This window comes from Pseudopipra pipra, chromosome 12 (genome assembly GCF_036250125.1).
Source record: "Pseudopipra pipra isolate bDixPip1 chromosome 12, bDixPip1.hap1, whole genome shotgun sequence".
Classification (NCBI taxonomy): Eukaryota; Metazoa; Chordata; class Aves; order Passeriformes; family Pipridae; genus Pseudopipra; species Pseudopipra pipra.
In genome coordinates, this window is record NC_087560.1 from 6,270,434 (window position 1) to 6,412,667 (window position 142,234).

A 142,234-nucleotide genomic window follows, 5' to 3' on the forward strand; every position below is an offset into this window, starting at 1 on the left:
GAGGAAATGTTCTGAGTGGGGTTGAAGGTGAGGGGCTGGGGAAATTGTGGATAGTATCACAGAGGGATGGGTAAGATCTCAGGATATCATAGAACATTATTTCTCATTTTCTTCCTTTGCTTATCACCTCAATCAGGTTTAACCTGCCTTCTATGGACTTCCCTAATGATGTGGGCAGAAAGACAAATATTGCCACTGTGAACCCAAGCATCCTTAACACAAGGTAATAGGTGTGGTAGTGAAAACAGAGGACAGGGCTCCTAACTTTCTTTTCCCCCATATACTATGGTCTTGAAGAGGCAATGTCTTTTGCCTCTGCTCTGGGTCCCAGAAAACAGACAGGCCTTTGCTACCATGCAAGGCTTGTCCAAAAAAAGAGCTATTGACATTTACTGACATGAGATTCTCCCCTCTGTGCAGAGGTATACAGAGGAATACTGCAAGCCTTGGAGTTATTTGGAGCAGAGTTTGATCAAGACTGATTGTTTTATCTTACTACTAGAGATTAATAGAATTTCCAGTCGTTTCAGTGAGCTGATCCTCTCAAGGGTGACATCAAGTCAGGCAGAGGGGCTCCCAGCTGCTGCTGTTGGGAGGAGCTCTGATGGGAACTATTCAATCTCACCTAGCTGCATAAATGCTCTTCATATTTAGTGAAGAATATAGGTACTCCTTGTCCTACAGCAGACATGTAAAATAAGACAGATCAGGATGTGATCCAGCTGTACTTCTTTCCCTCCAGTGACTAAAAAAGACATTTAGGCAATTAGCTCAGATGTAGATACCTGTGTAGTAGATGTCTAAAAGCAGGTGGCATCAACTCTCTCCCAGATCTCTGCTCCACCAGTATGGGACATCATTCTCCATGAATTTTGAGCTGTGGGACCATGAAGGTTTTAAATTTGAAGATCTCTTTCCAGCATTTTAACCAGCAGCTCACTATCAAACTTTCTGGGTATTTTCAAACAGCTCCTCTGGTCTGTGTTAGGTGCACCTGAGGATCTGGAACTCAGATCACCCAAAAGGCACGTAGTAAGAGAAAATGGAGGTGAAGAGTACAACTGTTATTTCACTGCTTTGGGGCTGAATAGCATAAGAAGGCAGGAGGGAATGAGGATGGTGTTGGCAGAGGGTGACAGTCCCACATCTCTTGCCTCACAGGTTTCGTGGTCTGGTTGGTCGACGCCTGCCGTTTGTGAAGGCAGCATCTTCCTATGGAAAGACTTGGTTTCTCATCCCAGCTTTCTCCTTCCCTGGACTTAGTGATGTTTCTTACCGAGCATTCTATGCCTTAGAGGACGCTGGCTCCCAGTCTCACATCATTTTCTTCCACCCTCAGTACCTGAGTGCTCTAAGCAAGTACTGGCGTGATCATGGTTTTCACGTCTATCGCCTCTCCTCCGGTTTCATTCTAGTGAATGCTGCCCTGGAGTTGTGCCAACACATTACACTCTATGGATTCTGGCCGTTCTCTTTGCATCCAGATGGCCATTCCCTGCCCCATCATTACTATGACAACGTGCTTCCCAAAAAGAGCATTCACAGCATGCCCAAAGAGTTTGCTTACTATGTGAATATGCACTTCCAGGGTGTGCTGCAGCTGCACGTGGGGCAGTGCTGAAGGGTCAAGACAAAGACAAAGAAACAGGGTCTAAAGAACATATAATTTTAAACTGAAAGAGGGGAGGTTTCAATTAGAAATTCTTTACTGTGAGGATGGTGAAGCCCTGGCACAAGCGCTCCAGAGAAATTGTGGCTGCCCCATCTGGGGCGCTGGAACACTGGAACACTGGAACACTTGAACACTGGAAGTGTTCGAGGTCAGGTTGGACAGGGCAAGGAGCAACCTGGTCTAGTGTCCCTGCCCATGGCAAAGGGTTTGGAACTGGATGATCTTTAAAGTCCTCTCCAACACAAGTCATTCTGTGATGCTGTGATTCTATGAACATGACTTCTGCTCTTGCTATTATCCATTCCAGGAACTTCTGATGGAAACACACAGACCTAGATGCAAACCTAGACACTTTAAGGATGAAAAGTATGCACCTTCTCTTTTCCACACTGTTCCAGTAGAGGGTCATCTACTGGATGACCAGTAGATGGCATCAGATAATTTTAATGTTAATTAATTGGGAGGTGCTAATTTTTATCTATTAGGAGTCAAAGCATAACTATAAATTATTAATTATATATATAATTATATATTTAATTATTAATAAAATTATTATATAGTTAATTATTAATTGAATTGTTGTTATATTATTCATTATTAATTATAAATAAATTAATTATATTAATAAATTGCTGGTAAATTCCTTCCTTTCTTGTCAAGAATACAAACTTATTAACTTATTAACATTTCAGAATTTGAGTACCTACTCTCAAAAGCTTTCATTTCTCTAGCACCACTTGTCAATAAACTATTCAACGCTTGCCACATTTTTATTATGCTTTGTTGGCATCTGTTTGTTTTAATCAGGCTCAGTTAGCTAATTCTTTTATCTAGTTGTCTTACCAGCATTAGTCATAAAGCATTCAGTTCTATTTGTCTGAGCTATGCAGTTAGTCGTCATTCATGCTGTTGCAGATCAGAGTTAATCTGTCAGTCCTCACTGTCTGGTGGATTGCCAGCTGCCCCAACCCTGGCAGTGCTCAAGGCCAGGTTGGATGGGGCTTGGAGCCACGTGGTCTAGTGGGAGGTGTCCCTGCTCACATCAGGGGGGCTGGAACAAAGTGGTCTTTAAGGTTCCATTCCAACCCAAACCATTCTATGATGACATGATTCTATGTCCTCGTGACACTGGAGCCTCACCAGAGCAGCTCGTTGAATCCCCCGTGGAGGCTGGGTGTCATACCTTTGTCCTTCACTTGGGATCACAAAGCTCATACCCTATTGCCCCAGGAAGAGCCCTGAGCCATGCATGGGGAGGAGGAGAGTGATAGATGGGGCTTGGCATTTGCCTTGGTAAATACCCCAAGGCTTTACACAGCATCAGAACCACCTGCGTGGTGCCTCTGCTTGACTCTCATCGCTGCCTCCAGTTTTCAGCATTAATGAGTCCGTGGAGAGGCTTTGTCAGTAAAGGCCCTCAGTGGGGCCAATTAATGCTCCAAGAAACTTCAGAATTTCATTCTGACTTTGTCTTCTTGAGCAATTTGTTTAATCTCCTCTCAGTAACTAATTTAGAACCAAATACACCCTGGGTCTCATTAAAATTCTGGAATTTTCTTCAAGTCTTTGAGAATTGTACAGATAATTGGAGAGGTTTCAGGGGAGTAGTGAATGATGAAGATTTCAATGACCATTTAAAAAGAAAGGATTTTTTGCTTATTTTAAGAATATTATAATAATTTTTCACTTTACAGAAGAAGTGATAGAAGCATGATCCAGAGGGTGTCCTAAGGAGATCTGGGTGGACAGGAAAAGCAGTCTCCTTGAGCCCAGACACTATAACAACAAACTTCCTCATCACCTTCCTTTTATCTGCCCCGTGGGACTTCCATCACTTTTCCTTACATCAGACTTCTCCACTGAAATCTGCAGCTTCAGTGGGATGTTACAGCTCCTTTGCACCAACTCCCACCTGCTTTCCTCAGAGAACTGACTGCACACAGGCACGGGAAGATTTCTCTTCATTGTAAACAAACAAAAGTTACACAAAATACAACTTAATGAACAGGAAAACACTCCTTAACTGTATGCTAAGTCCAAACTGCATGTAGTGATGTCCACAAGGGACAGTGGAACAATAACTTTTTTTGGAAGAGAAACAGGAAATGTTAGATATAAACACAATGATGTAGATTAAAGAGTACATTTTAGTATAAGCAAACCTGTCCCTTGTGCTTATTCTGAACTGTTATGTTCAAGGCAGCTGATAGAGGTATTTCTCTGATCAAATTGAGTCATGTGCCACAGAGAGAGAGAGAGTGTTCATTCTCTCTCTTCCCCATTAACTGTATTTATTAGATGTCCAGTGACTATAAAGGCGGTAGTCTCATGGACATCCCTACATTGCTTCACCTAATCCAGTCCAGCTGCTGAATTTATTAGTCAAATAAAGGCCTTTAGTCCTAATTCAGATATCAAAACCATCTGCCACAATTGTAGCACATAGCTTGTAAGGGCAGAGCAGGTCATGGTCAACTATCCTCATTCAGAGCTGGTGCACCACAGAATCCCCAGGTCATCTCAGACAGATTCAGCTTGCTTAGGAGAAAACCCTAACACTGAAAGTAGCCCTAATAGCGGGGAGGGAAGGTCTGGCTGCAGAGGAGATGTTTCAGGACTTGGAACACAGAGCCCTGAGGGCAAAGGTTGGTGAGGAGACAAAGGAGCTCAGAGGAAGCTGTGTGCTTTGAAGGGGATCATAGTTTCTGAATTATCCCTCCCACATTTCTGCTTTTACTTTCCTCTCATACTCTGATCATATTCCTGCTGCCTGGAGATTTTCCTCTTGGGAGATATTTCCCTTTCCCTAGTTTTTTCCCTATCAGTGCTCACAGACTGCATCCCAAACTTTGTGCACTCACCCATCTCTGCAAGGCACTGGCTGGGCACATGTTCATGTTTGCAGATGGAGAAGGGCAGGTCAAAACAACCTGAAGAGTCTATTAGCATCCAAAGCTGATGCTAATGCTGTCCACAGGCAGAGGAGTGGCTGAAAACACTTTACAAGGCTCCCAGAAGATCTGCTGATCTTTTAAAGTTACAGATTAGGCATCTGAGTGACTTGTTCAAACTGGAGGGCTCCTCTTCCCTCTCTCCCCTCACCCCACTACCCTCAAAGTAGGAAAATGAAAACACAAGAAAGGTCCTTAACTTTAAACTAATCCCTCCATTGAGTTTCCTCTTGAAAAGCCTCTGCTAGAGATGTCCTGTCTGGATGTGTCATCAGACCTGACTCACACAGCACCCTCCCAAAAGCTGGACCTGCCCTGAAAGGGGTTTCTCTTTCCCCCCAGAGCTTCTTCCTGAGATGCCATGGGAAGCTGTCCAGGCAAGCTGGGTGCTGACCCTGACCATGGCAGGCAGGAGACCCTGACCCTGGCAGGCAGGAGTCCCTGCCCTGGCACACAGCTTCCTGGGGCACTGGGACCCTGCTCTGAAGGACAGCCCCGGCCACCTCTGGGTGTACACATGGCTGAGCACCCCTGCAGACATTCCTGGCAAAGGAAGATATTGTGTCCTGTCCTTTGACAGAGCAGCAGGGAAAGCCTGCTCAGGAGCACCTTCTCCTCCTCTGCATAAACCGTGGTATGTGCCAATTCTAAGAAATACTTCCAGGCTACTGATCTGCATTGCACTGCAGCCAGAGACTTACTGTGTAAAGGTCCGAGAATCTTTCTCCAGCAGTGGGATTTCCTCTGTCCTCCCACACCAGATTTTTAAGCCTCTCTACCTCATTCATCTTGGAGCCTGCAGGCAGTGTCTTCAGCTCTTTTGCTCCTGGGCAGAGGTTCCAGGAGATTCCTCAGACCCAGGAGCCTGTCCCAGCTCAACAGCAGAGCACCAGCCTCTCTTGAGGTGTTCTCGAAGCTCCAGGGCTGACAATTCCTGGAATGCTGCAGGGTCCCCCCTGGGGTATGTAGGTTGAAGCGGACTGACATATTTACTGAACGTTCCTCTCTAAACATTGGAGACACTGCATTTGTAAGAGTGATTTGTTCTCCAGAACACAGTAGTCTTTGGGAGAAGGACATTTTCCCCTACCTCAGCTCCTATCCCTGACATATTGCCAGGCAGGACACCTCGGAAGTGACAGGCAGAGGTCGTATCCCCTCATGTAAGGCAGCTGAGGGAGGGAGGATACCACTCCAGAGGAGAAGATCCTCTCCACAGCGTGGAGCTGTCCCCTCCCAGCCACTGCACGACCACAATCATCTCCAGAGCCACAGCCCCTTACAGGAGGTTCAGACACAAGGGTGAGGGGCCCTCGGGAGGGAAGAGAAGTCCCTGCATTTCCAGTGCAGGCTGAGCAGTACAAAAAAGCAAGTGTGGTTTCCTGCCCCACCCTGGGCAGCAGTGACGTGTGTACCCAACTCCCCCATGTTCAAAGTACCTGCAGCTACAAAATGCCCAGAAAAGGCTGCAAATCTGCCAGGAGTTGGAAGGAAGTCTGAGCCTTCAGTGCTAGAAGGACAGGCCATTTCTCTGCTGACCCAAAGAGAGGAATGTGTGAGCCCTTCTCAGCCCCGCAATATTACTTTCCTAATTCTCGGTGCACCATGCAAATTCCTCTGGGGAAGCCTGCAATGCTCCTCTGGATGCTGGTCATCACCTTTTCTGCACTCCCTAAAGGTGAGAGCTCTCCCTTTCCTGGGAAGAGTACATAGACAAGGTGGGGGGGGTGGGGTGTGTTTTCCCCTGCCTGGGACATGTATAATTCCCAAAATACTTTGTCCTTTCCTGTCCTCCCATAGGATGTGTGGAGGTTGGAGGATGGATGTCTGATATAGCCCTGCAGTACCCCACTGCCAGGCATAGAAGAGAGGTCCACCAGTCCCAGGGCTAGAAGGGATGGGAGCCAGGCTGGGTCTTTGTGCCCTAGGCAGATCTGAGCTCTGCCCTGCCATGGTAACCCAACCCATCTCTGCAGTATTTTCTAGGGGTAGGACATTTCTTGGGAAGGTTTAAGAGCCCCAATAGAAGGCCAAAAAGCTTCTTGTCCCTCTGGTGCTCATGGGCAACTAACAAACCAATTCCTGTGTGTCCATGTCCAGCCAGTTCTCTGCACCCTCTATGTACGGGGATATGTGTTCAAGCATAGCTGGTGAAAGGAGCAGGCTAACTGGGAAGGGCTGGGAACTCTATGCCTCCATGCTCTCCTTCTACCAAGCTTCTGGATTCATATTTAAAGATACAGCGTTAACGAGAAGTTACACAGGGTCTTGTGAGTCTCCTACCTCAGCAGTTCTTTGGTCTGTGGTGTCTGGACAAGCCACTGCCTCCAGGCATAAGTTCTGGAACTAAAGGCCAAAATTCTGTGGTTTTGTGGACCCTACAACCCCAGGATGGACTACTGCACCCATGAGCTTTCTCACAGACACTCAAATCTCCCACTTGCCCTATGTCTTTCCAGGTACCCTTTCCAACATAAAGATGGTGGCATCTGGTCCCAAGGCGGGGAAGGTCTCTGGCTCATTCTCACTCACCTGCACTGTAGAGGGAACAGCTCTGGACAGCCCTCGATATGACTGGAATTGTGTCCGTCAGACCCCAGGAGGGCACCTGCAATTTGTAGGCTGGATCTACCCTTTTGGGAATAACACAGGCTATTCCCTAACCTTCCAAGGCCGAGTTACCCTTTCTGCAGATAAAATCAAAAGCAAGGTCTCCCTGCAGCTGCATTCCCTTACAGCCTCGGACACAGCCACCTACTTCTGTGCCAGGCAGCACACAGTGATGCCATTGCAGGGAGAGGAAGCACAAAAAGGGGGAGGGACTGCAGTGGTGGCAGGGCCCTTTCTCAAACGACAGTTGCCTGGACTTGCTCTGGGAAATATCAGTGAGACTTGGGATCGATAGATGTGTCCTCACCAGCACTGAGCACAGGGGAAGAATCACTTCCCTGGACCTGTTGGCCACACTGTTCCTGATACAGGCCAGGATGCCATTGGCCTTCTTGGCCACCTGGGCACACTGCTGGCTCATGTTCAGCTTCCTGTCAATCCAAACTCCCAGGTCCCTTCCTGCCTGGCTGCTCTCCACCCACTCTGTCCCCAGCCTGTAGCGCTGCCAGGGGTTGTTGTGGCCAAAGTGCAGGACCTGACACTTGGCCTTGTTGAACTTCATCCCCTCGGAATCAGACCATCTCTCCAGCTTGTCCAGGTCCCTCTGCAGAGCCCCCCTGCCTTCCAGCAGATCAACACTCCCTCCCAACTTGGTGTCATCTGCAAATTTGCTAATGGTACACTTTATCCCCTCATCCAGATCATCAATAAAGATATTAAACAGAACTGGGACCAACACTGATGCCTAGGGGACACCACTAGTGACCAGCTGCCAGCTGTTCACCACCACTCTCTAAGGAATCACTAAGGAATTGTAGTGTCTGTCATGGTGAGGAGAGGCTGGGAGAACCAGGTGGCTCAGCCTGGAGGAAAGATTGATTGGGAAATGGGGGATCTTCTCTGTATAAATACCTGACAGAGGGGAGTAAAGAGGATTAAGCTAAACTCTTCTGAGTGGTACTCAGGGAAAGGACAAGACATCAAAGAAGAGGTGTCATCTGACATTGAAATGAAAAGACAGTTTTTGTATGACTATTCACCACTGTGTGGTCTCGGTGACACAGTGGTTAAAGGAGACTGAACCACCCAGCACAAACAGACTTCTGGAAAAGCCTGAAGGTGCAACTTACCCCACTTCCTCAAGGCATCATCTTCCCCCAGACAGCTGCATCCTGAAGAACACATCTGATTCTGAGTGGGGTTCAAGCTATGGGACAATCACTATATGCCATGCCAGTTTTTCTCACACTTAAATACAGATGCTGGTTTCCAGATCATTTGATTTTGAACATACTTCTTACCAACTCCAGTTCAGCAGATTCATGGTTTTACTTGACAGAGTTTGGAAGTTTCTATCTAAGTTACACTTTGTGTCCCCTCTACTTCATTGCAGAGAAGCAATTGGTTCTAAAGAAATGTTTCGCTTCCCAAGCTACTTTAGAGAGATAAAACAGTTCAGTCAATTGTATTTGGTGCATGACTCTCTTCACAACATTCAGATGACTCCCTCAAATGCAAGTCCTCAAAGCTAGGTAAGAAGATTTTAGCTCCATGTGGCAGGTCTGGTTTTCCCTGACCGGATCATGACCCTACACTCTACTGCTGAGCATCACCATTGAGATGGATCCCTCTATCTTCAGCTCAGCTCACAGCAAACAGTGCCCCTTTATCCACCACCTCCATCTAGTGTTGTAATTCTCCCACCCTTCCTGCCTTTTCCACATCTATTTCTCCTTGCACTCAATGATTTAAGAGATTATGCATTAATTCCCTCTTGAACTGCATGATTAATGTTTTCCTCCATGTCCCAGATCGTGATCTCCTTTCTTTGCCCATGACAGCTGCAGTTTCTTCCCATTCATTATATCTTCATGGACCACTGCAAGGAACACTGTCTGAGTTTCTGACAGTGCCAGTGTACTTCACTATCAGAGCAAATCTAATTTAATGCATTCATTCTTAAACATCTTCATGGGCTATAGATTAGATTGCTGCAGAATCTCCATTGCTGCTAAACACTAAGGAGGCCTTAGAGCCTGCCTGAAGTCACCCAGGCAACTCATAGCTTCTGGGAAGGAGGAGGGCCCATCAACTCTGAGGCCATTTCCAGTGTGGCCTCTTCATGCCCTGGTCAGCTTAGAGGTCCACTCCCTTCTCCTTTTTGGTGTATGTTTGTTAACCCTCATGGCCAACTTTCAGCACTGCTTTAGTGGAGGACCAGACTAGCACTTTTGCACCTTTTCCACTTGCTGTCCCTGTCACTTGGGTAGAAAAATCCTATACTAGCTCACAGTGGCCTTATAATCTCCCACCACATATAAATTTATTTTTTTTTCAGGATGTTAATATATTTCCCTTCTTCCTGCCCTTCTCCCTGCTTGACAGCAGTTAGAGATTGGTATTAAATTGTATTTCCTTGGTATACCACCTGTACCCAAGTTTTCTTTTTCCTTATAAGCTGTTAACATGAGTTTAGCTTAGAGCTGCTACCTCAGGGTAAGAGAACCATGACATATCCGTTTTCAAGGATTGTTGTTTAAGCACTGTCTGGGGTGGGGGAAGAGGTACCCATGCACTTACCCTACTGCAAATACCACATGATTTGTGTTTCAGTTAAAGGTAATTTGCTTGTATCATGTGGCTGTGTTTACATACTTGCATTACAAAGTCACCTTTTATAGTATCTTCAATAACAGTCAGGCAAGATTTCACCACCACAACTTCCCTTCTAACTCTGAAGTGGAAGCTGCTTTGCTGTCCAGCCTACATATGAAGGATGTATTCAAGCAAAATTTATCTTTGCTTGCATTTAATGTTTCACCCAAGTCCTTAGTTTCAGGTGGCACTAAGGATGCAGAACTTGCCCATTGTGCAGGATTTGGTCAATCCTCTTTGCACCACCCAGAGCAAAATCCTTGTTTAATAACTCCTCACATGGAACAATGTATCTCTACCTAGTAAAGAACAATAATTTCTTTTTAATTTTTAAAAATACCAAAAGCAGGATAAAGGCTTCCTGAGGCAGCAAATGATCCTCACACTGACCCATCCAGAAAGATGACAACTCGAAAACCCCAGATTGTGTGTATTCTTTTTCTTCCTGGGCAACAAAATCAGAGCATAAAGAATACAAAAACAACATCAAAAAAGTCCCATGTCTGTAACTCTGAAGAATTTTGCGAATTGCTGTAGAATAGTACTCAGACTTTAGTCATGAGACTAAAATCTGAACCTTACCAGACCAACATTATAATCCTTCATTATAATCTTACAGGTGTCAAGCAGGTTCAAATCTCCTCTTTTCTTTCCACCTTCAGATCCCTATTTTAAAGTCCATGTGATTTCTTATGTGGTATATAGGGCATATGACTCCAAGTCTCACGTGAAACACTGTACAGGAAAAGGGAAGGAAGCAGCACTTTTTGTAACTCAGTATATCACTGTGCTGAGAACTTGGGGTAGCTCACAGTGGCACAAATGCCATAAGGTCTCATTCAAAAACCTCAGATTACCAAAGGAGCAATACATTTTGAGGAAAGAATGGGAAAAGGAAATATATTGAAGAAGAGAACTGCAGAATTCCTAGGAATACTTATTCTGGAAGTGTATTGCTTATTGAGATAATAGAAGAGAGAATCTTTGACCTGGATCAAATTGTTTAAAATCACTCTACGATGAAATTATTGTTTTCTGCCCTCAGGATTTTGCTTATTTTTGAGTACTTTCATTGCTGTCCATATATGGATCCTTTGGACAACTCTGGCATTTTATTGTCTGGTTTTATACACCTTTAGAGCGTGGTGAGGAAGGTGGGTTTTTTTGGCTATGTGCAAACAGTGTGGCAACAGACAAGCTCGTATTTGGAACGGGAACAACTTTTTCAGTTGAGCCAAGTAAGTTCCACTTGTTTTACTAATAATGTATTTCTAAAGTCTTCTCTCCCCGTGTGTTATGGTTAAGCCTTTCAGCCTCATCAAGTGAAGCATTTTTGGGTAACTAAAAAAGAACACCAAAACCTTTTAATATATATCATACATATCAAGCATATTAAGTTACTGTTGAAGTAAATAGTCTTCTTAGTATTTAATTTTTTTAATTAAAAATTATTATGATAATTTATGTTGTATTCTTAAAACTTCCCTCCCTCATTTCAAGGTCCCTCAGTTAAATATATATATGTGTGTGTGTGTGTGTGTATATGTATATGAGGACAAGTTTAGGAGTCCAAGAGATTAGAAGCTCCAATGAAAATCCCACCCTTATACTCCCTTTCCATCTTTGATCTCCTCTGTGGCAAACAGAAGGAAGAAATAAACATAGAAAGACACTCAGCTGTCAGGGGACAGATGTGGCTGGACTGTATCTGAACTATCCATGATTTAGCTCTCAGAGAAGCATGCAGAAAAATGAAATCAACACAAAACAGTGCTTCTTTTTTTTCAGAGAGTCAAAAAGAATCTGCCCCAGAAGTCATTGTGCTCAAATCAAAGAAGCCTAAACAACATGACAACAAACTGAACACGGCTTGTTTGGCGAGGTCCTTCTACCCTGGAAACATCAGCCTCGATGTGCCTGAGAGTGTTGTTTTGTATGAGCTGAAGGCACCTCTGGTCACGTCTGGGGGGATGTACAGCACCATGAAGGTCGTTGGAGTGGAGCCAGATGCAGAGGTGACCTGCAAGGCTACGCACAAAGGGAACAGGAGCAAAGCCAGCACAACTCTGCCAGGTACAGTGCTGTTGTCCAAGTGCCACATGACTTTGGAAGATGCATCTTCCACGATTTTTTCCTGCCCTTTGAGGATCTAGCGAGGAAAAGCGCAGTCAGAAAGATATTTAGGCACTTAGTTAGGTAAAGACAAGATATTTAAAAGCATATAACATATGGGACCTTAATTCAACTATTAAAGCACAACAAAAAACTAAGCCAACCTAAACTTTCCCCATCCCAAAAAAGAATAAAAACAACCCTCTAATATTTGTGAGTCTAACTTTATCTAGGAGAAAATAGTTAAAGGGACACGGGTACACATGCCTGCTAGAAGAAAGCTTGAAATAACTTCTATGAAAAACACAAAATAAAAAAAAGGCATATAATTGTTCTCCAGATATTTTGGTTACCTTTCGATCACTTTTTTAATTGTTGTTTTCCTTCAAAAGGGAGAGAAAAGTAAAACTCAACAATCCTGAGGGGGGTTTTCTGCAATCACAGATAGAAAGCTAATTTTTCTCTTCAAGTTAATAATCAATTAATGACCTGCCACCTGATTCTCCAGTACTGCTTAACTCCTGCTGGGAAAAGAACTATAGGTATGTTTTGTGCAATTCTTGTTTCGTATAGTTTGGATACAATTTATAGAGTCTGTCTATCATTTGACAGAAGAGAAAACTGAAGAATTTGGAACAGTTAATGATTGCAGCATTACAGATGCTTCTAAAAGAGGTGAGTTGCCTAAAGGAACATCAGAGTACAGTTGCTTTATTGGGGATTCAGTAACAATGCAGGAACGTGCACTGCCTTTGGTAGAAATGTCTGAATTGGAGATACTTATTAACCTACACTTTATTAAGCTTATTAAACTGCACTTTCTGCAGACTCAATATCAAAACATGAATAACTGCTTTCTCCTGTGCAGAAATGTCAGAATTGGAAATACTTATTGAGAAATGACCTTCAGGTTAACAGACTAGATAGTGGACAAATTCCCATGGGATAAAACAGCAATGGGAAGTCCATTCTCCTCTCTTCCCTGCACTTGCTACATTCCTCTCTCATATTTTCCCCAGTTCCTGCATCCCTCATCTGGCTATGATGTGTGGATTTTCCTTCTTTTTTGGGGGTGAGTGGGGCAGGGTGGGGTTAATATCAAGATGACACTTTCTTCCCTCTTCTTCTTTTTAAAGCAAATGTCAAAACGAACGCACTCTTCATGGCTGTTTTGGGTTTGAGAATGCTGCTGGCAAAGAGCATCATCTTCAATGCACTCATGAGTATCAAGCTGTTCCTCTTCTGAGGTAGGAAACACATCATTCAGTCCCTGGGAACATGGGAGGCAAGATCAAAGAGTGGCCATTTGCATCCTTCTGTAACCCCACAAGGAGTGACATCCGTTCAGCTGTTCCTGTTTCCACTGGATGAGTTAATTTATCCTCTAAATTGCACCTTATCCCCAAATCAGGCTAATTCAGAGCATCTCAGGTTCTATTAGAAATCTGCTGGTTGTTTCAAGTGGCAAAGCACAAAGTCTGGGTAAATGTCCAAATCAGAAAGAATATAAAGGGAGAATCCCAAAAGCCAACAAAGGCAAAAAGAGGGGCAGGAAAAGAAGGAAGGAAAATTAGAAAGATCAGGTAGCCAAACAACCAGAAAGTATTTGGCCACTATATTGCAGATTAACAGGAACTCAGCACCACTGCATTAAATGTGAATAAGAATTTAAAACAAGCATTGTTTGCTCTTTCAGGTACTGGGTGAGACAGCAATGGGCTGAATAAGAGCAGGAAAGAACACACAACAGGGTAACACTGTGTGTCAGCTTTGCTACCCATAAACATCTGAAGAATCAACAAACTCCCCCATTTCTGTAGATCTGTGAGTCTCTTCACTCCATCAAGGAGCTCTTTAGTGAACACCATCTAGAATCCTTCTTATACAGCTAATGTTGTATAATGCTGAACTCTTGTCTAGCTTAGAATCATTAATAGAACAATTTCTGGTGTTTCTTATTTCCCTCATCCCTCTGTTGAGTAGGAACAGTAAGCTCTCCTACTCCTGGATCCATTGCACTGATACATCCAAATTGCTTACATAGTTTTGAAAACTTAAAATTTAACTGTATACTTAATATACTTTAAAAATACCACCTCTGGTCATATTACTTTGTTGTCTACAGAAATAATTATCTTCTGCTCAGGGATCCCAGGCACGGGGGGTGTACTGTATAATTTCAATTTTTACAGGATTTTATCAGTGGCAATTTTCCAGGGCAGATCTAGATATCATTTGGACCTAAAGGAATTCAATTCAGACAGGCATAGTGTTTTCATTTCCATTATAATTTTCATTTCCATTTCTTCTTTCGAGCATTTTTTCTCTTTTTTTTTTTTAAGTATATGGTACCTGCATTTTAGGTTTCCTTAATATGCACCAAAATAAAGTTTTATTATGCTTGATTTGCACTGTGCCATTTCTTCTGAAAGTTGGATGAAAATCTTTGAAATTCCACTGCCCTATGCAGTGACCACTGAGAACTAGAAAATTACTTATTACATTCTAGATTACCTTTTCATTAAATTTATCTTCCTTGGGCTTTCCATGGGGAAAGAAAGACTCCTTGGCCAATTTAAAAGATTTCAGGACACCTATGAATTTTGGCCCTATTGGGTTTAAATGAATTTTAATTATTCGTGGCCCTTTCAAATTAATCAGGCTCAAAATTGTGGATAACAATAAGAGAGACTGGTCTAAAGAGAAATGGTGAGAGCACAAGCTGCTGCTTTTCCACGCACCAGTACTAGGAAGGGGCCAACAGGAAACACTGGGATGTTCTGATAAATCACCCAACTGTTGGCTGGCAGTCACAAAAACCAAACACTAACTTCTCACGAGCTGCAAGCTGACAGGATGCTGTGGTTAAAACACACTGACTCTATCAGGCTACTCAAGACAAATCCCCCCTTGCTTTTAAACACGTTAACCACTTCCCAGGGGGCAGGGCCCACAACATTTCTCAGGTGCTGACTGAACCACTGTTGACTCCAAAAAGGCCCCCAGAAGGGTGCACGGTGAAATCTATTTAGCTAACTTTGACAGATTTAGTTCAGACCCTCCCTTCAGAAGCTGTGACATTTCTATGGTGAAACCACTGTCTCTAGGTCCTGCAGCTCTGTGCTTGGGTCTCGGGAGCACACAGTGTGGAAAAGCATGGTAGTCTTGTTATTGTTTCCTAGGCATCCCAAGAGCCAGATGGACATGTGGAGCAAGCTGACAGCAAATCTCCCTTGAGACAGCCCCCTTCCTGTCCCAGTTAAACAGGCCATGCTCCACCTCTGCAGCCTGAGTGACTCAGCCACAAAACCAGGCTGCTCTCACAGCACCCTTCTGCTACTCTGTTGCTCCCTTTCCACTCTGGCTCCTGAGCCCGAGTTGACTTCTCTGCAGGTAGTGCCCAACACCTGTATTTCCCTCTCTGGGACAAAGGAGGTGGAAAACATGCTGGTTCAGTGCAAGGGCTTGTAGGGAGAGAGGCATCCATGGGAACAGCAGAGTTCCCGCAGCAGTTCCCATTTCCCTGCAGACGTGGACAGGTAACACCAGACCAGGCCAAAGCCTGGTGTTCCCTGTGCTCCAAAGGCAATGGATGGAAAGGTGGGAAATGCTGTTGGAGCAGGCTCCACCAGGACCATGATTTTCCATCTTCCCAGCTCTTTTCTCCCTTCACTTGGCTTTTCCCTGGAGCTGTGGTGTGCCAGCACAGGCAGCCAGTGCCTCCCTTAGTCCCTGAATGCCCAGGACTGGACACAGAGCAATGATGCAATGGAGGAGGAGATGAGTGGGGAATCAAGGGGGTCAGGTGGGATCTCCCCAGAAAGGGAGGTTACAGCCCAAAAATGCCAGAAAATTCATAGGGAGCGTGTGTGAAATACTAAAACCTTTAAAGTAAACAAATATTATTAATTCATATAAAAATTATTTTAAAATAAAACCCCATGCCTGCTGTATTATATACAGGATTTTAGGATATAAGACATTCTGAATATGGATCTATAGGGTTTGAGAATACAAATGTAACTTTTGAATATATATATATAAACTAACAAAGGGATGGAAAATGTAAGGAAAGATGATCGATATGAAGGCAATAGGAAGAGCTCTGGGTGTTGGGAGGTTTTTTTTCTGTCCCCTCTCACTGTCACACCCCGAGCTCGGGACCTCGGCTGGGACTGGTATCGCCGCCGTGGTGAAGGCGAGGGACTGCAAGTGTTTGGTGACTCGCGGGTGACGCCTCCTGACCGAAAGTGGCAACATCGAAGTTCTCTGAGAGGGAAAGGGAGGGACAATTTTGGGGTAAAACCTGAGCTAGTCAGGGGATGTTTTAGGGAGTAAAATCTGACTTCATGTATAGAGGACAGAATGAACGTTTCTGAGGGAAAAGCAGAGGCAAATTGGGAGGGGGAGCAGGGGTGGCTTTTTTTTGACAGAAATGCTGAGGTAATTTAGATGAAATAAAATCACGTTTTTTTCAGGGTGAATCCAGGGGTACTTTGGAGTTGAAAAATGAGCCTTTCTGAGAGAAAGCCTGGGAACTCAGAGAAGACAGAGGCAGCATTTTGGACAGAAAATCTGGGATTACTCAGAGAGGACAGAGGTGACACTTTTAACTGAAAACCTGACACAATTTAGAGGGGGCACAATGACTGTTTCATGTAGGGAAGTGTGAGGGGATGTAGAGGGGAGAGAGGTGGCATTTTGGTGTCTCATGTGCAGAGGACGGGCACTCCATGGGCAGCAAAACCTTTCTGTTCTGTTTCTTTGACTGGGAGGAATCTTCAGCTGTATTCAATTTTGGGAGGCAGACTCACAATTTCAGCACAATGGGAGTTGTACAATCCTCCTCAGCTCCAAGTCCTAAAGCCTGACAACTCAAACCTCTTCAAATTATTTACCTTGGTGCCAGGTTCCGCAATTGGTGCAAATATGCTGCTTAGTTTCAGACAACCTAATTTCATAAGAAATGGTGACAACCAGGAAGCATCCACTACAAGTAAACTCTGACAGTGTTTATTTGAACTGAGGTCAAATAAGGATGCAATCTGACCCACACTTTTTGACATTGAAATTGTTTCATAATAACAACGAAGGGGGATGCAGCACAGACTGTCAGGGCCATGGGAACACTAACTAGCTATCCATATTTTCCACACCAACAGTGTCTCTTTCTTTCTAAGGCATCTGGTAATTGTCATTCTCTTTTATTTGAATAATCTTTTGAAGGACCAAGACTTTGGTGATTTTACGTGTAAGTCCTTTGCAAGCATGTATTTATATAAATGGTATTGTTAAAGCATTGCTTTTCTGTGTTTTTAATAACGAATAAGCTCCAACCATGCTAAGATGGGTATTTGGGAACACAAAGCAAACTTGATTTTTTTTTCCCCTCCCTGTTATAAACTCCTTATCATGTGCTCCGCAAAATGGCATGATCAGGATTTTGAGAATTAGTGATGCGATTCTTCGCTGCAGCCTCAGTTTACTCAGCTTCTTGTTTATGAGTGTTACGGAGAAAACATTTGCAAAGAGCATTTTTAGATAAACTGAAGTGGGACTCCAACATGAGCTTTCCAGAGAAGGGCAATGAAGATGGCGAAGGGTCTGGAGCACAAGCTTGATGAGGAGCAGCTGAGGGAGCTGGGGGGGCTCAGCCTGGAGAAAAGGACCCTCGGGGGGACCTTCTCACTCTCTGCAACTCCCTGACAGGAGGGGGGAGCCAGGTGGGTGTCAGGCTCTGCTCCCAGGGAACAAGGGACAGGATAAGGGGACAGAGTCTTGACCTGCACCCGAGGAGGTTTAGGTTGGACGTTAGGAATAATTTCTTCACAGGAATGGTGATTAGACACTGGAATGGGCTGCCCAGGGAGGTGGTGGAGTCACCGTCCCTGGAGGTGTTTAAAGAACGACTGGACGCGGCACTCGGTGCCATGGTCTGGTTGACACGGGGGTGTTCGGTCATGGGTTGGACTCGGTGCTCTCAGAGGCCTTTCCAACCTAATCCGTTCTGTGGATATCGGCACTTCCCAATTGCTCACCGGCCTGGGAGGCGGGCGGGCGGGCACGTTATTAATTAACACCACAGCAGCGAGGTCTATAAAGCAGAATTCCTCACTGAGCACGGGTGACGAGAACAGTCCCGCCCCCTCAGGCCCCGGGGCCGAGCCCGGGCGGTGTCAGGGCGGATCGGGCGGGGCGGGGCCGGGGGCGGCGCGGGGCGAACATGGCGGCGGCCGAGGCGGCGGCGCTGAGGGTGTCGCGGCAGGAGAGGGAGCTGCGCTGGCTGGCGGCCGAGGTTGGGCGGCTGAAGGAGCCGCAGGAGCCGCGCTGCCCCGGCACCGCCAGCCCCGAGCTGCAGCGGCTGCGGGCCGAGAATGAGAAGCTGCGCTACCGCCTGCTGCACCTGCGCCGCAGCCTGGCGGCCGAGCTGGGCCGGGCGGCGCCGGCCGAGCCCCCGGGCGGCGCGGAGGTACAGCCCGGCGGCGAGCGGGGGCTCCGGGCCGTCCGGGCCCCGGCGGGGAGGGAAGGGGCGGGACAGGGGCGCTCAGGGACCCGTCAGCAGCCCGCGGGGGTCGCGGTGCTCGGGGGGGTGCGAGCCTGTCGCGGTGTCCGCCCGCGGCACTGAACAGCGCTCCTGCCTTTGCGCCAGTGTCACGGAATCTGAGAATGGGTTGGGTTGGGATCGTCTCGTTCCAACCCCTTGCCGTGGGCAGCGACACCTTCCACTAGACCGGGTTGCTCAGAGCCCCATCCGACCTGGCCTTGAACACTTGCATGGATGTGGCACCCACAGCTTCTCTGAGCAACCCGTGCCAGGTGTGACAGCACTGAAAGTTGTCGCTGCTCAGTGCTTCCACGGTCTCTCTGGGGAGGTTTTGCCGGTGATAGTTGTAGTAGTGCCATTGGGCACTACTTTACCTGGCCACTTTACCTGGTGAGCGGTTTTGCTGTGTCTGCAGAGCATCAAAAAGATGCAGCTTAGATGTGTTATGAGAAGTCTTTGTGCTCAGGACATTATTTATTCCCCTGGAATTGCCTTTTTAGCCCAGCGTTGTACTGGTCTGGTTTGGTTTAATGATTGCTGGGAAAAGTCTTAAAGACACAGCAGGTGCATACTTTGTATTATCACTGTTTCAGAAAGTCTGCAGTGCAAGTCCAACTGATGCAGTGAATCAAAATAAAGAGGAAAAGAAAAAAGAAAATAAGGCTGTGAATCAACATCAGAATGATGTAAGTGATTACTTTATACTACATAATAATAGAAGAAGGAGTGTTGTTTGACCAGGTTCAGAAAGGGTGCTCAAATCTGAAATACTTTGCTGTATTTTGAAATCCTAGCTTTTGGGGAAAAGGCATAGAGGAAAAAAAAAACATTATTTAGGAGCTTCATCTTCTATTAGTAGGGTTACTTACACATTCTTGGATCTCTACATTTTATGTAAGGAAAGGATTGGGGTTATTGGGAAATAAAGGTCATAATTCTGCAGTGCCTAAAGAGAGTGAATGTTCATGAGCAGTTAAACAGCGTGATGGCTGAAAGGATGTTGGCAACACTGGCTGTAGTGTTGAGCTTAATAATTCATCTTATGTTAAACTAGAGTAACCTTCACATGCACTATCTTCTTTGAATCTGATGCTTGGAATGGACTGGCAGAAGTGAGGGCTTGTTGGAGTGATTCAGATTTCTCTAGGACACCTGCTAAATGCAAATTCTGGGGCAGGAATATAGGCTGCTTTCTGAGGTCAAACCCACAGAGCCACTTAGGCCCAGATTGATGAAAGTGCATGGAAAATTGGAAAGCTGCTATAAAACAATCAGGAAGTTGGATGAGACTATCCTGTGTATAATTATTTACAAATGCTTTACTACATTTTAGTATAAATCCTAGTACAGTGAAATCTGGTCCAAGTTGGGACCTCTGGGGGTGCACCAGCACTGTGAATCCTTTACTTCTCTCACAAGTATGTATGTGTATAATCTACTTTATTTGTTACAGCTACAGTGTGTGCCAAGCTTCATAGAAGACAGACTGAAGCTTTACGAAGCACTGAAAAAAGAACATGATGCTTTGCTAGCTTACAGAGCAGCCAACCAGAGCCAATCTATCAAAATTACTCTGAAAGATGGAACGATGGCTGAAGGGGAATCTTGGAAAACCACGCCGTATCAATTAGCTGTAGGAATGAGGTAACCTGCAGATTCAAGGAGTTGTACTTTTGCAGTGATAAAACTGTTACTGTCATTTGTGTCTTAGCTTGTGAAAAATATGTCATGGTCAGTGGATGGTGACTCTCTTAAATTTGTTTATTTGGAAAGCATTGAAACTTCAGCTTAATGCAGAATAAGCAGGTGGTTGAAATTACTGTTCTGAGTGATAGTTGAGGTTCATAGTACTTGGGATCCTAATGCTTGCTTACAGTTAAAGAGTAAATCAGTGAGAGTGCTAGGAATTAATAGAGACATCTGAAGTTCTGTGAGTTACCAGATACAGTAGAACCTGTTGTACAAAGCAGTCTTTCCTCCAGATCCCCAGCACTGAAAACTGTGAAATGAGACTTCTCAAGACTTAAACACTTCTCTACTTTTAAGGTAAAGAACCATAAGACTACCACAGAAACAAAAATTTAAGGTCTTCAGGTGCTACAAGATGTAGGTGTGATCTCACAGGGTTTAGAAACCTAAGGTCTTTTACAAATTGAACCTAAATCTTCAGGTCTCTCATCATCTTTTCTGGTTTTTTAGTCAAGCGTTGGCCTCGAATGCAGTCATAGCCAAAGTGAATGGTGAACTGTGGGACCTGGATCGTCCACTGGAGGGAGATTGTACTCTAGAGCTGCTGACCTTTGATGATGAAGAAGCAAAAGCTGTGAGTAAACACTCTCTGGTTTCTGCTTGATTAGAAGAACTAATGACATAAAATTGATTGCAGCATTAGGCTTTTAAAATCTTGAAATAAAAAAAAAAGCGACAGAACTTTAAAGTAATGTGTTTCCTATGATTCAACAAAGATGAGATACTAAGTGCCTATAATCTGAGAGTGAATAAAATCTTGGTGTTCTTTTTATCCTTCTCTTTTACATAAACAGGTTATTTCTCAAATGAGATCATACAGAACATCTTGATTTGTATGCTAACTTGAAATAGTTTAATGTCTTCTAAGATGTGTTTTGTGGTTTGACTCAGTGCATCTGAAGATCAGACTGTGAAAGCAAAGTAAGACTGTCTTACCATTTTCTAAAAATTGTCCAATATTATATTTGAGTCATTAATAAAATCTTCATCTCCTTGTACTGGCACTGCTTAATAAAACCTTAAGTAGTCATATCTGAGTCAGTTAAACTATGAATATTCTTAGCAACATGCCCAAGATTTTTTTTTTAATGGGGTTCAGTCTGAAACCTTTGTTTATACACTAGAATTAGACTTCAGTTTTGTCAAGGAATTATTCATGTGATTAAGCTTGTCTTAGGCATTTCATGTAAAGGCTTTATCTTGTAGCAATGGCTCTCAATTAGTCCAAATTAGTAGAAACTTTAAACATAAGACTGGTATTGATCTACTGGGTTGTTGGCTCCCCTCTGCTGACATTTTCAGGTAATGTACTTTACAGACCTATTAATAAATGTACTGAATGTGAACAGTGGAAGCTTAATTGGCTACATTGTTTTAGGTCTGATTAGTGTTGCATAGACTTTTGACTGACTGGAAACTAACTTAAAAATGAACAAGGTACAGTAAGTACTGAGTTGATGGGATAGCACACAGGTATAATCACAGTCTTTCAGACTGAAGTATGGTGGGCCTTTAGTGCTACATCTGACATTATATCAGTCATTTAGAGTACTTCAAAATGAGAACAGGAAATTGTTTTACCTCTCTTAAAATTTAAACAACCTTAGTTCCAGTCTGTTTCCCATCTGCAGATATACTTAATGGTTTGGTTTTTTTCTTTTTAGTTACGCAGTGCCATTGACCCCTTGGCTTGCTCACCTGTCTTTATTTGCAGGTTTATTGGCATTCAAGTGCTCACATCCTTGGAGAGGCCATGGAAGGATATTTTGGGGGCTGCTTGTGCTATGGACCACCAATTGAGAACGGATTTTATTATGACATGTATATTGAAGATAGGTAAAATTTCAGTGTCTTAGAACTTTTATACTCCGTATTGAAGCTCAGTACTAGAATTATTTTGTTCTGTCAAGTTTCTGCATGTTCAAAGTAAAATCGTGTCTCTAATATGATTTGAAGCTGACAGGTCAGTCTTCTGTGTAGACACATAAATTGAGTGTGTGTGTATATTTAAATTCAGGAGCACTGTTCAGACACCTGCTCTGTAAGACTTGCAGCTGTTCAACGTTCTGTGGAAAAAACGTAGAGTGGGTAAAACTTTGTGAACTTCTGGGGACACAAAGGAGATGGAAACCAAACCCCCATGATTCTTCAAGGAAACCAAGTCACTTGTACCAAGGGCACATGTGCATGTAACTTGTATAAGTGTTTACTACTTTTCTAATCCTTGTGCACAGCTTTACAATTCTGTTTTTTCTTTGTTTATCTTTCTGTAGTCAGGGAGAATACTGAATCTGCATCAGCTGATAAACAGACTCCTGCAGCTGGGTTGAGCCTTTCCTCCCCTCCTTTTTTTTTTTTTTCCTAAATCATATGTATACTTCAACCTGAAGGTCTTCCAGACATTTAATCATGTCAAAGACTATTCTAGGAATGATTGCAGTGGGTTTGTTTGGGGTGGTATTGTTTGTGTTTCTGAGTTTAGTTTCTGAAAATAGAGCTGATTGGAAGAAACTAAGAAAATACTGTGACAAATCACAACAACACATTTTTATGGTTTCAAATTAGACCACTAGAAAGTGGTTAATTGAAAAAAATGGGAGTATCAAAATAATTAATTTGTATTTCTTTTGCCTGTGTCTTTTTGTTTAGAGGTGTGTCTAGCACTGAATTCCCACTACTAGAGAACCACTGTAAAAATATCATAAAAGAGAAACAGGCTTTTGAAAGGCTGGAAGTCAAAAAGGAGACGCTGCTGGACATGTTTAAGGTAAATCTTTTGAGTAGCTGTGGTTCTGGTAAAATGATCTTTTAAAATCTAAGTTTTCTTAGAATTCTGCATGTGACTGACTCATCAGAGTTTTACCTGTCTAGTAAACCACAGAAAAAGAATACCATCCTTTGCCCCCTCTATTTCCTCTCAAATGTTAAAAATAATTTTTATTAGTGCCTGAACACATTTTGATTACACAAAAACACCTCAGGCTCAATGAGATGACAGATAAGTACACAAAAGGCACACATTCCTTCTGGCTCACTTGCAGAGACAGGTCAAAAAAAACTTTTGGGTTAGCCCCCTGTTTTATACAGTGAATACTGCCAGTCTCACTGTACTGTGTAATTCAGGTGGTACTTGCCATTCTCAACACACCCTCAGGGGACTTTTTATCCCTCCCCTTGTTTTACAACTCTTCTGAAAGGATGTTGAACTGTTGAATACAAGCTTTTTTTTTTTTAGTTGCAAGTGTCTATTACTGATGCACTTGCATTATTAATACATAATTTTAGAAGAGAATTTTGTTATCCATTTTATTGATATTTCTGACTTTTCATGTTTCCACACACAGTATAACAAGTTTAAGTGTCGTATCCTTAATGAGAAGGTGAAGACACCAACTACCACAATATACAGGTAAAGAAATATACTCCAAAAGTATTATGAAGTATTTTTATACTTAGTTTATTTAAACTGAGAGGAGAATAAATTGGTTTTTTGTTTTGTTTTTTATTCTGACTTCTGAATTCTTGTGTGATTGGGACTTAAGTTTGCAGTTAACATTGCTACTGATGTAAAATGAGATCTTTTCTCTGCTGGGACAGATTAGGTCTCAATTTGTGGGCAAATGGCAAATCCAGTTTTTAGTCATTCCCTCTGGTTTCAGTAAACTGATTAAAGTAAGTTACCACCCTTGACACTGGATTGGTGCATAGTGGATAACACTAACTCTTAGCTCATTGTGGGATGAGGAACCAGCTTATTCAGTTGCTCATTCCAGTCAGTTGGAAAATGGCAAAACCATTTTTCTGTTTGATGTGCATAGTTTGAAATCTCCTGGGCAACTTTAACATGAAGTTCACATGTGGAACTGTATGAACTGGTAACTGTGCTATGATGCTCTTGATAACAGATCAACTATGCTGAGCATTTACTGAGTGAATATCCCAGTTCAGGTGGAATTCACAGCTGCATTTAGGGTGCACTGAACTTGCTGCTTGTTGCATATTTGTATTTTTAGCATGAACTTGTCACATTAGTGACTGTACAGAAAAATGTTGGAGAGTTTGGAAATGAACACTTTTTTTCTCTTGGCATATAGATGTGGTCCACTGATTGATCTCTGCAGGGGTCCACACGTCAGACACACTGGAAAAATTAAGGCCCTTAAAATAGTTAAGGTAAGTTAAAATTAAGTATACATTGAAACTGAAATAAACTAGAGCACAGTTGATTTATTTATATATTTCTTTCTCCTGAGCTGATTACGCTAGGGTCCTTTTATTGTTTTCTTTGTTTACTCTGAAAATAGTCCTTCATTTGTTTGCCGGCTCCCACTGTACAAGTAGAACTACAGACTTGAATCATTTGTCTGCATCCAAGGTTTACTGATTCTTGACTTTCATGGTAGCACGTCAGTGAAAGTTAACAGCATCTTTTTTTATCAGAGTATTAGTGTAGTAACATGCCTGTTTAGACTGAAGAGTACTGCAAAAGCACTGTAGCTAGCAGTGACCAAATTAGCCGTGGAAACAACTGTCCCATGCCCAGTAGAGAAGTGCAGAGCCTAAGCCCATGTGGCAGTGCTGTTCCAGTATCTCCAGCCATCACTGCACCTGTGCCCTGGTTGGAGTCTGTACTTGCTGTCACATCTCTGTGTGAGGGGTGTTGTGAGCATGCTCTGTTCTGCAGTAGATGGACATCCAAGTATTTATTGCATCAGAAAGTACTAATGTGACCTTGTCAGATGGTACAGGAGGTGAAGTGGATGCTGGTAGATCTGCAAGTGCTGCTGTTAAGAGATGGCATTGCTTACAGGAAAGGCAGAGACAGTGTTGGCAGAGGCCTCTGGTTTTGTGGTGTAGTTTAAGTTATTCACAGATGCTAATTTTGGTAACCTTATTAGACTGACCTCATCAGAACATTAATCATAGTTGCTTTTGCTGGCTTCCTAACTGAAGTGTATGGAACTCTGAATTCCAGGGATTACATATTAGATTGTCAAAACAGCTCAGAATTAACTCTGAGAGTTAGGTTTGTGTCTTTCATGTTTCTCCACTGCATTATGTTTTGAGTGTAAACAAGTGCTGCTTTTTTAGCTGCTATAGCATGAAATAATAAAGCATGATGTAAGTTGAAACAAGGTACCTAAGTAGAGTAAAAATATTCCTTGACCAGTCACTTTTGTTTGTCATCTGTATTAATGTGCTGACTGAAAGGCACTGCAGTATCTTTGTGTTATAAACAAATGCTGAAAGACTGCATATGAATCTTTTCCAAGGAAAAAAATAATAATGTTTGAACGTGTTAATGTTTATCCCTCCTTTCCCTGATATTTTGTAATATTATCCTAAAGTCTGGGTTTTGTGTGTCAGAGTTCCTCTACATATTGGGAAGGAAAATCTGATATGGAAACTCTGCAGAGAATATATGGAATATCCTTTCCTGATAACAAAATGATGAAGGAATGGGAAAAAATACAGGAAGAAGCCAAAAACCGGGATCATAGGAAAATTGGAAAGGTACAGTATTCCATTGTCTACTTATTTTATACTTCTATAATAGAATTCATTCTCTTTCCTTGTTTTTTAGTTCTGGTTTGTTTCTTTTCCATTTTTGGCAGTTTGAATGAGAGCTAGTTCTATTTGTTTCTTGGTGTTGCTTACATTTTGAATTTTTCTTCTACAGACTCAACTTGTCACTTGCATATGAGTACTAAACTAATGTTGGGAAGAACTTCATGGGTTTAGTCCCTTGGTTTAGGGAAGTACATCTTAAACCTTTTAATGTAGAGTCTACCTAAACCACTGTATTTTTCATAGTAGAGATAATTTCTTTGAAAAGTGCATAAATAACATGGTTTGGTCTGTCTTTATTATAGGTATAAATAAGGTTTACACCTTTGCTATAGTTTTGTTGAGAGGGTGGAGCTATAGGGAGGGTATTTGGGAAAAGAAAGAAGCTTTGTGGATATGTAAAGGCACAATGAGCAGTACAGGTGAAAGCAGAGAGACATTTACTCGAAAAACTGTTATGTTCTGCAGTTCTATCTGAATTGTTGTTAGAGCAATCTGGTTTTAATTTACCTAGGATCAAGAACTCTTCTTCTTTCATGATTTGAGTCCTGGAAGCTGCTTTTTCCTCCCCAGAGGTGCCTTTCTTTATAACACACTCGTGGATTTCATACGGGTGAGTATATGGTGATGTATAACTCTTAAGAAATTTAATATCAGTTGTCAGTCTTAAATTGACATTCATAGCACTGAGCTATCCACAGAAAAATAAGTATCTATGTATATAAATATTTACCAGATTTTCAGTGTGATTATACAGATCTAACCTGTTTTGAAAATAGTGCAGAGTGAAGCTGTGCTTTTCCAGTTGTGCAAAACTTACAGTAGTCCTTTAGTCTCTCTGTAAATTGCCATCATAATAACACAGTTTAAAAGAATCAAGCTTTGGCCTGTCAAAAGCTCTGTAACCTTTTAAATGGTGAATTTGTTCTACAGGGGGAATATCACAGGCGTAATTTTACTGAAGTTGTGTCTCCAAACATCTTCAACAGTAAACTCTGGGAAGCTTCAGGACACTGGCAGCACTACAGTGAAAACATGTTCTCTTTTGAGATCGAGAAGGAAACTTTTGCCCTTAAACCAATGAATTGTCCTGGACATTGGTTTGTACTCTTAACTGGAAAACTTCTGATTTTCCTTCATTTATCCTTTTTGAGGCTGAGGAGAATAAATGGAGTATTAATACATGTTGTCATGTATGTTCTCAATAGACTACTAAGCCAGCTGGGTGTGTCGAGGGGGCTTCTCTGACAGTGTCCCAGAAGTGAGTCTGCCCTAAGTGAGCTAGGTTTGTGCATGCTAATACTAGTCTGTACCACTAGTGAATACAAGTTGTTTTGGGTAGAGATAGGCATCAGATGTGCTGTACCAAGAAGGTACAAATGAACCAGCCTTGATTAACTCTTGCAGTGGTTTTTTTTTCTAGGTGGTCTTCAGCAGTACATTCTGAGTGAAACACTTTTTCTGTTTGCCTGTCTTTTAGGGTGCAAACAACCTGAATGAATAAATGCTTAAAAATGTGATTACTGTCTGTATTGATCTTGGTTTATTTCTGTGTTGTCTTAAATCTCCTGTAAGAAGGATAAAGGGAAGGCTCTTTCATGTTCCTTCTAGCTTGATGTTTGCCCATCGTCCACGATCCTGGAGGGAATTGCCTCTTAGACTTGCAGATTTTGGAGTTCTGCACCGAAATGAGCTCTCTGGGACTTTAAGTGGCTTGACTCGTGTAAGGCGCTTCCAACAGGATGATGCTCACATCTTTTGCACAATGGAACAGGTAAAGAAAGACAACTCCAAAATACCAAGCACCTCCCACACCCCCACAAGTCAAAAAAACCCCAAACAAACCCTTTCTTCTCTCAGTGCAAACAGTAAACAAGTAAAGAGGAAGAAATCCCTGAAGTATTTCAACTCTAGCTTCTTCCATTGTGTTGCTGTATAGCATAACAGTGCTTTTGATGGTTTCTTTTGGTAGGTTTAGGTGCTTCCTTCTTAGATATTTGATATTCTATATTTCTTAACTCTGCAATATTGCTGAACTCAATAGCCTGTTGGACTTGGCTGCTTTGTTGCAAGTTTCTCAAATAATAATGCTGTACTCAGTTTTTTACTTTATTTTTATTTTTTTCTTTAAAGTTACAAAATGCTCATATCAAAAGCAGAAAACAGTATTGTCTGAGGGATCTTATTGTTTGTGAATTATGTAGCAAGATTTTCTGTATGGAATTTTTCTATTTAGAAAGATGCACTGGGCAACTAAATCCCAAAAAATAATTTTTTTTTTTTTTTTTTACATCTTCCATCCGCCCCTGCAAAGAAAAAAGCTGTTGACCATGTTTTGTTTTCTGTAGTAATGCTGAACAAATACTTCAATTTGGGTTTGTAGGATGTGGGTTTTAATTTTTTCTTATTTAATGGACTCTCTTATTCTGGTTATGATGAATTCAGTAGTTTCAATTACAATTTTATGTAAGTAACTTTTAATTAATATATTTTGGTTCGTGTTTAAGATTGAAGAAGAAATTGAGGGCTGTCTTGATTTCTTGAAGTCAGTATATGCTGTCTTTGGTTTTACTTTTCAACTACATCTTTCTACAAGACCCGAAAATTACCTTGGAGAGTTAGAGATCTGGGATCATGCAGAAAAGGTAATTCATTTAAAAGCAAACAAACAAAGCAACTCCTTAATATTTGTATTTGCAGAGGTAGATATTTAACTGAGTTCCTTCATGTCGAATAGTGAAATTCCTTACCTCAGATCCTAAATACTGTCCTGAGTGGAAATGCCTGTTGAAAAACATCACATTAGATCTAAAGTTACTGTATAAAAATGAGAACTTCCAGATTCTTACTTAGCCCCTTATCTTGAACTGGTTAGATTTCTGGGGTTTTTTTCTGATTATTCACATAGTGTACAAGGTTACTTGTCATAAATGAACAAATGCTTGAGCAAAAGGGGTTGTGCTGCCTGTTGGCTGCCTTTGAATTTTAAAGGCAAATGCTTTGACTTCCAGTAATGAGAAACCCTGCTATACCTTCTTTAATTACTCTCTCACTTTTTTGACTAGCAACTTCAAAACAGCTTGAATAAATTTGGAGAGCAATGGCTTTTGAATCCAGGAGATGGAGCGTTTTATGGTCCTAAGGTTAGTGATTCAGTGTTTTAATATAACTTTAGGGTAGACAAGAATGCAGACATACTGCAGGCAAACTGTATTTAGTAACTGTGTTATTTTGCTTCACAGATTGATATTAAAATCAAAGATGCAATTGGGAGGTACCATCAATGTGCTACCATCCAACTTGACTTCCAGCTGCCCATTCGATTTAATCTCACTTATGTTGGGTGAGTGGTTAAGCTAAATAGCTTCCTCTTTTAAATGAAATAATGAATAAAAATAATCATAAATGCTTTCATTATCTGTAATTCCCATTATGTATTAATGCTGTGCTGCTCATTTAACAAATGGTTAGCCTGGCAAGGAGAGTCACAAGCTTGATGTAACAATAGCTCACTTTAGTTGAAATGCTATTGAGTGCAGGAAAATCTCATCAGCTGTCTTGTCTGCCAGTTCTGAGGACAACTGATCATATATAATGCTAAAAAAACCTCAGCTGAGTCAGTTTTCACTTCCAGCCCAGTCACAGTGTCCCCTTGGAAGAAGACATACCATACGAATTCAAACATGCCTTAAGGAGCTGCTGTGTTTGTACTAAGTACTTCTTTGTTTTTATTGGGTAAAACTAGTTAACTTTGAACATAAACCCAATACAAAGAGTTTTTAGTGAAAATCTCTTTGGCTTCCAGCTAGAAAGACGGATTTTTATCCACTGAGAAGATTAATATCATGTTAACTCGAATACACATTTTCTGGGTTGTTTTTCTTGTAGTGTTTGTTTTTTGCATATTATCAAGATATCGATAGGGAAGACAGAATAAGAATCTTTGTTACTTTTTGGTCCTGCTGCATGTTCTGCAGTAGGTGCCACAGCTTTTTAGTAGGTGATGGTACTGTTGCAAACAGCTGGCTTTTTTTTTTATCGCAGTATTGTAATTTAAGCAAAGTAATGAACAGGTGAGGTTCAAAAGGGGAGGTAAGGTCCTGTGCAACAAAATAAAAGCAAGTCATAGTGGAAGAGAGAGAACAAGGAAGAACATAAAATATTAAAATGCACAGAAATGGTGCTGAGTCAGTCGAGTGTCTTTTCAAATTTAAGAGTCAGTGTCTATGCCACTGGCCATAGGCATGATTATTTTAAGTCACTGATTATTCAGTATTCCTTTAAAAACCTAGATGACTTAAAGGACATTTTTAATAAAAAGAGTAGATTTTGCCTGAGTATAACTAACTGAATTTCGTCCATCTGTTAAAAGTAGAATCAAAAACACTAGTAGGATTACATGTGTGTGAGCTAAGACAATTTCAATTTTTTTAAAAATTTTACTTGCTTTTTTTTTTTTAGTAAGGATGGCGACGATAAGAAAAGGCCAGTGATTATTCACAGAGCTATTTTGGGATCTGTGGAGAGGATGATAGCTATTCTAGCAGAAAATTATGGAGGAAAATGGTATGTAGCACAAATGGACTTCTAAGAAGTGTTAAACAATGTAGATAGTGCAGATCCTTCCTGATGTCCCATATGTTATAATGCAAAAATAATATCCCTAGAATTTTCTCCAAATTAGTAGGTAAGATTACAAGAAAAGAAGTCCAGTTTTCTGGTCTGAGTTGTGACTAGTTTGTTATTAGAAATTCAGTTTCATGAGACTGCAGAAAAAAAGCAGAATAATGCAGAAATAAGAATTGTAATTGAATGTGTAAGTCCTGCATTATTTTTGTTCCTTTTTTCCTTAAAAATCATCCTTTTGTACTGGGAAGATGTCAGACATATGTAAAGCACTTATTTGTATATATACAGACATGAATTAGTAGTAATATATGAAATATTTTTTGTACTTCTGAGATGGGTTGGTTTATCTTGAATAAGCTCTGAAGGTATTTTTTTCATTAATGTGTTTTTAAAGTATTAAGGAAGAGTTAATTCTTAGTTTCAGTCACTTATCTCTCTGACTGTTCACTTTTGACTGTAAAGTTAAAAATGAAAATTATGTGAAAAAAAATTCTGTTTAAAAATGTGCAGTCTGCTAGGAAGAGAACAGAAAGCCCAAGTTCTGCATTTGTCATTTTACTGGAATCAATCCATTTGCTACTTCACGTGAACTTGAAAACACGACGATAACGTACTATCCAGCGTAGCTAACATAAAGATTTCTACAAAGTAAAGAAATTATTATTGTGGAACACAGCTGTGGTTATGAATGCAAGTGTCAAGTGCACATTTCTCCCATGTGTCCCTCATGCTCTCCAGGCCGCTCTGGTTGTCCCCACGGCAGGTCATGGTGGTGCCCGTGGGACCGACAGCGGAAGAGTATGCCCAGCAGGTGAGAGCAGGGCGATTCTAAGGGATCCTCAGGGACTTGTTCCAGAATGGAGAATGAATGCTTTAAGGATTTTGAAGACGTTATTTGGGGGGGAGAAGTAAAGTTTTCAATATACAGTTTCCAGTCTAAAACTTGTGTAAGCCTGAGTAAGGGGTATGTAACTTTAAGTGGTTTGAGTTCTGTTATTATGGACATAATTATTAAAGGAAAAAACATTCTGGATGACAACTAATGCTTCATTTCACTACTATCAGCTTAAAGTGGGGAGAGAGCCAGTTTCATCCATTTCCCACCGTGTATATTCTTGACTACATCACTTTTGACCATGGTGGGTTTTACCCCTCTCCCCTGCTTCTAATACAAGAATAAGTGGGTTTGTTCCTTCTGCTTTTTCTGCTTTCTCAGAGTAAGGACACATTTTTAACACTGAGCAGTGTAGCTGCCTGAGGACAGCAGCACATATTTGATATGGATGTTACCTTCCAACTGTAGTCCTGCTAAGCCCTTAAGTGTGTGTTGTTTTCTTCAGATAAAGTCATTGAATTCCTTGCAGTGATTCATAAGAGCAAAATTATGCACATACATGAATTAATTATTGGGAGAGATCAGTAATTATAGGATGTACAAATGTATGTTTTAAAATATATAGTAATACTGAGAGTGTTTTGGTTTGGTTTTTTTAGGTTTGCAACCAATTTTTTGAAGCTGGATTTATGTCAGATGTGGATCTTGATCAAAGTTGCACATTAAACAAGAAAATTAGAAATGCACAGCTGGCTCAGTATAACTTCATTTTAGGTAGGTAATTGCAGCATCTTACAATAGAGTTTGTCTAGAGACTCATTTTGTAATGTAAATAGTTTCATATTATGTTCTGTCTTGCAGTGGTTGGAGAAAAGGAGAAAGCAAATAATGCTGTCAACGTGCGAACAAGAGACAACAAGGTTCATGGAGAGATTTCAGTATCTTCTGCTATTGAAAAACTCAAGAAACTTAAGAGTTCACATATTCCAAATGCAGAAGAAGAATTCTGACGTTGCTTTTGGGGAAAAAAATAATATTAGCTGCCCGTGGGAAATGTTTCTTGTGCACAGCAGTGATGCTCATCTGAGAGAATTTTCAGTTAATGGATACACAAAATAAGCCAGTGTAGCAATGTTGGTGCTCCAGGAAAAGCATGAGAGGACAGATGCACCTGCCAACTCCTTTAGCAATCACATGAGTTTCCAATCTGCCTGAATCAGAGAATGCTTGCTCAAAAAGTCCTATGCCTCTAATAAGATATGTTGGGTTTGCTGTGGAAGTAAATCAGGGCTGCATGACCCCCAGGAACAGGAGGCTGGGAAGGGCAGTGGCTGCTGTGGGAATGCTGAGCTCCCTCACTCACAGGGCAGGTGCACACCTGTGTTACAGAATGCAGAGCTTGGCGGTCGGTTGGTGCCTGAGGAGCAGTTTGGTTTAGGTTTTTTCTAGCTCCAGATTGTAAAAAAAAACTTTTGTGGGGGGAATAGCTTGGTTGTTTCAGAATCTGTTCACAGACTACAAATACTTTGGTGTCTTTGGAAGTCTCAGTGAAACAAGGCACTGATGGAGTCGGTGTGATAACTGGTTGCTGCAAAGGTGGTTGCCAAGAATGCAGTTGAATTACTCCCCATATCTGTGTGTCAAGTGTTTTATTTTTTCCTGTGTTTGCTGTTGATTTGGCTTTTTCCTAAAACAAAAAAACTTCAAAAAACCTTTCTATATGTAATTTATTGTTGGATTTGCTGGGGATACTGAGAGCACTGAGAAGGAGCAGAGGACAATTCTAATATTAAAACAGCATGTTGGAATTTAAATTTGCCATATTTCTGTTTTGTTTATGCTTATAAATGATTTTTAAAGTTGCCATTGCAGGCAATTGAACTGGATTTTTTCTGAGATTTTTACCATGATTTCTTTTCACTTTCATATGCTGTTTTCTAGTTGAATGGCTTAGACAGCGTTAAATGTATTGCTCAGTTATCTAAGCTATACAGCTGTGATTTAAATAGTTGTGATTTAAATGCCACAGCCATAAAGCAGAAAATACTATTTAGGGCATAAATGTTACACAGATGCAAAGCTTGTGTTTTGCTTCTGCCTGACACTTGTACCGACTCATGTTTAATAGGTCTTTGTTTAGTTTGGTATTTGTTTGGGTTTGTGCATCTCTTTTTATCTCCTGCTTTTAGAAGAAAAGGAAAAAAAATAGAAGGAATGAGTGGTAGGAAAGCTTTGTGTTCCACTTAACAGAATTAACGGTGTGCAGAGCGTGATTTTTATTTATATTTCTATATTTCATGTATAAAATCATTTGGACTAGAGCTTATGTGATGCATGTGTGATATATTCAGACTGCAGAATTCAACTACTGGGTTCGTTTTTCTTACAGTGAAGTTCTAGCTTTTGCACGTATCAGACTTTTTTAGCACACATGTATCGATGCTCTTGGCATTTCAGTTTTCATGTGACGTGCAGCAAGGAGAGAGGTCAGGAACTACACAGAATCACAGAATAGTTTGGGTTGAAAGGGACTTCTGGAGATCACTCAGGCAGGGTCACCTGGAGCAGGTGACACAGGAACAGGTCCAGGTTGGTTTGGAATGTCTCCAGAGAGGGAACCTTGAAGCCCTCTCTGGGCAGCTGTTCCAGTGCTCTGCCACCCTGAACATAAAGAAGTTCTTCGTCATGTTGAGGGAGAACTTCTTGTGTTTTAGTTTACGGCCCTTGCTCCTTGTCCTGTCACCCAAAAGAGTCTGGCACCTTCCTCTTGGCACCCGCCTTTGAGGTACTTATATGTATTGATGAGGTTAAATAGAAATCAGTAAAAATAATGTAAAGTTTCCTACAGGGAGAAATACGCAGAGAGCAGGGCAGAGGGCCGACAGCAGTGCCCGGTGCCTGAGGGGCAGAGGCCGCGCCCGCAGTCACCGCGGTCCCGCCCCTCACGCGGGGTGTGATGGCCCCGCCCCCGCGGGCCCGGCAGGCGGAGCCAAGATGGCGGCGCTGTGGGTGCTGCGCGCCCTGCGCGGTCTCTGCGGGGCCGCGCTGTTCCTGTCCCAGCTCTCCGTCCTCTCCGGCCGCGGTGAGCAGGGCGGGTGGGGGGCGAGAAGGGGGCAGGGGAGCCGCCTCGGGCGTGGGGGCTGCTGTCCCGAGCGGCCGCGGCCAGGGTTGAGCCCGCCCGGCGGGTCCCGCTGCGGAGGTGAGCGTGGTGCGGGGAGGATGCGCTGCCGCTTCCCTGGCTGGGGAAAGGAACGGGGTGCTTCGGGCGTGGACGCGTTTCGTTGTGCCGGCGCTGCGGGGCTGGGGCTGAGGTGCTCGGTGTTAGGGCAGAACACGGGCCAGGCCCCGCTCGCCGGCTCGTCCGCTGCTCTATTACACAGCACCTTTTGTGCTGCGCCTTGTCGGGAATGTGTCTGACCCAAAACGGACCTGGCGAGGTCCTGGGGCTCCGCAGCACCGTCAGGGTGGGTGGGTGGGTGGGTGTGACAAACCTGTTCACCCTTCCTTCCCTTGTGAGGGCTCGTGGTGGCCCATTGCAGCTCTGCACGGCCCCGAGCCCTCGCAGCCGCGGGGGTCTCACAGACCAGAGCGCAGTCAATGCACAGACAGCGCCGGGGTTGCCGGCCAGTTCTTCTGTTCCAGCTGCCAAAAAATTACCTGCATGGCTTCACTAAACTAAAATCTGCTTTCTGAGCAGTGCTTTTACTTCTCATGGATCAAAAAATAAGACCGAATGAAAATAAGTGTAGTTCCTTGTCTGAAAGGAACGGTTCTGTTCTAATGCTCATTTTAATGTTTAACATAAACATCCTGCTCTTAAGAGAACAGGAAAGCAGAGTTTTCTAATCTCCTTACACTTTCCACTTGTATTTTCATATCAACGTGCTGAAATCAAACTGTTTCTGAAAGTTAATTTTATTCTAGAAATATCACTTTCTCCATGTTTTTTTCTTCTAGCGGGATCTTTGATGACAACAAAGCTTTCACAGCCACAGTCTACACTGGCAAAAAGCCTAACCTCAACAAGTACAAATACTCCCTATTTTAAAGCAGCAGGTATGGTATTATATTGTCTCTTCTCTTTGTTGTCTGTGAGCCCTTCTCCTCAGTGTCTTGAGTCTTAGAAACCTGTATGTGCTTTTCATAGCGGTAAGAAGCATTGTATATAACACATTATGAATTACTCTTCAATGACCATAACAATTAGTTTCTAATTAGACAAGTGGCCCATATAAGAACTAGAAAATGGCTGGTTAAACTGCCATTGTGGTTGGTGTGATTTATACCCTGTCAGGATGGTGGAAGTTCTTGAAAGACTCCAGCATTCTGCAAGAACTTGTTCCTGTTCCCTATCCACCATCAGCACAGCTCTGTAGCTCCCTGGGGGTGCGTCAGAACTGCCAGCAAGAACAGCATTTCAGTCAGTCTCAGAGGTGATTCTGTGCACATGCAAACAGCAAATGGCTGAGTGAGCTGTAACCTTAATTAGAGCTGAACTGAAAGTAGGTTACCCGTGTCACCCTGCTGCTGTGCTAAAGTGATTACTTGTGAGAAGCGCAGGCTGAGGCGGCACTAATCCACGTAAGCTCTCTTCTGGTTCTCTGCTGAAGTGTTGCCGTGGTGTCCTCTGTGGAGCTTCTGTGTGAGAGTCCTTGGTGGGTGCCCTGCTTGCACTGTGTGGCTCCCCGGCTGGGAATGCTGCTCAGTGTGTAGTGGGAAAAGCCCTTTATACCACGTCAGTGCCTGTGTTTATATATGTATATATATGTATTAAAAAAATGCTATATATACTTTAGACTATTTAGCTTTTTTAATTCAGATTCTTAATTCACTTATTGCCCCTTTCAGAAAGCACAGAAATTCCACCTTACATGATTAAATGTCCCAGCAACGGGCTTTGCAGTAGATTGCCACCAGACTGCATGACATGCAACACAAACCACTCCTGTATATATGGGAAGCTGGCCACTTTTGATTGCAAGGTCAAGCCACATGTTCATTGTGTTGTAAGTAACCTGTTAACTTTTAACCCTAAATTTAAGTAATTATCTGTGGCATCTTGTTTTAAAATCCAGAGCACTGATTTCCAGGTTCTGATGCAGGCAGGTTTGCAGTTCTGTGATATGTTTGATCACCACTGTAGGCTGTTGCTGAAGAGGCAAGTCTGCCCTTCCCTGGTTTGCCTTTCTTGTGTTGGATCTTTTCATTACTTGGCCATGCCATTGAGTTGAACCAGTCAAACCATTTTGAGATGGGGAGACTAAATACCTGTCAGAGCTACAAACTGACCTTACAGGTGAGACTGAATGAGTCCTTTTGGCAGTAGCCTTAGATTGGAGGAATCAGGAATGTTAAACTTGACTTTAATAACTCTTTGTTGGTTTTCTGATGTTGATTTTTCTGATATACTTGACTACATAAGAAGTAGCAAACAGAGCAGTTTTGCCCAAAATGTACTTTGATACTGCACACTGATTTTGTTTTCAATACTATGGAAGTGATGATGCTGTCCTTTCACAGGATGAGAATAACCACGAGCAGGAGAACTTCACGATTAACATGACGTGCCAGTTTTGCTGGCAGCTTGCCACAAGTGACTATGTCTGCACCAACTCCACCAACTGCATGACAGTTTCCTGCCCACGCCAGCGATACAATGCCACTTGTACAGTCCGGGATCACATTCATTGTCTGGGTAAGGTGGGCTAAGCCAGGTTCTGCAAAGCGGCTTTTTTCTGAAGTATTTGACGGTTTTTGTAATGGATGAATACAATGTTTACGTCCATTGCAGTAACAGTCTGCACCCTGATTAATCTGTTGAATTTTTTTATTGTTATGTTTTCATTTTTGAGCATAATAGTGACATGTAACTGCAAACATTGTCTCATTATGCTGTTGTATACTGTCACACAAGACAAAATAGTTCTTTTTACTTTTGTCAACTTGTACGAGTTTAACTTATTTGGACACCACTAATAGAATTGATATCAAATGTCTCAATAGGGTAATTAAAAGAATTTATGCTGGTTCCACCCCACTAGTTTAATTTTTTTCCCTATTTCTTCAGTGGCTTTTCTGATGAAGGGACAAAGACTGATGGAACTGGGAACTGTAGGGTATATATTGTGTTGATAGTTGTTTTTTCAGTTAGTGTCAACCCTTTTAGACCCCTGATGGATAAATACAGTGTCTTCTTGCTTGTCATTTTCTTACTCATTATATGGTCTTTATTTATTACATTAAGGTTTTTATGTTTTCCAATGTTTAGGTAACCGTGTCTTTCCTAAGATGCTCTATTGCAATTGGACTGGAGGTTATAAGTGGTCTACTGCCTTGGCACTAAGGTACACAAGAACTATTAGATAATGTCAAGCTAAAATAGATTAGTTGTCTATAAAATCTTCAATTTATGTGGCTTTCTGCTTGGTATTTTTTAACAGTGCACTGAATAACCAGTATTTCAGATAGTCTTGGAATAGCTTGGAATGTGGGGGCATATCGTGCCTGAAGGTTTCAGATGTAACAGTCCTTGCTCCCTTCAGCAAACAGAGCCAGAGAGAAAACAGTTACCCCATTTCTGCTTTAAATGTACTTCCTTCAGAGTAAATGCCAATGATTCTTAGGCTTCACAGAGTGATCCATTTTTTGAGTAGAGAGGGCATGTTGGCTTTTATTTGTGTGGTGATATCTGCAGATTTTTATGTTTTTCTTACATTTTTTCCTATGTTTTTAAACAATTAGGGCTGGGAATTGCTCACATTACTACTTGGCATTTGAAATGAATGGAGCTGTTTCTGAATTTGATAGGTGTCACTGAGCTGGCTGCAGTTTGTACACATTTGTTACGGGTTCCTTCCCAGCTCTTACAGCTGGAAATGCCTCAAGACCAAGTTCCTTGCATTTCCAATTATTAGGGAAGAGACCAGGGAAGCAATATTGAAACAAACAGTAAAGGTTATTTTTGGAATAAGTCATTAGAGCACCAGGATAGCAGTTTGAAAGTAACTGAAGTTCTTTTGGTGGTGAGACCTTTTTCACTAAATGTTAATATTTCAGAAGTGGTTAATATGATAAATTAGGTAGGGACACTGTTCCTGGAGCCAAAGATACAGTACTTCTGTGATTAAGGAAGTGATCTGACATACTTCCCTTTAGAGCAAGAGTTGTTCTTGCTGCCATCAGCTGGAGAAACTTACTGTTGCCTGACTCCTGTGTGGGTCTGAATGCAGCGTTTGGAAATTTTCTGTTGCTTCTTTGTTGCAGGTTTTTACCTTTTGCTAGTTTAGAAGAGTTGAGACACATTTATGAATTTGAGAGTTTTGGGTTTCTTGCTTGTCATGAACGAAAACCTGAAGTCTCTGGATAGTCTTAATTAGCTAAGAAATAACAGTATTTCATCCAGAGCTTTTCTTATTAAATAACTCTTCTTTTACAACGAAATATGTGTAGTTTCTTGAATGGTGTAGAGCAAAACAGTCGTTGGCTTGTAGGTATGTCAGTGTGTATGGATGCCTAAGCTGAGCTCCTCTAAAAATAATAATAATGAATCATATTTTTCTTCTTTTAGCATCACCCTTGGTGGATTTGGTGCCGATCGTTTCTATTTGGGCCAGTGGCGGGAAGGTCTGGGGAAACTCTTCAGCTTTGGAGGACTTGGAATATGGACACTGATCGATGTGCTGCTCATAGGTGTTGGCTATGTGGGACCTGCAGATGGTTCTCTTTATATTTAAATGTGGGTGCAGTGTGTTTCAGAGAGGAGTCATTGCCTGGGAAGGGCTCTAAATAAAAGAAGAAGGTGGAGATTTGAGCCTTTAAGGTAGAATGAAGAACAACTGTTTGTTCTGTGTGCATACATTTTAATGTACAGTATCTGTACTTGGTTTGCCTTTAACTAAGGTGAAATAAAAGAGTGGATCACTGAGTAAGTTGAAATTAATTTCATTTCTTCTATGGATATGTTATTTTTCTATGAAAAAAAGTTGAATAGCTAACCAAATTCTGCACTGTGATTGAACTTGGATGATTGAACTGTCAGGCCCCAAAAGGGATGCAAACTAACTTGAATATTGAATTTTTAACTTCATATTCCTATGCTTGAATTTAACTTTAAACCTAACTTTCCTAAATATGTCAGTAATTTTTTTTTTTTGTATTTGTGGAAGGATTCTTTATTTGCCTGAGTTATGCTGGTATTATGTAGATCACCATGTTTTATGATGTTAATTATATTCATCTCTTGTTCTAGGACATAGCAAGAGCTAACATCTGCCTATGGACCTGACTTAAAATTGTGGGGGTTTTAGAATTAGGTTGCAGAAACACTAAAAACTAAACATGAAATAATTTAAACAGACTTTTTTAATGTTCTTTGTTTTGGTTGGGTTTGACCGGTGAAAAGTTACAATTCCTAATCTTGTGCTAGCAAGCTTGACAAATTGCTTTAAAAAGGGGTTGGCAATGTAATCCACGAGTTTATCCACTTAGGACTCCGGGACATGATAATGTAGCGGACTAGTGCCATTACAGTGGAATAACTGACTGTGTAGTAGCGGTAAATACCCGGCGGTGTGTGCACGGCGCTGGAGCTGCCGCTGCTGCGGCACAGCCGGGCTGCAAATCGCATCGCTTGAATAAACTGCGACTCGAAGCTTTTATGGCATTAAATATACGGACGGTGTTTGTCGTGATCTCACCTGGCTCCCGCTGCATTTGGCGGGAGGGGGCGGAGCGGCCGCTGCCCCGGGGAGCTCCGTCCCGCGGGTCCTGCCGGGGAGCTCCGTCCCGCGGGTCCCGGCGGGGGCGGGCCCGGTGCCAGGGCGGTGCCGCCGTGACCCCGCATGTCCCGCCCTCCGCCGGCACAGGCGCGGCCATGGCGGCAGAGCGGGACCGGGACCGGGACCGGGAGCTGCTCTTCTACCGGCGGCTGCCCAAAGCGGTGAGCGGCGGGGGGGCGGCCGGGCCCGGGCCCTCCCTGCGGCGGCCTCGGGCCTGGCACCGGCCCCGGGCTCGGGCGGGAGGGGGGCGGCGGGGCCGGGGCTGGCGGAGCACCCGCGCTGCAGGCGGGCGGACGGACACACAGACACAGACAGACCCTCGCTGCTGCTGGCTCGGGGGTTTTTCCCCAACGCGCGTTTTCTGAGGCCCTTCACCCCACAGGAAAGTGTGTTTGCCCTGTCCAGCTTGTTTACAGACCTCAGCGACTAATCCCACCTAAATCAGTTGTGCGCGATCTTCGTTTTATCTTTTTGTCCTCTTCCCTCCAGTCTGGCCTAAAAAGTCTGGCTCAGATAACGCTATTTTTTCCATGTCCCGAGGGTGTGCCTTACTTAGGGCATATCTGTGCAAGCCTTGCATGCGGGTGCGTGCGGATTTATCGGGGCTCCCGTGCCGCGCTTGCAAGAGCCGATGCACGTCCTGCAGGGCAGAACCTGCACAGATGCACGATCAAACCCGCCTCAGACCGCACCATCCTCGCGTTCCCGTGCTCCTTTTAAGTAAGTCGTTTTTCAGGGTGTATTGTTAACGTCTGAGAGAATTCTATGAGGTGTTTCAATTGTAAGTCTGTGAAAAATGTAAGGTAGTCGCAGCACTGTGTATCTGGCTCGGTTTCCTGGAGCAGTAAGGAGCCACAGCTCCTGGTGCTTAGCTGGAGTTACAATTTCAACATGTTTTCCAGTGAAAGACATGAAGAGATATTTCTCCAGTTTTTCTTTTCCCAGTAAGAGGAATCTGTACAGGGGGATGAAGGGGTAGGTAGCAAAGCAGATGCCTTGCAGATACCTTTTGAATGGGTTGGGAGGGCACTAGGGAGTGTTCTGTATGTCAGGAGCGAGGAGGTAAGAAAAGGAGCAAAGGTGAAGTGCAGAATGGAGCTGAGGATCATAGATTTGGAGCCCAAAGTCAGGCTGTCCACAGTCAGGCAGAAAGAAGCCTCAGGCAAAGGAGTGCAGTTGCTGTTCATGGCAGCATCTTGCTGCACTTCTGGTGTGAGTTGAAACTTCAAAGTATGAACGAAAGAAAGGTGAATGAACATACACGTGTTGCTGTTTTTGAATGGTGCACATGTACACTTAACTTGCAGTAGGTGGGGAGAGTTCTTGAATCATTAGTGTACTTAATACTGAGGTGGTTGTTGGCTTCCTCCTCACCTTGGCTCACACCACTCCAACAATTGACAGGAGAGCTCTTTCCTGAGCCAGCTGTGCTTCCATGGAGACCAGTGCCAACAGCAGCCACCAAGTGAGAGCAAACAAACAGGGCAGTCTCAGTTGAACTTGAAAAAACGTGAGGAAATTATTATTAGCCAAACACAGAGATAACTGTTATTTTATTTTCCCTCTCGGAGTGAAATATTGGTGTAGGGTTCAAGAAGAGCAGTACAAACAAGTTGCAGAAGCCATCCTTTTCACAGTCCACAGGATTTTTTTTCCCTAGGAACTGCATGCTCATTTGAACGGCTGTATCAGTTCTGCCACCATGAAGAAGCTCATGGCCCAGAAGCCAAACCTTCAGATCCAGAATGGAATGACTGTGATTGACAAAGGAAAGAAAAGAACCTTAGAGGAGTGAGTATGCACGTGTGTGTGATTTACTGAGGGTTTTTTAAGTTGAAAACAGAGAAATGTGTGGCCTTATACACTGATTACAGAAAATAAATTTCAAGTTTCATAGTGTAATTGTTAGAAATTTTTGATACTTGTATCTCCAGAATAACTTCTTAGGTGCTTGCAGACTAAAAGGAAATCTCATGTAATTAATTCCATCTTTAAAGGATTGAAATTTTTTACTTACAGCATATGCTTTTCAGAGAAAATTGACTCACAGAGTTTCCTTTTTTTGGAAACTTCATGTTTTCCTTTACACTTCAAAAAACTTTATGATAATAGTAATAACAACAACTTTTGTTGCAAATGCTTTGTTAGCATCTAAAATCAGAAAGTGCTGTTCAGATGGTCTTTTTATTTCAAGCTGCAAGCTGGTTAATTGACCCTACTGAGCATGTTTTCAGAGCGTAGATTTTTTTTTTTCCTGAATACTCATTCAATGTTTGTTCATTTAACTTTTTATTTTAGATGCTTTCAGATGTTTCAGATCATCTATCAGGTTACCACTAGGACTGAAGATATTTTACTGGTAAGTTAAATAAAAGTTCATTTAAAAAAAGGCTGGATTAAGAGCATTGGGTTCCCAGTAGCAACATCAACTGGAGGTCAGAATAATTATTGTAAAACTAATTTAGAAACTCAGGATTTCATATAACTCCTACACTTAATTTTTGTTAAAGCAGTGGACTTTCAATATGGTGATCGTTACAACCACTCAGGTGCTTGGACTGATAATGCCTTAAAAACATCATGTCTGTTGGGTACTAAAAACACATCAGGGACTGACACTGTTGCAAGTGTTTCACAACAAAACAATAAGTGAGTCTTCTAGTTCTAAAGGAAAATATAAACAATTATAAGCATTACTTTTGTGATGTTGAATACACTGTTACTTAATCAGATAACTAAAGATGTCATTAAAGAATTTGCTGATGATGGTGTCAAGTATCTGGAACTGAGGAGCACTCCAAGAGAAGTAAAGTCCACAGGTACAGTCTGTTCTTGTTTTCAATTTGTAAGCTTGATGCCCTATAAAACTTAGTTAAAGACTATGTTAATAACAAGTAAAGTCAAATTTAGTTGGCTCAATAAAAAATACATATTTTAAATATGAAACCAAAGATTTAACCATGTAAAAAGCATGTTACTTTACTATTAGATTTTTGAGGACAAAATGTGTTGGCTATAATTCTACTACCCAAGAGTTTGGGTTATTATTTGCTTGATTATGACATCTGAGTCTGCTAATATTTTTAAGAGCTGACCTATTTTATTTTTATTACTTTATTTTTTGCTTTCTTTTAGAAACACGTAAGAGAATTCCTGTTTTGACTCTGTGGTTCACACAAAGTTGTTTTCAATTTTCCAGGTGCTTAGGAGGAGGTTTAGTTCAAATGTATGCTTCACAGTAAAGCTATATTTGCAGCTAGAATTAGAATTATATGGATTAGAAGACTGTGGAGTAAAATCAAGGAGGCTAGAGAGCTGAGTCTGCAGTATAATGAAATTAATTAAAATATGTTTGTTCCAAATGTGTGTATGCGTTTGTAGGTATGACCAGAAGGATGTATGTTGAAACTGTACTTGAGGGTATAAAGCAGTGTCAAGAGGAAGGCTTGGATATAGATGTAAGGTAAATAAACCATGTGGAGTACCTCTTTTCCAAGGTTCTGTGTATTCTGATGCTTGGTCATGTTTGCAGAGAGGTTTAAAAGCCATCAGTGTAGGAGAGAAAATTGTTTTTAGACTAGATTACATGGAGTGGAAACAGGTAATACATATGAGAACCTGAATTTTTATCTTTTTTACTGCTAGAGAAGGAAATTGGATGTAAAACTTCTCAGCTTTATGCCTGTCCATTCTCTGCAACATTTTCAGGAAAAGCAGTGTTTTTCATGGAATTTGCATTAAAGGTTCCTTTTTCATAGCCTAGATTCATTGCAGAGATTTTGCTTGGTTAGCTGTACAAGAGGCCTGCTGTAAAGGAGAGCTGGTCCTGACCAGCAGATAAGTTTCAGAAGGTGTCAGTGGCTGCTTGGAGGTGGTCTGCTCACCTGTCTCTTAGAGTCTCAGCAGCAACCCTTACCAGATTTTTTTGTGGAAGCTGAAGAATTCTCATCATTCATGTGTGCTATTGCCTGTCACAGGCCAACCTATTTAGCTATTTGTGTCTCCCTGCACTTTGGTACCTTCATTCCTTTGAGTAGTTTCCTATACAAATAGTTTCTATACTCAGCCATGGAGGATGTGAAGTGCCATTTTTGTTGGTGTCAGATCTGTTGAGCTCCTGATATTACAACTTATATATAATTTAATACATGCATTTCTATCCCAGGTTGTTAATAGCAATAAACAGAAGAGATGGCCCAGCAGTTGCTAAGGAGATTGTTAAGCTTGCTGAAGAGTTCCTGCTTTCCAGTGATGGGGTTGTAGTAGGACTTGACTTCAGTGGTGATCCCACTGTAAGTTTTTGGTTCATTTTGGTCTGTTCTTGAAGATAAACATGTACTGTGGCATAAGAGCAAGCAGTTCTAACCATGCTTTGTTCCTACAAGTTTTTGCCTGATGTTGTTGCTAGTTGGAATAGATTGCTTGTAGTCTTGCTACCAGGTTAATCCCTCTTGCTGTAAGGGGCAAATACTCTAACAAAAAACCCATAGATTAATATGTGACTCTGAGAAAAGAGCCACTGAAAAGCAGTGTTTGTCTGGTACGTGTCTGTAACTGAGTTGCCCCAGTCAGATTGACTGGGTGGGGGCAAGTTGATACTGGTTTCAATTTTGCTTAGCTGCACCAAATGCTTGTTGCATAATTAGAAAGCAAAAATGTTTGAGGACAGCTGTGGAATAACTCAGGGTGGGAGCTGTATAAAAGGTATCAAAATCAAGACAGTTGGCTTTAGGTCATGGGCATCATCTGAGCTACTGATGTTTGCCTCGTTTGTCTGAGTTGGCAGAAGGCTGTGTGACTTCCTGCATTCATTCCAAGTGAAGTAATGGGAAAAGAGAAATATTCAATGTAACTGTATTTGAATGAAGCATTTTGATAGTTTCTCAATTATGGCAATGGTGGGGGTTTTGTCAAATAAGCTCTAGAACAGTGATGTGTTTCTGTCTGCCAGGCAGGACACGGTCAGGATTTTTTGGAGCCACTCTCAGAAGCAAAAAAAGCAGGTCTAAAGCTGGCATTGCATCTTTCTGAGGTAAAAGTTTTCCTTATTTTGGTGCCTCTCTGTAATTCCCACTTCAGGAAAAGCTTGATGAAATTAAAATCACCTTTTGTACGTTTGGAACTTCTCGGACCAAAGTATTAATGGTTTGGGGCATTTGACAAGAGAGAGGAAAACAAGGAGAAATCTTCAACAATCTGTTGCAAATCAGAACAGTCAAATTATTGCTTCCTGTGCTGTATTGGGGGTTTAGGTGTGAAATTGAAATTAGTAACATTCTAAGAGATCCACTGTTTTCTTCCTGGTATTTTACTGTAAATCTTGTATAATGAAATCTGTGCAGTCTCATGAGTAGTGAGCTCTGTTAGCTTTGCTTGTATTAGCAGAGAGTTGGGCTTTGCCATACAATCTGCTGAAGTGGTGACTGGAGTTTACTCTGACAAATCTGATAAATCCTGAAGATACTTTTATTTTTTCAGGAAATTAAGCCGGACATAGGATGTCACAGGCCTATCTATACTTGTTCCTATTTCACTAACACTTCCTTTTGGATAAGAGATGCTGTAAAAAAAGAACTTGAAGTCCACTGCAATTATTTAATATGCTGCTTTACACTGCCTTGACAGAATGTAAAATATTTCCCCTCTAGATTCCTAATAAAGAAGAGGAGACCAAAATTCTCCTGGGCCTGCCTCCTGACAGAATTGGACATGGAACATTTCTCAACTCCACAGCAGCAGGTTCAGAAGAGTTAGTGTCAATTGTTCGACAGAACCGGATACCAATTGGTAAGGAAAAATATATTTACAATGGCTCAACCTCTAGATTTCAGAATGGCACATGGACTGCTGATCCAGTGACTCCAGTTTGTCTTGGACCAGATGTGGCTTAGGCAAACATGGCAGTGGGAATTGCCCTCCAGGTACACTCATAATGCTTTGGGGATTTTTGATGTGTTTGTGGCAACAGACAATTGATGTCTCAGATGAAAACAAAACTGAATTATAACTTACAGTTACTGTGCAAGACTGTGGTGATTCTGTATCTGGTTTGCAAGCTCCCAAATTTTGTACCCTGTAGAAATTGATTACTAAACTTTCCTCAGAAGAAGTTACCAAAGAAGCAGTTAGAAAATAGAGGAAACAACAGTAGCTGACTTTAATTTTTATTCAGGAACAGAAATAACTCAATTAACGTGTCAAAAACATGTCTCTCATTTTGATATATATCCTAATTTTTTTTTTTTCTATAGAACTCTGCATGACATCAAACATAAAATCTCAGACGGTGCCTTCCTGTGACAAACACCATTTTGGATACTGGTACAGCATGGGCCATCCTGCAGTGCTCTGTGTAAGTTTTTTGATTTCTAACCATGTATTTAGGCAAAGAGCCAAACTAATGTGAAGTTGGAGAAGCATTTCTCCTTTAATGGATCGGGGCTGACTTACAGTTTCTGACCTTGTAGCAAATCATTCCCTTTCAGGAAATCAGAATGTTCAGTTTGAGAAATGCTGGTAATACAAAGGGCAATTGATAGTACTTCTCTTGGTTCTGTTGTAAAGCCAGGTCTTGTTTTTCTGTGTGGATAAGATGATCAGCTATAAGTGCAATGACCTTCATAGATGTTTGCATACTGACAGGTTTCCCCTAAAACACAGGGTCCAATGCTTGCACATAACACTTGTGTGTACCAGGGGGTCCATTGTGTTGGGTGAGAGTTCTTGTGTTCTCTTGACAGCTCGTTAAAGTCCTTAAACACTGAGGTGCCAAGTACTTGTGCTGCAGGATTTTACCATCATCCTATTGGTTTAACCCCCAAAATCTGTAGCATTGTTCAAGTGTGTGTATATAAATATAATAGCATTGTGCTTATGTTTAAAATAAGCCTCAATACTTTATTGTCTAAAGGGTCAGAGAGTTTCTTCCTTGAAGATGTGGAACACAGAGTATGCTCTAGTTCCCAGATCTAAGGAAAAGAAAAAGAGGAATAAGGAGACCTGCACGTAGCTTGAATGTATGCAGCATTTGATAGCCATCTTTCTAGCAATTTTAGTAGGGAATCCTATTTTCTTGATGAATAATGCCATCATTTTAAGAAGTTTTCATTTATGTTTGAATAGTTAATTCATTTTGAGTGAAAATAGGGCAAAAAGAGATGAAATAATTATGCACGGATGAAAGAACCGTGGAATAAAATGTGAGACAGGAAGATAAAACTGGTTTGTATGTATAGAAAAAGACTTCTTTTCATGTAGAGGAACTAATTTAACCTTTTTTTTTTCTTTTCTTTCACTGTAACTCCAGACTGATGATAAAGGCGTCTTTGCAACCGAACTATCACAAGAGTATGAGCTGGTTGCAAAAACATTTAATTTGACTCGATCACAGATGTGGGATCTTTCCTATGAGTCAATCAACTATATTTTTGCTTCAAATGCAGTGAAATCCAAGCTCAGGGAACAATGGTGCAAACTGAAGCCAGCTCTGTTTGATTAATCAAACTGTTGTTCTAAACAGCTCGGGTGTGGTAGGTGAGTTAATAAGCATTTTTTACTGAAGTCCCCAGCTTTTTTCAGACTTCAGGGTTATAAACCCAGCCATAAACTGCTTGTGCAAAATGAAGGTGATGGGAATGTATCCGTTGTTGGTGGGGACAGTAGTAAATGTTCTTTTATAGTTGGGAGTGGCTCTCAACCAGTGACCAAAACTCCAAATGTGTTGTCACGTTGTTTCTTGTCAGCTGATATGACATTTTAAAAAAATACTTAGTTGAAATATGTCATTATAATATTTGAGAGCTGGAACAAAATGAAGGCACAGCTGTTGGTGTTTCAAGTGTCTCTGTTGGCAGCGTTTCCCCAAGCAGTTTGGATGTGTGGTGTGTATATCTGGGGGTTGTACTGTTTTCAGGTTTTGAGCAGTTGGTTGAATGTGAAGACAGAAACAAACTCAGGGAGAATGAACTATTTGTCCCAAAGGAATTTAACATTTTCTCTGTTTTTATTGCTGTACATGTATGACTGAAGGCTGCTGTGGATTGTGTGGCACATGCTGGTGCTCTCGGTGGCGTTCAGGCAGTTGAGAGTCGTGAACGCCTTCGGTACCTGAGCTACTTGTGCAAAGTGGTCTCGTTCTTAAAATGCTTTTTAGAGTTGCTGTTTGTTGTGTAAAAAAAAAAAAAAAGGCAATAAAAATACCTTCAACCTCCGTGTTTTTGAAAGCACCCCTTTGAGCCGTGGATGTGAGGTGTGGATGTGGGTGTTTGAGCTCTGCAGAAGAGAAGCAGCATTCCCTGGGGGCGAGTCCCTGCAGCAGACCAGCTGCCTGCCAGCCACAAAACTGCAGCCAGGGCTCCCTGCCTCGGGCAGCCACAGGGTTCACTGTGCCCTCTCTGTGCACTTGGCGTGTGTGTTTTGGTGCTGAGGGTTCAGAATGTCTCTGAACATGCACATGCAGCAGTATCCAACACTGGGCACTGCTGGCTAGTGCAGGAAGTATCTGGAGAGAAGGTGTTTCCTACCTACAGTCCTTTTACATTGATTAATTAAACATCAAACGTTCTGGGCTCCATGAGGAATACTGAATGTGTGTCTAATGATACAAAAGCTGTTCATAATACAGTCAGCATAACATAGCTCTGGTTCCTAAGAGGCAATAAGGCTGGGGAAGAGGATAGCAAAGAAGTTGGTATGTCTGTGTGTCTGCTGGAGGTTTCCACAGAATATTTTCCAAGCAGAAAACATCTCCCTTTTGGAGATGCAGGGAAATTATGTGGAGCAGAGCTGTGGGTTTATATATTATCTGAACCAGAATAAGACCATATGTTGACTTTTTCTCTATAAGCAGTACTTTAAATTACTTTTTAAGTAGTTTCACTGGTCACGTTATCAGTTGCTGTTTGATCACGTTTGTCTGTATTTTCTGTTAGCAAAAATAATTGCCATGATAAATGTATTTTTTCTTTCTTATTGAAAGCTCTCTAAAGACAGGTGGAGCAGCTTTCTGGAATTTTATAGTTAAGTATATGTTAATAATCTCAAATAAGATGGCATTCTCATATAAGTTTAGAGTATTTCATAGCTCATGGCCTTCTAATAACTCTTCAGTAACACAGTATTTGATTTATTATTGAAGAAAAACTGTAGACTTATTTATTTACTAAGGAGTCATCCTCAGTGTTCATTGTATCATGTGTAAAATTTTCTAAAGCAAGATAAGACTCATCATTAGTGTCCGAGACTTTTAGTTCCAAACTGTTGGTGTTATATGGAAGTAAATTGGATTTTTAAGGTTGTCATGTGGAATGTGACATGCAGAAGTGTTAATTCTAGAGCATAGCCCAGGTATATGCTGATATTTTCAACTTCCTTGTTTTTCTGCAAGTATACAATGTCTTACAGACTTTTTAACAACATGGGTTATTACATATAATTCCCAATATTTCCATGTGATTTACTTCTGTGTGTCTTCATGATACTGCCTTGCATCAGCTGTAGTGCTGCCCCCAGATAGTTTGGTACACGATGGCACAGGGATGCTGCACAGTTTTATAATTAAAAACAACCAACTTCCCTGATTATTCATGACACAAGCATTTGGACTGAACCAGTGCAGTTGTATGTAATCTGGAGTTCTGGAATCCCTCTTCTGAAGATTTACCTTGTCACTCAGATATTTGCAGGTGTGCTGGTGATTTAAAAAAACACCACTTTGTGTTCAGTAGTATTTATGTCTTGGTAATGGGAGTCAGGAGGTAACTTGGAGGATTCCATTTGTGTGCAGTAAAAGAACCAGGAATCTATGTGGGTGGCTGAAGAATCAGAATCAGGATTTCTGTACATACGACTCTCACTGTTACTGAGGTTATTTACACTGCAGAAGTGTTATGCTTAGGAAATTGGACAGGATGTGGACTTTTGGAATGAAGAATCACCATCTGATGAGACCTTTGTCATGCACAGTTCCCAAGCTGTTCGTTAGAACCTGAAACCCCCTTACTGTCTCTGGGCTAGTTTTCCAGAGTTTAACTTTTTTAAGTAAAACTGCAGTTTCCTTCTTTGGCTTCAGGTAGGATTATAATTAATTTTAATTTAAACACTTCTTGCTGAGCCTGCTTGTTAAATCCCAAGTTAGCAGTGACCACTGTTTAGTTTATAATATTATATAAAAATGACTGTGACACACAGTCACAGTGAAGCATCACCACACAATTAACCATCAGTAGTGGGGGAGAGGACTTTTTTTCCTTGAATGCAATGGAAATTTTGAGTAACTACTACTAGAATTACATGGTATAAGATGAGGTTTAAGTTATGTATTCAGGTGCCACTCAACTTATTTTTAAAGTAAACAAAATAGATCTAGACTGAGGTAATATTTTTGTTTATTTCCATCTGATTACATGAGAGAACACTTACAGAGCAGTCTCCAATGCTCAGTCTTTACTCACATCACATGAAAATACACACTGGTCCTACTAAAAAATACTGCTTTGGCAGTGTACATGAGAACAACTGCTCGCTGTGGCGTAACTTTCTCAGTTCCTTTTGAGGCAAACACAGAAAGTCTTCAAAACCTCAACTCCTTATGATGAGACTGGTAACATACCACCCTTCTCATAACACAGCCACTAAACTGTAAGTATTTACACACTGCTCTTCAGGATCCCAGCTCTGCAAATGATGTAGTACATGAATGACTTATAGGTCTGTTTGGATGTTTAGGCATTTCAAAATAATACATTAAAGGAACGGATGCAGGTAAGGGCAGTGCACTAGCGAAGCGATTCAGCTGATTAAAAGGCTGGCACGTCCATCCTGTGAGGCCTAGAGAGCAGGTCAGACTGGAGAGGAGAGGGCTCTGGGGCCAGATCTCATCAGTGTTTTTAAACACCTGATGGGAAGCAGTAAAGAACACGGAACTAGGCCCTTCTCAGCAATACCCAGTAAAAGGGAAAAGGGGCACAAACTGGAACACAGAAATTGCACCTGAATGTAAAGAAACACTTCTGTGGTTGTACATGGAAACATATCACCTGAACAGGCAGGGAAGTCTCTGTCTTCACAGATGCTCAAACTGCTCAGTGACTTCTTGTAGCTTGAGACAAGGAGGTGGACTGGGCAATCTCCAGAGATGCCTTCCAACCTCACATGTTCTGTGGAGAAAATATCCAAATATACAAATGATAAAGTCTCTATATGAATACAAAAGCTTGTAAAATTAAATACTGACTTAACTCAGTCACTGAAGTGACAGTTTTTCACCAGGCTTGGTCACCAGCAGTTGGCTGACTTGTGAGCCTGTTTTTAAATAAGAGTTTATTCACTCTTCATAGCCTTCCTTCTTTCACAGCCATTGTGGAATCCCTTGGTGCCATCAGGACCTTTAGGCAGCCTCAGTACCCCTACAGGGAGACCGTCTGCATTTTGTATTTTCCTAACCAACATGGGACTGCTGCTGGAACTCTTCTCTTGTGTGAGAGTTTGGGCTTTCCTTCTCTGTACCCAGGGGCTCCCAGAAGGGGTGATGCTGCTATCCGAGGAATAATCTGCACATTTCCTTGGAATTTCAGGGCTAGTGCTTGGGTTAAGCTTACTGTCTTCAGCCAGCGGAGATTTTTTTGTTCCTTTCCTCAGTGAAGATGGACTGTTCCAAGGACTTGATCTGGGTGACACATTAGGACTCAAATGGTTATTTGGATGAATGATGGGGCTCAAATTACTCGCAGTGTTTGCTGCAGTACGTTTGCGCCCTGACAGTGGGGATGTGGGATTGCTCTCTGGGTCAGAAGAGCTGTTTGCTGAAGATTCATCACCAACAAACTGAAGTTCCTCCACTCTCTTATTAAGGGATCGAGTCTTCTTAAGACTCTTGCTGGAATCTTCATCGTGGTTCTTGTCTTTGGGAACTTTTTTCTTTGGCGGTTTCATTCCTATGAGGACAACTTTCATGCCAGTCTCTCTCTTTTCGGTGCACATTGAATCATGAGCACGTATGGCAGCATCTACTTCTTCAAATTCTATAATTGCACATTCCTGAGTTCCCAGCTGGGTGTACCGGTTGCTGACCCTCCTGATATCAGGTGGTAGGTCCCTGCCAGGCTTGAGAATACGAACTGATGAAATGACACCAAAAGTTACAAAGGCTTTGAGGAGATGCTCCATTATCCTTTCTTGCATGCATCCGTTTTCTTGCTTATTAAGAAGCTGCAGCTCAGAAATCATGTGGATGTCATACACCAGCAGCATCCTGGTAGGGACGTTTTCACTTGGAAACAGTGGAACTGGAGTCTTCCTTCGAACCTTTTTGTTGTCACCGTTGAGCTCAAGAGTGCCCGAGTGCTTCAGTGCGTAGGCCGTGGTTCTCCAGTCACGGGTGAGGTGTTTCACCTTGGAGACAGACACAGGTTAAACACCACAACTGATCAAACCCACTCGGGTTTGATTACAGAATTTTAAGGCAGATGCAGTCTACAAACAGAAAGAGGGATTTAAGTTTCATGTAGCAAACTTGGTGAAAAAGCAAACCGTTTTCCTGCTGTAATGGGCCTCGGTGAGCTCCTGTAAAGCTCATGGCCTGTTGAATCTGATGGAAACAGGAACTGACACTAAAGCTCAAACTGGAAATCATTACTGTATCTGGAAGCCTGCTCAAGGGATGCTTGGTCATTCCACATGTAGGTCTGAACCACGATCAGAATGTGTGTTCTTCTGGCAGGTTTATTTCGTTAAATTTGCCAAACAAGAAATTCTGTCAAGTTTAGGACTTCATTGTCTTGAACTGTTTTTCCTCCCTCAAAACTCTCAGCTTAAAAAAAACCCCAAACTTTTCTATTTCCTTTAAGTGGTTTATCTCTCACCAATATAATCTGTTTGAAGTGGTCTGAAGAAGCCAGGAGTGCCTCAGCTTCCAGACTGAAAAACTCTGCAAACTGTTAGGTGTAGAATCTTGACGAAGTATTTCTGTTGCAATTTTAGAAATTGGTTACATACACATATTTACATTGGTGTTCCTAATTTAAGAAAAAAATAATAGAACTCATCTCACCTTTAAGTGACTTCAGTTATCAGTTACTTTATACTACTCTTAATTTTTAGATCTTCATACAACTGCAAAGATCAGATTCACCATCCCTTCTCAGAGACAGGAATACAACTTTACCAGGATTACTCAGCTGCTCATGCATAGTTGACATAAAAATTCATTTTATCTGATATCCTAGGTGCTATGTTCTCCTCTCTCCCAGAATGATAATTTAAAAGCATACATGTTTTTAAGCATGACTTCCCTAGCCAATCATGAAGGAGTTCAGCTATTAAAGTTCTAGATGAGAACAAACCTAACCATCGCAGCAAAACAAAATCAACCCCTTAGAGAGGCAGATAGAGACTGTAAAATCGCCTCTATAAAATGTAATTTTCATCTCTCTTAATGTTTTTAGATGCATCAGGCTTACATGAGGCACTTCAAGTCTTAAAAAGTTAGCTTACCTTCTTAAAAGAAGTGAGGAGTTTAACACTGACATAGCCCATCTTATTTCTTCTCACATGTTTCAGGAGGAAGGCATCTTTCTCAAGGTTCTCATCTGAGAAGTAATATTCAATCTGTGCTATTAATTTCTGGATCAGGTCATTTTCTGGTGGTTTCCAGTTTTGCTCAGAGTCGTCATCGTTTTCCCCACCACTGGAAAATAATTAAATAATTTTTATCAACAGATCATCTTATATTAGTGGATTCAAATAGTCTTTCAAAATGAAAAGACATGACCACTTTACCAATTGGTATTGCTGCTTCCAACTTACTTTATATATGGGCACTGAACAGTTACCACCCATCCATCTGGGACAGCTGGCCAGCTCAGAGGAGGAAGCTTTTCAGTCAGCATGAGGAGTCAAGTTCCTGAGATCATCCCCAAAGCTGATCTCAGTGCACAATAAGCAGACATACACACTAACCTCTTGAAATCACTCTGCCAACTCAAATCCTCCACCAAAACATGAAATGAAGTTGCACAGGTATGTGGTACCATACAAAGCTCCTCCAGTGACAGTGTTTTATTTTTTAGTATGAAGACAGTAAACATAGGCTTGACCTTTATGTGCTTCCTGGCTCACACATCTGAGGATGAATATCCCAACATGATGCAGTCATGATTTCTCAAGCCTCTTACCTGGATGAATGCAGGAGCAGGAATCCAAAGAGTAAAGCAGGACTGACAGGAGTGTTGCACTTTCAACAGGTCACTTCCAGAGTGACAGAGTAACACAACTAGCAGTTTTCCATAAGGGCTTTTGTATGTAAGTGTGGTAGCAGCTCATGTATCTCAGGAAGTCATTCTCATTTTTTCTCTCCTTCCCATCATACTGATTAGGTATCTGTGCAAAATGGAGCACTACTGGGCATCCTATCCCAAAAGAGATACTGCAACCATGGGTTCAAGATGAACTCCTTGCCACGCACAGTTACAGCACATGTTTGTTGCTGAAATAGCAATTTAAATGGTCATTTCCATCTAGAATTGAGGCAAACGGCTCAGCCACAGGTGACTAATGCACAAGCCTGTCTTAAGCCAGAGTTATTTTTTAAGCTGTTAGCAATCCAGTTTTGTTATGGGACCATCATGAAAGTTTCTGTTAAAAAAATAAAATCACCCACTAAGTACCTTAGATCCTATAAATCACGTGTTACTTCAGTCTCCCACATACCTCATCAACAAAAAAGGAGGAGCCATGCATTTGCCCAAAATTTTCTTAAATGGCTTTTGCAGAGCTTGTGAAATCACTAGGAAAGGGAGCAGGCATCACACTGGAGTCCCCTGAGGCTGATCTGGCAGGGAGGATGCAGCCTTGCTGAGTCACCCTGCCTTGAGACAGCTCTGTCCTGGAGATGAACTGGAGGCTGTGAGCGCAGCGCTGCCTCGGCAGATGCTCCTTTTATGTCTGAAGGCCATGTTTAGGTCAGTGGGCTCTGCACAGGGACCATGCCCCCACCTGTGAGGGCTTCAGCAGTTCTCTGGGACCTGGCTGTTTGAAGCTTCCAGTCCATTTACTTCTTATGGCTCTTCTGATGATAGGGCAGCACATCATGGCACATACGTGGATACTTGTATGATCCGAGAAGTCCCACTGCTAAAATCTCCCTAGCCATTAATGGGGTACAGTTCAAAGGAAGGGCGAGAGAGCAAGAGAAAGAATTTACTTGGCAATGCCAGAAGTAGAGGATAATAGATGAAGTTATGATTAGGATAGTAAAAAATATTCGATGACCAGCTGTGGGTGCTGGTTTCAGAAGGAAGAAAACACCAGTGCTGTTTATTTTTCATAATTGATATTCCCTTACCCCACTACTCATTCTTCATTCATTAGCAATTCAGAATTAGTGTCAACACAAGAAACTTGGAACATTTCAGCCTTTTTGCATATCCACACTCTGCTAGGAAAAGCTTACCTTCAGTTCAGGATGGGGCTGTTTTAGAGAATATATTAGCACAGACATTTGCAGGTGTTTGGATGGAAACAAAAAGGGGCATCATGCCTTAGAAAACAATAAAAATGAACTGCATGTTTGCAACGACCAGTGTTGTTTGCAACACACTGAATCAGAGCAAAACAGGCCTCATTTCACCTCTCACATATTGGTCACAGCCTGACCTATACATGGTAGTATTTGGCAGACAGCTCAGCTTTTACAAAATCCCATGGGCTCTTTCAACAGCCCTTACTAAGTGCTGTATGGAAATGCCACCTACAGCAAATGCAGAAATTTGTAACTAGCCCCATATTAATTCATAGCAGTGATCAACTGGTAGTACCTCTAGGGTATCAACTGTACCACAAAAGTAGATGATAAATCAATCCCAGTCGACACTGAGAATAAACCAAACCCTAGTAGTTATTCACAATTTTATTTCTTTAATATGCTTATCAAAACAGACAAAAACAATCTTTTAACCTGGTGACTCATCTGGCCATTAGTCACACAAGAAAACATATCTACATAGAGAGCAGATTTGGAGTTTTAAATATCAAGACTCACAAACAGTATATTAACTTGTTTGGATAGTGTCTAGCCTTTTGAAAAGTTTTAGCTGAGTCCCAAATGAATAAAGTATTGTATTAATAAGCAGTATGTGGTAATCTAATTTATGAGAGAGTACAATCTCTCCAAGGCAGTGCAAGTCTGTTAACAAAAATGTGGATACAATACTTGGTGCCTCCTAATGGAACGTGTGGCTGCAGCAATCATTCATTTTAATTTCTATTGTGAAACATCTTTTAGACTGACAACATCATAACAACATTCACCTTTCAAACTCACATTCATCCAAAATAAACTTGAGTAGAAATAGCTTTACTTCATGCACATGAGAACTACCTGTTTATTATCAACAGTCTGGAGATGGTTCTGAAGCACCTGGCAGCTAAAAGGCTGAGGACTGTATGTCACAAATACCCAGAGATTTCCCAAATAACTGCAGGGCTTGACCACTGGGGAAACAGCTTTCGTTTCATAAGTTATAAAACCTAGAAATTGAGGGGGGGGAAATTCAAATTGTCTGCTAGCTTCAGCTGGAGAGTGAGATGGCTCATTCCCAGCAGTTTTAGACCATCACTAATAATTTTCAAAATGCTTGTAAATAATTTCCTATCATATAAATAAGTGGCATTAAGAGTAGCTATTGTGTATTACAAAGCTTGATAAAATAACCACCCTTTTTTCTAGTCTAGGCCAGGGCTAGAAGCTCTTACACAAGTAATACTATCACAGATAACAAATGTAAAGAATTTCCCAAAACGAAGAAATCAGTAATTGGAATGCAACACTGTAGACTGCTGTACATATTTATAAAAATAATAGTTGTATATGATTGTGGAAAAACTAAGCAGACTCAGCTTAAACATCCTAATTGTGCCTAGCTGTGTTCAACTCCTGTTTCTGTAGTATATAGCTGAAAACTCTGGCAGCTGCAAAAAACTCCCCCTCCCCAAGTAGCCCTCTGTAATTTAAAATAATACACTGCAGTTCATTCTGAGTCAGTGGTAGGATATGAAGTTAGAGAATCAATTAGAAACGATAGATCTACAAACAGAATACTGGTTTTCTTGCTACTGTATGTAAATCTTTACATGACAATATATTACTGCATCTGCACAGTACATTACTGTATGACATTAGTACAAATCATAAGATGAACTACAACTAACGAGCATTGTCTCTCTGCAGTTTTCTGGCACAAAAATCCTGGATGTGCCTTTTACTAGTAAGATAATCTGGTAGGCATCAAAGCAATCTCAGGCACCACTAGTAATTCCTACGACATACTACTGAGTGCAGACAGCACTATTGGCATTATCAAACAGTAAAACGCAGAGTATAAAGTGTCAGTTTTTTCTGCATTCCTAATGGCCTTGATTTTGTGTCTAGTCAGCTTGTTTCCAAGGCCATAACACGGGTCTGTCTGTCCATGTCTTAAATATCTAAGGAGATAACTCTGTCTGTATAATAAAATATCGAGTACATGCAATAAAAACCAATCAACCAAAAAAAAAAAAAAAAAACACAACCAAAAAGCAAAGCACAACAACTAATCCTCAAAACCCTTTCTGTAAAAGGCAGTGAAGTGGCAGGGGGAAGCCGCGGCTCCGGCAGCTCCCTGGGGGGCGGAGGGGCCGCAGCCCGGGCAGAGCCATCGGTTCCCGGGCAGAGCCATCGGTTCCCGGGCAGAGCCATCGGTTCCCGGGCAGAGCCATCGGTTCCCGGGCAGAGCCATCGGTTCCCGGGCAGCTCCCGCCCAGGTGTCTCCTCGCCGGGGGGGTTCCCGTCTCCCACCCGCCCCCTCAGCGTTGCATCAGCCGCGGCCGCTCCGTTACGTGGTGACCGCGGCGGCCCCGCTCCTCATCCCCGCTCCTCGGCCCCGCTCCTCGGCCCCGCCCGGGGCGCCGCCGGACCCCCTGCCCTGCCGCCGGACCCCCTTCCTGGGAGCTCACCTGGAGCGCCCGCACCGCCCCGAGTCCTCCTCGCTGCAGCTGGGGCACAGCGCTCCGCCGCCCCTCTCCTCCTCCTCGTCCTCCTCTTCCTCCTCCCGCTCTTCCTCCTCCGCGGCTGCCTGGACGGCCACTCGGATCTGCACGGGGCCGCTCCCCGCAGCCCCGGGCTCAGCCGGCTCCTGCTGGGCCATGGCCGGGCTCAGCCCGCCGGGGCTGCGACAGCCGCCCTCCGTCCCCTCCTGTCCCCTCCCGTCCCCTCCCGCTGGGGCGGCGCTCCCGGCTCCACTCCCCCGGCGGAGTCGGACCCTCCTCCAGCGGTGCTGTCCCCAGGCCAGCCGGGCGGCTGAAGGGGCCTTCTCGTTGACGACTCCAACGGGATTGCTTTTATTTCATCGGAAGACAACGCGTTCCTCGCCGGAGAGCAACGTCTCGGCTTCTCGTCGCCTGGTACAGCCCTGGGGCTGAGTCGCTGCGCCCCGACCAGAGCGTTGCGTTTTAAGAGATTCAGAAAGGTTTCTCTGGGGTAAGTGTGGTTTTAAATGCCGAGGATGAGATTTGGAAATAAGAAACACGAGTGAACAAGGACATGATTGGATACGTGTTGTTTTTGTAGAGCAGTCTGCTCTATAGTTCTGTATGGTACTTACACAGAATAAAAACATTCCCCCTTAAGAACTAATTAAAATAGAGGCCCTTTTTCTGAAACACTTATACAGTGGTTATTTTGAACTTAAGAATATTGCACTTTCTTTCAGTGGAGTGTTTCAGCTACTAAAGTGAAGTTAACATTCATGTTCTGAAGATTAGAATAAAAAACTTTTCAATTTTCCATGTAAATATTCATTCTTCAGTCAGGGAAGATCTTTTTTTCAGTAGTGTCTAGACCTAAACTGTCAAATATAGCTTGGATCTTGAAGTCACGACTTCATTTGTGGCATCTTTGTCTGTATTACTTCAGTGTTTTCTTAAAAATTTGGATGGACGGAAAGTGAGGCTGCACTTGGGGCCAGTTTCTCTCATCCCTGTGACAAACAGTCCTCATGAGTCAGGTTTGTTGGCACGGACACGTCCTGAGACTGCTCTGCCTCAGTGGGTTTGGATTATTTTTTAACGTGCCTTAAGCAATGAAATATTTTGTTTATGAAATACACTGACGTGCATCACTAAGCAAATCTCTAGTTCTCTGCTAATGGGACATTCTGTAATATGTCCTGGGTAGGGCATCACTTTGCTATTGATGTCAGTGGGAGCAGAAATACAAACACAAAGGGCACATTTTAAGACAGTACAGACAGGGACTGTGGGTCTGATTTTGTATGAGTTCGTGGGAGTTGTTTGCCTCCCTGGGCAGGCACAAGGTCAGGACCGGTATGAGCAAAGAACTGCAGCTGACCTCAGGGATTTACGTATTTTGTGACCAGTCTGTGCCCACAAGGCAATTCCCTGAGACAGAACCTCAGGGAATGTACATCCAGCTTCTTGTCCTGTCAGGGGTTTTCACAAACAGCCACTCGGATGTAGAATTCAGAAAAATACAATTGTAATTCAGTAAAAGAGAGACATGGGGCTCCTGGAGTGGATCCAGTGGAGGGCAATGAGGGTGATTGGGGAACTAGAGCATCTCTCTTATGAGGAAAGGCTGCGGGAGCTGCGCCTGTTCAGCCCTGAGGAAAGACCTCATCGAGGGTTATAAATACCTAAAGGGAGGCATCAGAGGGTGGACCGGACTCTGCTCGGTGGTGCTGAGCAATAGGACAAGAGGCAACAGGCAGAAACTGAAGTTCCACTTGAACATGAGTAAGAACTTTACTGTGCAGGTGACCGAACACTGGCACAGATTGCCCAGAGAGGCTGTGGAGTCTCCCTCACTGGAGATACTCCAGACCCATCTGGACACAATCCTGTGCCACGTGCTCTGGGATGACCCTGCCTCTGAGCAGGGAGGTTGGACCAGGTGACCCACTGCGGTCCCTTCCAACCTGACCCGCTCTGTCAATCTGTGGCTCTGTAACAGTGTCTTTTCACCACGCGGGGGGAACGCGGTCCGGCACCGGGCACAGCGGGGCGGCCGCACGGCGCCACGTCCCTCCCTCCATCCCTCCGTCCCCTCACGGTTCCCCGCCCCTCGGCGCCGCCCCGGCCGGCGGGCGGGACGGAAGCGGCGGTCGCCGCGGCAACGGCGGGGCCATTTCCGACAGGGCGGCGGCGGCGGCGCGGGGCTGTGCGGGGGTCGTGTGGGGCTGAGGGACAGTGGCACATGGTGCCCAGCAAGGGCCGCACCGGCCGGGGCCCGCGGGCCGCGCCCGCACCGGTAGGTGCTGCGGGGGGTGCGGGCGGGCGGCTCCCCCGGCGCCGTTCGTGTGTGCGCCCCCTGCGATGCGCTGGGAGGGGGGGTGTGAGCCATTCGGTGAAGGGGTCCTATTAATCGTTCTGGTTACTTCGCACGTAGGTGCCGCGTTTTGTCATACAAACCCGAAGACTAGCATGTTCTGCCTTTTGAAAAGAGGCGTGTTTAAATGCAAGCGCTTGTTTTCTTCGTGATGAGAATTGCATCCCCATGGAAGTCGTGCTTTCAGTGTATTTTTAAAACTAAAAACAGCGTGATTTTTTTTAAAAGCTAAAAATTATTTAGCGTTGCTTATTGCTGTGTTCTTCATGATATTTTTGCGAAATAGTTCCTTTCTTGACACATTTTGCTGTTGAAAATGCCTGTATTGTTACATTTAACTCTTGGTGTTGATATCGGGTTTTGACAAACGTAGCATTTAATTTCTTTTTCTTTCAACTTGCAGGTTAATAATTGTGGTCTTCAGCTGGTTATCCAGACCTCATCAATACCAGATAAGAGCAAACCAGTAATTATTACCTTTTCTTGGATAACTGTATGAATTAAAGCAGTTGTATGATACATACAAATTTGTATGCTTTCAGATAGGAATTACCTTTTCAGTAGTCATTTGTTGACTTATAATATCTAATGTATCTGATAGTATTTTAGTAATTTATTTCATCCTCTCAGGGACATATAAAGTAAAAACAGGGGAATGTACTCTACCCTACCACAAGCTTTATATATATATGTACATATATATATATGTGTGTTTTCTTATGCTTCTGCCTGAACCCCTCTTTCTCCTGTACTCCTTACAGGGTGGGATTATTTTTCTTTATTTAGTCAACTACATATGCATGTGCTGGTAACTTCCATATTTTCATTTTGGTTTCCAACACTGAAGCTTTTTTCCTAAAAGAATGAGTAAACCTTTTACTGGAGAAGGTATTATTTTTTTAAATAATTAGTAGAATTTCCTGAGAATCGTAGTTACTACTGAGGTTGTGTTTGTCTGTGTAGGTGTTATTTGCATTTGAAAACTTTAACGTTTGTCTTAAATGCTGTGTTACAGTTTGAATTCAGGATAAATAAAGAACCGTCATCTTTCCACAACAGACTTCTGCAGCATGATCTGGAAAAAAACTATTCAGGAAGACAAGGTGATATTCAGTAGGGTTTGCTTTGTTTGTCTTTTGTATCTCTGTTTTATTAACCGAACAGTAAAGAGAGATTGTGTCATGATTAGAATATGTAAGAGTGAGGGCTTTTCCTTCTTGCCTACAGTAATTCAATGTCATTACTGTTGCATTACATCCTTAACTTGCTGTCCTGGTGCAGATGTCTTTTCTCATCACACGTTTTCCCCTCATGGAAGAGCATTCTTTCTTCTACCTACAAAGCCACAACCTATCAAGTGCCCTGCTGTTCGTTCCCTCAAAAAGCCACACAGTTCTCTCTTGTAACGTTTTATGGGACATTTAACATCTTAATATATTTAGACAAAATTAGTTTCTAATTCAGAACCCCAATATGAAAAGATAATTTTCCTGTTGTGCTTGTGTGCTTTTGGCTTTGAAAAGCAAGATATTGGTGATATCACTGCTAACTGTGGTGAGGACTGGAAGAGCTTTGAAACAGCATTTCTTGACGTGCCACTGCTGCTTGCCTGTCATGTAAAAACAGTGATTGGCTAGGATAGAAGAGCAATTTAAATATTATGGCTATTCTTTATTCATTCTGGTAAAAAATAGAGACCAGCAACCACTCAGAATGGGTTGATTTTTAGGGATATTATGCAACTTATGGAGTAAATATAAGTCTGCAGCTTGGTTTTGTTCCCTGCGCAGGAGACCAAAGAGTATTAAGTCCTTTGGTGTGTAATAAGCAGCTCTGTCTCCCAGTCCCATCCAGTCTGACAGAACTGTCTGGTTTGGAGTTGAAGCAGAGCACAGGTTCTTTATCAGGATTTGGTGAGACTTCCATTCACACACCTACAAAATCCAGATCCTGACTGAACAGCCCCAGTGTTAGTTCACATGCTTCAGGTAACACTGAGAAACATCAGTCTCTCTCTCTTTTGCTGGGTGCCTTACCAGAAGTGTTCCTAGTGCTCTCTTTGGATATTAAGGGAGGTTAGTAGGTCATTGTCAGGAAACCACTAGAAATATTTTTCAAAAATATAAGATAGGCATTTAAACAGAGGCTTTTTATAGATCTTTCTGTAATGAAAGGGACCTTTCACACATGTCTTTAGGAGGATGACAGTAGAAGGAAAAAGGTTACTTTACTGCCATCCTGTCATGTTTCAGACTGATTGTTAAATCCCTGGTCTTATGTTTATTGGCTTAAACACATGTGACACAACTAATTTAAGACTTTTGCAACAATCTTGATTTTTTTTTTTTTTTTAGTGTCTCCAATTTTTTTTCCTTCACAGTTGTTTTGATTTTCAAGGATACATAATGTTGCTAGAGTAGCTAGTGATAAAATGTTAAGAGTAGCACTGAAAAGATTCTAAGTTGAACAACAAATTGTTTTACTCAAATAGTGGTATCTTTTAGACAATAATGAACTAACTCACTATAGAATCATAGAATCATAGAATAGAATCATAGAATCATAGAATCATAGAATCGATTGGGTTGGAAAAGACCTCCGAGATCATCGAGTCCAACCCTTGGTCCAAATCCAGTCCATTTATTAGATCATGGCACTCAGTGCCACATCCAATCTGCGTTTAAAAATCTCCAGGGATGGTGAATCCACCACCTCTCTGGGCAGCCCATTCCAATGCCTGATCACTCTCTCTGTAAAGAATTTTCTCCTGATATCCAACTTAAATTTCCCCTGGCGGAGCTTAAGCCCGTGCCCCCTTGTCCTATTGCTGAGTGCCTGAGAGAAGAGACCAACCCCCACCTGGCTAGAACTTCCCTTCAGGTAGTTATAGACGGTGATGAGGTCACCTCTGAGCCTCCTCTTCTCCAGGCTAAACAACCCCAGCTCCCTCAGCCTCTCCCCATAGGACTTATGCTCCAGTCCCTTCACCAGCCTTGTCGCTCTTCTCTGGACCCGCTCCAGCACCTCAATATCCTTTCTGAACTGAGGGGCCCAGAACTGAACACAATACTCAAGGTGTGGCCTCACCAACGCAGAGTACAGGGGAAGGATCACTTCCCTGCTCCTGCTGGCCACGCCATTCTTGATACAGGACAAGATCCCATTGGCCTTCTTGGCCACCTGGGCACACTGTTGGCTCATGTTGAGCTTCCTGTCAATTAGTACCCCCAGGTCCCTTTCTGCCTGGCTGCTCTTCAGCCACTCTTTGCCCAGCCTGTAGCACTGCATGGGGTTGTTGTGGCCAAAGTGCAGGACCCGGCACTTGGCTTTATTGAACTTCATCCCATTGGAATCAACCCATCTCTCAAGTCTATCCAGATCCCTCTGCAGAGCCCTCCTGCCTTCCAGCAGGTCGACACTCCCTCCCAATTTAGTGTCATCAGCAAATTTGCTGATGATACACTCAATCCCCTCATCTAAATCATCAATAAAGATGTTAAACAGGACTGGGCCCAACACTGATCCCTGGGGAACACCACTGGTGACCGGCCGCCAGCTGGATGCAGCTCCATTCACCAGCACTCTCTGGGCCCGACCCTCCAGCCAGTTCCTAATCCAGGAGAGGGTATACTTGTCCAAGCCATGGGCTACCAGCTTTTCCAGGAGTATATTATGGAGACAGTGTCAAAGGCCTTGCTGAAGTCTAGATAGACCACATCTACAGCCTTCCCCTCATCCACCAGGTGGGTCACCTGATCGTAAAAAGAGATCAGGTTGGTCAGACAGGACCTGCCCCTCCTAAACCCATGCTGGCTGGGTCTAATCCCTTGTCCATCCTGAAGGTGCTGTGTGATTGCACTCAGGATGATCTGTTCCATAACCCTGCCAGGCACAACTATAGTACTATAGTAGTTGTCTTTGTTGAAGAATTAATGTTTTTCCTGTTAATGTTTGATTTATTTGAAGGAAGAGAATAAAAAAGAAAAAAGGGGCAAACATATAGATGTGTTAGTGGTTTAGTTTCTAGTTCTATCAATATCCACCTAATCCGTGTCTTTAAATTTATCTTAAGTTAGGAAATACCTTCTTTAAGTTGAGATTCTGAAATTATGAAACAATTACACAGCTTTATGTTAAAACTGGGTAATTATCACTGGGTAATTCTAATCAAAATAAAAGGGTCTACAAAATATCTGCTTACAACAAATTCTTGACCAAAAATCTCTCAGAAATAAAACGAATGGATGTACTTTGGAAAGAGGATTTAGGGGGATATAGTTGAAAACAAAAAATAGCAGGAAAGAAAACTGATAAATCGTAGTACTGAATGGAGGCAAAAAGCACTTTGTATACTATGTAATGCTTTATTCTTAATAAGCAAGAAAATTTTGCATTTAACACCTGTAGTTAATGAAATGCACTTGCAAAAAAGTAATTCATATGTTCTCTGTATGATTTTTCTAATAGATAACACAAATTTTGGGAGCAGTTCATCAATAACATTTCCTGTGTTGCAACGCACTGCTGAAGAAAAAATCCTGAACTCTGATAGACTTACCCTGGAAAGGTGGGAAGGTGACAGTGCACATGCCACAGCACACTAATGTATTTATATTTCAAATGTCAAGTTCTATAAACCAAAGAAAAATTGCATAGACATGGAACACTGAATTGTGATATCAACTGTCTGTTTATACAGTATCTGATGAAAAACTTAAAAAATTGTGAGGCTGCATCTGTTCAAATTTGAGTGTGGTCACAACACAAAACTTCCATGTAGTTTCCATGTAACAAGCAAATCTCTGACTAAGAGGAGAGGAATTCAGAAAATTTTGGAAACACTTCTGCTATGTTTTCATGCTGATTTTTTAATAGGTAGGGGGAGTTACTTTATTTACAGACTTTAGTTAGCAAACCTAATTACCTTCATGTTACCTTAACTAAGATAATATACTTCCCTCTGGTCAGTCAGAGTGGGTGAGTTGAAGGTGGGTTACCAATTTGTTACTTACATGTGTGGTTTGGTTTTTTTTGTTTCTTTTTTTCTTCCAGGCAAAAACTGACAGTGTGCCCAGTTATTGATGGGGAAGATCATCTTCGTCTTTTGAATTTCCAACATAACTTTATAACTCGGATCCAAAATATTTCTAATCTTCACCACCTTGTTTTCTTAGATTTATATGATAATCAGATCGAGGAAATAAGTGGGGTTTCAACTTTGAGATCCCTGAGAGTCCTTTTGTTGGGAAAGAACAGGTAAAAATAATAAAACTAACTTAAAGCACCCTATGTGTGCTTTATGGTGTAACAGCTGTGATCTGTCATTGTTTCTGTTACTTACAGTTCTCAGTTTGTGATGTTGCTTTGAGACCATCCCTAACACTTCCTAAGGGATCCTGCTGAGAAAGGACACAGCTTTTGTGTGTCATGTTCTTCAGAAACTTCCTTTCTTACATATATTTTAGCAATAATTCTGAAGTACTTTGTATGTATGCATCTAATCTTCTATTCTGATCAGCTGTTAAATGTGTGTTCTTAGATTGGTGTGACAGGTGGAATGTCTTTTCACATCAATTGGAGCATTCATTGATTATTTATAACCTACAGGAAGTATTTCTGCCTGATATATTTAGCTGGGAAAAACACCAGACAGAGGAGTCATGAATTTGATGCTTACTTATTGATTCTGATCTTTAAACCTGTAATACTGATAATTTAATAGAAATATCTGTGGAATTGCTCACGTACTTAAGGGCTGTGCTCTCATCTTGTTAACTCTCCTTATTTTCTTTATATTCAGTGTAGTGAGAAGTGGTGAACAAATTTCAATTATGTGTAGATTATAAAGAATGTACCTCCCAATTCATCCTGTATTCAAACCTGACAACTTTCAGTAGTGCAGTGTATTACTGGAGCTAATAGCTTTGGTATTAAAAATCTCACTTGTAGATATCAATTTTGTTTATAGTAAAATACTGGGGCATGGGAACTATAAATTTAAGATGAGGAATTACTTTCCATATCATAACCAGTGCAGTTTAGCCTGTTTGCCTAGAACTATATTTTGGGGATAGTTAGGATTAGACATACTCAGGAGTGATTGATTACAGGTCAGACACAGCTGAAAGCAACTTGTTTTCAGCTTGATCTCTGTGTGATCTTTGGTTACTCTTGAAGCAAATGCTTAACACACATGTGTGTAATATCATCAGCCAGTAGATGATGCTGTTGAGAATATAATAGCCTAGTTTGGAATCTGAGAAAATAGCACAGGACAGAGAAGTTTTAAGAAAATGAATTTGTTCAGGTAAGAAGACGTACTGCCAAACCTAGAGATCTCTCTTGTCTAGAAAGGGCTTTCAGGGTTTTTTTAGTTCTGTGTTCTTTTAACAAACACTCAAAAGCCTGTGTCACTATAGTTTTTCATTAAAATGGTTTGAAATTAGCTGTTTGCCAGTAAGATTCTTATTTTAATTACTATTATTTAGGTATCTGGATAGGTTGGTTGTCAACTTTGTTTTCTAGGGGAGCAAGGATTCCTTCCTTTTTCTCTCTCTGGAATAGCCACATACATACTGCTGCTATTGCATTATTGACAGTCAGGAAGGTAATAGTCTAAGGCATACTCATTTATTAATTTTTTTTTCATGGTTCAGAACTTTGTTATTCTTCTGTTACTCTTGGTAGTCAGGAAAAAATGGCTAATGAAAAATACTTTTAATCTAATATTAAAAATAATCTATGTCATAATTGAAATCTTTTAGAATAAAGAAGATCTCAAATCTGGAGAACCTAAAAAACCTTGATGTTTTAGATCTCCATGGAAATCAGGTATAGTACAATAACTTGATTACTTATTTTTCTTGTGTAGACATCACGTGTGTGCTGTGCCTTTTACTAAAACTATTGTTTCTTGAAAGGGAACTGGTGGCAAATTTTTCAACTTTTGAGGTCACAGAAATAAGTAAATTAATAAAAGGGGACATGGTGTTTATTTTGAATCTTTGTATTAAGTCTCTTGTAATTCCAGCCTTGTACTTCAGGAGAGTTTCAGCAGTTAAAATTGAGTCCCCTGGGTGTAATAACACTCACACCTACACAATAGTCATCTACCACAAGTATTTGTGGTGCAGTTAAAGTAACACAGTCTTGGAAGTCATATAAAATTTTAAGATCCCATTGATTGTTGTGTTGTTTCTACTGTTGGTGGTCTTACAAAACCAGATCCCTTACTGGAAGACTTAAATTTGTGCAGGAAAAAGCAGAGTGGGTCTGAGCTCTTCATTGATTCGTGCTTGTGAAGGGACTTAGGTCACTTAACATCTGTTCAGGTTCTTCAATTTGATACTAAACAATCATTTGTGCTTCAAGGGGTGCATAAAGCTTTAGCTGTAGTACATGTAAGAAGATTTTTTGTTTAATGGGTATGTCAGAAGCAGCATGGAGTATCAGGGGCAAGCTGGATATAGTATTCTTTGTCAAATAAATTCAAACCACATGTAATACAAAATGTCCCATAATTCAGATGTTTAAAACAACATGTGGTTATTGAGGCTGTATAGGACCAATGTGTGAATTCTCTGCATTCCTCTTTTGATGGTTTTAATGTCTTACTGATTTCTCTGTGTTTTTATTTTTTATTTCTCTGTGTGTTTATTATACAATTGCTTGACAGTAAAGAGTGGAAATGCTTTAAAAAAAAAAAAAAGACAAAGACAAGCCAGCACTATAGGGAGTTATTGTTAAAAGTGCTGCAGTAAGTTTGGGGCTGCATTGAGTAACACCAGGCAAACAGTGTGTGTGTTATGCAGGGGCAGAGGCAGTCTAGGACCAGATGATGACAATGCCCTTGGAGTCTTGGCCATCTCCAAACGTGTTCATTCTAAGGTTTTGTGTGGTTATCATCCTTTTCTTACTGCTGTTGGAAATTGAAGGGGAGTTATGTTTTTGATAAAAATACTTGCAGATAAAGCTGTGCCAGTCAGCACACTTTCACAGCACAAAAGAAGGAATCACTGATGGCAATGAAACACATCATGCACAGCTCTTACAAGTGAGTGTGATGTAGATCGGACTTGGTTTTCCCCCCTTCCTTTTTTTTTTTCCCTTCAAGTATCTGTACAACTCTCTTTACATTAATTACAACTTTACTAGGAGTTGTGGGCATAGTGCCCAGCTGGCTGTTGCTAGATCAGCTTCATAATGGTAGTCCTACTTTGATCCAGAGAACATAACAAATTACCCTGTGCAAGGAACTAATACTGTGGAATATAGTAAGTTATTTTGGTTTTCGGAATGTTTGAATCATAAACGTATATGTGAAGGGCAGAAATATTAAAAAATGGAATTGGGGGTTTTTTGCATTTTTTTTTTGATAGGTTTATTGTATTTTTTCATGGAAAGACCTAATAAAGACTATGAACTTCATTTTTATTAATAAATTACCTTTTCGTTCCTTTCCAGTTTAAAGATATGCAAGTTATCCCATTTAGATTCTTTTTTCCTGTCTTTGAGAAATTCAAAATTTGAAACACCAATCTGCTGTACATAGTATTAGTTCTTTTTGAAGGCATAAAGAAGGGAAGAAATGCTGATGTATCTGCTTAGTGTATTAGTGCCCTGTTTGAAGGCTGTTCTTTGTTGTTGTTGTTTGCTTATGTAACAGTGAATAAGGGGCTCTTTTAACTCTATTTAAATTTGTGGTATTTTTATTTAGGGCAGCCTTCTAGTCTATCTTAGGAGATATTTCTTCTACATTGTAAATTTTTGAAGAACAGATTTCAACAGCAGAATTGGCTTTGAGAACTTCAAAATACGGTTTCCAGTGTTCCAGAATGTAACAATTTAAAAAACAGATCAGTAAAATTAGAGCCAGCCTTATGTCAGTGGTGTTCTGCAGAAGGACCACAATCATTGAGCATTGTTAATTATGCTCAGAATCATTTCTATGTTCCCAGTGATCCCAGATGATCGTTGAACAATGACCTTGTGTCCAAGTTATAGTAAAGTACTGGAAATACATTAGGCTATCAAAAAATGTTAGCTGTTTTCATTGTACACAATAGTTCTATGTAAGATGAGAGATCTCAGTGGGCATCTGAGTAGATTGTTGTGGTTTAACCCCAGCCAGCACCTAAATACCACCAGCCCCTGGCTCACCACCACCACCCCTCCCTGCAGTTGGACAGGGAGGAGAATCAGAAAAACAGGTGAAACCTGTGTGTTGAGGTAAGAACAGTTTAATTGGATCAAATTAAAATCCAATTCTAAAGATAATAACAGTAATTGTAATGAAAAGGAGAAAGAGAGATGAATAAAACCCAGGAGAAAGAAGAGGTGAGCAGTTAGCTGCTCTCCACATCCTGACCAATGCCCAGCCTGTCCACAACAGGCAACTGGCAGTTCCTGGCCAGCTCCCCTCAGTTTATACACCAGGAGTTTCATGGCATGGAACGTCCCTTCGGCCAAGTTCAGCTCAGCTCTCCTGGCTGTGCCCTCACGACTTGTGCCCCTGCTCATTGGCAGAGCACGAGACACTGGAAGGCCTTAACTTAGGGAAAGCACTGCTTAGAATAACTGAAACATCAGCATGTTGCCAACATAATTCTTGCACTAAATTTAAACCAGCACTGTAACAGCTATTAAGAAGAAAACTAACTCTATTCCAGCTGATGCAGAATATAAATACTCAAATAGGATGTGTCCAGAATATGAATATTACTAATTTTATTTATCAAAAATAGTTCTAGAGCCTAGCTAGAACTTATTTACTCTTGTTAATGTTCATGGAGTAGCAGCAGTTAAGAGTAAAGCTGGATTCATATTTTAATCTTAGTCCCTCCCTTCCTCTCTCTGGGAGTGTAAATCAGTCCTGCAGATGGAATGCAGATTGGGAAACTTCTAAAGATGTAATGTTTCCAAAAGGTTGGAGGTGAGGAAAAAGAGAAGGAGAAAAAATTCATTTTTGTTGACTTTTGGGAAAGTATTCTGGTTTATTTGCATACTGGGTTCTTTGGATGATATGATTTGCTCAGTACTTTGAAACTTCTCCTGCCAAGTGAGAAATATACTGGGAACCAGATGTACTTTAAAACATTGAGGTATGGTATTCCACAATGCTAAATGATAAACCTTGTATGATTTTTTTTCTCTTTTCTTTTTCAAATCAAGTTTTTAAAGGCATTATACTTAAAAAAATCTCTTCATGTAATAAGTGGTCAAAAGAAAGTTAACCCCCCCCAGTGTTATGTCTAATGAAATTCTGCACTTAATGCATATGCCTCACAAAAATGACAAAATATGAATTCTTTTGTCATACAACTACTCTTTACCTGTGTTTCTACATGATTTATTAAGGCTCTTGATACTAATACTGCCCAGTAAAAGTTTGTAAAAATACAGCATTTTAGTACCACTGATTGAATTTTCACATAGAGACTCTGCTTCTATGATTAACACACTAATATGGACACAGGATACTGCATCATTCAGGGACCCTACACAGGAATTTTATTCTAGAATGCTTGAAGTATAAAAAATCATTGGAGTAATTTCTTGTGTTCTGTTTAGTTCTGTGAGTTACTTTTCTTGCCAAAAGTTCAAAATATAGTCATGTCAAGTCAGTAAAAGGACAAATAACGAAACCTGATTTTTTACAGACGTGAACTTCTTTTCAGTAATCTCAGAAATGTTTTTTAAAAGATGCAACTTTTGTGCATTTAATTATTTGTGCAATTTAATTATTAATGAGTGATTATTAGGGGCAAAAAAACCTGAGCTCTGTTTCATAGCAAAGTATTCAAAGGTACAAGCAAACAAGAAAACAGAATAGTGGTTTTGTTCAGTGTTTACAAGTAGTCTTTGACTTGTGTACTTGAAAAGGCAAATAGAAATGGTTAACAATCCTTTTTTATTTATAATTAATAGAAAACAGACATAGATATGATTTCTTTACGGTATTATCAAAGTGTTACTTGAATCACCCCAAAAAGGTGATAATAACTTGTATTATTCCATATCTAATAGTATATATGAGAAGCTGGTGTCCCTTCATGTGGGCATGAATAATTGAAACAGGAAATCCAGTACAGTTAATCTGAAGAGTTAGCAAAGTGTGAGAGTATCTCTATACATTGCTGATGAAATCATTATCTTTGCAGTAGCAGTAAAATGCCAGGATTAATATTCCACCCTGTGGCATGCAGTAATTCTGGCTAAGCAGATATCTGCAGAGGTCTGTGCTCTTCCTGCCAGCCATCTGCTCTCAGTGTTGCTTTTACAAGGTTTTTTTTTTGTCTAAATATATTCTTCTAAATGGTGGCATTTTCTGTTCTTCTTGCTGTAATATTTTTGTATCCTGATAATTTTTTCCCCTGCATAAAATGCACGTAAGTGGATAGTTTAATTAGCACTTGAATCAAAAGCAGGCTTAGGATGTTATTTAATTTTGGTCTTGGTATCTACTTTGGTGTGTTTTTTAATAGAAAAATTGCTGAAGTACTGTTTATAGCAGCATATTCCAGTCATAAGCCACAGACATATGTGGGTACATACATGAAAATTACCACCTCAAACTGTTAAATAATAGCTGCCTTGCCTCTTCTATTCCAGGAAGTGTCAGGAGCTTGCTGTAAACTGGCACAGCCAGGGCTGTGCTGGTCTAAAGCCCCAGGAAGTTCACTGTCCCTGGGAAGGTGACTCCAGGGAAGGTGTGCCCGAGGCCTGGGCCTTGGAGGGGGCTTGCAGTGGCCCAGCAGATGATCATTCTCATTGAAAGGGACAATGTCAGGACACTGTTAGTAGCTCTGTGCCCTGTATCCTTGGATGCACTGCCCCCCAGGGTGGCTGGCTGGAGTCTTTTCCACAGGAAAACCTGCTGCCTTTTTGCCACACAGCACAGGTTTCACCAGGAGTATGACAAGCACATTCCCCATGCAGTGACTGTGCTTCCCCTTCTCCTTGTATGCAAGTCATGCATAAGTGTCTGCAGGGGGGCTGGAGGACAGACCACTGTGAGAAATAAATATCTGCATAGACAACCTTATGTGGATCACTGAGGAATACTAACAGCAGGGAGGGAACCCATGTTGTGTCACCAGAGCAGTAATCAATGCCTTTGTAAAACACAATTGTTTTTCCAGAAGTTAAACATAAAATTAAAGATCATTAGCTATTTTTACTCTTTTTATTACCTTTTTTTTTTTCATTGTCACCTGAATCTTTAGAATAGGGTATAAAGTATAAAAGCAAACCTCTGGCAGCTGCCTGTTTACTGTAGCTCAGTCTCTTTGTTTGATCCCTGCATTTTCTAATCACAGGAAGCCATGAGTTGCTGAAGTGCTGAGGACTGTCAAGCAGATGTGCTGTGTATCCCAACTAAGGATGCTGCTGCTTCTTTCCTAACTTTTGAGTATGTCTTTCTGATCCCAGCGATTACCTGCTCATAAAACTTCCTTTCAAGCTGCAATTTCAAATAGTTTTCTTCTTCAGAGGCTGTGGGTGCTACTGGCCCCTGCCTCACAGCAGGTTCCTGTCCTCATGACCTGCTGCAAAATCTGTCTGTGGAACCCCTGTAGATAGAGCTGTGAGTGCTGCTGCTGACTTAAAGAGTCATGAAGGGAAATTGGTGCAGAGTTCTGTGATGGTAGGAAGGTAAGATGCTGCTTATTCTTGCAGCATAGGCACCAGGAGATTTGTTTGAGTGTCTCTGCAGACAAATTAAGGGTGAACCATGCACAGAATATCCTCATTTTGGCATACCTTGGTATCATCAGCGTTGTCTTGGTTTTATGGTGTCTTTGAGATTGCTGCTACAGAGCAGCACAGCTGAAGTAACCTGATTTCTGATGGCAGGAAGGAAATGTTGACTGAGGTTTACTGCAGCATGGCCAGAAGGGTGTTAGTGAATATTCATTCTGAGTTTCTGGCAGACTGTAACTTGTTTTCAGCTGTTGGACGTGAGTGTCATGGTTTATAAAAATCCACAAGCATGCTATTGCATTAACTCAATTGTTCATGTTTACTTTTTTTTACAAAAAGTATGTGCAATGTGTATCTATTTTATATCCATTTAAACCACAGTGAGCATCTTTATCATACTCTTTCACAGATTACTAAAATAGAGAACATCGGTCATTTGAGTGAGCTGAGGGTGTTAAACCTTGCCAGAAACCTACTGACCATTGTAGAAAACCTGAATGGACTGGATTCCCTCACAGAGCTCAACCTTCGTCATAATCAAGTCTCTGCTATAGTAAGGAGCAAAACTCTTTCATTTTTCCTTTTTTTCCCCTTTTCTTTGATTTTGACAAAATGCACTATAACTTCTTTAAACCATATCAGCATTTCAGATTTGTGAAATCTTGTGTTTTCCTGTGTTGTGTCACTCATGTTTTTCTCCTGCAAGGTTTCAGTTCACAACATAAAGGTGAAAAAAAGAGAAATTAATTTTTGGTGTTATTGTCTTTAAATGTGATCAGGGAGGCTGGACTTAGGTGGCCTTTAAAGATCCCTTCCAACCCAAACTTTGCTATGATTCTGTGATGACTTGTAGTGCTTCAAATTTTGAAATCTCATGACGTTTCTCTAGCAGGGGGGTAAAAAGAGTTTCTGGAGCAGATTTGTGGTCTGCATACAAATTTAGATACTTTTCTTCCACACAATTTTGTTTTCTAGAAACAGTCCCAATTTCTGTAGTTTAGCTAAGCAGTCAGATCATCTTAAATTTCATGATCTTAAGAATGTTTCTGGGGCAAATGCAGAGAAAAGAGGTATTGATCATAAAAGCAGAATTTCCCAGTTCAAGTTTCAGCCTAGCATTGTAAGTCTTCATGTTCTAAAAATAAAGTTTTTCACTGCGCAATTTGAGCTGTAGTTCAGGTATGGCAAGTACATTCTTTGAACAAGAGCCTTTTAAAATAAAGCAGTATTTATTTATAGCTTGTATGGCATTAAAAGCACGAATCTATACATACCATGAGCTATGAAATAACTGTTTATTTCCTTGTTGTGAATTAGGGACACTATTTCTTTGAAAGACTGATCTGCTTGTTTGCTTTGAGGTATTAAAAGTTTAGAATTTTGGATTTTGTCACCTGCAGCTTGATCTTAGACTTGAAGGAGGACTGCTCAAGGTGTTCACCATCTTTTCACAAAAGAGCTCCTGCCTTCTATGTCTACTGCCCTATAAGACTTTGTATAAAAACTGAAGTAGCTGGAGGCTTTTTTTTTTTTTTAATAATCCTGCCTAGTGTTTGCTGTCACACCTGTGAGACTTCCAACATATTTTACAGGGCAGTAACGTATCATTTTAGTTATGGGAATTTGTCTTCTCCAGTGATTAGTTGAAATCATTGATGCTAAAGAATTATCATGTGCGACCCTATAATGCCTGTCTTCATGTGTATGTCCACTGATGTCATGTGTGCCCACCCCTTTAGGCATCAGCACTGAGTAGCCTTGGGGGCAGAGGGGATGTCCAGATGTAATTCTTTTGTGAACTCCAGCTTTCCATGGTCTGACCTGTGAGGATTCAGAGCAGCTCTGACCAGGAGTTTTGCAGCTGCAGACTTGAGCACGTAAGCCCTGCTCACTGTACCCAGCAGGGACTCTCAGCAGCCCCTGGTAGCTCACATTTGGGGTTTCAGTAATAGCAGCTCCGTGGTTTGTTTAGAGCTGCCTTTGTTCACCTGTTTGGTTGGAATGAAGTAGTTCTGGAATGCTCTGTAGATGTGTCACAAATCTTATGGAGGGAGGAAGAGCTCTAGATTTGATCGTGTGGCCAAAATCAAGGCAGGGAGCTCTGATGCTCCTTTCCATTTCTGAGCTTTGTGTCCACTTGGCTTCAAGCAGGGTAAGGAGATGCAGGCTTGGAACAGAGGAGTTAGGTGTGCAGGCTGAATGGTTTGTGAGTCACTGCACACTGTGATATCTGTCTGTTATGGGTTTATATTTCACAAATGAAGTTACTTGATATGTTAAATGATATTACTTGATACATTTCATCTTACTAATATTTGAGCTATTTGCTGTTTAGAGGTTTTCTGCAAAGGTCTTTAGTGGCATATATTAAATTTACAGTTGCTTATTCTGGAAGCTCGCTCCTTTTTGAAAATGTTAATTGTAGAGGTTGTAAAGGTGACAGAGTCCTTCAGATCATTCTCTAACAGAAGAGTCACTGCTGTTTGGTGGTGCTACTTGCACTGCTGTACTGCACTTCAAAAACCTTATTTCAGCAAACCTTTTTCTTTTTTTTCTTTCCTTTTTTTTTTCTTTTTTTTAGCGTGTTTATCCTGCAGCTTAAGTGCTGAGACAGCACCTTGGCTTGTTTCCCAAAAGCCTGTTCAAAAAGCAGCAGCAGCCCTATCTTCTTTTTCTTTAACATCATTTGCTTTGCAAGTGATGCAGCGTGTTCTGCAGAGTGGGGATCTGCACTGAAACACTCCCTTGCAGTCTGCACTGGGGAGAGATGGAGCTGCACCTTCAACAGAAATCAGTGTTGCAGCAAGGTTATGGCATCCAGAAATGAAAGTGTCTCATTAGGCCAGGTAGAGAGGTTCAAAAGCTACTTCAGCTACTGAATTTGTGCCTCTTATCTCTTCCTTCTAGAAAGATGTGGATACTTTGCCCTGTCTCCAGCGTCTCTTCCTCAGCTTCAACAATATATCTAGGTAAGGGAAATAGTAGTTTGCTTCCTATCAGTAATTTGAAATATCCTATTGGAGCTGTATTTCATTACAGTTAAAATTCAAACACTGTGAGTAAAGATACTTTTCTTCTCCCCCCTAATATATCAGATAACATAACCAAGCCATTGTGTATTTTCTAATTTAAACATGAAAATTCTTTAAACCCTTTGCATTTAAATGTTAGTTGTACTATGAGTATTGTACCAAGAAACATGTATTTTTAATTTAAAAATGATCATACTGTTTATAGGGGTCAAAATTAGACGTGGTTTTGTGAATCTGTTGTTTTACTGTTAACCTAGATGTCTGTTAGAGCAACATTATGCAAGGTACAAATTATGCCTAAAATACCATCCCTGCATTTATGGAGTTACACAAACTGCTGAGTCAGATTCTGCTTACAATGGGGAGATTATTTCATGCTTGTATTTTACTTGTCCATATATTAATAAAGTCTGAAAGGTATATTCATGGTTCCCTTTCAGACCAGATGCAGAAGCAGAATAGCTCAGCTCACAAAGCAGGTCTTCTATAGTTTCAAGTAACTAAGACCATTTTGTTATAAATAGAACTGTTTGTCTTCTGTGCCTTTTCATATTAATGCATTTTTCGAGTCTGCCTTTATACTCATGCCAGTATTTAAACAAAAAAAAAGTGCCTGCATTATCTTCAGTTTGGTATGTCCTTTTTTTAATCCCTTGATCACCAGCAGCTTTCTTTGTTTAGAATCAAATAATTGAATGTGGGGTAGGGAAAAGAGGCTTCATGTTCTAATTACTGGAAATGCCTTGCTGTTCTTGTGCTATCTGCTTTCCCTGTAAAATGTTGTGCTTAGTGTGGGCTTTTATTGTAACAGCTACTCAAACATTTTATGCTGACCTGCATTATGTTTTCTGCAGACAGCTCCAAACCTACTTGTCTGTGTTCCTTAGGCTCTTAAAGTACAAATGCAGTACATCATCTTAAATACTCATGGCTATTAAGCATTTAAAAAAAATTCAAAGATGAACTGCAGGGATCTTTAATATGCTCTTCCCTTAGTTAATTAGCTAACCCTTTTTATCTTATGTTTTCAGTTGGCATAATGAAGAGGAGTTTAGCATTTTGCTTCTCTTGAATAATTTCCAGAATTGAGACTTGCCTTTTGTTTCTGGTTTTCTAAAAAACGGTCTCAGGTTGGCAAGAACAAGGAGGGGACTGCAGTAACTGCCTCCCTTGCTGTCGGGGAGCATCACTGCAGTCAGTGCAAGTTCCATCTCTTTTTATATACTCGGTATATTTTGTGTCTCTTTCTGACTCCTTTCTCAAATTGTTTTATGCAAATTCCTGGTATTTTTACAGTGTTCAAAGAAGGGAAAATGTTCTGTTTTTTTCTGTGAGGTTTTGAAATAAATTTCTCAAAGTTCATGTGATCAGTAGCTTGCTTCTTGGTCCTGTATCATAATTTTTGTTATTTATTTATTGGGGCTTCAGTTGAACTATTAATAAATCAACTCAGTTTTCATGCAAGCTAGAAATATTTATTTAGAACATGTGTGCAAATACATAATTTAGTTTTAATTTTCAGTTGGAATAGGTATAAAAACCCCTTAAGGTTAAACAAAAGACTTTACTCTTCTATAAATTTTGTGCACATATGTGGGTAGATAGGTGGATGGATAAGTTTAACTCTTTATTTACTAGTCATTATTTTAAAACAAATTAAAAATTTCTTTTGAACAAATTGAGCTTGGATTTTTTAAATAGCAAACTTTTATTACATATTGCAGTTCTGAAGGCTAAAACCCCCATTAATTCCTGATTTTGAGTTCTGTAGTAGATCTGTCTTCAAGCAGGAAAATGATTAAATATACAAGATCTTCTTGACTGTCTGTTTTTGATGCTTGGCTTGATACTGTTTGAACTGACTGAAGAAGTTCTATGTAACCATAATACTTGTGAATTGCTGTGCTCCATCTGAACATTCTTACACCCCTTTTAAATGATTTTGTGTGCTTTTGAGTTTAACGTGTGCCATGTGGTAAAATGAAGAATTATTTTCCCTAGAAACAGCCACATCTATATAACTGATTTTTTTTTGACAAGCACAAATACTTTGAATTTTCTTTGGTGCACAAATACTCTCATTCATTTATCTGTAGGTGCATAGAAAAAACCTGCAAATGGAAACAAACAAAAAAATTGCCAAAACTTGAATATGTTTGTTACAGTTTCATGAAAATATTTTATTAATGCTCCTTTTAAAAAAAATAGCATTTTTCAGGCAATGCTTCCGTGGAAAGTTTTTCTCGTTCCTGTTTTTGTGTGTCAGCAAAAATCCCTGAGTCTTACATTGACACACACTGACATATTGAATTAATATTTCAGCAGAAGACTCGGGAATGCCATTTAAAATTGTCACTATTTAAAGCATGAGAATCTATCATGGGTTGAATCACTATTTTTTTTTTACCTCACGCCTCAGAGGAGGGCTCAGAATCCTGCTGCTTCTCTGCAGAGCAGTCAAGTAAAAAAGGATGCATTGGCAAGATAATGGAAGTGAAAACCAAATGCTGTAGGAGTTGCTGCTGGTCTGAAGCAAAGAAGTCCTGGTTTTAGCTTCAACCCAAAAATACTTAGCAGTTACAAACTGAAAGTGTTCATAGCTGATGGCTGAAGGTAATACATATATATATCCAGAACTATATCCCCCTTGTAAAGAAGGGGGAGATATCCCATTTTGAATTTGTCTTGTGGTACAGGGAAAAGGTTGCAGAAACTTTTTCGGGAAAGATATGCCACTGGGATTCAGGAAGAGGGTTAGTGCTCATATTTTCAGATGTGACACTGGGAAAGACCATTTCTTAGTCTTGAAAACAAAATACAGATTGTCACTGTTACGTTGCTGTCCAGGTCAGCACTTTGTTGGCTTTTTCATTTAGCAAGTATCTTGTCTGGCCATAGGGGAAGAGTTGAATACAAGCTCATGTAATAGTTTTTCTTCATTTGGTTGCTGACTTGGAAACCCAAGAGAAGGAACGTTCTTAGCCCGATAAAAACAGGACCATACCTTTTTTTCTCAACAGAATGAAAATTTATAAATAGGTTGTTAAATGCTTGAACAAAAGCGGTGCAAGGGGAATGAAAGGTTGGCTGTGGTAACACCTGTTTTCATCGGTAGTTTGGTGGTTAGAAATATGAAAAAATCCAAGTTTTCCTCTTTGACTGAATGTTTTTTGAACATACAGTTCCCTCTCAGGTGTTTTATGAGACTGTAGTGAGTATGTTGCCTTCCTTCTCTATTTCAGAGCTTTTCTCCTTTATGGAACATGCTTTTAAAAAGCAGAGGATAAGTGTTCCTGTGTCTTGTGTGTTAATGTGTGTCACTGGTGAGGTTGAGCTTACAACACTCCAGGATGCTCTGCTGTTTAGTAATTGCCACGTTCTCATATGAGGCAGGAGAAGTGGGTTTGCATCCCCTCTGGCAGGGGGAGAATTGGATACAGGACTCTGAGCATGAACACAAGATGTAAAACTGATCTATTCTGAAAAGATTTCCAGGAAACACTTTTTGAGAATTTAGCCCAAATTCACACTTTCTTTCTGTGTCGCTGAAACTACCATTGTAGCAAAAGCATTTTATCTAAGAGGAAAGAAGGACAGGAAGGAGAGATGGTTGCCATAGTTTGGTGGGACTCCTGCAGGAGAAGGTCTTTTGGAAAGGGAAATCTGTAAGTCATATGTTATGGCAGAAGTACAGTTTGGTTAAATGTTTAGTGGGAAGTACTTGGAATAAATATATTTAATGCTTTTAAATATATTTAAATTTTTAAATAATTTTGAAGACCAGAAATTTTCACGTTTGTCAGGCAAAATCTCTTCTTGTTCAATGGAAATTTGGTTGTTTTATTCTAACGTGTTTAGAAGTTTGCTAAATTCTGTGTTATTTGGGAAGAATATCTTTCATCTTCAGGACATGTTGAGTATGTATTTTAAGTAATATGTCAGCCTAATCTTCCAAAAATGTGGTTCCAGGAGTTGTTTTCTGGAGAGGAAACTGAATCTCAAAAAGAAGCAGAAAATGATAATCAAACTTGTCGCTTTAACCACATGTACAGAACACCCAATTCTTCAGATGTGCTCAGCACCCTCACTGCCTTCAGCACAGTCTGGACATAGTTAATTTTCTGTTGGTTTTTAGGTTGTTCTCATACCCTGAGCACAAAGGCAGAGTATCTTCCTCTTTATTCTGTCATTTTTTTGCTGTGTTCACTGGGGGAATCATGCAGAAACTCCTTGCCTGCTGATAATTGCATGATAAAAGCAATTGCCACTTTATTCAGTGGCAGTCTGCAGTGTGAACCTCTTCAGTGGGGATGATTTCTGATCCCCGAGTTCAGGGCGTACTTAAGGTTTGACTTGGCTTAAGGCAGACTTGACTTTTGAAGGCCAAAGTGCACAAGGCTGGGTGCACAGTTGTACATTCATACATTGAAATCAACTTCTTAAAAGGTGTTGGAGAGTCTTATTTATTGCCACAACTGTGCAGCCTTTTTTAAAATCAGTTAAATAGTTCTCTGTCGTTTGAAAATGCTCTTCCTCTGAGCTGCTTTCTTTTCACATTCCATCATCAGTGAAAGGAGCATGACACAAGCTATACATTTCTAAATGTAAAATTTCTAAATTTTACACAGGCCAGTTTTGTACTGGCAGGTAATAAAGCCCAGTGTTGTCTAAGAAGCCAAGTTGGTGTTGTTTGTAGACTGAACTCAGAACAATATCCTGATTTGTTTTGAAGATAATATACTTTTATAGTTGTTTTACTTCCAGTATTAATCATGTTGCAAACACCAAGGATCATTCTGTGGTGTTTGTGGTTGGCTTTTCTCCTTGTATTTTCCATATTTTTCATGCTACCTTGGATGGCAAATACACCTTGTATTATTTCTTTTAGAATATGAGTTGATATGTATCATATTTTAGAGGGGGGTTTGAAACTGTGCTTCCATAGTTAACAAGTTCTCCTTATTCTGCATCTCTTTGTTTATATATGAAGAGATAAACAAGTTTAACAGCAGCAACTGTTGATATTTCAGAATACTTATAATTGGATTTATCATACACAGTATTGATGGGTGGGGGTTTTTCAGTACCAGTAAATATTTGTTCTGTCCTTAAGAAATAAAATCTTCCATCTCAAAATTCTTCTTACTCTATGACATTAAAACTTTAAACTTTTCTGGTTACAGTTTTGAGGATATTCTGTGCCTTGCTGATTCCTCATCTTTGTCAGATATCACCCTTGATGGCAATCCAATAGCTCAGGAGACATGGTACAAACACACTGTTCTCCATCATATGATGCAGCTCCGACAGCTAGATATGAAGAGAATCACAGTAAGAAATTTCTGTTTTCATCAAACTTAATAGATCCTTAAATTCAGAAGTAAAATGTAGGGTTTTCTGTGAATATATGTATATTGAGAATACATTTTTTTTTCTTAATTTAACATGGAATTGAATGGTGCATAGGCATTACAATATTTAAAACTTTAACCTTTTTTCTTTAGTTCAGTATAACATAAGGGTGTGGGTTTTTTACTTCAACTTAACGTGTATTTTGAAGTGCTAAAACTTTTCAGCAGTAAATACTGTGTGTTCAGTTGCCACGAGTCTGCAAAGTTTTTGGTTAGAACTTTCCTAACAGTCTTTACTGGTTTATTGTATAGGTGAGAAGGAGCAGCATATTCCTTCCAAAGGAATGGTCTGTTTGCCCTAAAATTGGTGTAACTGGTATCTTCTTTCATTTAAGAGTTTCATTGGCTTCTTAAATCTGCCTCCCTGAGGAAACCTGGTGATCACACACTTTGTGTGCCTGTATTTCTCCTTTTCTTGCCTGTCCTGCTCTCCCAACTCATTTGTGTTTCTGCTGCTCAAGTCCAAATAACCTTGATAAGGGAGAGAGGACTTGCAGACAACTAAGTCTCCTACACTCTGAAGGGCAATCACCAAGTGTCTTAAAATCACCTATTTTCCCTTTTAATAAAGGAATAGCCTTGCTAATTCTTCTATGTCTGCTCAAAAGTGGTGTGTAAGCATGGCCTTACAAGAGAAATCTATCCAGCAGTAAGCAAGTGTTGCAGTGTTATCTTTTTTGATCACATACCTTATTTTAAATGCTCATTTGCTTTGTACAAAGGCTGTACTGCATTACAGCAGCTGTTGCTTTGCCATGTATCCTGTTGTCCTGCAGCCAATCCACCACTAGTATAAAACAGAGCCAGTTAGAATGTAAAATAGAACATGTATGTGGAAAACATTAATTTTAAAAATAAAGTGCTTGGGACATGAGAGGTTTTACTCCCAGCATTGAAAATACTTAATACTTGTTTGCTCACAGATATTCTGTGTGTTGGGATTTTTTATATTTTGTGAATTTATACTGACTAAATTGAATACTTGGTAATTAGTTTGGTTTTAAAGGCATTATTTTGTCAGTATTATTTGAGCAACTTGATCACATAATGAAAATCTCTCTCCATCTTGCCCCCTTGCTCTGCCCTTCTCAAGAGGGGATGATCGTGGTAGAAATCTCAGTGATGGGAAAAACTGTTAGAAAGAGCTCAAACTCCTTTTTAGACTCTATGGGATCTGAATTGGGAAAAAGTTTTTAGAAAGGCACAGCCATGGGAAGAACTTAATCTGGGTTTGCACCTTGTTAAACATCAGAGAATGAACCACAAAGACAAAAAACCATAGAAAACCAGGCTTCACCACTTCTGCTGCTCATAAACTTACTTGTAAAAATAATGTGCTTTGCATTCTTTATTTGCCTTCTGGTTTTGAGCCTTTTAACATTTTCCTCATATAGAGGGTGCTCTATATTTTCTCCAGTAAAAACTGTGTTACTCAGATAATCATATGACTTAAGACACTGGGATTTAAGGAAAAATAACAAGTATCCTGAGATGTGTGATAAAATTTGAGAGTTGACAATCTCAAATCCAGCTGTTCTGCCTCATAATGCAACATCCTGTGGCCACCACCTGTAAGGGTAGGTCTTACTTGGAGAGATAATGAACATACAGCATTGAGTATGTGCTTTTCCTCACTCAATTAGTGAACCTAAACTCTAATTATATTTGGATCTTTTCTTCATTAACCTGAAAAGTGCCCAGATCATTTTGAACTTAAGTGTTGCTTTGTCTTGTAACAACCTGAGAGTTGAATGGTGGTGGTTTTTTTCTGACTAGGAATTCTTTGTTAATCTTTTCAGAAGATTTTCTGCTCAAGAGATGAGTTTTATGCAATTTTTACTTCTGCTTTTAACTTTTACCTGCTGACTTCACTGGGACAGGAAAATTATTTCAAGAAAAAATAAAATCTTAAGGATATTTTCAAAACTTTATGAGATATCTGGAAGCTTTATTCACATTGGGTTTCAATAAGACACATGCTCTTTGGTGCCAGGCCTTTTCCATAGGATTCCCTGGAAAAAGGGAACCTTGGTGCAAAAGTCTGGTGCTAACTGTCTCTGCCTTAGAGAACTGTTCAGAAACATAGAGCTGCTGTGAGAATCAAATACACTGCACTTGGAATAAAACATTTTTGCATTGTAATTGTTCTAATACTGCTTAAGTCAGGGCAGATTTGCCTTTATTCAGGGGATTGTGTGGTATTATGGCAACTCTTAAACCCTGACCCGTGAGGAATTCAGTGTTTTCTCAGGACATCTCATTCCTAAGCCATTTTTGAATGTGAGATTGAAGCTCTCAAACCACTGAGGCAGGAACCCAGTGGTGGTGGCATCAGTGGAGGTTACACACCTACACTGAGTTCCACTGTGAGCCCATAAAAACTTGTTCCTTGTCCACGCAAGAAGATGGTTTTCAGCTGAAAAACCTGTCCACTTTTTCCATGGAAATATTTTGCTTTCTTGAGCTTTGGTAGATCAGTCCTAGAGACTTAGAGACTGGGGAGGAGGCTGAATTACCATGGCTGGACTGATTCCACAGTGTCACTTGTGTGTCTCTCAGCTGCACCTTCACCTCACCTTGGTTGCAGGGTGATGGGACTGGATGAACATTTTCATGGAATGGGCTTGTGAGGTTGAAGTGCCTTACAGTCAGGGCAGGCTCGGGCTGCATTTGTAATTATTTACTTTGGTTAAAGCACTCTAATGGTTGTTTTTCTGGGCACTGAAGCTTTTTCAATGTGTTTTGCAGTTTGAACTCTTCCAAAAGGGGGCCTACCCAGTGGTGCTTTTAGTTTAGCTGTGACCAATCTGTTTTCCTCCACTCTTGGGTAAGAGTAAGCAAATATTGTCTGCAGACATGTAATAAAATATCAAAATATGAATGAAATGAGTACATAGTCCTTACAGAGGAGTTATTTAACAAGGAACAGTTGCTATTCATCACTTCAAATAGACTTCCTCAAAAGAATTTGATAAGTGTATATATATTTCTACATGTGTGTGTAAATATGATACACAAGTGCATATTTCTTTAAAATGTGCTGCGGTTGCCAAATTGAAAGACAAGCTGTGTCTCTTTAAAAGTAAAATTTTGCTTCTTTTCATTGAGGTTTTATAGGTTTTGGATGTCTAAAGTAAGAGAGCTGTGTTTGGTTTTGATTATTTGCTTAGACATTTCATTGCTGATCAGGGAGTAGGTTCTACTGCTTTATCCAGAGTAGAATTTGTTACTGTATTCCATCACCACCATAATGTGTTCTGGGTTTTTTAGGGAAGGTTCCCTTTTCTTTCCACTGGAAAATAAGATACTTCAGGAACTTCTACAATCATTATTCTGGATCATAATTCTTTCTCCTTAATCAGGTCTTGTGAAAATATACCAACTTAATGCTGAAAGTAAAAACAGGAGATGTAGCTCATTGTCGAATCGTTCTTTAAGTGATATTTGACAAAATGTTTTACCAATAATTTTCCATGGCTATATTTCTACTGGAACTATTCTTACTTCATTCCTGTTTAAAATCAGCCTCTGTGGTGTACAAAACAAAGAGCAGTTTGCCTTCTGCAAGTGTGAGCTGAATGTTGGGTATTTTAAGTGTACTGCGTTGGGTCTCTCCATGCCTTGAAAGTGCAAATTATGTTCCAGGCCATTCTTCACATTCTCCATGTGGTTCTGATTACCTAAAATAGTTTATATCAAGTAGACTATAGCTGTTTCTAATCTACAGTACAATTATGTGAATAATTATAAGGTAGATGTACTGTGGTGATCAAATGCTGCATTGCCTGTGTGCCGACCCAGCACCTTCTTCTCCTGTCACTTGTGTCATTTGTTGAAAAAGAACTTGTTTGCAGAGTATCAGAGCAGCAGTGAGGACGAATACGTGCGTTCCACTGCGGTCCCTTTGGGGTTCTCCCCAAATGTTCTGGATGAGCAGCTGTTGGATGTTTCCTCCTGGAACAGCGGCAGGATCGGGGTGTTGCGGTAGCGCCCCGGTAGCGGCAGAGGGCGCTGTCGGCTCATGGAATTCGTGTGAGCTCGGGAATAACCCCCTGGAAAGGCATCCCCGCCTTGTCCGGCAAGGCTTGGTTTAGAGACAGAACAGCGATGGAGCGTAACAGCAGAATAGTGAGGGGAAACAAGGAAAAGAGATGGCTTCAGCTCTTCTGAAATTCTTTCTAAAAGAGAAGTGATGATAGTAAAAACTAATTGTGACAAGATTATCTAGGGGTTCGTTTCCTGACTTTTTCAGTGTTCTGGGGGATTTTTGTGGTTTTGAGGGGGATGTGTTTTTTTAAGATTGTTTGCGTGCATTGTGTAAGATTAATTAGGAAATATATATGGATTTGAATTCCATAAAATGTAGATTTGACCCAGTTTACAACTTCCTTAGGAGAGGAAGAGGAGGGGCAGGCACTGAGCTCTGTGGTGATCAGTGACAGGACCCAAGGGAGTGTCCTGAAGTTATGTCAGGGCAGGGTTAGGTTGGATCTCAGGAAAAGGTTCTTCCCCCAGAGGGTGGTTGGGCACTGACCAGGCTCCCCAGGGCAGTGGGCACAGCACCAAGGCTGCCAGAGCTCCAGGAGCATTGGGATGATCCTCTGGGGCACCTGGTGTGACTCTTGGGGATGGGCCTGTGCAGGGCTGAGAGTTGCCTCGATGATCCTTGTGGGTCCCTTCCAGCTCTGGGATTCTGTGGCCCTTGATCTTTATTCAGATTTTCTCTATCATTGTGCCTTAATGAATAATGAGTTAAACTAGGGTGTATTTTATTTTTTGGCTGAGCTAATGTTCCAGGGAAATTCTTGCATACATTTGGGTTAGAGAAGCTTGCTCTGGCCAAAGCCTTATGCCTTAATCTGCATTGAGGTACTCCTCTTGTTTAATACATGATATTAGGATAAAAAGTCATGGAGGAATGATTTGGAAATCTGTTGTTTAACCACTTTTCAGAGTGATGCTGAAACCTGTGGTATGTCAGTGGCTTTCAGGGGGACTGTACACAGATCAGGGTAGGTCTGTCACATGAACCAAACTTCTTGTGCTTGGAAATTGTTTTATGCTAAGTGTGAAGTTCCTGTTTTGTTTTCCCTTCCAGTAAGCACTCACCCATGTGCTTAGGGGTTCTTACAATCCTCTAAACATAGCATGTTTTATTTATGTAGAAATTTTGACATATCAATTTGTCTTCATGGTTGATGATGCTTTCAGTTCATATTTTGTTTGTTAATTTTGTTAACTCATAACTTTTCCAGAAAATGCAAAGGTTAGGACAGGAGCTTTCTATTTTGAGGGAAATGAAAACACTTTTCATATGTTCTGGGAAGACACTTTAATAGAAATGCCCAAATGGCATGTGAAGTAAATCAAAATAAGTTAAAGTATGCTTCCCAAATATTTGTGTTGGAAGGAATCTACACTTTTTACTTCATAGTGAACATTTCTTTTGTTACTTGGAAATTATATGTTCTAAAAATACTGTACTGTGAGAATGTTTAAACTTCTGTAAACAACAGGCATCCAACCTAATATGGGGGTATTGCAGTATCAAATTGCTGTACCAGGAAAATTAAGCAACTTCAAATTCATTGTTTAGGAATCAATGGTTTTCTTCTTGAGACTTCTGCTTGATTAGGTAATAATATTGAGAAATAATGCTAATTATTTGTTCCTTTTCTTCTCAAGTTGCCTTGATGATTGAGAGAAGGCAACCCCTGGAAATAGTTTATAATGATGCAAATTAGTCTTGGATTATGATTAAGCATAAATAGAACCCATTCTTTTTTGCTGCATGCCTTTTCTTGCAAAAAAAGTCCTACTAATTGCAAAATCTGCTACAAAGATACAAAGATGTATTGCACTGTTATATTTAAAAATGTTCTTTTTCACTGTCATACTCGCCATTTGCTTTCTACTTTTTTCAAAGACCTTTACAAATATTACTTTTAACTTGGAGTAGTTATCTGTTTATTCTGTGTACCTTTATAGTTAATAATTTTATTGGTTTACTAATACTTAGAAACATTAAAATGATAAAAATTCTAAAACGGTATCGAAGTGAAAATTTACGTTTCAAATACCAACACAAAACCATATTAATAATATATCAGTAATACTTTTCAGAACCTGATTAGTTCCTGCTTTTAGGAATTTGGTTTTTTGTTTTGACCTCCAGGAAGAAGAAAGACGTATGGCCTCTGTTGCAGCAAGGAAAGAGGAAGAAAGGAAGCGTGAAAGCCACAGACAGACCTTGCTTAAGGTATTCCTATGGATGTTCTACAGATTACAGCAATAATTTGTCTTCTGATATTTTGTTGCTGAAGATCTTACGTATCCCAGTATGCCTCTGGTGTTTTTAAACTCTCTTTTTAGAGCTTGAACAGTGCACTCCATGACTGAAACTCTCTTCAGTCAAACAGGCAGGTCATACTTGAGCAAAAAACCCCAGTTAAATACATGAGTGTGACACATGTAAATGGGGGGCAAACTTCATTTTCCTAAATGCAGAGTAAAGAACTTTTCCAGTGATTTCAAATTCCTTGACCTTGGTCTCCCAATATCAGGTGAGTGCTCTGGCTGCAGCCACGCAGGGGGTTCTGAAGTAGTTTTCCCTTCGTTCTTTCCCGTTGAAGTTGTTCCTTTCTGCAGAAGGAGTGAAGCTGCCACGAGAGCACAGCCAGACTCCAGCTGTTGTCTTTGTCAGGAGAACACTTCTCTTTATCTCCCAGCACAGCTGGCCTGGGTAGTGCTGACACATGAGATGGAATATCCCGAGCAGGAGAGACCGAGGTGCACTCCAGAATACTCTTTCTGGGGCTGCTGAATAATGAGCTGTGTTCCTAATAGGAGACCAAAGTTCAAGGATCTGAGAGCATCCACATTCCATTTGCTGCATGAATATCACCATTTGTCTCCAAATCATTCTCCTCTGGAGAAGAAAAAAGTGCCTGAATTTTTTTGTCATCCAGTAATGGCTATACTGAAAACTCTTTCAGTTTGGCAGTCAAACAAGCAAACAAAAATGTTCATCTATGCATATTAAGTTTCCTAGGTAAAATAATATTTCTGGAAGGGGATTAGACTGAAAGTAGTTGCAGGAGGCTGTAAGAAGTTTAGCAAATGTATATAACTCTGAAAAATAAAAAGACACAAATAAAATGTATATTAAAAAATTATATAAGCATATTAAAAGTATTTTTAAATTATTTTTAAAATATAATAATAATGTAAAGTATATTAAAACCACAAGTCTTAAAAAATCCTCAAGAACCTAAACATATGAATTGGGGAAAAAAACCTGCTTCATGTCTAGTGCCTAAGAATATATTTTGATTTCCTATATATTTGTATCCATATATATTTTCTGTTTAAAAAAAAAATAATAAAAAAGTCTTAGGTACAGTTTTGGTTTTTTGAGGTGTTTTTTTAAGCAGTGTTGTGGTTTGGGAATTTTTGTGGGTTTGGAAATGTTTTTTTTCTGTAAGATAGTGATGTATGTAAAGTCTCTTCAGGTTGGAAGTGTTGGTGCCAGTTCTTAGTAGCACAAAGAAATGGGAAATTAGTAAATAATATTCACATATGGCATTATTTGTGCTGCTGGAAATATAACTGTGTCTCTGACTAGAAAAAAAAAAGTAGGTGTTTATTTGTAGTTCATGTTCTTAACTCTTGATGTCCCATTTCCTTATAGCAGGGGAATCATTTGCTCTGATGGCATAGATTTCATGAGGCATTTTGCTAGTGGAAAATTCCCTTAGAAGAAAAAACTATTGTTAATGTGTAATGCCATTATTACTTGATTTCAGCATTAAATTGCAGTTTTTTTAATTTAATAAAGGTATATTTCTCATCTTCAAATATTAAAGTGGCATAAAGGCCAAATACCAATCTTTTTTGTATGATTTGGTGATTTCATATATCTTTCCTTTGTAAATGGGTCCTTATGATTCAGGCTTTTTTCCTGTTCCACACATTTGCATTGAAGGAACAAATCTGCTCTTAGATACAATGTCCAGCACAAAAAGTCATGGACTACAAAATTTTCTTCAGAGTTCAGTCTGAAGAAAATATTTAGAGAATTGTGTTCTGCAATTTTTGTTACAGTCACATTTCTCCAAACTTTCTTAAACTATATGAAGTGTAAATGAAATTCTAGGCCCTCATTCAGTAGCAAGCAATCACTATTTTGCTGTTTGCACTGCATTGAAAACATTAATTTCATCAAGGTCATCTCTTTTTTTTTTCTCTTGTTGATACTTGTCTGCCCAAACAGCAGGGTTTCTTCATCTCTTTTTCCACACTATTTTTTTATTGCTTCCAACCCACTCTTCTGGTAAACTTTGAGATGTATTTGAAATCTGTAGAGAATGTAATTCATTTCCAACAGAGGTTAAACTTAATACTTACTGGAACAAGAAAAAGTTATTGCTAGCAGGATCTTCACACCTCTAAAATGTGCTCTTTGTGAAATGTGTTCTTGGAAGTTTTCAAAGCTCTGTAGGAATCCAGCAGCCCACAGCTGGGGGCACTAACGAAGAGCTGTACAGTAATTAAGGTGGTGAGGAGACCCTCTGCCTCAAGAACAAACAGAATTTTCTAAAGGTGTTTGGAAAAGAAATGCTGCTTCTTTCAGCTTGCCCCACTTTGTTACATGGAGCCCAGTCATCACTGAAGTTGGAAGTGTCCTCTAACAGGACAGTGTCAGAACTCTCTGGGCAAATGGAATGGGAAATAGAGTTGTGAGCTCTTTAAATGGAAAAACTTCCAAAAGTAGTAGTTTCCGTGTACTTTCAGTTCAGTTCTAGACAATTATGGATGTGATTTTTGTCACTGTTTAAGGACTAGAAGCTCCATCATCAGTCATTGAAATGAATTGTGCTGTTTGAGGATTATAGCTGCAGCAGGAGCTTGCTCTTTGGTTAATCTATTATCTTCTGGTTTTCAAAGAAATATTCATTTGTAGAGCTTTACACTTCATATTTCCAACACTGAGTAGTGTCAGGAACATTCTTGGTGAACTGCATTGCAGAAATGTCCAGAACTCACCCAGTGTGAAAGGAATTATGTAAAAATGTGATGGTAAGAGTCACATGTTACTTTTATAGGTTAAAACCAGGACCATAGTGTCTATAGGTCATGCTTAATGTATCAAAAGTGTTAATTTCAAATTGTAAAATTAGAGTTACCCTGGTCCCCTGCCATTCTCCATAGACATATCAAATAAATTATCTTTTTTTTCCCCTATTTGATAAAAGGGACTATAATTTTGTGGTTAGTGTTGATATTTTTTGGGGGGGATGTAAACTTAATTTATGCTAAGCTCCTGTATAATATTTTCCTCTCAGAAATTCAAAGTCACTATTCAAATTTGACTGAGATGAATACATCAGTGAGATGACTGATTCTGAAAATTACATCTAGTTCAGAAAAAACAAATCAAGCTTTCATTTGTGAGAGTTCAGCTGCCAATCCATGAGTTCTTACAAAGCACCTTTTTCTTTATCCTTCTAAAGGTTTCTGAGTTGGCTATAATAAATCATTCATATCTATATGATGCAATAGAACACCTCCTGTTCTTTATATATAGGTGGTTATTTGACATGATTTGCATGATTACACAAGAACAAATACTTAATAGAGTTTTAAAATACTGGTTTATTGACAAGAGCAGCCTAGAATACAAAAACTCTCTAAAAAAACTATTACAGAATATTTGAACTTAGATCTGTTGTAGTCCTGTCCCTGTGTCGATCATGAAGGTAATTTTAATTTTCTGGTTTTATAAAATCTACCTTTTCCATTTTTCAGAAGATGATTTTTTTCAGAGTATGTTGCAATTCCTCTGAAGCCTTAAAGCAGCTGCATGGCTGTCTCAGCTGAAGTGTTGGGGGTGGGACAACAGTGTGCCCTGTTTTGTGGGAGGAGTGTTACAGGCAGCTCCAGACTGTCAAAATGAGACTTGTGATTATCCAAACTAAATATTTTAACTTTATGCTTTCCTAAGTTGTGGATTTATTTTGTTACTTTGCTTGTTTCTGTTACTGCAAATCCTGTGAAATTGTTTGCTGTCAGTTACGCAAACTGGCACTGGAATGGCACCTTGGTTTTAATGAATAACCACCAGCCAGTACTGTCATTTCTTCAGTTTGAAACATTTAAAATGTTTTCATTAAGCAGCATTTTTCTTTCAGAACAAACAGATGTGTTGATACTGCCCTGTCTTAACTTAATATGACTCCTGTATCTTGTCTCAGGAAAAGAAGCGGTTAACGATTTGTAACATTGCTCGTCAGTGGGAGATCCAGCAGAACAGAACAGCCCTTGAGGCTTCTTTAAACCAGGATAAGGACAATGAGCCCTGTCAGATCAATGGCAGTGCTGCATATGTATTTCCTGAGGAAAGCAGGTATTTTATTGGATAATATTTCTACTTGTTCGTGCCTTACATTCCAGGTTGCTACTTCTCACTGTATGACATTGTCAAAAGTACTATATCCAAATCAATCCTGAAAAGATGTCTTACTTATTACTACTGGTCAAAGGGTAATAAGTATTTAAAAAGTAATAAAACAGCAAGCTAAATTATTAGGTGATTTTACTAAAAAGTGGACAACTTCGTGTTTGCAAGAAATGTTAAATATGAATTCCCGAGCCGCCTTAAGACTGTTCATTTCCTTGGCAACTTAGATTGTTGCCTTCAGTTGAAATGAACAAAATGAAGATATATTGGCATTGCAAACATTTGTAACCTCTTTGTGTATCAGGAGGTTTCACAGTTGAATTCATGCTCTTAGTTTGAACAGCAGCATCTTCTATTGGACTGCTTTCACACCCATGATATTTATCAGTAGCAGTTTTTTGACTTAGGAATAAAACTAAGATAATTTTTGTATTCTTGGTTTAAAATATATTATCTTTTTAGCTTGCTTATTTGCATCTAAAAGGTGGCCATCTGGCATTATATAGTTTAAAACACACTTACTTAAATGCTTGAGTGATTGCTCGTGTCATAACTCTTACGTTTCACATGGCAAACACAATGTGAAGGGGACATTGCTTAAATAAATACATTGTTTGAAGTTGTGTTTAGATATCTAAAGCAACACCAAATATGCTAGGTTAGCATTCTGAGTTAACATTTTTAAGCAGTTTTTTAAATATGAATGGATTCTTTATTTAATTTTACCCCTCCACCAACTCAAATACACCCAGAGCCCTTCTGCTGAAGAAGTAAAACATTTGCAGTGTTACTTGATTGAAAGAGGATTTTTCCAGCCTTCAGTGGTTTTGAACCAGCACCAGGTGGGGTCCTGAAAATGAATGAATGCTGAGAAATGCCATTGTGTTTGACAGCTGGGTTTTGGTGAAAGTAAGGGCTGTCATTCGTTGATGTTATTATTTCAAAATAGTGTCATTTATATCACTGTGTTTTTATTTCCTTTGCAGGTCTCTTGATGCAATTCTGAGCAGTGCAGTACAAGGCTTGTCTGTTCTAGAGTCTCATTTAGTGGAAGTGGAAGGGGACACTCTTGGCCTGTATGGTGCAGGAGCACTGGAGTGCCTGGATCGGAACTGGAGTGTTCAAACAGCTGGAATTATTGTCACAGTCTCCTTTATGTTCATAGAATTTGATGAAATTGTTCAAGTGTTGGCAAAACTGAAGATGAAATTCCCTAATTGTGTGGTGAGTGTGCCTCAGGTTTCAGCTCTGTGAACAGCTATGGAAGGTGCATTTCCTAATGGAACCTTCCTTTGGCACTGTCACCCTTGAGTGGCTTCATGTCAGTAGATACAGTTATGAATTTACATCTTTTCTTGGTATTATAATGCCAACTTTAACTTGATACTTCTTAAAAATCAATACTTCAGTTTAGATTCCTTTTCAGACTGGTTTTTATTTCTTTTAATTCCTTTGAACTAGCTGATTATTTTGAAGTTGAAAAACTGGTGTGTAAATACAGTCATGCTACTCTATAATATTGTTATGGATCCATGGTATCAGGAGGACCTCGTTTGTGTTGTGAGTGCAAAGATTAGATAGTTGATAGGATAAAAAGAAAGAAGTAAAATCGAAGGGAATAGCTAACTCAGTCAGTACAGCTCTTGGAATTACTCAGTTCTTGATGAAGCCAAGCAACATAAATAAGATGTCTCTTTAGTATGTCTCTTTTTCATTTTTCTCCTTGGATGTTTAAATCAGTCATTTTGAAGCAAGTAGTAAAATAAAGATGACATACATAAGCAACTTGTAACTCAGGCAGTATGACTCCCTGCTGCTTTTCAAGGTTTTGAGTATAACAAAACTTCATGGTTTAATTGAAATAGATAAATTTGTGGGGAGCTTGAGACAAATTTATCCATATTAATGAAACAATAGTTTTGGGTGAGGGGAGGGGAGAAGTGGAATTTGTGGGTGATAGCAGAATCTTAAACTAAATTTTTATATTCCCTGTCAATTTTTTCTCCTTCTCTTTCCCTCAATAATGCTGCTGTGTAGCCAGATATATGATGCTCATAGGATCATTAGTGTAGGGCACGGTTCAAACACAGCAGGGTATGACTTAGCCAGCGTGTTGTGCCCAAAAAAGTCAGATTTTTGCAAACGTGTGTTGCATTTACTTTTATGTGTAGATGTTGCAGCTGCTTTACTTGCAGAATTAAAGTAAACATTGCTCAAGTAGTATCGTTGCTTTTTGTAACACTGAAAATATTGCTGTTAGTAAAGGATTTATGAGTTCCTTGGGGGCTGTGAAGTTGACATCTCTTAATATATGTAATGTATAAGCAGTTGAAACACTGATGTGTTTTGCTACAAAGACCTCAAGCGGAAAAGAGCTCAGTTGCTTCACCAGCCCCACGGCTGTTTATCCGAGTTTCACAAATGGAGTGGCACAAAACAGTGGGTTCACCCTTTGCTGTTTATTTATGGAGCTTGCTGTGGTTTGACCTTTCTCAGCACCTGAAGTTCAAGGAGACAAACCTGGTGGCGCTGCAGCAGTTCAACGCCCTGGCCGAGATGCATCGCGTGGAGCAGCTGACGGTCGATCCTCAGGGAAACCCGGTTGTGAACTTCACCCTGTGGAAATACTATGTGCTGTTCAGGCTGAACCATTTCAGTCTGCAGAAGATAAATGGAGTGAAGGTAGGACAGTGTCCCTCCTTTCTTCTGATTGGTCTCACGGGGTCAGTTAGCGTTGGTTTTTAAAAGAGCAGATGAATTGATGATAAAATGAGCACAGCCCTGTCGGGGTCTTTTCAGTACTGGGGGGAAAAAATGTAAGTAGACTTCACCATGTAATTTGTTGTGAAATAGATATTAAAATTAACACAATTTAATAATATTGAATACGTGCAATTAATATTAAATAACTCCATGATTTTACTTGATTTTAAGAGGCACTTGTTTATTGTGTTTGAGAAGATCACAGTGCTGACATTGAATACTTATGCAAAAGTGTGTGTTTGACAGACTCCTTAGTGATTTACAGCATCTGATTATTTAAAATTTAAAATGCCCAGTGTTACAAAATATCATAGAATCATGTTTTCTTCTTTAAGGCTATCACAGGGAAAAGTAACACAACTATTTAAGTAGACTTTTTGTTACAATCTCGAGGTCAGGAAATTCAGTCTCTGAAGGAAAACTTGGACTTTAGTATTTCTTGGGGAGAATTGAGTAAATGGAGCACACGTAGCACAGCACGATTTTCTGTAGGACATATATCACATCTTAAATATGTATGACAAGAACATTTTTGTCCTCAACAAATTTTTTCAGCCAGACCACACTGTATGAAGATGTGCATGCACACAACTTTTTTCCTAGTGTCATTAATCATTTGAAAAGTGTCATAGCCAAGCTGAGGAAAGAGATGAGCTCTGATTGCTGTTTTTCATTATCCTACAGCAGAAATCATGGCATCCAGCTTTGCAGATGTATATCACCTTTTGGATTAACATCAGTAATGGAAAATACTGCTTCAGTGTAAAGAACACAACCCCTGAAGTGTGTTCTCAGACCTTAGATCAGCTGTAGAGAATCATTTAGATGACAGAAAGGGAAATGTGCGGGTTCTGCTGTTCTGATCACCATTTGTGTGCAATGTTTGTGGAGGCTCTTATGTTGCCAACTCTGAGGTTCACAGAGCTGTGAAGTAAAAGCAATATATACTAACTGAATTAACTAAATAAATTGCGTAACTCTGGCACTTTTAAACTATAAAAAAACCCCTGCATAACAAAGCTTTTATTTTCTCCAGTTCATGTTCCAGGCTAGAAGCCCCCAACAATGATTCTATTCCCTTGTCCAATTGTTACATTTACTGTGAAGAAGCAAACTCTCTTAGTTGAGAAACACCAAGTTTTTCCCAGTGACAGTAATCTCAGATTAATTCCAAATTGCCAAGGTTTGCAGTTACCAAACCCTACAGAAAGCTGTAGAGCTGTGGTGTGGCACACAATGTGACAGATGCACCACATTCCCTGAGCTGGGCCTGTTGGCACAGTTGGTGCCTGTCCCCTGCACTTGGCAGGACCCAGGCCTGAAGCCTTACATTTATGTGATACTACCGTTAAATCTTTTTGTGATTAATGGAGCAAACAATGCACTGCAGTAAGAAAGAGAACATGAGTTTTTGTGAACTGGAGAGTGTATTCAGCATTGCTGTCTCTGTTGACCTGGTCCTTATGCTTCTCTTAACATAAATAAATACATTAAAATCACTTTTTTCTCCAGCAGGCATTTCTGCCTGCAGTGGGCTTTGTTTCCCTAGCTGCCTTCTGTGCTCTTTGTTTTAGACCTTTCTTCTGTTACAGGCTGTTCAGCAAGACCATCTACTCCTAGGCTACTAAGTAAGACTTATTTAATTTTAAGTGAAAATGAACAAATCTAAACACTGTGAAAATGGAGTTGACTTTACATTTCTAATTTCCTGGTCTGTGTTTTCTCTGGTGAATTTATCCCTGCATTATACTGTTGCAGTATAGTTTAGGCAAGAGTAGATTGAATAGTCCATAAACATTAAACAAGAATATAATAGAAGTCTGTTAATGTGGATCAAAGTTCCATTTTAGTCATACATTTGAATAATATAGAACACAAAGTTTGTCTGGAACTGCTTAGTAAATATTGTGAGTATTGAAGTTTATTTAATAATGGGTTGCTCTCCCAAAATATGTTACAGGATGAACGGAAATTAAATTTGATCCAGAAGTTAAGAAGTCAGTGAGTAAGTTTCATCATCCAGTGTTATCCAGGTCAGATTTAGATGCTCATAAAGATTGCTTCTGCTCTCAGTGGAAAGCCAGGAGTCCAGAAACTGTGCCAACAAACTTTTGGCAGTTGAAGGCAGTTCACAGTCTGGCCATCCACAGGCCATGGTCTCCAGAGGTTATGAGCCAAGACAAACAGAAAACAATAACAACCACCACCAAAAAATGAGCCCCTTCACCTTCTTTACACTTTTCAATTTTGTATAAAATGAATTCTGAAAACTTTTCAAGCACTGAAAATTAACTTAAAGAGACATCTGTAACTTAGTGTTGACACAACAGTATGGTTGATATTTAGAGAAGTGTAATGGAGGAACACTTATTTTTGGGAGTTGAAAAATGCAGAGAAAATACTTTTTTTTCCCCTTTTAAAGCCTCTCTTTCTGTAAGGTCTTCTCCACGATTCTGCCAAAACAGGAGAGTCTGTAACTTACCTTTTCACATGTGCATGCCCAGAATCTTTCTCCAGCATAATTTAATCAGAAATTTTCCAGTAGACCTTCTGCAAGTGCAGGCAATATGGAGCAGAATTGCTGTGTCTGGCCTTTAGAAAATCAATGTAAGAAACTGTTATGAAATTCCTCATTTCACAAAGACTGTCATGACACACAGTACATAGATTGGAATTTCCAGGATTACAGGAAATCAAACAAGCACCACTACCCCATTTGGTTTCTTCTAAAGTACATTGGAAGTGCCAGTAAAAGCAAATCTGTTTTGAAGATGTGCCTGGAACAGATCTGTTTGCAGTGCCCTGTGTAACAAGTCTGAGTTAATTCTCCACGTACGTGTGTCATGAAATACGAATGTGCTAATTTTAAAATGTAACTTTTTTCCTTTTTGTTGCCTTTCCACTCCCTCACAGGTCACTGAAGATGATGTTGTAAAGGCAGAAAGGCTCTTTGGCATCCTGGCATATGTAGCATCTTCTGAGCTGCCACATTATCGTGTACTTTCATTATTTGGAGAATCCAGGTAAAACACAATGAACAGAACTGAGATTTGTCCAGAACGTGTTGTTTAATTCTTTTGCACACTGTTGTGGTAAATTCTTTTTGGGTAAAAAGATAATTTCACAAATTCTGTCCTACAGCTGATAAGTCCTCTGCATATTGCACAAGTGTAACCATCTCCTGGTCTTTGTAGCCAGAGGTTTTCACACAATTTGTATGAAGTCTGCTGAGTAAAGTGAAAAGGCACATGCACACAAATGTACTGCTTGTTCAGTTCTCCAGTTGTATTGGTATTGGTGAAGACTTGTGGACTTTCACAATGAAAACTGGCTATTTTTCGTGGGTATTTTATAGTGGGTGACTGTAACAGTTAACAGATTTAGGAGTTGTACTGTAAAAAAGAGGTGCTTAAACCCCTCTATTTTTAGTCTTCTATAAATGAGTACTTAATACAAGTTTAAGCTGCAAGACTTCCTATTTAGGAGATGCTGTGTGATATATGTCAAGGTCAATTGTATAGAGGCAAATTAATGAAGGACTATCTAGAATCATATGTATTTCCAATAACTTGAGGATGCAATATACTTGAAAGCTCAAAAATATATGTTCAAAAGGAGAAAAAAAAAACCCTCACAATCACTAGAAACATCTGCACTTGAAAAAAATTCCAATAATTAGGACTGTAAACCTCTTATCTTTTCACAGGAGGAAGCAATTCCATTATCTGCTAGAGGGAAAGGGCAAGAAATCTGGGGTTGGGAGTGAGGAAAGTAGTGATAACAGAAGAAATGGAGGGGAAAGCACAACTCGAGCAACATTGAATTACATGACAAAGGACTTCCATATGGAAAAGCTTGAGGTAAGTGTATCATTAAAAAATACTTTCATTCTCTATTAGGTAACCTTAGGCTACTACCCATGGAATTTGTCTAGATATCAAGTTTCAGTTGTGCTGTTGAGAATGATGGTTTTAAAATATCACTGCTTAACATATTTACATACCTGATCAAACACTTCATCTGACTGATCTTTGGCAGAATATTGGAAAATGCTCAGTTTCTCGTTACTGAGGTAGTTGCTGAACAGTGCCACTGTCTCAGAAATACATTCTCACCTACGAGCCTTATGTTCATGACAAAATGTACCTCAATTATTAAAATATAAGAAGTGAGCACAGCTTTTTACAAAGAAAAATGTATATTGCACGTGTTAGATTTTCCCAAAATGAATTGGTGAAGAAACACCTTGAGACAACACTTTAGAGAGTGTAGGCTGTAGTAATAAAGAGCTCTTTCCTAGCTTTTAAATGAGCTACAGGCAAGTAAACATATATGAAATGTGTTAGGTTTAATTATTAATAAAACTGCAAGCTGGCTTGTTTCAGACAAGTGCATCAGTCACGGTTGTTTTAGTTTGTGTTTCTGATCTGCTCACTCTTTTGCTTGGGCAGAGGGAAATTGTTCCCAGAGGGAACATGATTCTTTCAGCCACAGTCTCCTTTCTGAGCAATCATCATGAGTTCTAGCTGTATACACCCTAATTGCCACATTTGTCCCATTATTTGCTTTTTACTTGTGTAGAAATAGATGAATCCTCTAGTGCAAGAAATTTAAGCAAGTTCAGTAATCACTGAATTCAGTTATTGCACTGTGGCTTTGTTATCTCAGATCCACAGCATAGAGCAGAGACAGTGACTGCATGTGTGGAGGGATTAAATTAAGAAAACATTTTGGTTTCAAAAGCTGTGATTGTAGCTCTTAAAACTTTGAATAGCATGGAGTAAGGCAGTGAGGTATTCCTCTTGTCCTTTACCATGGAACAAGCACTATAATATAATAAAACAAAATAAGCTTGGTATTTGTGCAGTCCATTAAATATATGTATTGTTTTCTCTTCCCAGTGCAGCAATTCCCACCTTGTCCTTGGCTATAGCACTATGTTTGCAGCAGATATTGCAGGATGTAAGATAGGCAAAACCAGCTGCTTCCAGTTCCCCATCAGCAGTAAACTGACATGATAAATGCACCTCAATAACCATGTTGGTAAAGATGACAGTCTTGAGTCATTGTTTAATAATTTGGGTTTTTAGCTGAAACCACTGGAAAGTATTTTCTCTTCTTCATCTCTCATTGAAGAAAACTTCTGTTTGGGTGGCCTGAAGCATGATCTAGCATTTTAAACAATGCCGTAAATCAAACTGGTTAGACATTTAGCACTGATATAACTAATTGTTCAAAGCTTATGATGGCATTTTATAGAAACTTTGCAGAAACAGAGATTACTGTTGGAGTTACTAAAATGCAGAGCTAGTAGCTGCACAAGGCACCGTATCTTTTTATTAATTTTTAAAGGTTCAGCTTGCTTCAGTATCTAATGTAATGCTCATTAGGAACCATGCACTTGCCAGAGTGCCTGTTGAAAAGGATATGTACTGGCATGTTTTTCTATGGCAATATGCTTGTTAGGGCAGGTAGATAAACATGTACTCTGCAACTGTTGTACTGTGATGATGAAGTGCTGGAAAGGGAGAGAAGGAAGAAAAGTGGTTTAGTGCTTTATAGTTTCTGTAAATTTTCACTGTGATGCCAGGAGGCAACAAAAATAGTTAATGCTGTTAAAAGTTATTTATGACCACTTAAAAGTTGATTTCAGATAAGTAATGAATTAATATACAATGGATATTATGAATACACTAAGATTCTGTGGCTCAACACAGACCCTGGGCCATGAGACTTAAAACTAAGAGAAGAAAGTGCACAATAACCTCTTTGCCTGTTAATTGCTACGTCCCTTAATTCATGAAATTTCTGTGTTTGGTTTTTTTTTTATTTACTCTCATTTAACCATTTTTTCCCCCCTCTTCCTTATACAACGTGTGATGGTTCTCTCATGCAGGAAATCAAGGAAAGGAAAACATTTTGCCGGACATACGTGGAGAACTTGGTGAAAGAGGCAGCTGACATCAACCTGAAGAACGAGTCGCTGCAGAAGCTCTGGCCTCAGATGTTCATCGAGCTCGTCAGGGATGCAGTGATAGAAATCCGCAATAAAAATTCCTACATGAAGCTCTGCTTGCAGAGGATCACTGAGCAAAAACAGTAGAGCCAAGGAGTGTTGCCTTGCAAGCTTTTGGGATCAGAATTCCGTCCTGTTTTACAAACTTCATCCAGTAGAATATAAAATTACCATCACTATGGCACACTTCACCTCCCCACCCAGAGGGATGCCTTTAAATCTTAATCAACTGTCAGTAATTTTGAAATACAAGTTTACTTTCATACTGCTTCAACAATGCTTCCTTGGCCAACTAAAGCAGTGAAATAGCATTGGTGAGGTAACTCGGTGATTGTCGTGTTTTACTAAGTTATTGTTTATTTTTTTTCTGCTACCCTTGATTCTGTAGTGCTGCAGCATTGATTTTTGAGGAACAAATTTACAATGCTTGCCTTATTTTTTTATTGAACACTTTTCAATTGTCACCTTTTTGACTGCTGCTGTTTAGGAAAAAAAAAAAATCAAAAATAGTAGCTGATTTTTTTATGACCAAAAGCTAATAAATTATTTTTACACCCTAAACTCGATGAAGACTTATTATTGTTGCTTAACCTGTGAGATTATAGAACACTTTTTCACATCAGTGTCATGAGTGCTCAGCATATTGACATTTAATGAGCCTGATTCTCAACTGAACAAATTGCCCAAACTTGATTTCAAATGTTTTTCATTAATTTCACTAATAAGTTTGTGTGAATTATTATAGGTAAAATATGAACTCAAGGTAGCTCACTTAAGCTTTATTTTTGTTGTGTTAAAATATGTTAATATAATTTATTTTGTTTCTTGATTACTAAGTTATTTACTTCTGAAGTTTGCCAAGATCAAATGAGCTAAAGTGCATGCATTACATTTGGTAAAGAGATTGATGACTACTATTGAGTTGTAATTCATTTCTGTGTGACTGTGTGAAATTTCATATTATCAATAAAAATAAATTCTTCAATTTTACCCTTCACAGATACTGTAAAGAAGTACTGTGTGCAAAGAAAAGACTTAATGCTGCATGAAGAGATGAGACACTACTTGCCCCTAAAATCAACTGTGAATGGGTAGAAAAAACCCCACATTCCATAGTACAGCAAATTCCACTGTAAACATCTTGCCAGCTTCTGTCCAGAAATTCAACTTAAGAACTGGTAGCAGGTCCAGCTGATTCCCATGGCTGGCATTCATGCCCAGGTAGAAAGTTGTGCCATTTAAACTTAATTTTTTAGTTCCATTGTATTTTAACTAAAAGAATCCAGAATCTTAGTGCATTGTTTTACTTTGTTCATATTGTTCTTATTTTACTTAAGCTCATTTATAAAAAACAAACCAAAGAAAACTTCCTGCAAGGGTTTCTATGGCTCAGAACTGAATTTATTTTTAAACTTTATCTGGAAAAGACTCTCTGGCAAAGCAGAGATGCAGATACAGTTGAGTAGGTTTTTATGCCTTGAAAATCATGGAATCATAGGAAGGTTTGGGTTGTTCTTGAACACTTCCAGGGATGGGGCAGCCACAGCTCTCCTGGACAACCTGTGCCAGGGCGTCACCACCCTCACAGGGAAGAATTTCTTCCTTATATCTAATCTAAATCTGCCCTATTTCAATTTAAAGCTATTCCTTCTTGTCCTATCACCACATACCCTTGTCCAAAGTCCCTCTCCAGCTCTCTTGGAGCCCCTTTAGGTACTGGAAAGAGTTTGAGGTCTCCCTGGACCCTTCTCCAGGTTAATCAGACCAAACTCTCTCAACCTTGAATGAGTAGCAGGAATCAGGTGTTTTGGGATCTGCTTGCATTCTGGTCCAGGTGCTGTATCTAATTTGTCAGAGAGAATGCATTTTCAGAGCATGTCCCAGGTTAACAGTGACATCCATCATGGTAATGCAGTTTTCCATTTGGTTTATGTTATAGGTGATGTTCTAGACCATACTTGCAGGTGGTTGGTTTTCAGCCTTTATAGAATGTAGTGGAGGTTAAGTCACTTAAATTCTAAGGAAATGTTAAAATTCCTGAAGAAGCTGCTCCAGCACTTGAGAGAATTTAATAGAAACAGTCGCCCATCTGGGCTTTTTGAACTGCTTCATGGAATTTATAGGAAGATTAGTGTATTTGATAGGATTTTTTCCCTTTGCACTGGAAAATTGCACTCTCGTTTTATGGTGCATTTTATTAGGGGAACAAATGAAGACCCTGCAAAATGTGAGCAAAAGAGAGTTTACATTAGAGAAATAACCAGTGTAGAAATGATCATGGAAAAGTGTTTTGCATCCATCAGTTACTTCACATCATTTCTGTGAAGGGGGTGGGTGGAGCAGTTCCAGCTTCTGCAGGGGGACAGGAACCTTGGCAGCTGTGGAAGTGCAGAACTCTCCTGATGATGTAGCTGGAGCAGATGGGCCCCTTTTGAATCAGATTCAGCAGCAATGAAAGACTGGGGGAAAAAAAGTGTTTTAAGAAGGGTGTATTGGTTTAGAGGAACAGGAAGTTCTCCTTGGGAAAATCCAGAGAAAAGCCAGACTTTCTGATATTGAGGCTTTAGAAGCATAATCCTGATTGGAGGCTTTAAGGTAGGGCCTAGAAAAACCTAAGATAAGTAAATCAGAGGATATTGAGGGTGAGTTATAGAACCATCTCCTTAAAATGCTCTGTATTCCCAGTGGTCTGTGAAAACTGCCAGTTTGGACTTTTTTCACTAATAGCAGCTGTTTCATAACAGGATTGCTAAATGGCTGAAGTGAGGGGTAGCTGGGCAGCTCTAATAAATAAAAGATTAATGTTGGGCTGCTTATGTTCTTTTCACATAAAATCAGTAGAAAAATTGTTACTAATTCTTTTTAGGAAACAAGTGAATCATGGATTAAAGGGAGTACATAGAAGTTTCAGTAGCCAGGGGATCTTAAAATTGTTTGCCTGCTATATGTCATTACTGTGTTTACCCAAATAATTTGTAACTTCATGTAGACTCACAAGATATATTCCTGTAGTTCATTATTGAGGAGTTTTCAAGTACCTAAAAATTTGAAGGTCATATAAGAAGTAAATTCTTAGATTTTCTGAATTTTTTATGGTTACAGGTATAATTTGAGGAGTTAAAGTAACCTTTAAATGCTGCATAAAACCAAATTTTGATATTGTTATTATTTCATTGATATCCCATCCAGAATGGACTGTTGTGATCCCCTAATGTAGCCTGACTTTCTGCACAAGACAGGAGCTATTACTATAAAATATCTGTATTTACTCTGACTAAAAGTCATCTTAATGGTTAAGAAGATACTATGTTGACTTTTAAGTCTTATGAAAACTTTTTTCCCCATTGATTTTTGGATTATTTGTACAGTTTCATTATTTTCTGAGAGAAATTTCTCCTGTATCCAGACAAGGGAAGATAATGATGATATTTTTTTTCAGTTCCAGTTTAGCTGTGTCACACGTGAAGGCCTCATTATGTGATGCAGAGTCACTGTTATGCAAGTGAAATTTGATCTTCGGTAAGGAGACTGATGAAGGGCTGCATTTCCTTTTGATCTGAAAAAGTCCTAGAGCTGCAAATGTGCTGCCACAGTGGAGCAAAGGGAGAACAGATTCCCCTGATGCAAACCAAAAGCTGATGCTGTCAGTTACCAGGGAAGAAAGGTACTGGGAAGAGGTTTAAACTGAGCACAGAACTAAATAAAAGTGCCTCACTGCCTGGGACCAAGTGATAGATCTGAATCTGGAAATAGCTGAAAGTTGTTTACAAGTGAATTGTTCATACTTTAATCAAGTAAACTACTTAAAATAACAACAATAATAAAAAGGTTAACTTATTAAAACACTGGCCATCTACAGATTAAGTTAGGCTATTGTAGAACCAGTAGTAAGTCCACAATCTATGTATACATTCTGTAAATTCAGGACAAGCAGCTGATTTTTTTTTTTTAAGGGAGCTGTAGGGCTGCAAAAGTGACAAACAACGATACTTTCAGTTGCTACTTTTAATCATAGTGACACATCAGCATGAACTGCTTTTTGTTAGCTAGTTTATTTAAAGAAGTTAAGCCAAATACTTGCTATTTCATATTATTAAGCAATGTCCATAAAGATGTGATTTAGATTGGGAGGTCTGTGTGCATATTCAAAATCACAATAGTAGCTATTTGCTTTGATTGGGAAAACAGACTCCTTGGATATGTTTCTGTTTCCACATCATCCAAACTCTGCTACATCTTGAAACCCAGTTTCAGTGAAATTATTTTATTCTTTTTAAGTTGGAAGCATCATATTTTTGGGGTATTTTAAGACTTGGTGTTTTGTTGCACATGTGTAGAACAAGGACAGGAAAGAGGAGACTATCTGAGTTTGCTCTGTTGTCTGATAAGGTGGCTTTTGCTCCAAAGTGAATATAAACTGTTTGGGGTTTTTTTCATATGAAAAAGTAGACAGTGTAGGCTACACAGACATTAGACAATCTTAGAAAAAGCTGATAGGTATCTGCTTACACACATCACCTCAGAGCTGGATTTTCTTGAGCATGAGCTCAAAGAAATTGAATCTACGGGACTGTTTATACAACCCAAGTATTAATTTTGTTGGCTAGATTTGCTAGGCTTCTGCTCTCAGAGGAAGAAGGAAAAACTCATCTGGAGGAACTCCTGTCTCTGCTGTGGTGAAAACAGCATTTCTTTACAAGCTGTGTACTGGGCCTTACATGCCATGCTTGTGTACAGATGGAGTGCACAGATGCTTCTGCTTCTTGTATCAAATGTCAGGAAATCCTGGTGAAGGATCAAGAAGTCTTAATGGGGGAAAAGGTGACTCTTCTTGAATTCTACATTGTATGGTTTTGGTGTTTGGGGTTTTTTTTCCAGTTATAGATAGATATATTTCAAGCAGAAACATACTTGACTGATAAAAGCACACTGAGTGTATAAAAAAGCAGAAAACTGTAGGTTAGAATATTTGTATCAAATCCAGGAAAATGGTTGGTACAAGGCAACCCTATATTCCTTACTACTGATACATTGACTTGAGGATGCCCTTATGGGTACCTGTTTTATCCAGCTTTCTGGAAAACCCTGAAGGCTTCCTGATTGCTGTGGACTTGGATTGATTGGTACAGTGCAAAATAATGTATCAAGACAGCAGGGTCGGATTTCTCAGTCATGGGTTCCATTGGTTCATGCTTCTTCCCACCTTTTGCTGCAATCTTCCCAGTTAGGTGGGTACTTGCATATTCAGGAAAATCTTGTGTGCAGCCTTCATTCTTATATAGTGCATGACATCTGGAGTATTGCTACATCCATAACTGGGACTTTCCAGTTCCAGACCAACTGTTCCTTTCACTTCTGTTTGACTAACGTGTATCCCAGGGGTTAAATGCTGCAATTATCCATTTTACACCTAACAAAACTGGAACTTATAAGGAATACTGAGCAGGTCATAAACAAGTTCATTCTTTCTGGAATACTAGACATAGATAACATCAACAGCACTAACCTTTTAAAACAGTGAGAATGATACCTGTCTACAGTAAAGGTAAGGAAAAGCCTTTCTGTGTGTAGTATGGAGCACTTAACACTTTAGCACAGGAGAAGATAGTCTGGAGTGATAATGATTTCCATCTATTTATAATGTATCATTAGACAAGAGGTTGAAAAGTTAATTCAGATTACAGTGGTGAAGAAATTGTGCCTGTGAATGTGATGTTTGTCCTACATGCCAGTGTAGTCTAGACTTCTTAGTCATGCAAGTAACAGTGATATTAATGTAATTTACACTCAAATGAAAGAAATCATAGTGATATGTAGAGAAGCTGTGACTTTACAGAGATAAAAAATGCTGAGTTCATTGATTAGCTATTATGTGACACTTAGAAATTATATTGTGACACAATATGTGCTATAGTTTGTGTTCTATATGGGTGTGTAGCACATTTGCTGCCTGTTTGCATTAGGCTGCAATGATCTGTGCTTTCTAATAAAGTAAGGAAATACTTCTGAGGGATGATGAAAGAAGCACAGAGTGCAGATTTTTCAGTTTCTAACTCAGCACTGACAATAGAGTATATTGAGCTTCATACAACTGCTGTATCCTGGGTAAAGTGCACATGTTGGAGCTTCCAGAGTCATTTGACTATGAAGCTGTTGTGAAAGTCTTCTCTGCAGATGTACTAATGCAAGATTTAAATGCAAGTCAACATGCTGCTGAAGATTCTAAAAGGTATTTGCATTGATTTATGCTCTTTATTAGGATGCATTATCAAAACAGGAAGATGTAAACCAGGTAACCTATGTGAGCTAAAACCTTGATACTGTTGAAGTTGTTGCAAGTGACAATTTATATTTATGGTGATGACATCTATGTCTTAATCATCTGTGCTGGCTAGAGGAAAATAGACACTTCTACAGTGTGAAAAATCTGATTTGTTTTAGATGTCCATCTTTTCAATGAAGTAGAGTTGCCTATTCTTTTTTTTCTTCCCCTATTAAGGTAGTCCAGGCAGTCATCCAGATGTTGATGTCTGCAAAAGTTTGGATTTGTACAGACAAGTTCCATCCTTCCCACCTGTTGCCTGCTTCCCTCTCATGTGATTAAATCCAGTGTTTTCTGCCATGCCAGTCAGAGCCCACAGAAGTAGCCCTTTGTATGATGAACAGGCATGTGCTCTGCTTGGCTTTGGGGTAAGATCTGAGTATCCTAGATTTCCAAAAGGAGTCATGCTAGTCTTCAGTGAAGCCTTGTCACACTTGAAAAGGCTTTGAGGTCTGGCAGACAGACTCAAGGTTCTCAGAACACAGGTTCTCTCCTCTGCTCTTTTGAATGCATATATTGCTGAAGGGGAGAGAGAGACTGAATTGGAGTAGACATTGTTAGACAGCAGATAACTGCTTTTTCACTCAGGTCGTTGCAAAAGCATATGCCTGTGAGTAGTAAAGAGTGTTGCAAAATATGTTAAATGTGCTTGGTGACAAGCCAGAAATACATGTGTTAAACATGTCAAACTAAGCAGCACATCTCCATTGTCAGGCACAGCCCTTTCTGTGGTGGGGAGCTGACTGGTTGCAAGGCAGCTGCTGTCTCTTGTAAGGGATTATTGTGCTGGGCAACTGCAAAGAAAGTAGGTCATTTGCAGATAGTATGGGTGTTCAAGTTGTTGAACAGATTCTTCATATATTCTGCAGGGTATCATTCTCAGAATTTTCAGATTTATTTAAAGGAAAAATTGCTTCAGAGATGTGAGGGACCCTTTAGCTTGGCTGTTAAGAATTTTTTTTTAAAACTGCACAAATCTGTGTCTCATTGCTGCTTGTAGAAGAAACCAAAAAGGAACCACAGGTGGTCTGAGAAAGTTGTATTATTTGTTCTTCCTTCTTTGTTGGTACTGAACTTTTGCCCTTGTTTGATGATGCTGTAGCTCACTCACCCTCAGGGATTAACTAGAGGCTGTGTCAGGAAACTATTTTAATAGAACTAGGTGTGCTCAGGGCAGTCTCCAAATTCCATCAGCATATGGTGCCATCTAAGATTAGTCATTTATTTTCACACCTTCCATCAACACCTCACTTCAACAACCTTTGTCACGTCGCAGGGACAAACTACCATTTTGATAACGTGCTCCTCAACATGTGACCTGTGAATGTGTTTGAGGTCTTTCAGTGGAACAGATGAGTGTCAATTGTAAAAATTCTCCTATTAGAATATTTAGTGCAAGGTGTCTGTGCAGCCTTACTGCTGACTGGCTCTCAGTTTTTATTCTGTTACTGTTATAAAATACACTTGTCAAACACCTCCTATAGTCAGAGGAGACTATAGGATAAAAAGCTGTGCCTTGGTGAGGGTCATCCCCTCATGGCCTACATTTTAACAGCAGCAAAAGTGAAAGAAAAACACTTATTTGCATTACTTATCTGGCAGTGGGCTGACAAAGGTGTTAAGGTAGCCAGGTGCTGTTTATCTCATCTGTGCTGTATATTAAGTGTGGGGCAGCTACAGGGAATGAGGCAGTCTTGTGTATTTTTAGAGGTGTGAGAACTGTTGTGGGGAGCCAAATCTTTCCAAATTTCCCCTCCCCTACTCTGCTGAGGAGGCTCTGACTTTCCCCACCCTTTGTTTCCAAGCTGCAGCGCATTCTGTTGTTATTTAAGGAAAATACTGTCAGCACTGCTTGTGTATTTGTTTGTTTTGCCTGTTCCACCCATAGCATGTGTGGAATCTGTGATAAATAAAACGCACTGAAAGCAGGTATTTTTGTGTGACCTTATGTGCTAAGCATTTAATATCACTTTGAAATATTTGTTGATTTAGAGGAGTCTTTTACTCTTGGTTCTTTCATACATGTGTTTTTCAGAATGCTATCAATTCAGTGATTCCTAGTCCAAAGCGTTTGGAAATCTAGAACAGGATTGCCAAGTCTTGCTTTTTTATTAGTATTCGTGTAGTAGGGGTTTTTTAATGACAATTTGTGATACAGCTAAAAATCTTGTAAAACTTTAAGTAGGTTCTTGGAAATTGTCTTTAGAAGATCAAATAAAAATTATTTCAAAGTTTTGGCTGAAATTTTTTCACCTATTTTAGACAAAGCTTTCAAAGGCTTATTTCCTTAACTATTCAAAAGACAGTTTTGTGATGTGCTTCAGACTACTTCTTTCATAAAATCTGTTTTTTCAGAGTGATTCACAGAATCTTCTAGAGATTAACTTGGTGAGTATAATTGTTTATCTTGTTCTCATTCTGAACTAAAGTGATATGATGCTGTTTGACTTTCTTCTTTCTAGCATTGTGTGATGACATCAGTCTTCACATCTGAGAAAATTAGAGCTTGAAGCTACAACATATTCTTGGCAGGAGTTATGATACTGGAATCAGGATTTTGGCTAGGGCAGACTCCAGGGTGATCTCCTGGAAATGAAGAACAACAGTTACTTGTACACTGAAACCAAGCAGTTACATGCAGCTTGTTTACTGGGGGCCAGTAAAGGTTTTTGTTCTTTAATTATTTTTTATTATGTTATTGGGATTCTTGGAAAATTTGCATCTACTTTCAGATCTGAGAAAAAATTGCTTGCATTGGTAGCAAATTATATCATTCCATTCCTAGGAGGATCTTGGAAGGGATTCTTGCAGCTGCATCTAGAAGTTTAGGGTCTCTTCTTATCATATAGAGATGAAGAAAGTGGTCATTTTTGTGACTGGAATGGAGATAAGGAGCAAACCTGGTCAAAATTTGTAATTTTGGTCTTCCTATTTTTACCTCTCTGAGACTTTTGAGAAGGGGAGGAAGAGTTGGAGGGGTGGCAAGAGTGTGGGCTGTGAGATAGGAAGAGGGACTAGAATGGTGCTCTGAAATTGGGAAACAGGCCTGTTTGAAGGGCTCCTTCAGGAACATGGGGAACTGGCAAACCAGCCTGCTCTGGTGCAGAGTGCTGTGGAGGAGAGGAAGGCCTGCAGGACTGCAGTGGAGTGAAGTGGAGAGCTAGACACGGGGAAGGGGGAGCTGGGAGCCAGGATTGCAACTTTGATTTCAAGCCTGTAGAGTTTGGCAGGTCTCTGCAATTTTGAGTGAGAAATATGTGCACCCCAACCTCAGTGAACATTTGTCTTTTTCTCATAACATTCTTTAACTGTTCTCTTTGGTTGCTCTCCCAGCTCGCTCCAGAAGGCAGCTTTCTGCAGGCTGTGTTAAAGCAGGATGCCTCTGGCCTGTGTCAGGTCAGGATTTTACATCACTGTTGAGTATTTGCTACTACTTTATTTACTTTGGGAATGCCTGGTGATCACTTTATAAAATGACAGAGAATAGCTCTATCATACAAATACCTGTCTTGGGTTAGAAAGGGTAGGCCCTTTACAAGCAGTATTGATAATCCTTGCTGCATGATGTCTCTCTCCTGGCACTCCACCAGAGACATTCCCAGGCACCTTATGAAAACCAGGAACTGTGCAAACTTTCCTGCAAGTCTGTGGCACCCATCATCTTTGTGTTTTCTGCAGGGAGCAGTTACCTGCTCACTGCTGTTAAAGGCTTCATACATTTCTCGAAAAGCATTTTCGCAGTTCTGTGTTAGAGCAGATAAACTTAAGAGAAATTCAAGCCAAATGAATTGTTCTGTTGGGGCAGCAGCTTGTTCCCATCTGCTGCCTTTGCCAAAAAGTTGGCAGATCTTTTCAGCAGGGATGAAAGATGGCATCGAGGATAAAGTGCCCCCAGTGCTAATTTGAAAAGCAGTGCAAGTGGGTGAGAAGTGGTGGGTGACTGCAGCTATGGATGGACACCTTTCCTTGGTGCTGCACAGGTCTGAGCAGAAAACGTTCTACTGGCAAATGTCATGCACATGTGTTAAAGGTTTGAAAAGAGGTGTTGGAATTTTTTCCCCAATATCAATCACCCCCACACACATCCATTTATTTCCAGGGTGGGGGGAGGCGGGAAGGGGGGAAGGAGCCACTTGCTGTTTATTTGGTTTTGTTAATAAAGAGCTGTTGTTTTCCCTCTCCTCACCTGAACCCTCTTAATTTCAAAGTTGTAAAGTAGCGTGGAGGGAGAAGGTTGGTTTTCCTTTTCTGCCCCCCCAATGGACATTTGTGTCTTGCTGAACTAGGACAACATGGAAATTTGCTGTACTGTTCCCTTTCCAGGTATGTAGCAGGGGAGGGTCCAGCCCAGACACATATTCCCCTTTGGTGGGAAGAAGTTTATGGTTTGAGCTGGCTTGGATTAGTGTCTAAGGACAGAATAGGACCATTCATCTTTTAATGCTGTCTAGGAAATCACTTCCTAATCTGCCAGCAGTCCAGTGCTCAGGGTCTTCCTCAAACATGGGATTTAGGAGGATGGTCTGTTATTTCAGGATTCACTGACATTGCTATGGTGCTGACCTTGAGCAAAACGTGTTTGCAAAACCTGTGCAAATCAAAGGCCTCAGGTCTGAAAATACTCCTGAATGGTGTGGTGGCTTGGAAAATCAGAGACAAACATGAAAAGAATCTTCAAACTGGTCCAAAATGTTTCTTAAACAGAACAGTTATGTTACAGAAAATGTTGCTGTTACTCCATTATGCCTCTCCCAAATATTTAAAAAAGAAATAAAAAGGTATTTTCTCTGGCAGGACTTGAGCTTTAGGCTATAGATCAAACAGGTTCATACATTTTTCTGGCCTCTTCTTTTAAATTTTGTTTTTTGATTGATTTCTTTATATTCCCATCAACATCTACTCATATTATGTTTCAGAGTGGTCTGGCCAACAGTCTTGATACAGAGACAAAAATCTTTAGTCTTATTTAACCAAGCTGGTAAGAGATCTATATTTTCATCCTGAAGTCTGGGGCTGTCCTTGCAATATGTTACAGGAGTTCTGTCTCAAGATTTTCAGAAGTTTCTGACAGTATTTAAATTACTGAATAAGTTTAAATACTGAATAAGTATTTAAATGCTATTAAATGCTGCTTCATTGGCATTGAGCTCTGTTTGAGCTCTTCTTTTCTGGAGCTGCAACTAAAATCAATGACTAAAATCAATGTAGCAATATTAATTCTCATTCTTCTAATGTGCCTGGATGCCACAGGGAATTGGATTGGGGTCCCATGCAGCTACTCAAAGCATATTGCAGCTGGTTTTGCTGCTCCCAAACTTTGTCCACACAACTGTATGGTTGGAGAATGCAGCTGGTTTTTGCATTGCTGAAATTTGGCTGACTCTGCAGCAACATCCAGGCCTTTTTGGATGCCTTATAGTAAAAGTCCAACACTGCTAGTGCTCTGCTTTTATTATTAGTGAAGGTGCAAGTGCTAAAAATATGTCTTGCTTTCACAAGAATTTAAGCACAGACAATGCTGCAGAGAGCTCCTTTCTGTCTGGGTCTCGTTTGCGTGATCTGCATCTGGAACTGAAAAGGGCCAGGAGGTTTCCACATAAATAAATCTTTGGGATCTTTGAGATTTCCATGATGTCCTGCTCCCCCCCCCGCCCAGTCTCAGCTTTGATATTCTTTCTTTAAAGAAAGTTAGGCCTTAGCTGGTTTAGTATCAAAGAAAACCTCAAATATGTGAAGTTGGATGTAGGGGATGCAGACAGAACTTTGCACAGAGCTTGTGACAGTAGTGGGAGGTGTGAACTACTGCCTTTGCCTCTATTGAATGTTAGCTCAGATATTTAGCAGAGGTGTCTAATTGTGTATATTAACTATTTAATTCCTTAAAGAAAGAGTGAAAATATTAGAGACAGCAGAGTTTTTTGATGTGTGGTGGGAGGCGTGTCAGTTTGATGGCTCAAGCCAGTGGCATTTGGGAGTTGCTTCTGGTTGTTGGTGTTATAAAGGAGAAGTCCAACACTAAACTTGGTTGGCATAGGAACTGAAGAGTGGGGATTTTAGATTTCTAGCATGTCTGAGGAGTGGTTTGTCCTGTGGGCAGAAAACCTGTCACCCTTCATCCACATCCCTACTCTCAACTATTATTAAACAAGAAAACATTTAAACACTTCCAAGTCTGAAATGAGACACTTCCTGGAGTCCTGAATGCTGGACTGGTTGGTTGGGTTGGGGTTTTTTCACCCTGGTTGCCTATCCTGTCAATCCTTTTTTCTTTAATAAGCTCTGTTTTGAACCTGATCAAACAGGACTATTGATACATATCAATCTGTGGATATGAAAGGTGAGGAAGAAGAAAATAAGCTTTTTTTATGAAGAAAAAAATTACATCCACTTCACCTTGTTTGGCTCCTGTGCTCCAGTTGATTCTTTAACTTAATTGGTTAATGACTCACTGGATGACTCAATGCAATTATTCTTTTTTTTTACAATATGCAGTTTTTCTGTGTTGAAAAGGTTCTTTCCTCTATTGTTCCTTTTAAAAAAAAAGGCATTTAGCAGGTTTGGGCATTGCTACGGTCTCTGCACACCTCAGGTACATGCTTTCAGAATAAAGCTGCTTATCCAAGGCAGAGTTTGAAGGTCAGCATAGAGACTTTTAACTGTAGAATGGATGTTAAGTACTTTCTTATAATTCAAAACCAGTCCTACGTTCAGACTTGTCTTTGTAAGAATAAGAACAAACAAAATAAATGCAAATGCAGACCTACTTTTTGATATACAGGATAGACATAGTTGATACAGATTCCTTCTACTCTTTTTCAAATTTGAGACCACAAGAGTGAGAACATTCTCTGATGGTGTTGGAGAGCAGTTCATTCCCTTAAATTTTCTGACAGCTCTTGAGAAAAGTTTGTTTTGTTTTGTTTAGACCCCGGGGCCAAGCAGTTCCAGAGTTTAATAACCCAAAACAGGGTTACTAAATGGACATATAGGCCATTAAGAACACTGGAACAAACTCAGAAAACCTGTTGAAAGGAAGAGGAAAACTATTTTAGCCACGGGACACAAGCCCACACAATAGGAGAAGGACTGTGTGCCATTTGGAAGCCATTGCACTTTTCTTTCAGGAAGTACAAGGACTCTAATGGTGTAGACTTCCACCATTCTATGGTTCTTTCTTCTACTGGTTTATAAACAATTCTGTTTATCATCCTTTTTTACCTCAATGGCATTTATAAACCTCTTTTTTTTTTAATTGATAACCAAATTTGAAGCAACATCTTCAGTGAAAGAAGTGATAAGGACAGACAAAACAATTTAAGTGTTTACACCTAAATGCTGCAGTTGTCAGTTAACAGTTGTTTGAGCAACTGGGTGGAATAGGCAGGACTTGCACTTATTGTCTTGAGGATGATTTGCTTAGCAGGGTTTCCCTCAGTTTACTCTTGATTTTCAAGTGTTTCCAAATTCTTCATTCCAGAGCTTCCACCTGAAAAATTCCAAGTAAAGTTTCAAGAACTGTTAAATATGTGTATAGAGTTTTCTAGGAGCCTTCAAGAAATGAATGAGATTGATTTATTGTCCAACTGGAAAACTGGTAAGTGAGTGAATTGTGCCAGTTCCAGGAGTTCAGGAAAAGGTAAAGTAGCATCACAGTAACTTTAAAACCTTTATCTACATGTGTATGTAGGTTCATAAGGGCCCTGTCCCAAAAGTAAAAGACCAAATTTTTCTTTGCAAAGACTGTAAGATTGGATATTGGAAGCGACAAGAAAAAAAAAAGGCAAAGCCAATCTTGAAATTGTGAGGTCAGTCCTATAGATTTTAAAATAAATCTCTTCTGTTGGTTTTCTTTTTCTCTGCAATAGAAGGTTTTGGGCACACCCTGTTGCATTTCTTCCCCTTACAGGACATGAAATTCACTACATATTATTTATACTAGATAAACCTATTTATTTGATTATTCCTCCCCTTTCAAAAATTGCTCATGTGATTGCTGTCACAAAGAACAAAGATTCACTTCCTCTTATCTTGCAGGATTTCGGAAAACAAGTGTGTTCTGTTTGCTTACTTTGTGCCTCAGGGAACTTTCAGGAACTTCTTTGGAATTTGGGTTTGTTGGTTGGGTTTTCCTGTTTGGTTGTTTTGGTTGGGAGGGTGGTGGTGGGTTTTTTTTTGTTTGGTAGCTGATGTTTGTTTGTTTGGGGGGGTTGTTTTTTGTTCTCTTTTAGGGATTTTTTTATGAAGTGAAAAAAGAAGAGAAGGTGTGAAAGAAGAAAAGTGGGGTATAAAGGAATCTTGTAAGGAATGGAATTTGAAGGATAGATTTGATTCTTTTGAAGAAGCTAGAAATGTTTTCCCCTTGACTCTTCAAGTATTCTTTTAGCTTTTCTCTTTAAAAGTATAAATATGTGTGCACAGACACTGTGGTGTGTTTCATACTGTAAAAGTAATGTCTTTTCCATGTCTTTCCATAAGTTCTGCTATCTTATAAAACTTAGATATTTTACAGGGTGGAGGGAGTAAGAAACTGAATAAAAAGCATGCTAGATAATAGCTTTTTTGGAACTCTTGGAACGTTTTGTCCAAGATCAGGCACGTCTGTGTGATTTCACTGACTCTCTGCCTGGGCAGTGGCAGGTTCTCCAAGAATCTTGATTCTGTTCAGGAGGAAGCTGTCCAAGAGCACTGAGAGCAGAGCTAAAGGCAGCCCACGAGCACAGCACGTAGGACCAAAACATCAGAAGGCTTTTGGAACTCTCCCTTGGAAGGACTTGCCTGCTCCAAGTGCTTGACTTGGGATGAAATATGGCTCAGAGCACTGATCTTGGTAAGAATCAAGGAAATGGAAAGTAAATGATGTGGGAGACTAATGTGTAATTAGAACTGTAGTGGTAATTTTTCTTTTTTTCAACAAAACATTGTTCTTCTCAGGGCCAAGCAATGATTCAGGTAACTGCTAAAGTTTTGCAGAGCATTTTTCTTGGCACTGGGTAGTAGGTTTATTATTCTCAAACATAGTGACACTTGTTCATAACACCAAGAGTCCTGTTACAACTACTGCTTTTGTTGATTGAGACAGGATAAGCATTGATTGAGATTGGATAAGCATTGGAGAAGAAAGGGACAGAGACAAAAAGAATTATTTCATTCTGTCTGGCATTCCTCTAAAGTGATACACAAGAAGGTAAAGAATTTTTTTCTTCCATTTCAGGTATCCTAGAGATACAGTCATACATAATGGTGGAATTTGTTCTTTAAATATCTGCAATACTTTTGATAGTCTCCTAAAAGTTTTAAAGGAATAACTATGAAGTGAACATGTGGAGAGTGTAAGTCAGGAACATTACCAACATTCTGGAATGTTGCAGGTGTTGGTAGAAGCCATTCCAGAAGCTGCATTAATGAAGTATTTGTGGCTTGACTGTGAGGCAATATCAGCTGTGTTTCCTTCTCCTGCAATGCCAGTTGTTCCACACCTGAAGTTTCACAGTATTTAGGTTTCCAGTTGCAAAGTCAGTGAATTACTCTCAAGTAGTCGAATATCTTGTTTAAGATCACACACTAATTACATGGCCAAGGTGGGAGGAGAGGCAAGTATTTTGGCTCCTTAATCCACATTCTAGTCTTTACACTGTACTTGCCACTTCTATTAATAATTACCAAATCTACATCTTTATCAAAGCAGGTTGTTCCTCAAGTAGAATTGTACTTGGTGATCTTTTATAGAGATACCAATATTTGGTACTGCTGGATGTGATTCCCAAGGATGTGATGATACTTTGTTGAAAGAAGATAATAATTTTAGATTAATATCTGAAAAACAATTTCCTCATGCTTCTAATCTGGATCAGCTACATAATGACAGTTTTTCCATTCAGTGGATGAAGTAGTTCATGTGTGATAGCAAAACTGGAAAGAACTTCCTTGAACTCAGCTCATTCTCAGGACTCACTTGAATGAATGTGTTTTTACTGGTAGATACTGGTTGTTTTTCTGTTGCTTGGGAACAGGTCTCTAAACAACCTGGCCCAGAGTCAGTCAGCTGTGCTTTGAGCAAATGTTGCTCCAGATGAAGTTCTGAGAGTTCTGTTATTCTCTATTGTTAATAGGAGCAGAATTAGATTTCCAGTTGTATTGTCCTGTCTTAGAGTCCCTCTTCAACAAAAAAATTACTTTCAGTATTTAAACTGATGCTAAAAACGTGTTTAAGCAATTCTAAGGTGGTTTTTAACTTGAAACAGTCATTCTTTTTGTCTGTGTTCCCCTGAAATAGCATTTACTTATCTATTACTAATGGATTTTGAAAATGTATGAGTAATCATTAACTCAATTTCATTAATTTCACCATGACCTTTTATGATTGTTATTTGCAGTTGAAAATAGCCAAGCATCTGTGACAGATTTGGGTAAGGAAATTAATTTGACATTCCTTCATTCTCCATGTGTGTTGTAACTGTGTGTTGATTTTTTTATTTATTTATTTCTTTTTTGATCTTACATTGTTAATACAATGCTGTGCACTGAAGAAAGAAAGATTTACGAGAACTTCCAGATCAAGTTCAAAGCTGGACAGGCTTCAGGTTTTCTGCCTACTACCTACAGGGCTTCCACTGGTAACTTAGGATTGTTTGTGGGCTGCAGATTGGTGCAAAGCAATGATTTCTTGCCAAGTGCCAGTCAGTGTTGGCAGACCTTTCACCAGCCCTGTTGCCCTTCTCTGGCCTTGCTCCAGCCTCTCAATGTCCTTCCTGAACTGAGGGGCCCAGAACTGGGCACAGCACTTGAGGTGTGGCCTCACCAGTGCCAAGAACGGAGGGAAAAACACTTCCTTAGTAGGGAATCAGTGAATGGGTGTCTAGGGAAGGACCTGGAAGGCACATGCTAAGATGGGTTTGGAGCCAGTTAGTAGGATTATTGCCTTCTCAGGTTATTATGCAGAGTATTGTTTGTGAAACATTACCTAAATGCTGCAGTGGGGGCTGCTGTTTCAGCTTAGACTGCAGCAGGGGAAAGGAAGGGCTTGGCTGTACTGCTTTACCTACTGGGCAGGAGTAGGTTGTCCTGGAATGCAGGAAAAAGAAAGTCACAGAATAGTTTCTGCTGTTTAGTTTAGTGAAAACTGCAAGAAGGATGGTGTTTAGTTATATGGTGCTAATTTAGGGCACCCGAGCTTGCTTCCCAGAGAGCTGGGCAGGCTCTTCAGTCTCTCTGTTTTCCTCACCTTAAAATGAGTAAGAATATTCTGTCTGGGGTTTGTCTAACTCTTGCTAGGCTGTCAGCTTTTAGGGATGGTGGTTTGCACTTGACATTTGTAATTGTCTGGCATTATGGGTCTTGATCTTTCTCAGGGCTCTTAGAAGCTACTGTTACACTAGTGCTGCTTCTTATTTTTAGAAGGTCTCCTTAAATCTGAACTAGTGTAGAAAATACAATGTGTAGCTTTTTCTGATTCCTTACTGGTCAGTAGCACTTGAAGAAAATGTTTGGTAATTGCAGTCCAGTTGTTAGTGGACAGATGTCTCTCTCTCTCTTGCAAAGTCTGTGTCTGCAAGTGGACTCTTTCCCTGGCAGTCTCCTCAGCTAAGTGAGACATAAGCATCCTCTTCCTGGTTACATACTTGAGGAAGAATTGCATTTGATTTCTGACTAGCAGAGCAAAATTTTGAAAAGGGACAGAAGTCAGTATACCTTCTAAAGATTAACAGAACAGGCACGTCCTCTGTTCTAGGAATGCAGCTGTGCTTTCTGGACATCTACTCTTCCTGAAACCAGAAAGATGCATGAGAGTAAGTATAAGTGGCTCTTGAAGGGATTTTGACTGCTGCTTTTGCCAGATGACAGCCAGAGACTCTGGCTTGCTGATCAGAGTATGTGGGGTGCACCCAACAGCTAGCAGAGTTCAATTTAGGAGAGTCTGGTTATTTCATTGCCATTCAATATTTGTTGTAATCAATAGTTTTTGTATGATTTTAGGATTAAGATGAACATAGCATACTTCATTAATAAAAGGGAAGGAGAAATGTGAATTTAAAATATACTCCATGCTCTTGTATGGGCCTTCTTGGCACCATCAACAGAAATGCCCAGATTTAAACCATTCAGAAATCTGGCCTTTTATTTCATTGACTTTTTTTCAACCCTTTAAACAATGAGAGACAAAATGAGTTCAAGTCAAAATTATTCCCATGGGTTCTGTGGCAAAGTGGCTTTGCCTAATGTTATGAATGACACAAGTTTAATATCTGGCAAGAAGAAAGCCATGTTTATGCTAGGAAAATTATCTCTTGCTGATATTAAGTGTCAGCAGTATTGCAGCAGAATCACAGATGAATGTGGGTTTGCTGCCAGGATACACAAGGACAAAGTGTTCAGAACCATTTGGGGAACTGGCAATAATCTGGCACATTCTGCACTTAACTTGCAGTTGCATCCATCAGAACCAGCAATAAGTGACTTCTGTAATGTAAACAAGGATAAAGAGAAGAAAATAATCTGAAATTATGGGAGTAAAGCAGAACTGTCAATGCAGGGTCCAGTTGCAGAACAGCAAAAACCAGGGAAGCAGCTGCTGGGAGTGATTGCCCTCACAGCAGCTTTCTGAAAGTCTGCAGACACCATTACACATTCCGAAGAAAAGAAGCTCTGTGAATAAAAGATCACTAAATGTGATTTTCTAAGCTGTTAAATGGTCATATTGGACCTTCATTTAAATTTCGAAATTCTCAGGAATGGTGATAAATTTTGACAATTTGAATGCAAACCTTAGCACAGTGTATTATATTTTACATTAATGCTGCATAGTAGAAGAGACAGAGTGAAGATCCTCTGGGGTGCAGGATGCAGACAGCTGGCAGTGAATTGAATAACTGGGTTTAGAGGACTTGCTCAATATTAAGCAACAATCAGAGATGCAAGTGAGCTGTGTAGACGTTTAAAGAAAGGGATGGAAAGTAACACTGAGCTTATAATGTTTTAAGAGTGACGTTTGCTGTGCCTGTACCGCTGTGTTATGAGGAGATGGAGGGGAAACAAAGGGACCTCAAGCCCCAGAAGGACACAAGTGAGAGGAAAGTAGAACTGTGTGGGTTGAAGAGAAGAGAGAAGGCCTGACTGGTGTGTTTGTACTGGTGGGTGCTCTGAATAACTCCACCTGTGTTTCTTTTCACCTTTGCTATAACATTTGGCCAAGAACATTCAAACAGGTTGGAAAGCAGTGTTTTTACAGTGGCTTTTTCCCTTCTTTTTGTGTGTGAGCAATAAGCAATGAAAATGAAACTTGTCACCATCAGATGTCAGTGAGGCCAAAAGAACTGCTGAATTCTTGTGCTTTTCTCCAAAGCAGTATCATTAGTCACAGTAGGGGGGGAAACAATAGGAGATCTGGCTGGACTAAATAGCCTGGTTTACAATGGCAGTTCCTGTATTTCAGTGGTATTTCTATTAGTGTTACATACAAATCTTAACTCTTGGTCAAACTTCCCTAAATGTAGTGCACATATCAAACATTTATTTAGGGGTATTTCAAGGCCCATGCAACATTCTGCCAGTTCTTAGTGAAGGACCTTAATATCGAAATGTTTGTCTTTAAAAAGCAAGTGTCTTCCTTTAAACACTCCTCCTTTAAACTCTACAAAACAATTATTCTTTTTAACTCCAGATCACTGTTATTAACAGAGTAAAGCTTCACAGTGTGTTAGGGCAGGTAGTTATAGGTGCTCAGTTTTTAAAAGATTATAAATAAGGGTTGCAACCTGGCTCTGCAGCTGAGAAAATGTCATTAATTTCAGGGCACCAGAATTTGAGCCACTGGTGCTATCTTTACTGAAAAATGTGGGTGTTTTGTTGCAGTTTATCAAGATTCAATTGGGTTTTAGTTCTTGTAAGGGTTCTGTGAGAACAACAATACGCTCTTATTCTTGCTAGAGTGAAATGGAAGCCAGTGACTGTTTTTCTGAGTCTTACAGAATATGGTCTCTGACTTGTTTCTACACTGGACAGAGTTTGAGAAGTTTTTGTGCCTGTTTGCTGTACATATTCACAGCTACAGTGAGAGTGTTTTATTGTCAGAAAGCTGTCATCTGCTGGGTTGAATTGAAAACAGTCAAGGTAATGATTCTTTGTTGTTTGGGTTCTTGAAAGGCTTGACATCATTATCATTCCTAGAATGACATGGATTATAAACCACAGCATAGGAAAATTAGGAGGATTCACTCAGGTACATGAAATTTCAGTTGCAAGGTGTGAGAAGACAATGATGTTCTTATGCTCTCCCCAGATAGTTGTTTTTTGTGCTCTGATTGCCAGCACAAAGTTCTCTGATATCCATGATTTCTCTGTCCCGCTCCTTATATTGGCCAGAATGAAAAAGGATAGGAGTTAAAAGGAAAAAGACATAGTTGCAGCTCATAGATGTTCCAGCTGCTCCCCAGAGACCCTGTAGTGTCATCACACAATGTGCTTTTCTGACCTGTGCCCAAGGTCCAGGGAAACAGTCCCTCACTCTGCACCATTAGCGGTGAATGAATTCAAGCGGGACAGACTTTTGTCCAGGCAGAACTCTCTTGTAACTTTATTACTCCATACCTATATCCAGACTCTCTACTGACCCTGGGCCCAGGCTACCCAGCCAGGCAGATGTTTCTTTATCTCCCCACATACCACACACCCATGTGACTGCTTCCAGCCACAGAGAACAGCCATGCTCCAAGCGCCTTTCCAGCTTGACCTTCTGATTCTTTTCTCACACACACTAATCTTAGCTCTGGCTCGCTCAGGACCACAATATTTTTGCTTTAGTATTTTCTTCTTTTCTCATCCAGGTGGCTGGTGTTGTCTATCCAGCTGCTCCTACAGTCCAGGACAAAAGGAAGCCACTAGTGTTACTTGTTCCCACAAGTAACACTACAAGCTATTCATTTCGAAGTTGCATAGAAGGAGAAGGGCCAGTGAGTCACTTTGGAGATTCTGGCGTGGTCAAGGTTGATTGCATCATTTGTACTTGGTCACTACACAGTACTTGGTGTAGAAACAGCTGTGTCAAATATGTTCCGAAATAAACCAGTATTTTGGAGCTCCCAGAAGGTCTAAATATGTTTCTTTCATCTTTCAGCAGTGACAATGCTTTCTCAGAAAGCTTAGTTCTCTGACCAAGAGAACAAAATTTCCCTCCTTAATATCTAAAAAACTACTGCAAAGTAGAAAGGATAACATGTTTTCAGGTTTTTATAGGAAAACATATGAAGGACTTGAATGGCAATAAGATAAATTCTGCTTAGTGCTGGTTAATGCTTAGTTAGGGATAATGTACCATTTCTTCGGAAGATTGTAAAATCTCTATCACTTGGGCTTTTAAAAACAGCTCTAACAGGCAATGCCAGGTAGCTCTGATCCTGCTGTGGGACAGAGGTCCCTGGAGTCCCTGGCATGAGCATTTTCTATGACTCTGTGACTGCAGGATTCATAGCCTCTGGGGGTTTGGTTACTCTTTGAAGTAGAATTATTGGGCAACTTAATAACATGGACACAAATGAAGACATTAGAGAGACAAGTAGTCCTACATATCAAGAAAATTACAGCTATTTTGATTTAATATAGGAAATGTAGTGAGATTGCAAGGACAGTATAGAAATAGTTTAGTCTGCATTTGGGTGCCAGAATGTCTGCACATCAGCTTTTGGGAATTACTTCTTTTTGCTGTCCATAGCTGATGCTTACTGACTCCAGCTGTGACAAAATTCTCTCCTTAGATTAATGACATCTAGACCAATTCCAGGAAGGAGGATAATTTGGACGTGAAAGCAAGGAAAAGAGTTAGTCAGCTTAGAATGTAGGGTAGTTTTACAGGCAAAATTAAACTGTTGCTCCTGTTCCTTGAGACTTAAAAACTAAAATGGACTTCCAATATGTAGTATAGGAGCAGTGGTACTGAGGGCCTGACTTGATAACTTAAGATTCTATAATGTATTGTTCTTCAGGGATATTGCAAAATCTATATCAAATTTTTCAAGCCACATTTCAGAGTATGGTTTGTTATATGATATCTTCAACTGAAATATAGGATTATTTTTGCACTGCAGAGCTTGAGAAATAACTTCTGGCTTGAACATTAAATCCATGTTATTTTTGATCAGCTTTACCTTCTCACATCATAACTTTGATAAGAAGTCAGAGTGCAGGAAGAATGGGTAAGATGGTACTTGGCCAGTGCTGAGCAGAGGTTTGGTTTTGGAAGCCCTATTGGAATGGTGTGACTGGACAACAAGCTCCACATCTCCTCTGGCCTGGCAGTGGTGAGGAGGGGATAAGTGATGCTGTTTCCCCCTTGATTGCTGAACATCTCTGTGACCCTTCCTTAGGGGGAATGAGCACATTACTGACTGGTAAAGCAGTGCACTGGCATCAAACCAGTGTGTGGGAGTTGGAAACAAACCTGCTGAAATGGGTGTCCCGACAACAGCAGTGAGGTTCTTTCTTTTTCTGTTTGAAAACAGAACAAAAAATCAACAACAAGGCTGTACAAGAACAAAAATTAGAACCCCAAGAGTCTACGTGCTTCTGGTGCTGTGCCAGTGAGTACCCACAGCCATGGGAGAACAGGGAGTGTAAAGGAATGACTGCTGGAGTAAATACTGAGCAGGGAGCGTGACTGAGCCAGAGCTGATCCTCACACCCTCCTCGTGGGCCAGCGCTGGCAATGGGCCAGAGTAGGTGAAACTGTTGCATCAATTTATCATAGAAACAACAAATCAGGCCAGATTTATCTAATCAGCTTTTTGTGATTAAAATATGTCTAGGCTCCCTTTTCCAAAACTGCAAGGGTTGCAGCACCAGCGAGATTAGGGATAGACTCCCTGTCTGTGTATGTATATGTATGCATGCATCTATTTCATTTTTCTTTGAGCATTTGCCCTTTTGAGGGAATAGATGGTAAAAAAAGGGATAAAGCAACATAGGAGTAAGTAATGGGGAATAGTTAACAAGAGTTGGCGCTTCATCTTGGCACCCTGGAAAGCTTTCAACAGCTAGGACATTTTATTTTTATTTTTCTATTTCGAGCAGGGTGGTGGTGGTTCAAGCTGAGCTGGCAGAAGCTTTCTAGATAGCATCAGATCTTGGATGAAAATGGGTGTAATGTCCTTTGGAAATGAAGCAGGGAGGAAGCTGATATAAATTTCTTCTGTCACTTACTTTTGATTGACTTAGTGTTTAACTCATCCTTCAGCACCTGGGGGACTGCAGTCCTCTTCTGCTTCTTGGTGCTCTGGCTTCTCTCTCTCAGTGCATGATTATCAGTGATCCATGTCTGGGTCATGACTCACCTTGTTGTGTTAAAGCTGGCCTTTGGAAGTGCTCTGCTTTCCCAGGACACGCTGCTTTATGCCAAGAGCCAAGCCAAGTGGTGTAGCAGGTGTGAATGTCTGTATAGAACGGACACTTTTGAAGCCTTCTATGTTTTAAAGGGAATAGATCAATCTTTCCCATGTTATTTAGTCCAGGGAAGGCTTTTCCCTTCTCACTCCATCTCCTGTCACTTTTGGCCCTTCTATCCTCCTCAGCAGAATAAGTGTTTTTCCAAGCCTTGGGATCCTGACATCAAGAGAAGAGTGAGAATGCCAAGATTCTCACAATCCTGTGCATTGCCATAAGGATTTAAAGTTGGATGTTGTTTGGTTTTAAGTGTTACTGATTGTGTCTTAAATGTAACAGGTCTTAGTGCTACTCTTCAGAAGTCTGTGGAAATGTTCTTGCTTTCATTTGAGTTACCAAGCCTTTCATAATGATTCTGATGGCTCTACAGGCCAGGCCTCTGGGAGAAGCAAAGCAGATAAAAGCATATCTAGAATGCTTTTGGATTCCCTGGAGGGAAGTATTTCCAAGGGAGAGTTAAAAAAAAAAAAAAAAGAAGATAAAAATCTGAATAAGTAAATCTGATTAAGTGATGTGATGAGTCTATTTTGTGTTCATTTTGTGACATGGACCATGAGTCCCACAGGAGCCCTGAAGGTGCAGAATTCTGGGAGCCACGGATGATTCATGTCTTGTTTCCTACAGACCATTCCTAACTGAGCCATCCTTGGACAGCCCAGCTGGGTAAGTTTTGGGATCACTTTAAGACAGAGCTCCAGGAAGAGACAGTTCTTCCACCTTGTCAAAAAAAATCCACAGATGTTGAGATTCTTTGGTTTCTGTGGTGGTCACAGAGGTGTTCAAAGGTGCAGTACACATTTGGGTGTTTGTTCTGTGTTTCCCTATCTCCTGCAGTGAAATGGTATAATTTCCTGAAGCACACCTAAGAATCTTAAGGCTTTGTTCTTTTTTATAGGTTCTTCCTATCAGTTCTTCCTATCAAAGGTTATTATTTTTTTTTATGATAAATATACTTGAAAAACTAAGCCATTGTACTTCCTGGCTAGAAGGTGCTCTCAAGAGAACACTCATGGCTGAGATAAAGGATTTAATTTAATTTGAACCAATTCTGAACAAAGGACACTGATGTGTTTGCAACCTAACACACCTTTTATTCCCATGTTAGAACAGCCCTCGATTTTATGTCTTGATCTTTCAACAGTGGTATAGAACTTCATTTGTCACCAGGTAAAAAAGATCTTGGCTTAGCATATGAGGAAGAATTGTATCTGTCCACTGAAACACCTAATTTTGCGAGACACCAGGAAATTTTCTATTGGAAAATATTGAACCCTTTTAGCAATTGAAGTTCAGTATTCTCACTTTTCAACAGTAGTGATTTTAGCACTTCTTACAATTGAGTTTTCTAGGGTTACTTTTGATGTTGCAAGCCCAAAGTAACATGAATCAAAATTAATCTGACTAAAAGAACATAAAAGCAGTAGTTCCCACTATGAAACTGCCTGCATCTGACTTCATTTATTTGCCCTACTTTTTATTTCCCATTTATTTTTTACACAAGTGACCATACAAGTGTCCTCTCCCTGCAAAAAAAACCCCAAATAAACAACAACAAAAAACCCCCAAAACCCAATGTATTTTAAAAAAAATTGTCAGAAATTCTGTTTCTTTTGTTTCAAGATTTTTTTAAATTCTTAACATTGTACTTCCATTGCTTTTTTATTGCTTGAAGTTCTAATCCCTTATGATATAGTATTTTCTGCATCAGTCTACTGTGACTCTAATAAAGCAGAAATAGTTCTAAATCATGTGTATTTAGGTTTTGTTTGGGTTTAGTTTTTCCATCTTTTTTTTCCCCCCAGGTATTTCCATCTGGCATCAGCAGAGTTCAAAAGGCCTGATTATTTTTTGGGTTATCAAAAGTTTCCTTCTGCCTGCCTCTAAAGAAGCTCTTTTAGAGCTTGGTTTTACCTTGTACTAACAGTAATCTTGGAATCCCAAAACCTCTGTAATTATTTGCATTTCACTACTGTGATGGATTATACTTTACAGTTTGAATCTTGGCACTCTTCTGGGTTGTATTTGGGTTATCTCAGCAATTAGAAAAAGGCTGGTTTTGCACCTACATAGTATTAAGCCACAGGTTTTATTTGATACATGAAAACTAGTTGGGGGGAAGATCACTTTCATTCTCTCTTCCTTCCCCAGCCTCCTTTCCTCCCAATTCCTTTCTTTCTAAAAGAAATTGTAGTACAAAAGTGAGAAAAACAGAAAAGTATAGGAAAAATAACAAACAGGAAACTTATGATTTTTTCAGTGTAACTTCGAACTTCTTTGGAAAACCCATTATCTCAAGACTATCAACTTTCCCCTAGGGATTAAAAAACCCTGCTTTTCTGTCCAGCTCCAGTCAGAGATTGTGAGGGAATAAAATTTGTCTTCCTACTGAATGAGCCCAGGACTGGATCTCTGGCCAACTAATTATTTCCTAATCTGTCAGCAAATTCTCTAGATCTCCAAGTATGCAGAGGATTGTCTCATCTAAAACCGAATGTCCTGGCAGAACAGCTTCATATTCTTCCCTGCACATACCAGGGAACTGTGAGCTTGTGCAGGTAGAAAAACAAATATTGCAGTTTGACTCAGAGTTACTTCTGCAGAGCGTCTCTGTGGAGGTGCCAGAAACCTCAGCTGTGCAGAGCCAGGCTTTGCTGCTTCTCCAGCCACATTGAACCTGGAATCCCCAAACACACAGAGCCTTGGGAGCATGGGAAGCAGAGCACAGTGCTAGTTAAGATTTAAGATCTCTCTCGACCTCTGGCAGATTTCTGGACATTGTAATGCATTTTCTATTCCTTTCATCGAGTCCACACCTTAAAGTGGAGGTTATGATGTGGCTTGAGGTGTTTGTGCTGTGCTTTGACTCACTGTCCAGACAGGGTATGTGTAACATATAGAGAGGAGCAGGTTCCTCTCTAGCTTTCTCAGAGTTGAAATTTCATCCATAATTTTAATAGGAAATGCTAAACTTTCAAGAGGAAGGCCATTTAGGAGAACTAAATGGAACCATACTGTTTTTAAAAGTTGAACATTGAACCCTGGCAAGCGTGAGTAGGTAAGATGTAAAGATGCTTCATTGTGCAGGATGGAATTTTGGGAGTGGGTTCAGTTGTCTGTGGCTCTGAACTGCAAAATGCTGCAAAAGATGCAGTGGTTACTAAAGAAATACTGGAAGTAAATTACATAATAATATGGCAAATAATAACCAAGTGACCCCTAACAATTTTAATAGCCCATTAAAAAAAAAGTCTGTTTTGCTTCAGCCTACTTGGTAGTTATGTAAGCTCCAGAAATTCTGTGTGTTATCTGACATGCTGGACTAGAGAACTGTTGCTCTGTAGAAACAGAGATTGTTAACAAAGACAGATTCTCTTACTGGTTGTTGTGTCGTTTTATAATGTGATAGTGTCCTACTGGATCAAGGGAGTTGTAGCATCTTATCACAGAATGATTTATCAAAAATAATCTTCAAAATTTACATGACATGGAAAAGCTACTTTTGACTTCAGGTAAAAGCATCTAAAAGTCCCTTATGCAAAAAGCTGCTTTTATGTGACCATAATATTTCCTCTTCTTTTACACTCTGCCTGCCTTTTCAACTGCCAGTGTGCCCACTAATGCTGTTTCAGTGAAGATGTTTTACTCTGTTCTGTGTTTACCAGAGCACAGGGATGTGCCAGGGATGCAGATGTGGAACTCTTGCCACCCAAGAACGCAGCTCAGTCTTGACAAATGAGATCAGAATGGGCAGAATTTAGTTTAGCTCTTTGCATGAGTCTCTTAAAGGTTTATGGAGATTCTTCTTTCCCAGCCAGCAGTAGGTGTGCTTTCTCTGTTGGTAAAGTTCTCTTAGCTCAATGGTGATACTGGCCTAAAACACTGTAATCTCAGAGCCCTCAAAGTCCAAAGGCAAGGCTGTTGGTATGACTAAAGAAATTTCATTCAGAGCTTATCTGAGAAGAGCAAAATGCCAGATTCCCCCAGAAGGAGCAACACTTAGTTGATGAAATTAATGACTTTGACAGGTGAAGATACCAGGACTAGAGAACAAGCCATGCTCTTCAGAGCTCTGAGGAATATGAGTTCTTAAGCAACCATGAGCCCATTTTTCTGTGTAAAATAATTTCTTAAGAGTTGAGCATAAGCTGTTTCTTCCTTGCAGTGTACAGGTCTGACCCAGCTGCCCGAAATCCACGTGGTGTTTCTTCATTGATTTAATTCCATTTTGGATCATCTCATGTATTGAAAGGTCCTATGCATATGCAGAGGGTAGATATAATCTAGATTGATTTATGTGATTGTACTGACTGCTCTCACATCAATATGTGACTTACCTATGACTTACAAAGGCTACTTCCTAATTAGTATAAAATCTCAGAGTAGAAGTTTCAAAAACATTATCTGTTTGCAATTTAAAGCCTGAAGGGTTTTTTTTTTGCTTTTACCTTAATAAAATGTCATGTAAATTGTCTTTTATTTTTCTTTCATTTGTGAAAAAGGTGTTGAAACCTCATATGTTTTTATGCATATGTACACACACACAAAATTCAAGAGAAGAACCCGCTACTAAAGCTGGAATGCAAAAAGCCCTTGCTCTGGTGGAAATGCAGGCTCTGCACAGATGTTGATTATACACATGGGACAGGCTTCGTTCAAGATGAATAGACAATCCATAAAATGCACACTTTCCCTCCCTCATTCTTCTTGTCTATCTGATTTTGTAGAATGATTTTAATTAACCCCACAGAACTGCAATAAACTGCAGGAATTGTAAAGTGAACATCCAGAAATGCTGCAGATAGAAAAATTGCTGCATAGCTGTAAGGTTATGCTTTTCTTCTTTTGTGCCTGTAAACACATCTGTTCAAAGCTGCACATGAACTTCTTTTCTTCTCTGGGCAGCTGAAAGGCATAAGGGAATATTTTTCATGAAAAAACTTAGCAGTGCCTACTTCAAAGAAATTGGGAATTAGAGATATTTAGATAGTGAGGAGTATTGCACTCACTCTCTAAACATCTCTAAGTTGCTTTTCCAACATGAGAAATGTGCCTCCCATGATAGTACTTCTACTTACTTCTTTACAGAATGTGATAAACTATCTAATATGAGGCTCTATGTGTGCTTATATATAAAAAAATACACTTACATGTCTAATTGTCCTGCTGGACAGATGCTGATATTATGTAGATTAGGTTTTATGGGAAGGTAGGTCAGTGAAGCAGAGTTTGGGTGTCTTGCTATGTGGTTTGTAGTGCATAATAGCTCTGAGAGTATGTCTGGCGTGTTCCAAGCACCCTGGTCCTCCTCATCCATTTGTGCTTGACTGTGCTTGTCCCTTGTTTCAAGTGCTTGGAGTCTGTGGACCATCTGCTTGAAGTGAACTGAGCCCTGTTTACATTGAGCACAAAGAAAGGCAATATATGAGATCTTGTTTACTAAATTATTCTCATGTTAATGTTTAAATGAAATAGAATATCTTCCCTCTCGTCTCCACTCTCTTTTTTTCTCCCTTTATTTCACTGGAGCAAATAAATTAAACGTGATTCAAGTTTTATCAAGGGTTTTTTGAGAGGCCACGTTGTGTGTGTTGCTGCAGAGGGCAGGCAGAGAACAGGCAGCTCACGAGCTGCTTGTTGGGAGGGATTATCACCAGGGCTCAGCCTTTGCCTCTGGGGAGTCCAGCTCTGCTTGGGCCAGACTTTTATGTTGACAGCTCATCCCCATGCTGTGCCTGGCTGGGGAGCAGCCTGGGGATAGCTGGCTCTGCTCCACTGGGGGAGAGAAACACAGGAAGGCTGAGGTTCTTAGGTAGCTCAACAATGCTCAAAGGATCATCCCAGGAAAAAGATCCTTCCTGCTGTGCATTACCTGTTATTTGTGTCAGGTGTTTGGAGGAGGGCAGGAAGACTGACAATCAATTTTATAACCATATGTAGGGATAAATAAAGAGAGAGTTAAAAAACAGGGCGGGATTTTAACAATTCACAACAGCTTAATGCTTTTTAAGAGTCTAAACTGAAATAAATGTGTTTTGTATAGTAAGTGTTTGGCACTTGTTAATCAGACCCAATTAAACTGTTGAATATTAGACTTAGAAATTGTGCATCCTGTAGTTGCTAGATTATATATTGCTGAATTTATGGTCTGAATCTCTAGCATAGAAATTATATCCAAGACTGTTAGGACTTCTTCTAGTTACTCTGTTGGTAAACTTCTCAAGAATAAACCCTAGGGTGGGCTTATTAGATGAGGGAGTTGCTGTTCGTGACTTATATGGAACATGTCTTGGTTTCTTGCCCCAGAATGACTCCCTGTTTCTAAGAAGACAGGGTAAAATCTTGTTCACATTATGCTCATAGAGATTTGGCTGTAAAGATGACTTTTCACGGTGTAGAAAGTGTGTTACAAAGCAGCTGGACAGTCTTGGCCATGACCATTTATGTAAAAGTGTAACCTGTCCATACCCTCCCTGATGCTGTGTGCATGTGGCTCATCCTAAAAGAACCTTCTTTTCCAAGAGGGAAATCGAGCACACTTCCATTTTCCACTGTCCTGTCTTTTTCTCTCTTTGATAAACTAATAATTCAGTCAGTACACAGTGTTCAAGTGCACTCTTACTCTTCTCAGTGCAGAATGGAAATCTTTACTGTATGAGGGCTCACAGCCTCCAGTGAGAGTAAAAGATGATGCAGATCTAATAATGTCCAGGGGGCACAGGGGAGGGGGCCACCACAGTGTTTTCTTTCATGCTGTTCCTCGTGCATTGGAAATGTTTTGAGGACAGACCAATGTTTTGACATCAGATTTGCCTGCAGATCAGCACGCAGGTTGCCTGTGATCCAACTGTTTTCATGAATCAGGGGAAAAGCATCCAGGCATGTCCACTGTAATGGGGAGGCAAGCTCCATAGCTCAGTACTTATATCATCCATAAGCCTTTTATTTATTTTTGGTAAACAGCTCTCTTCTGCTTCAAATTAATATCCTGATTGAGTTGCTGATACAAATGTTAAACTATGTAGCATCAAGTTGCCAGAAGACAGCAAGACAAGAAACTGATAGGAGTGTTCCTGCCAATGACTTGGATTCAAGTATCTGATCAGAGCATAGCACAGAGTCTGGATCTCTGGATGTTGTGCAGTCATGCAGTATAGATAGCAAAATTTTTCTCAGTGGCAATGGTTTTCAGGTAATTTTAAGTTCAGCCAACAATCAGTAAATCAGAAAAGTGGGTAATGTTAGGGAGAAAAACTGTCTGAAAACAGCCTCTATTCCAAGCTACACATGTGAGTTCAGTCTGTGTGTGTGTGTGTGTTTGTGATATAGGGACTGTGGTCCACACTGAAGTGCAGGGGCAAGAAATAATGAGTAAAAATTAAATACTAATACTTGACTCTTGCATTCCTGGAAATACAGTTATTGTAGTGCACTAAGGCAATTAAAATCATGCCACAGAGCGAAAAATAATAATACTTTTCTAAAGTTCATTAGACCTAATTCTAATGTACTGTATGGGAATCATTTCACTGAAATAAATTATGTCGTTTTAATTTTCATACTGCTGCAGATGAGAAAAGAACGAGGCCTAGCATGTGGCTAGTTGTAGCTGAGAAGATTTCTGGAACGAAAGAGATTCATGGCTAAATTTGCATTGCTTCTGTGGGGAGGGGAAGGGAAACTGATAAGTCTAAAATTAAAAAAATAATTTGAAACAGTATTTCACCCCATAATCAGTAGTGTTCTGACATGTGTTGGCAGGAGAGCACTGAGGTGACAAAGAATACGGAGTAAATCAAACGAACAGCATGAACTCCAACTATCAATCAAAATCCAGATTTTTTTTCCTTTCATGACCAAGCAATGGCATCGCTATTCCAAGGTCTTATTCTCGTGTCACGTATGTTGCCTTAAGCAAATTACCCCTGGGAACCCACTCGGGATGAAAAAGGAAAAATATAAAAGAAACAAGCAGAATTTTGTCAGAAGATTTATCCAAAGTCAATATTTATGAAGTTGTAACAGCCCAGGAGGAATCCATGCTGTTCCAGTACCACAAGCAGTGCCATTGCTTCCACAGTGTTTTTTAGAGTTTCACACCTCTGAAACAGCGAATAACTTCACAAAGGCACCTCATGTGCCAGGGACTCATCCAGACCATGTGGCTCATGTTCCCTGCCCGGCAGGGTCAAAGCTCACGCTCAAGAACAATTTCCTCAGTGTCATCCTGTTATTCTCACACTTAAAGGCTCAAGAGTTGAGCTCCAGCACGGGGAGAAATGCACATATTTGTGGTAAGAGAGGAGGTGCAGAGCAAGGAGGACCAGTGTGTGGGTTCTCCCCCCACCTTCTTTGTGAGACTTAAGGGAAGGGGTTGTCTTGGCTGTAGAGCTTCTCACTGGGAGCTTCTGGCCACATCTGCCCATTATATCGAGCAGCACTACGAGTTTGTACTGCAAGCACTGCTACTTGTGCTGTCCCATTGATAAATCCCTGAGGTAGGAGCATCCTGAGGGAGTTGGGTGTTTATAACTACTCTTCCATTCAGCATATCCAGTTCTTTGTCTCATAGCTGCTTTTCAGCAGGAATACAAGATGTTTTGATTCTTAATCATAGGTCTTTGTAATTATCCCTTTGCATCCAGAGGAAATAAAGATGTCTTAGGTAAAGCTTGTTGGTGACTTGGCATCTGCAGTTTCTAACCTGTGAAAGATGCTAAAATCCATGATTATTTCTAAGGTCCAAGAGCTGAGTTCTTACCTCTTTTCCATGGCAGTATTAAGCAATAATAGTCCTGCTGCCCAACACAGTGCCTTCCTTCCTGCCTGCTTGTTTCTGAACAGCTTGGGCACCCTTTGCTCCCAGTTATCATGGGATATCTGGTTGGCCACTAAAAGGTTTTTAACCAATGTTTTGGTCTAAATCTCGAGTTGTTTAACAGTTTTCAATAGACCTACAGCTGTGCATGGCTATTTTTGGAGGAAGTTAGGTTTTAAATAAACGGTTCAGATCTCCCAGCTCTTGCAGCGGGCAGGTCCGTTTGAAGAATGCCTCTCTGATGGCAGACAGGCTGCACCCAAGATTGTGCCAAGTCACTCTCCATTTGTAAATATTAGAATGTGTTGTAGTTACAGATATAGCAAAAGAAAGAAGGTTTAAATTATACAGCTGAGAAACAACAAAGGAAAATAAATGTAAAACAGCACATGGTGTGTGTGCTGTAGGTCTTCAGTCTTGCTTTTAGATAGGAAAGATAAGAAACACAAGCTAAAAATGTCACTCGGTTGAATGACTTTCTTGTTTTCCTAAAGGCATATTTTTGCTTCACCTAAATCTGTGTAACCTTCTGCTTGTCCTTCACTCATATTTTCTGCTGTGACTGTGTTCTAAAAGGAAGGCTTAAGCAGGAAACATGTGTAGACAGGTTATTTGACATAAATTTTGTAATGCTAGCTCTAAATGACTAAAGATGGTGATTAGCAAGAGGCAATGGAAAAAAGTAATGAGTGTGTCCACATAAAGAATACTCTTGAGGTTTTTATATGTAGCACAGTGGTTAGAGCAAGGGGTGTGGTCTGTGTAGTTTTACATGACCTGTCTGGTGCTTATCTGGAACATGGAGAACTCCTCCAGTGTGGCCAGAGAGAAATGTTTAGTATGGAGGAGGAAGGGGAAAGTCCTTTTTTTCTTTGGGTAGAAAGTAAACCTGCCCTGCTGTGCTGTTGTGAAGTTTGCCTTAAGAGTGAGGTGTTGGTACCACCTACCAGGGCAGCTGCTGGTCCCAGGGAAATGTGCCATCCCTGGAACGTGCCCTCACATGCAAGGTACAATGAATATAAAATAGGCATGTTCTCCCATTCCTGTAATGTGACATATTAATTGGAAAACTTTCCATCTTCTATGTGTCTCCACTGTTCTCAAACAAGGATCTGACAGGAACAGCTGATCTAGCACCGGGGACAGGCATGGATGGGGACATGCAACAGAGGCTTTTCTGGACAGAGTTTCTGAGTTTGAACTAAGAAACACTGCTGCTGTTCAGGGATAGCTAAGCTGTAACTGAGCTAGCTACTATTCTTTTTCTTTTGTGTCGTGTGCTCTTTCTACTAAGTACTCCTGCTTGAAGAGAACAGATCAAGGGGTGAAGAGAAAACTTGTAAAACTACCCTGTCTTTCTTCCAAGCCAGCCAGCTAACTCACTGTCTCCATTTTATTTCTTTTTTTTTTTTTTCTGTTTGCTTTTGGGATTTGCAATAGTGGGGTTTTTTCCCCTCAAGATCTTGAAACCTAATGCTTGTACAAAAGGCATTTTCCAAGGCTTAACCATGCCACTGACCTGTGCTGGACATGTTGCAAATCGGACATTGTCCTCTGTATACCAGGCTGCAGATTTCTAACTCTTTGCAGTGTTGACGCCTGCTCTCACAAAGAGAGGGAAATGAAGCAGAAAGATCCCACTGCGACAATTAGTGGCTCACAGAGAAGTATTGAAACAAGTAATAAGTGGCTGAAACAATTCAAGGGAGGGAAACTCTAGCTTCCTACTCTACCACAATCTAATCTTCTTTCTCAGATTCTCTCTTTCCTTATCCCAATGGGGATTTTCACACACTTTCATTCTCACTGATGGTGTGAGATGATTCTTTGTGACTAGTGAGCAGCAGTTCAGTCCTGCAGGGCAGTCCCCTGTTCTACCCTCTCATGTTTGCCAGTCTTATCATTTTATGCTGTGCTCTAGTCTGAATTTTTGAAGTAGCACTAATGTCTTGTTCCCAAGCTGCTGTAACCCAAAGAATTTTAATGAAACCAACTGAAGTAGATTCCTCCTCTTTCACTAAGGCAGCTGGCCAAAGAACTGGCTCACGGGCAGGGAAGTCTTTCAGCTCTGGAAGTAAAAATACCCCAATACCTCTTGCATCTCAAACCAGAATCTTTGAAATTTGCTATGTGAGTGGTGCTGGTGGCTCTCCCAGCCCTCACTAGAGGCTGGATCAGATGTGGCTGGATCACCACGTGCTGAAGAAATGATCGAGTAGTTGATTTGTGTGGTTACATGTAGATGTGGCACTTTGATTTGGTTCAGTGCTGGGAGTGGCAGTGCTGGGTTTACAGTTGGATTCAATGATCCTTGAGTTATTTTCCAACCTAAATGATTTTATGATTCTGTGATTCTTGTCCTACTCAGATCTTTCTTTCCTTGGTGAGTTGATACCTCCCTTAAATACATTATTTTCTATGGCATCTTCTGCTAGCAAACTAAAGCTTTAAACAAGCTTTTCCTTTGTCAGTTACTGCAATTACATTTAATCTAGCGAATGCTGTTTTCCTTCAAGCATTTATGTTTTACTCTCTATTTAAAAGATTGATGCTATTTCATATTCTCCTACACATCCATCTCTTATTAAAAAGCAACCAGTAGACTGAGCATATTGGGTTTTTTTCCTCAGATAGCCCCATTTGTTACATGAGACCATGAAAAACCTCAGATAACGTTTCAGTATAATGAGGAAACTCATAGCTCTGCAGTTGTTCAGAACAAATTGAGTGTCAGCTGCTCTGATGCACAGATAAGGTGTGGGAAGTGCTGCTCCTGCCCCCTCAGCAGCGTGACAACTTCCCGGAAAACACCGTGCACGCTGTTCGGAGCAGCAAGGGGAGGAGGAGGTGCAGGGATGAGAGACAGGATTCTACATCAGCTCTTGGGAGGGAGCAATCACTCCAAAAGTCAAATGGAAAGCAAGAGGGAGATTAGGGAAATTAAAGGCAACAAAAGAGATTGGAAGGGAAAACAGTGGCAAGTGTATGTTCCTTGGCTTTTCAAAAGGCCTCCTTGTGGTCTCTGCTTTAATGTACCAAGGCTCCAACTCTTCTGATGCTATTTAGTGCCCAGCTGAACCAGGACCTCCAGGGTGCAGGCTAATGCTTTTCAGCTTCCCTTTATGTAGAAGCAACTCCTCCTCCCCTGAGGGCTCATAGAGTTTGGTAGCTAGTTTTCAGATTGGCACAGTTAAAGTAATCTTTCTTTAATATCAGGAGTTAGGGACTGTCTCAAGCAGAGCGTTCCAGTGTTAGTTAAGCACAGTAATTAATACCTTAGTACTTAGGTCTTTGCTCTTGAAAAGAAACTTGTCTGCAGTCCCTCTGGCTACAGTTCTGTCTCTCCCTGAAGTAAACAGGAGTCAAGTAATTGGCAGAGTAGATGAAGTAGAACATGTGCTCTGCAGCAGCAATTAGAACTAAAATACTGTAACCTGCCAGAGCTAGTCTTGCTCACATGCTACCTGGCTTAGCAATTAGTAACTTATGTATGTACTTCATTAGATCATGGTCAGAGTAGAGCAGCATTTGCTTCCTGATAGATTGGCTACCACTGCCAAACAGGCTTCAGTGCACTTCTGATGTAGAGGTACAGGCTTACGTGGTACCAAACCAACTCATAACTCAGGAGGGACTGGTGGAATTCCTTCTAAATTAAAGCTGTGCTTTCCAAAGCCATTTGCTTCCTACAAATCTCAATCTCTTGGAGGTAGTATAGCTACCCCTCTCTTAGTGTTATAATGCAGCTTTTCTTTGCCTGTGAGAAAACTTGAATATGCAGCTGTATACAGCTGTCTTTCTGCAGCCAAGATCTGCCATGGTGCCTACAAGGTGTCTGAAGCTGTTTGGGAGTGCTGTGCTCTGGCAATTGCCTGCTGAACACACAGGGGAAAGTAAGTTTTCTGCAGTAGATCTTTTGCTTAGAGCCTGTTGCTATATGTGGACTTGCGAATGGACAAGTTTTTCTGGTGCAATGAACAGCACAATCAACACATCATCTTTTACTGTTTTGGCTCTGTTCAAGTGTAATTGAGCCCAAAATGTTGCCAAGGAAAAACCAACTTGTTTGCTGTGCTTTAAAGCAAATGGGTTCACCTGATTGGGCCAGTTCCAGCACAAGAATAATGGGTTTGTGGGTTTTTTAAAGCATAAAACTAAATGTTGCAATGAACTGCTGCCAGTGACTATCTGGTTCTAAGGTTTATAGCTCGTGCTAGACACTTTATTGATCTGTTCAATAAAAATGCCCTCAGGGTCTTAGGTCCAGTACACTTAATATAAAGCAGGAACAGAGACACAAATCCATTTTTTTCCTGAGATGCCAACTCAAAAGTTTTCAAGAAAAGATCCTCCTCGTAGTTGCTTGTTTGTGGCTCGCTTTCCACAGTGTCAGTGTACCACTGTCACTGTGCTCTGTTTCAAATCTCGGGCTTTTAAGCAAACACTATCAGGAACGCAGATCATCTTCTGGCTATCAGTATTTTTGCTGGAAGCAGATGGTCTTCCATCCAGCCGGTGGGCAGGGAGATGACAGTTGTCTCCCGTGTTTTCTTGTAGCGTCTGAAGGCAGCAGCGTGGGGTGCGTTAGTGTCTCCAACAGCGAAGGGCTGGAGGAGCTGAATGTCCCGCATTCCCGCTGCGGTGGCGGAGCCCGGACGGCCCCGGCAGCGGCACCTGCCCAGCCGCTCCCGCAGGGGCACCGCTCCCTGACACCTCTGGGTGTCACCGCACCGCGCGGGGATGGGCGCGGGGGGGATGGACACGGGTGGGATGAGCGCAGGGGGGAAGGACGCCCGTGGGGATGGACGCGGGGGCGGACGGACGGGGGTGATCCGCGGGGCAGCCCCCGCACCGCCCCCCGCCGCCTTCTCCCCCGCACGTCCGCGCACCGGCGTCGCTGGAAGGTGCCGTGCCCCCCCTGTCCCCGCTGGACACCCATCCCCGCTGGGCACCCATCCCCGCTGGACACCCATCCCCGCTGGGCACCCATCCCCGCTGGGCACCCATCCCCGCTGGACACCCGTCCCCGCTGGACACCCATCCCCGCTGGACACCCACCCTCTGGAGCGCCGGGAGGGCTCGTGCCGTGCCGGGCTCGTGCCGGCAGGTGGCGGCCGCGGGCGCGAGCGGCGCCGTGCGCGGGCGGGCGCGAGGGGAGCGGGAGAGGCTGAGCCTGAGCCCCGGAGCCGCCGGGAACCTGCTCGGGTCCGGCGGGGCTCCGGCATTCCCGGCCCAGGGCGCGCCGCCTCCCATGCGCCGGAGGCCGCGCAGGGTCTCAGCCCTCTCGCCCCCCCTCCCTCCCTCCCACCGAGAGCGCCTCGTCGCGGGGCGCCCGGCCGGGACGCCGGGCACGGAGCGGTGAGGAGAGGCCGGGCGGGGAGCCCCGCGCCAGGTGGGCGGTGGGCGCCGGGCGGGGGCAGCGGGGCGGGGGCGGCGGGGCCGCGCTGAGGGGTCGCGGCCCGCGGGGCTCCGGCGCTGCCCCGGCTGCGGGAGCGCGGTCCGGGCTGACCCGCGGGGCTCCTGCGCCGCGTGTCTGGGCTCTGTAAGTAGCCATTTCAAAGCTGCTCCCCTCGCACGCTCGGCTTCCAGGAGCTGCATCCAGGGGCTCCGCGAGGAGCTGCTGCGCTTCGCCTCGGTGTCCCACCAGAAGCCGTGGCTGCACGTAGTCTGAGCCGAATCCAGCAGTTTGTGCGAGAGAGGGGAAGAAGGGAATAACTCTCCTCGCGAAGAATGCGTGTCGCAATTGTTCTTGCTTTGGGCCAGGTCTTTTGGTCTGTCTGAGCACAGCGTGCAGAGCACGAACCGCGGTTGGCGTTCGGGATCTCTCTTCACGCTTTCCTGCTTCTGGTTTTGTTGCCATCTCTCCTGCGCTTGGATTCCAGCAGCACTCAAGCTGTTTGTGCTCGGTTGTCAGGAGTATATGCTGTAGCAGAGAGTAATCTTGAAATACCTTTTCTTCTCCAGCTACAGTTTACGTTCTTGCAACTGTCAGTGTGTCCACACCTGCGTGTTTTATAGCCCTTGACACACTTGCCATTAGTTCATCCAAATGATTTTTTTCCAGATTCTAGAAATATGAACAGTTTAGAAAGTCTGTCAGCAGTGAGTTCCACTGGTTAATATGTAGAAAAACTATTTCCTTTTGCTTCTTTTTACTGCCTGATATTGTTTGGTTCTTATAAAGTGTGTTATGCTTGTTCTCTGCTCACTATCTTTGTACTATTTCAGAACTGTGTTCTTTCATTATATCCCTACCTCCTTTACTTCAAGGTAAAGAATTCTTAGCTTTTTAGACACTTCTCTTGTATAGAATTTCTTCCATATCTCTTGCCTGTGTCATCTCCTTTCTCTGTATTTTTTATTATTTTATATTTTTTTTAATCGGGGTCAGCAAAACTGAGCTATATTCAAGATTTCAGTACAATGTGTGTTACATAAGGGCATGATGATGTCTGCTGGCAGAAATGACAGATAAGTTGGTGCATCAGTGACATGAATAGCCAACAAAAGTAATAGAAATGTTTGTAACTCACTGTATGGTCACCTGTTATTGAATCAGTGTGGCTTAATTTTTTAATCAGAAACCACTGTCTAAGTCACTGTCTAAGTTGTTAGTAGCTCCATACAATGGTATAATGCCTGAGGGGCTCTTAATATTCTGTCATTCTGCTGTGTGTGTTCTTCCTGTCTTCTGTGGCAAGAGCAAGAACTGAAAATAGCCCAAATCTGCCTGAGTTTAGTCGTGTTTGTAGAACTGCCAGTTCATTCATACCAAGTTAAACTACCAAGCTGTAGTTTGCCAACTCAAACTTCTTTCTGGTGTGAAGTTAGTAGTTACCTACTGGTTGATGTGATTTCCACCCATTCAGTATCATCAGGGGTTCAAAATGAAACTTGATACTGCTGAAATTCATGAGATACCTGTAATTCTTGATGCTTTCTTTGCCATCACCAGGGAATTCCACTTCCAGGGTATGTAGTAGTAGACTAGGAGGAGAGACTGCCTTTCAAGGAGAAAAGTGCTGTAAAATGAGAATTTTTAGCCAAGTTAGAAATGAGAAGTCAGCTGGGGTGGGTTGTACCAGAGAGCCCTTCAAAGTGAGTATGGGTATTGTCATAGCTGTGCTCTGAATGTAACTTGTCAGGTTTTATTTAGGAGCAGGGCTAATCCCAGGTCTTGCTGATGATAAATTTAATCTGAAACAACTCCATTTTAATTGAAGGAGCAATTTTTGATTCCCAGCTAACTCTTAGAAACACTTGCAGGTGTCACATGGTGCAGGATTTTTGTCTTTTCGCACTTCGTGCAGCAGGTTCATTCAGAACTCCAGCAGATTTAATTACAGAAGGTGAACTATGTTGCTTCTAGTCACTGATGAGTTTTATGATCTCAGTGCAAAACCTTTGCTTTTGCTGTAGAACGAACTAACTGTGCTAGGCAAACATGCATTAAACAAAGGCTGAAAACAAAACAAAAATGATCAGAATCGTTTCAAAGACTCAGATTGGCCTCAGCGTGTGTTTCTGTGCAGACAGTGACAACATAGAAGCTGGTTTTCTACATTGTAGTCTCAGTTCTCTGTGATGTGACATCAGCTGTGTGATATTCAGTCTGTTCACAGTGGCAGTTGTGCTGAGAATGGAGCTGAAGTGCCAGTCACACGTTTAGTAGTGATACTTTGGATTTTTATTTTTTTTACTTTGAAACTCAGGTTTATTGAAGTGCAGTCAGCGTAGACACCACTGTGGGCTTTGAGTTGTTCTGTTTGAGAAAAGGGAGGTTTGATGGTTAAGCACTTAAAAACCTAGGGAACTCCAAAGTCAACCATGGATAAGCAATTTTAGCTGTGTCCCCTGGAGTGTTGTGTTATCATAGCAGGCTTCAGGTTTAGGAGGCTGTTGTTTTTTGCAAGTAGGAAAAAAATAAAAGCAGAAAACTTACTGCGTCAGACCAACTTCTAAAAGAGTTTGGACCTTGATAGTAGCACTTCTACTGCTGTTGATAGGCAAAGTAGCTTTTAATTGTGAAATGCTTCCAGTGGCTGTAGTGCTGTCTGGAGAATTCTATGACAAGTCTTGTTCCCTTGAGTAGGCACATATACAGTTGAGTTATTAGTTCTTTTGTTTTCAGAAAGCAGCTTTTCCTGGTATAAATGCAATTTGGAGGGCGACTTGGGTAACTGTAAAGGTAGCTCAGTTATGAATATTTGTGGTTTCAATGTGTGATCAATGGATATGGTTGCATTGCTGATGAACAGTAGGTGAAGTAAGAGTGTTTTGCATTTGAATAGCTTCTTTTTTATTCAGGATAGTACATTACACTAGATTATGTGTATTAGATTTTTAGGGAGAATGCATGGTTTAGTACTTCATTTAGAAGATTAATTAGAGGGATGCTAAGCAGATATAAATGAGATTGATTGACAGAGTGATCTGATGGGCACTGACTTTGCCTCGTATCTTACTCTGTATAAAGGGAGCAGAGCTGAAACCATGTGCTTCACTGTTGCCTGATTACTTTTTTTGTTAATTTCTGTTCTTTGTGTCCGTTGACAATAACAGATTCAAACTCTGTAATTTAAAACAACTCAGTTGTCTCCTCCTGGAATGTTCTGTCCCACCCATTTTTCTCCTGGGGACTTGTGAGTGTCATGTCACACATCAGCTTTGTTCGGCTTCTCCCCGCGGGGTTATGGCATTCCCAGAGATGGGGCAGTGTTCACGATTTTGGTTGCTGTTAAACAGTCAGCACTTGTCAACACCATCCACAGACATCTGTTACATATTTTTGAGATGGTGGTACCGAGTTAA

The 142,234-nt window shown here is 40.6% G+C and overlaps 6 protein-coding genes, 2 long non-coding RNA genes and 1 pseudogene across 8 annotated transcripts in view; 7 read left to right on the top strand and 2 right to left on the bottom strand.

Moving 5' to 3' along the window:
- Window positions 1–473: 473 nt before the first annotated feature.
- LOC135420823 (uncharacterized) lies at window positions 474–1,619 on the bottom strand. Its single transcript, XR_010433740.1, has 3 exons — window positions 1,277–1,619; window positions 786–877; window positions 474–678 (listed from the first exon to the last, which is right to left on the bottom strand). It is a non-coding gene; the product is annotated as an uncharacterized LOC135420823 (long non-coding RNA).
- A 5,297-nt stretch (window positions 1,620–6,916) lies between these two features.
- On the top strand, window positions 6,917–14,331 carry LOC135420613 (Ig heavy chain Mem5-like; annotated as a pseudogene).
- A 3,867-nt stretch (window positions 14,332–18,198) lies between these two features.
- Window positions 18,199–33,139, top strand: LOC135420826 (threonine--tRNA ligase 1, cytoplasmic-like). The gene is made up of 19 exons (XM_064668702.1): window positions 18,199–18,469; window positions 19,138–19,230; window positions 19,998–20,188; window positions 20,744–20,867; window positions 22,008–22,129; window positions 22,943–23,060; window positions 23,638–23,702; window positions 24,388–24,466; window positions 25,661–25,807; window positions 26,376–26,474; window positions 26,795–26,961; window positions 27,473–27,635; window positions 28,369–28,506; window positions 28,927–29,004; window positions 29,104–29,204; window positions 30,323–30,427; window positions 31,229–31,301; window positions 31,985–32,099; window positions 32,187–33,139. The coding sequence occupies exons 1-19, from the start codon at window positions 18,224–18,226 to the stop codon at window positions 32,333–32,335; spliced, it is 2,373 nt and encodes a 790-aa protein (XP_064524772.1). The 5' UTR covers window positions 18,199–18,223; the 3' UTR covers window positions 32,336–33,139.
- Window positions 33,140–34,249: 1,110 nt separating this feature from the next.
- Window positions 34,250–39,992, top strand: TM2D3 (TM2 domain containing 3). The gene is made up of 6 exons (XM_064668706.1): window positions 34,250–34,407; window positions 35,283–35,381; window positions 36,174–36,331; window positions 36,846–37,020; window positions 37,594–37,669; window positions 38,893–39,992. The coding sequence occupies exons 1-6, from the start codon at window positions 34,320–34,322 to the stop codon at window positions 39,056–39,058; spliced, it is 762 nt and encodes a 253-aa protein (XP_064524776.1). The 5' UTR covers window positions 34,250–34,319; the 3' UTR covers window positions 39,059–39,992.
- Window positions 39,980–48,311, top strand: ADAL (adenosine deaminase like). The gene is made up of 10 exons (XM_064668704.1): window positions 39,980–40,263; window positions 41,763–41,893; window positions 42,401–42,461; window positions 42,834–42,921; window positions 43,484–43,565; window positions 44,268–44,394; window positions 45,054–45,134; window positions 45,751–45,889; window positions 46,354–46,454; window positions 47,409–48,311. The coding sequence occupies exons 1-10, from the start codon at window positions 39,982–39,984 to the stop codon at window positions 47,598–47,600; spliced, it is 1,284 nt and encodes a 427-aa protein (XP_064524774.1). The 5' UTR covers window positions 39,980–39,981; the 3' UTR covers window positions 47,601–48,311.
- A 2,159-nt stretch (window positions 48,312–50,470) lies between these two features.
- On the bottom strand, window positions 50,471–58,478 carry LARP6 (La ribonucleoprotein 6, translational regulator). Its single transcript, XM_064668705.1, has 3 exons — window positions 58,091–58,478; window positions 53,594–53,786; window positions 50,471–52,492 (listed from the first exon to the last, which is right to left on the bottom strand). The coding sequence occupies exons 1-3, from the start codon at window positions 58,279–58,281 to the stop codon at window positions 51,422–51,424; spliced, it is 1,455 nt and encodes a 484-aa protein (XP_064524775.1). The 5' UTR covers window positions 58,282–58,478; the 3' UTR covers window positions 50,471–51,421.
- A 1,820-nt stretch (window positions 58,479–60,298) lies between these two features.
- LRRC49 (leucine rich repeat containing 49) lies at window positions 60,299–101,856 on the top strand. The gene is made up of 16 exons (XM_064668703.1): window positions 60,299–60,401; window positions 60,883–60,945; window positions 61,495–61,582; window positions 64,947–65,046; window positions 65,532–65,735; window positions 67,244–67,310; window positions 73,588–73,731; window positions 76,086–76,147; window positions 81,394–81,541; window positions 87,797–87,880; window positions 91,875–92,026; window positions 93,067–93,304; window positions 94,577–94,762; window positions 97,757–97,866; window positions 98,550–98,703; window positions 100,740–101,856. The coding sequence occupies exons 1-16, from the start codon at window positions 60,348–60,350 to the stop codon at window positions 100,944–100,946; spliced, it is 2,061 nt and encodes a 686-aa protein (XP_064524773.1). The 5' UTR covers window positions 60,299–60,347; the 3' UTR covers window positions 100,947–101,856.
- Window positions 101,857–115,385: 13,529 nt separating this feature from the next.
- On the top strand, window positions 115,386–130,246 carry LOC135420825 (uncharacterized). The gene is made up of 3 exons (XR_010433742.1): window positions 115,386–116,365; window positions 117,555–117,587; window positions 118,910–130,246. It is a non-coding gene; the product is annotated as an uncharacterized LOC135420825 (long non-coding RNA).
- An 8,296-nt stretch (window positions 130,247–138,542) lies between these two features.
- The window catches only part of THSD4 (thrombospondin type 1 domain containing 4), a 279,492-nt gene continuing 275,800 nt past the window's right edge, over window positions 138,543–142,234 (top strand). The window contains exon 1 of the mRNA XM_064668708.1: window positions 138,543–138,815. The gene's annotated coding sequence lies outside the window, so the exon portion shown is untranslated. The remainder of the gene's footprint in view (window positions 138,816–142,234) is intronic.

Excerpts from the sequence above, each read along its gene's own strand:
- TM2D3 (XM_064668706.1), top strand. The coding sequence starts at position 34,320 with ATGGCGGCGCTGTGGGTGCTGCGCGCCCTGCGCGGTCTCTGCGGGGCC. Across the intron at positions 34,408-35,282 it reads CTCCGTCCTCTCCGGCCGCG|CGGGATCTTTGATGACAACA; the intron begins GTGAGCAGGGCG and ends TTTTTCTTCTAG. Across the intron at positions 37,021-37,593 it reads GGATCACATTCATTGTCTGG|GTAACCGTGTCTTTCCTAAG; the intron begins GTAAGGTGGGCT and ends TCCAATGTTTAG.
- ADAL (XM_064668704.1), top strand. The coding sequence starts at position 39,982 with ATGGCATTAAATATACGGACGGTGTTTGTCGTGATCTCACCTGGCTCC. Across the intron at positions 44,395-45,053 it reads ACTTCAGTGGTGATCCCACT|GCAGGACACGGTCAGGATTT; the intron begins GTAAGTTTTTGG and ends TCTGTCTGCCAG. Across the intron at positions 46,455-47,408 it reads GCCATCCTGCAGTGCTCTGT|ACTGATGATAAAGGCGTCTT; the intron begins GTAAGTTTTTTG and ends CTGTAACTCCAG.
- LOC135420826 (XM_064668702.1), top strand. The coding sequence starts at position 18,224 with ATGGCGGCGGCCGAGGCGGCGGCGCTGAGGGTGTCGCGGCAGGAGAGG. Across the intron at positions 18,470-19,137 it reads AGCCCCCGGGCGGCGCGGAG|AAAGTCTGCAGTGCAAGTCC; the intron begins GTACAGCCCGGC and ends TCACTGTTTCAG. Across the intron at positions 23,703-24,387 it reads CCAACTACCACAATATACAG|ATGTGGTCCACTGATTGATC; the intron begins GTAAAGAAATAT and ends CTTGGCATATAG.
- LRRC49 (XM_064668703.1), top strand. The coding sequence starts at position 60,348 with ATGGTGCCCAGCAAGGGCCGCACCGGCCGGGGCCCGCGGGCCGCGCCC. Across the intron at positions 73,732-76,085 it reads ATAATCAAGTCTCTGCTATA|AAAGATGTGGATACTTTGCC; the intron begins GTAAGGAGCAAA and ends TCTTCCTTCTAG. Across the intron at positions 76,148-81,393 it reads AGCTTCAACAATATATCTAG|TTTTGAGGATATTCTGTGCC; the intron begins GTAAGGGAAATA and ends TTCTGGTTACAG.
- LARP6 (XM_064668705.1), bottom strand. The coding sequence starts at position 58,281 with ATGGCCCAGCAGGAGCCGGCTGAGCCCGGGGCTGCGGGGAGCGGCCCC. Across the intron at positions 53,787-58,090 it reads GGGCGGTGCGGGCGCTCCAG|TGGTGGGGAAAACGATGACG; the intron begins GTGAGCTCCCAG and ends ATTATTTTCCAG. Across the intron at positions 52,493-53,593 it reads TCCTCACTTCTTTTAAGAAG|GTGAAACACCTCACCCGTGA; the intron begins GTAAGCTAACTT and ends TCTGTCTCCAAG.